This window comes from Tachyglossus aculeatus, chromosome 14 (assembly GCF_015852505.1).
Source record: "Tachyglossus aculeatus isolate mTacAcu1 chromosome 14, mTacAcu1.pri, whole genome shotgun sequence".
Classification (NCBI taxonomy): domain Eukaryota; kingdom Metazoa; phylum Chordata; class Mammalia; order Monotremata; family Tachyglossidae; genus Tachyglossus; species Tachyglossus aculeatus.
In genome coordinates this window covers 8,355,140-8,490,864 of record NC_052079.1, presented here as the reverse complement: position 1 = coordinate 8,490,864, position 135,725 = coordinate 8,355,140, and the positions used below count along the sequence as shown (strand labels likewise).

General features: G+C 40.7%; 2 long non-coding RNA genes and 1 other non-coding gene across 3 annotated transcripts; all 3 read left to right on the top strand.

Annotated features, from left to right (window-relative positions):
- Positions 1 to 65,159: 65,159 nt before the first annotated feature.
- On the top strand, positions 65,160 to 121,508 carry LOC119937039. Its single transcript, XR_005453910.1, has 5 exons — positions 65,160 to 65,267; positions 70,569 to 70,639; positions 71,115 to 71,208; positions 116,914 to 116,992; positions 120,609 to 121,508. It is a non-coding gene; the product is annotated as an uncharacterized LOC119937039 (long non-coding RNA).
- On the top strand, positions 101,849 to 101,986 carry LOC119937389. The gene has a single exon (XR_005454062.1). It is a non-coding gene; the product is annotated as a small nucleolar RNA SNORA7 (small nucleolar RNA).
- A 6-nt stretch (positions 121,509 to 121,514) lies between the features above and the next one.
- Positions 121,515 to 131,416, top strand: LOC119937037. The gene is made up of 3 exons (XR_005453909.1): positions 121,515 to 121,645; positions 127,765 to 127,817; positions 130,182 to 131,416. It is a non-coding gene; the product is annotated as an uncharacterized LOC119937037 (long non-coding RNA).
- The last annotated feature ends 4,309 nt before the right edge of the window (positions 131,417 to 135,725 follow it).

Below are 135,725 nucleotides of genomic sequence, written 5' to 3'. Positions count from 1 at the left end.
TTAAGCACTATTAAGTGTGCAGAACATAAATGCTTGGGAAAGTAAAATAGAGTCACAGAGGTCAGAGATAGGTTTCCTGCCAACAAGGAACTTACAGTCTACAGGGGATGAGGCTACAGCCCATTTTCCAAAACTAGAGGACTTGGATTTTGATGGCTTTCCTAAACTTGCTTTGCTCAGTATTGGAGAAAACTCACAGTCTGGATTCCCACTGCAGTGCTTGAGATGAGGGAAAGGTTTTGGGTACCCAAAGGTTTGACTCAATTTGACATTTTTTTTTAATGGCATTTATTAAGCACTTATGATGTGCAAAGCACTGTTCTAAGCGCTGGGGAGGTTACAAGGTGATCAGGTTGTCCCACGGGGGGGCTAACAGTCTTCATCCCCATTTTACAGATGAGGTAACTGAGGCACAGAGAAGTTAAGTGACTTGCCCAAAGCCACACAGCTGACAACTGGTGGAGCCGGGATTTGAACCCCTGACCTCTGACTCCAAAGCCCGTGCTCTTTCCACTGAGCCACGCTGCTTCTCCATATTGTGAAACAGCATGGTCTAGTGGAAAAAGTCTGGAAGTCAGAGGACCTGGGTTCTAATCCCGGAGCTGCCACTTATCTGCTCTGTGACCTTGGGCAAATCACTTAACTTCTCTGGGCCTCAGTTCCCTCATCTGCAAAGTTCATTCATTTATTCATTAAATTATATCTTTTGAGTGCTTAAAGTGTGCAGAGCACTGTACTAAGCACTTATGAAGGTTAAGACTGTGAGCCCCATGTGGGACACGGACTGTGTCCAACTTGATTAGCTTACAGCTATCCCAAGTGCTTAGTACAGTGCCTGGCACATAGTAAGCGCTTAACAAATACCATGAAAAAGTCAAACTCCTACCCTCTACCCCAGAAGAGAAAATAATCTATTCCAATATTATAAAACCACATTGAAGAGTGTTTAAAACACTATCAAAGAAATGAAATAAAAATAATCCATTCCAAAATTATAAAACCACATTGAATAGTGTTTAAAACACTATCAAAGAAATGAAATAAAAATCCATGTTCCATGAGCCAATCAGCAGCACGACTTGGTGGATGGAGCATAGGCCCAGGAGTCAGAAGGACCTGGGTTCTAATCCCGGCTCTGCCACTTGTCTACCGTGTGACCTCGGGCAAGTCGCTTTACTTCTCTGGGCCTCAGTTACCTCATCTGTAAAATGTGAGCCCCATGTGGGTCAGGGACTGTGTCCAACCTGATTAACATGTTTCTACCCCAGTGCTTAGGACACTGCTTGGCACATAGTAAGTACCTAACAAGTACCATTATTATTACTATTATGAAACAGATCAACTGTTACAAATAACTGGCAATTTGTTTTTTGCAGACACTTATATTTAAAACACTGGCACCCTTATAAGAACAGTGTCAGGGAAACAAAAATGGTATTGGCTCTCTTGCATGTGTTGCAGCTCAGGACTTCACATTGGGAAAAGAGCTTCTGGGATTTTTATTTTAGTTGCTCTAACTGAACTGGTGACTCGACTTTAAACGAAGGGTCTATGAGGTTTAATATATCCCAGTTTGCCACTTATCTACCGGGAGGTTTGGTGTTTTCATTTAACCTCTGTTAACTGCATCCATGTGGTCACTTGTAAATAGTTATTCTCAAAGACACCTAGCCTGACCACCAGAGGAATTCCACCTCAAATATGTCCTTTTCCATGATTTTTGACCAACCATTGTTCAAGACCAAGAAGGATTAAAACATCTCTTCAGACCACTCAGGCGCAGTCCAAATTGCACTGAACCTGCCTGATTATCTTCTGAGCCAGGGCTTAGTGATTATTCTCACACTAGTGCTTAAGGATCCTTTCAGAAGAGACCTAAGGCCAATATAAATGGTTGCTTTGTTCTGTAAATGTTTTCAGAACAATAGGGGTATCACCCTTGCCGGATCTGTGAAAATTCAGAGGGGATAATTGCATCCTGTCGGCTAGTCCATTCTAACTTCTATTTCAATTGGAGGAGAATTCAGAAATCCTTCCCTTTCGTCCTTAATTGTTAGCCTTTGGTACTGAGTATTTAATAGCATATGTTGCTGAATATCCTCATCACGACCAATAGCCTTCACTGAGTGGGCAGCAGAGTGCTAGACCCTACAAGGGAAGCAGTCCCAGGGCTGGTGGAAAAGAGGGGCCGCTTCTGATCTCTGGAACTCAGTTGCAAGAGCTGAGGTAGAGAGAGGCCGGGCACTTCAAATGAAAATACTAGGCCTGAAAGCATCCAGTGATGTTTCCCTACTGGATAGAGGACAGGCTAGACTGTAAGTTCATTGTGGGCAGGGAACGTTTTCTACCACCTCTGTTGTACTGTACTCTCCCAAGGGCTTAGTACGGTGCTCTGCATGCAGTATGTGCTCAATACATAAGTTTGATTGAGACTAACTCAAAACCTGGAGGTCTGGTAGACTGTGAGCCCACTGTTGGGTAGGGACTGTCTCTATGTGTTGCCAATTTGTACTTCCCAAGCGCTTAGTACAGTGCTCTGCACATAGTAAGCGCTCAATAAATACGATTGATTGATTGATTGATTGATTGATAACCACGACCCCAATGATAACCCTTAATATAATTGTTGGGAATACAACCCAACACGCTCCTTCACTCTGTTACCGCCAATCTACTCACTGTACCTCAATCTCCTCTACCTCACCGCCAACCCCTCCCTCGCGTCTTGCTTCTGGCCTGAAACTCCCTCCCCATTCACATCTGACAGACCATCACTCTCAACACCTCCAAAGCCTTATTAAAATCACATCTCCTCTGAGAGACCTTCTCCGACTAAGCTATTCTTTCCCCTACTCCCTCTCCCCTGGGCATCACTCTTGCACTTGGATTTCTACCCTTTATTTACCCCATCCTCAGCCCCACAGCACTTCAGTACATACCCATTAGGTATTTATTTATGTTAACGTCTGTTTCGCCCTCTAGACTGGCAAGTTCCTTGTGGGGAGGGAATGTCTACCAACTCTGTACTCTCCCAAGCCCGTGGTACACTGCTCTGCACAAAGTGCTCAATAAATGTGATTAATTGATGGATTATTTTCCTACATTGGCATTTTCTTTGTATGCCTCAGGATGCCTTGACTAGTCTAGCAGGAGCAGGTTGGGGAAATCTTCAAGAATAAGGGTCATCTGTAACTAAATTCACATTTCTTGTACTTCCCAAGTGCTTAGTACAGTGCTGTGCACACAGTAAGTGCTCAATAAATACCACTGAATGAATGAATGAATGAATTTCTGCTGAAACGCCTTCCCTGACTAAGCCCTCATTCCCTCTCCCTTCTGCATTGCTTATGTACTTGAACCTACCCTCTTTAACCACTTGATAGACACCCCACCCTCACCCATACAACACTTATGTACATATCCAAAATTATTTTAATGTCTCTCTCCCCCTCTAGACTGGAAGCTAGGAAGCACTGTTAGAGACTGTTAGGGAAGCAGCGTGGCTCAGTGGAAAAAGCCCCGGCTTTGGAGTCAGATGCCATGGGTTCAAATCCCAGCTCTGCCAATTGTCAGCTGTATGACTTGGGTAAGTCACTTAACTTCTCTGTGCCTCAGTTACCTCATCTGTAAAATGGGGATTAAGACTGTGAGCCCCATGTGGGACAACCTAATCACCTTGTAACCTCCCCAGCGCTTAGAGCAGTGCTTTGCACATGGTAAGCGCTTAATAAATGCCATCATTATTATTATTATTATTATTATTAAGCTCCTTGTGGGTGGGGATCATGTCTACCACCTTTGGTGTACTGTATTCATTCATTCATTCAATCGTATTTATTGAGCACTTACTGTGTGCAGAGCACTGTACTAAGCGCTTAGTACGGTGCTTTGAACAGAGCAAGCACTCAATAAATGCTACTGTAGCACTTAGGGTCATGTCCAGGAAGACTGTCCTGCAGCTCCTCAGCTCTGGATGAGTTGTGTTTCTGAGGCTGAGCTGTTCATGCCCTTGTTGTCACTTTTACAGGGAAATGCTAAGTTGTTCTTAATAAATCACATTACATTCTACACATCTATTTCGAATGCTGCGGGGAAAAAAGCCTAACATCAAAAATAAGATTTGAAACAATTCAGTTCTGTATCTGGTGGGGAATGGCTCACTCATCTGTTCTGCTTAGAGGAGATTTTGTTCCTTGTGGGAAATGAGAATATAGCGATGAGTTGCGATGGTGTTTCTGTCCTGGTGCAGGGTGATTAAACAGGCCAATCTAGATCTAAATTAAGGTTTTAGACATGGTTCTGTTGTTGTGACCCCTCCTGAAGCTCAGATACACCCATACTAAATTAAACATGGCCATAACCTACCCTCCAGGACTGCTGGATAGTCTAACAGCAGAATACTCAAAAGTAATAATAATTGTGGTTTTTGTTACATGTTTACAATATGTACTAAGTGCTGGGATAGGCATAAAATAATCAGGTCGGGCACAGTCCCTGTCCCACATGGGGCCCTCAGTCTAAGTAGAAGGGAATAGGATTTAATTCCTATTTTACAGGTGAGGCAAACTGAGGCACAGAGAAGTTAAGTGACTTTCCCAAGGTCACACAGCAGGTTAGTGGTAGTGCTGAGATTAGAACCCAGGTCCTCTGACTCCCAAGCCTGTACTGTTTCCACTGGGCCATGCTAGTGAGATTCAAAACATCAGGACCTCAGATCAGGATAAGAGACAGAGCATTCAAGCTTAGTTTTTATCGAACTCTTTTACAATCCCTATTTTTTTTTACACTAGTTGATCAGTCAAGGAATAATACTGTCCATCTGCATGATTCAGACTATTCACGCTGCTGATCACCTGATTAGTGGGGTCAGTTAAAGTGTAAGAAAATTAAGTTATGTAAATAGTCACCTCCAGCAGCAGAATTCAAGCTTATGGAGAGGGGACGAATCTACCCACTCTGTTCATTCATTCATTCAATCGTATTTATTGAGCGTTTACTGTGTGCAAAGCACTGTACTAAGCGCTTGGGAAATTCAAGTTGGCAACATATAGAGACGGTCCCTACCCAACCACGGGCTCACAGTCTAGAAGGTCTTGTAGTAATGCCTGGCAAAGCATCTGCCTAAACGTTAGGCCTTTGTTTCTAGTTTTGAGCAGAAAGGTAATGTCTTTCCTATTATACTGTACACTCCCAAGCGCTAAGTACAGTTCTCGAAGCACAGTAGGTACTCAATAAATAAAACTGATTAATTCCATTTGGGTAAAAAATAAACTTGGATGCACTGACTCATCCTATTTCGAGGTCCTCAAACTGTAGAGATGTTATGCATCACAACAGCCAATCCTAAACTTGATTCTATCAATCAATAAATGATATTTACTAAGCATTTACTGTGTGGAGAGCTCTGTACTAAGATCTTGGGAGAGCACTATACAACAGGAGTTGGTAGACACATCCCCTGCCCACAGAAAGTTTACAGTCTGAAAGGGAAGACAGACATTTAAATAAATTATGGATTTTACATAAGTGTTGTGGGGCTGAGGGTGGGGTGAATATGAAGTTCTTAATAGATTACTAATACAAATTAGTGGTAGTAGTGATGATGTTCACTGAGCATTGACTACATCCCTCACTGATAAGTGTTTTGGAAAGTCGAACAGAAGAAAAAGACAGTTTTTCTCTATATAAGGAGCTTGCCCTCTAATTAGAAGCCAATTTCATCTATTTTTTTCAAATAATTTTAACTTTTTATCTACTCCCAAACTGATAATCTGCAGATAACTTTTTCCAAGTTAAATTTAGAACCACTTATTTCTCTACTGTGTACTTTTTCTGATTCAACTGAATTTTTGCTAAAAAAAAGCCACAATGGAGAACCAACATTTTCCAACTCTTACCAGTACCCTGAAAAACCATGGAAGAAACTGAGTGAACCATAAAGTAAATAGCTTAAACCTACCATTTTTATTTTCGGACACTATGGAAGGAAAATACTAGTCCTTTGAAGTGAAAACAAATGGGCAGCTCTTAAACCAGCAATCCTAGCTTAAGTAAAATAAACTCAAAGAATTGACCACATGCTCTGACGTGAACTTTCTTGCTGGAAATCAAGAGCTTCAAAATAAGTTGCTTAAACCCTCGGAGTTTTTACAAACAACAACCAAAAATGAAATTAATCTCCCATTTAACTCAAGATGGGCAGAGACCCCGCAGTGGTTATTGTCAGTTCATTTGTTTTTGGTGTGTAGTGGGTCATTGCTCATTTTAATGAAATGACTTTTCATCTCAGTTGTTTTCAATGGTCTGCGCTCAGCTCACACTTCTGCTGGGTTTGTTAAACAGCAATTTATCACCAGTTTTGTTGGTCTTCCAAGACCCTGTTGGAGCAGGTTTTGATCGACTACATTTTTGCTGCACCTTTCCTTGATCTCCTTTTTTTCTGTCTTAGTAATAATAATAATAATAATAACAATAATTATGGTATTCTTAAGTGCTAAAAATGTGTCAGTAAGCACTGGGGTAAATAGAAGAAAATCAGGTTGGACACAGTCTCTGTCTCATATGGGGCTCACATTCTTAATCCTCAATTTAGAGATGAGGGAACAGAAGCACAGATAAGTTAAATGACTTGCCCAGGGTCACACATCAGACAAGTGGCGGAGCCTGAATTATAAACCTGGTTGCTTTGACTCCAAGGCCTGTGTTCTATCCACTAGGCCATGCTGCTTCTATTTAGAAGAGTTTCACTAGAAATTAAAAAAAATCATACTTTAAAATCCACTGGAGGTCGAGTGCTTTTAATGTCTGGTAAGCATCGGGCATGCTAGAAATTGGGTGAAGTTCAATGTGGGATAAGTGTAGACTAACTTCAAGGTACTTATCTAAGAAAAGTGTTTTGAGGTGGAGAGAGGGTAATATTTTGGGGTTGAAGATGAAATATAACTACAATTTTCCCTGCTATAACACAACTATTTTCTATTTCAATAATAATGATAATGGTAATTGTGGTATTTCTGTGTTTACCATGTGCAAGCAAGTTGGGGTAGATAGAATGTGAGCAGTTTGGACATAGTACTTGTCCCAAGTGGGTCTCACAGTCTAAAGGGGAGAACAATAGTAATTTTAATCCCCGTTTTACAGTGAGGAAACAGAGTCACAGAGAAGTTTAGTGAGCTTTCCAAGGCCACATAGCAGAGCAAGCAGGTAAGTCAGCTGAGATTAGAAACCACATCTCCTGATTCCCAGGGCCAAACTCCTTCCACTAGGCCACTATTGTATTACTCCAGGAGACAATTTCTTACAAGATTAAGTATCAATGTCTAGGTTTTTCATTTGCATATCGGTCTGGGAAGAACACAATGTGTTGGAAGAAAAACAAATACCACAGTTATTAAGAAATAGTTGTTTTCATGCCCATGGTAGTCAGGGAACACATACTACTATACAAGTTTTCCTTATTATTATAATAATGATAGTAGATGTTGACCACTTACTATGTGCCATGCACTGTGAAATACACTCAAGTCAGACACAGTCCCCATCCTATAAGGGGATTACCATCTGAAGAGGAGGGAGAACAGGTATTATATCTCCATTGGCAAATGAGGAAATTTAGGGGTAGAAATGGTAGGTGATTTGTCCAAGGTCACACAGCAGGCAAGTGGCAAAGAACTGAGTAATTTCTTTCCAACTCTGGCAAGAATTTATGATTTGAGCCTCCTTGTGATGTCTTTTTTCAGGTCTCAAGTAAAATTAAGCTCTTCTTTTCTAATGAATATTGATTTGGGTATTTTTTCCTTTGAGTTGTTGCGAGTTGGATTCCTCTGAGTATTTTATGGGACATTTATATTTTTGACAAGAATATTGGTTAGAGTTCACACACCTGAACTTTGAAGGATCTGCTTCAGTCCGATTCGTCTTTCTAATTATTCCAATGGCATATGACCACAGAAGGCAAGTAGTTTGTGCTTCTGTCCAAGTTCCCTTGAAAATCTTATTGTAAATCATATCACATTTCACGATAAAAATAGCCATCAGAGAACCACTTCGTGCCATAAACACAACAGCATTTTTTTCTGACTGCTTTGAAACTGAATGAATTCAGAAATGAGAGTTCATATTCATTATGTGGCACTGCTCCTTTACAGTGTGTCAAGATTTAACTGCAGCTTTCACCAGGGTTCAAGATGATGGGCTATTAAAGGTTGTGTTTTGGATTTAATACCATTCCAACTCCGTCAATTTGACAAGCAAGCAATTACCCATACATTTATGGAATGTGTGGGGCGTCCAAATTATGAGCCTTCTGACCCCACCAGAGAATGCATATCTTGTACGTGAATTCCAGTTAGCTTCCAGGTCCAGAATACATTAACTAAATCAACTCACAAAACCTGATTAGAATTTGAATATCTATTGTGGAAGAGATTTGAGCTTTCTCCTTAGTATTAAGTACAGGAGGATTGCTGTTCTGGACCCTTCACTTTCTCATACAGTTGAAAGGAGACACTAAAATACCCAGTAGTTTGAGAACATGCGTTGCTTTTGGTAGGTGTGTGATATTTAGCCGGAGCTTTCCTGGGTGGAAGAAAACTAAATAATAATAATAATAATAATAATAATAATAATAATAATAATAATGACATTTGTTAAGCGCTTACTATGTGCAGAGCACTGTTCTAAGCGCTGGGGGGGATACAAGGTGATCAAGTTGTCCCACGTGGGGCTCACAGTCTTAATCCCCATTTTACAGATGAGGGAACTGAGGCTCAGAGAAGTTAAGTGACTTGCCCAAGGTCACACAGCAGACATGTGGAGGAGCCGGGATTCGAACCCATGACCTCTGACTCCAAAGCCCGTGCTCTTTCCAATGAGCCACGCTGCTTCTCCTCATTAAAGCCTTTAATGATCATATACTAGTCCTGGGAATTACTTTAATGACCAAAATGTCAGCACCACTGTTTGCAAACCCAGAAGGCACGTACTAAACTGGAGATACTTATCAGCAAAGACCAATACATAATTAATAATTAATATTCACTTCCCCATCATGTATATGTAAAGATTGCCTCTTGCTGAACTGTTGCATTTCATTCCGCTGTAGTGTTCCAGTTGGGTTCCTTTCTTTGCTTTTTCCCTTCTTGAAGAGGTAGTTCTTGAAGTTTCTGTTTCGAGGTAGCCCATTTCTGAGGGAATTCAAAACACGTTAAAACTGGATTTATTCTAATTGATTTTTATCAGTTTCCAGAGGGCAAGGGTGGAAAGGGCATGGGCTTGGGAGACAAAGGATCTCAACTCTGCCAACTGTCTGCTGTGGGACCTTGGGCAAGCCACTTAATATCTCTGAGCCTCAGTTACCTCATCTGTAAAATGGGGATTAAGCCTGTGAGTCCCACATGGGACAACCTGATTACCTTGTATTTACTCCTGCACAGTGCTTGGCACGTATTAAGCGCTTAACAAATACCATAATAATAATTATGATTGTTATTATTAACTCTATTGTACCCTCCCAAGTGCTTAGTAAAGTGGTCTGCACACAATAAGTCCCCAAACAATACTATGGATTTACTGATTGACTGATTCATGCTTATTATCTTTTTGGGTGAGAGGAAGGAAGGAGGTTTCATAGGAAAGGTGGTTTAACCAAGGACAGAGTTAGCTGCCTTGGAGTTGGACATAGAACCAAGATTTTCCGATCCTTAGTGAAAATCTCTTTCCTTTCTATGCCCTAACTGCATGGTGCTTCTTGGGGTACTTTGGCTTTTTATAAAATATTTCTTTTAAAATGTTGAAATGAGGCAATTAAGCAATTGATTAAAGGGCCTGATTCCTCCCAACCCGATGGTTTTTCACGATTTCTATAGGAAAGCTTTTTCAAAGCTAAAATGGTTCCCTCTATGACCCTATCAGAACACAGAACTTGCAGGTGTTTGCTTGAAAAATGGCTCTTCCGACATTGACCTGACAAGGACAGCTGAAAAGTCACTTCTACAAATTCTGCTGTCATTTTTCGGCTGCTTCTGTTTCCATGGCAACAGACTGAGTTGCAAAAGCACAGTAAATGTGCTTTACAATAACTGATCCTAGGCCATCTTACTAAATGCATATACATACATGCACACTATCAATCACATACTGTTAGGAAGGAAAGAGGATCACATTCTTGTTTTCCCGTTCTCCTTACTGACGATATGATGTTGAGCTGACTAAATTTTTAAGGAGCTTCACTTCCTCATTCTGATCCACTGCTTCATTATGAAATGGAATTTGCCTTTCATTTTAATGGTTGAGGTAAAGTCAAGTGGATAAGAATGAATTGGCCATGGCTGTAATCCATTTCTTTTCTCTGTTAGACTCACACTTAACAGTTAATAGGAGAAAAGGGGGGGAATAATAGGCCAATTATATGGCACATAACATATTACTGGTCCCTCATTCTAATATTTGATTTTCTCCATGCAGAGAGCTCACAGAGCTTATGGCAATTGTAAGGCAATACCTCTATGTATGTGGTTCAAATTCTGGAGCTATAATTCATTTAGTGGTTCTGAAAAAATTGCACATAAAACCTTCTGACAGATCAGGAGCTAAGGAAAAAGGGCCTTTACTCATTTTTTTAAATCGAATCTACTGTTTTCCTAAAGTTATAATTCTGAATTTGAAATTCTGTTCATTTTACGCCTACTTTTTACCATGAAATTTTCTCCACTGTCATCCTGCCTTTTAACGTGTTTAACTGAGGTTACAAAAATGTACTAGGAGTAGCAGGGTGTCTGGAGAGAGTCAGGCTATGGGGAGCCTGGTGGAGCTGAGACTCCCCAGTTGCACCTTCCCTGGACCAACTCGCCCTGACCCTGAACTTCAGATTCATTCATTCACTCATTCAATCGTATTTATTGAGCGTTTACTGTGTGCAGAGCACTGTACTAAGCGCTTGGAAAGTACAATTCGACAACATAAAGAGACAGATAGAGACATACAGAGATCCTCCCCTGGGCCAACTCACCCTGACCCTGAACTTCGAATCCTCCCTTTCCTCCCCTATTCTCAATCAACCTTTGAGGTCGGGGGCAGGGGTGGACATAGACAGGCCTTCTCTTTATCTAACTTCAATCAAAGCCACTCTTTTCACTTAGTTTACATTCAATCATATTTATTGTGCCCTTACCATGTGCAGAGCACCGTACTAAGCCCTTGGCAGAGCATACTATAACAATAAACTGACACATTCCCTGTTCACAACAAGTTTAGGTACAGGTATTGGGTCAGTGACACAATTCCAAAGAATCTGGAGTCTTGTCTCCTATAGGGGCCTTTATTTTCCATTTTTCGATTTTTGTTTTCTACTTTCCTATTCAAGGGCAGCTCAGGGAGACTCAATCAATCGTTAAGATTTAATGAGCACCTATTATGTGCACAGCTTGGGAGAATACAACCAAGAACAATAAATGATCCCTGCTTCCTACCGGCTCACAAACTAGTGGAAAGTGATGTGTCCAGGTGTCTGGTTTCTGACGGCTTAAAAACAAGCAGCAATGGTAGTATTATTCATTGAGCACCTACTGGGTACACTGCACAGTAATAAGAGCTTAGGAAGTTCAAAAGAAGCAAGCGACCCATTCTTGGCTTGCCAGAAATTTAACACTCTTGGCTCCGCTACTTGCCTGCTGGGTGACCTCGGACAAGCCATTTGATTTGTTTTTGCCTCTGTTTCCTCATTTGTAAAATGGGGATTCAATACCTATTCTCCCTCCCCGTTAGAGTGTGAGCCCTATGTGGGGCAGCGGTGTGTCAAATTTGTATTGCATCTACCCCAATAATTATAATGGCATTTATTAAGCGCTTACTATGTGCAAAGCACTATTCTAAGCTCTGGGGAGGTTACAAGGTGATCAGCTTGTCCCACGTGGGGCTCACAGTCTTAATCTCCATTTTACAGATGAGGTAACTGAGGCACAGAGAAGTTAAATGACTTGCCCAAAGTCACACAGCTGACAAGTGGCGGAGCCGGGATTTGAACCCATGACCTCTGACTCCAAAGCCTGGGCTCTTTCCACTGAGCCAGGGCTTGGCACATAGTAAGCACTTAACGTGTGCCACAATCATTAGTATTTTATTACTATTATTAATGTGGGGGTCAGACATAAAATATTTACAAAGTATTAAAAATAATTTAACGTTCAATTGAAGAAACAGATTCACAAGTGCTGATGATTACTACAGAGTTCCTATAGACCAGGGATCATTTCATCCACAAGATGGAATGGCAACACACATTCCTTATGCTTTCTGAGAAACGGGTGAAGCAAGAGTCACTTAAGCTGTAGTCAAGTGTGGTGCTTTAATAATTATGCTGTTTAAAAACTCTTAGTTCCATCCCTATATACTGAATCTGATGGCATGTAGGCCTATCATCCTTGCTCTGAATTTCTACACTACCTGCTTTTCAAAAATACTTCTGGTGCTGATCATTATCAATTTTAAATTCACTCCTCTGAAACTGCCCCGAAATCATGGACATCGTTTGTTGCTCATTTCTAGGGTGGTGAGATAATTCATAAATATTTAGCGTCACTTCATACTTATTACAGATCTATCAAAGGAAGCTTAGCACATACTGTATAAATGCCACAATTAAGAAGAGAAAACCTTCCACACCATATATTTTGATTAATTTGCATAAAATATTCTACATGGTGAACCCCACAACTCTAATTGTATCTCCCAAGTGCTTAGTACAGTGCTCTGCACAGAGCTGGTGCTCAATAAATACGATTGGTTGGTTGATGAGGGACAGGGAGGGCATCCAATTTGCTTATCCTATGTCTTAGCCCTGGCACCTAAATGCTTAAGAAATATTATTATTATTAGATGTTATAGATGGTATAATGCATATCTTCCCTTGATTACAGTGAGGGGGAATCCTAAGAGATCAGGTAAGAGTTTCAGGTGGAGGGAAATAAGGGTGCATTTTGGGTTGTCTTTTTTGTATTTATTTGGATCAGAAGCAATCATCAGTATTTGAGACTCGGAATGAAGCTAACTGAAGCAAATTGAACAGATTCAATAAACTGAATAAACTAGTAGTCCTAGTTTATTGAATCTGCTCAATTAGCACAATGCACCTACTCAAGTAGAAATGAATGGGACCTATTAATCCCCATTTTGTAATGTAAATTTGCCTTAGACCTCAGAGCTCTTGGTCTGTTGGAGTCTAGTCCTGATTAAAGTTTACTATTCGCCCACTGGTATGATTTTGTCCAATCTGTCTACTACACTTTTGAGTTACTTCATTTCTATTTACAGTAGTTTTTATATAGATTGTTTTAGAACTAGACATTGTAAAAAGCTTGTCAAGTATTCATATTTTCCCAACATAAGGTTTCTTATCTATAAAGTGAAACAATAATACGATAAACAATAAACACCTGCAGTAAGGGTTCACATTTCTTTTATGGGTCAATCCATCAATCAGTAGTATTTAGTGAGCACTGGTGTACTAAACACTTGGGAGAGTATGAGGAAGTAAAAGATAATGGTCTCTGTCCTAACAGAGGTTACAATTTTAAAGGTCCAATGTTGAATAAGAAGTCCATGAGCAATTAGAACATTTCTGAAAATATGTACCCTGATAATAGAGATTTTCGCAAATCCTTGTAATACAAGCAAAATAAGTTAATTTCTCTGGTTTAAATTGATTGATTTTTACATTTGTTTCTAGCCAGACGTTCCCCCTTCACTTCCTATTTTCCTCACCTTTTCTTCCATTCTATCTCCTACTTGAGAGCTCCTATCTCCTAGTTGTGTTTTTATGGTTTATGTGAGCCAGAAATCTGCTGAAAGATGGAGTCGTATTCCAACAATATGCTACTATATTATAACTTGATCTCCACAATGCCTGAAATGTTTCTACATGCATTTAATGCTTATGCTGCAGAGTGCTTTGATGTTTCCTTAAAATACACACCTGAGAATCTATTAGTAGGATTCCCTCTGACAAAGTTGAATTATTTTAAACTTTTTCCTTTAGGCTTTGTTAAGATGTTTATTGCCCAATTAGTGTCCCACACTCTTTAAACATTGCCATATCATTTACCTTATTCATTGGCACCCTCACCTTTTCTCCTTTAATGAGTGCCATTTGTTGTTAGAACTGATGCACACTGATCCTTTCACTGCCACAATGCCAAACAAGATTCAGTCAACGGTTCGATTATTTAGAGAGTAATTGTTACATTTTTCCCAAGGATTATGGATCTCCACCTTCATTCGTGAACCCATTTGGCTTTTATTGGCCATACTTCCAGGTCTGCATATTGATCACCGAAAACCTGCTAAAGAATATTATAGCATCATTGAACTACCAAAATTACAGACTCTGGGCATTTTTTACTCTTTTCTTTGAACAAATAGATGCTTTCCAAACAGCGGCTAATCATCAGCACCCCAAATAATAATTATTGTGGTGTATGTTAAATGCTTACTGTGTGCCAGGCTCTGCACTGAGTGATGGGATACAAACAAATCAGGTTGGACACAATCCCTGTCCCATATGGGGCTCACAGTCTCAATTCCCATTTTACACATGAGGGAACTGAGGCACAGAGGAGTGAAGTGACTTGCCCAAAGTCACACAGCAGAGAAGTGGCAGAGTCAGGATTAGAACCCATGGCTTTCTGATTCCCAGAACCGTGCTCTATCCACTACACCATGCTCCTATCAAGCAATCAATCAGTGGTATTTATTGAGTGCTTACTGTGTGCAGTGCACTGTACTATGTGCTTGGTAGGGGACAAAACAATTGAGTTACAATACAAGACATCAACCCTACAGTGGTTTTTGGATACTCAGGTGTTTATGATTAGCCTATCCTCAGCACTTGTGTATATCAATCAATCATATATGAGCGCTTACTGTTTGTAGAACACAGTATTAAGCACTTGGGAGAGTACAAAATAACCAAGTTGGTAGACAAGCTTCCTGCCCTCAGTGAGCTTTCAGTCTAAGTATATTTGACTGACTGAAAAGCTAATTTTAATTATTATTTCTACTGCTTATGAATTTTTATATGTCTATCTCCTAAGGAGTTAAGCTTCTTATAGACAGAGAAGATGTCTTGGGTTTTTGGTATAATTCCCAAGCACTTAGTACTGTGCATTGCTTTCTGTAATACTCAGTAAACATCTTTACTACAAGTGCTACTACTACAACCTTCAATTGCAGTCCCGTATGGTGGATTTTAACGTCGTGCATTAAGAACAGTGTCACAGCACAACTTGGTTGTGTTACGGCTCTCAAAAAAAACTCCAAAGCACCACACTCACTCCACTGGTTAAATAAAAAGATAACATCACAATAGCAAATACATGAGGAATCCAGATGCGATTATGAGCCTTTGCGGAAGTTGCAGAAGTAGTTATTCTGATGATTGGGGATTGGTTTTATAAGAAAGCATATGAGCTTATAAATTTGATCCAATAAGACAACCCTAACAGGGAGAGTTGAAAGATCAGCAGAGGTATTCAGCAGGAGTTAGCCTGCGACGATCCTCTTTAAGAAGAAAAGAAGGCATCTGCTCTGAGCTCACTCTGGGCAGAGAATGTGTCTGTCATTATATTGTACTCTCCCAAGCGCTTAGTACAGTGTTTTGCACATAGCATTCAATAAATATGATTGAATGAATGAATGTTCCACCTAAATTGAACAAATGCTGCTCAGGTGGGTTTTTTTAGTCCCTTGAAAATCCGCTATGAACCGTGGGCTGAGTTTCATCTGAGATTTATTCTCTTTGAGGGCTGAAAACATATGCCCGGAAGAAAGGAGATGGGGAAGGATTTACAAAGCGGAGGATTCTGCATGGTCAGGCATCGGCGTTGGGGAGGCACCAAGCAATATAGGTTCTATCTCTGGAGTGGCTGAATCATGGAGGGATTCTAAACCGGGACAAGATGTCAGACAGCAGAGGTTGTCTCCCTGAGGTATTTAGATAATCTGGGATAGGATGTCAAACAATGTAGGCTGACTCCCTGAGGTGTTTGTTGCCGGGGGTAATATGTCAAACGATATGGGGTGCATCTCTGGGGCGGTTGTATGATGGGGTACTCCTGGACTGGTTTTCCTTCTTGGGTTTTCTTAGTCCTTGCCTATCATCAGAGAGTATGTGGATCTGCTAGCAGAGTTCTTTAACCAAATCCAATTCTGTTTTTGTTGACAAAAACGACTTCTTTCAGCTAGATCTTTCACTAAAGCTGAGTTGAAAAATTCAAAAAAGGACCTTTTTGCATATATAAATATATGAATTTAAGAATAATCAATCAACCCCAAGGAAGCATTTTGAATGGCACAGATATTGTGAAACCTAGTTAAACTCTGATATACACCATATTCAGTACATCTATTGGAGGATTCTAGTATAGGTAAAATTACTTTTAGACTTATCTTTTAGGTGGAGTCCTTTGGTTCTGGAATGCATTTTTACTCCCTTTTTACATACTATATTGTTCTCTTGCAAGCACTTTGTGGAGTGCAAGGCACACAGTAAGCACACAATAAATATCGATCAATCACATTTATTGAGGGCTTATTGTGTGCCTTGCACTGTACTAAGCATAGAGTTATTTCAATGGACTATCCAAAAATCAAGAATGGAGACTTTGAATTCTTTGAGGCCACACATATCTATGTATCTATCTATGTATCTATCCTATCTATCTATCTATCATCTATCTATCTATCTATCTATCTATCTATCTATCCCATGATTCTTCAGGGATTAAGGGACACTGGGAACGAGATATAAACATAAGAAGCAGTTTCTGGAATTTGAGCCCCACGTGGGACAGGGACGATATCAGACTTGATTATCTTGTACCTATCCCAGTGTTTAGAAAAGTGCCTGGTATATATGAAGTGCTTAACAATGACCACCATTACCATTATTATTATATTCAACATTATAATTGGAGACTGGGTTACTTGACCTCTGGTGGCTATTTTCTGGGAATGGCAGCAGATAATGGTGCGTAAAGCACTTTCTTAGCTTGTTTTATTTTTATGCTCATTCACTGACCCTCAGTCCTGATCATCAACATTAGCGAAAGACCCTCAAAGGAACATCATTCTTAAAATGAAAATCCATTACCACTTGAGAGTTTATAATTATCTGTTCTATTACAAATTAAATGCAGACTGTCTGCAGCATAACACTGACTTCATCCCAAACAGGATAAACCCATAAAGGCCTTTTTAAATTCTCTAAAAGGCTCCTACGGAAACCTATGCCTTATCCACTTGGGTGAAGTTTAGAAGTTTCCTCTTAAGTTCTAAATTAACTTCTTACAACCAAGAGACAGATAAGCCACTATGTTACTGAAAATTTGTTCAGCTTTTCTCAGTCTATTTGGTGAAAATCTTCCTTTTCTTGAAGGGCTTTTTAAGGACAAAATGATATTCTGTGGGAGACAGAGGCTGATTGGCTTAGTTAGATAAACAGTGGATGGTGACTGAAAGCCTTCCACTAACCTCACAGGGTTGTTGAGGGTTAACTGGCAATTCCTAAAGAATATTTTATAAGGATCCCAACGTCCTCAGACTAAAAGTGTTTAAGCTTCGGAGGAAAACTATTTATTTACATTAATGTCTGTCTCCCCATCTAGACTGTACCCTCATTGTGGGAAGGAAATGCATCCACTAACTCTGTTGTATTATACTATCCCAAGCACTTAGTGAGCTACTCTGCACACAATAAGTGCTCTATAAATATCATTGATGATGAGGAGGAGGAAAAGTTGCTCTTGGAGTTTCGAGAAGTTGTATCTTAATTAGGACTATTATGTACTTGTATTATGCTTCAGTTCTGCGGGCCCAACCTGGTTGCATCACTGAGAAGTTTGTCAGTAGAAGTGGCAGGTTTTCTGTTTGCGAGGCTACGGCCTTTGGCCCAATAAGGCAGTGGTTGAAGGCTGATTTTACAGTTCAGGAAAACATGCTGCTGATGTAGGAAACGTTTCTCAGAATCAGAACAGCACTTTAGATGAACAGAATCCAATCCACCACTATCATCAATTAGATTGTAAGCCTTTCCAAGAGACTGCAAGCTCCTCCATGAGATTGCAAGTTTTTTGATAGCAAGGACTGTGTCTACTAACTCTTCTGTATGCTCCCAAGTCTTTATTAAAGTGTTCTGCATGCAATAAATGCCCAATAAATACCACTGATTGATAGAGGCTTACAATGTGCAGAGCAATAGGAAGAAGACAGAGACATTGGTTTGGATACTGTCTCTGTCTGGACCACAAGGGGCTAGCAATCTGAAGTGGGAGAAAACAGATCAAAAGGGCAAAATACAGGATAAAGTCAACAAATTGAAACAGCAAAGATTAAAGTAACAATTCATCACTGCTTAGATACACAGGCAAATACCAGAGTGTGTGTAGATACAACGATATATGGATAGGATTTCAAGCAAGGCTACCACACATGTTCTAGTGGGCAGGAAGAGGGACAAATCCAGCCAAGGTTCACGCCCCTGAATTTAAATGGCTTTTCCTGGCTCGATTATCTCTCCTCCTCATATGAAATATTGGCATTGGCCTTCTGGAGAATGAAGAGTTCAGCCAGAATCTTTGGGAAGAGTTAAAGTGCCTTCCTCCAAAGCCTCTGAATTACAACTCCATTTCCAATAGGAACCTGAATGTTGATATAACTGGACTCTTTCCACACATCCCTGCTACCCTTATGGACTTGTTTGGAGGCAAATGTGTTGAATATCTGGGGTAAGAATTGTCTACCTTTATTTCCTATAGAAATAGCCAGCAAAGTTGGAAAATGGCTACTTCCTGCTTATGTTTCATTCTGTATGCTGTTCCCCCACGGCTGTTGTTGCTTTTAGTGAGAACAATGGAATAATTATTTTTATACTTTCAAATGACTAGCACTGGGGTTAATTAACTTTATTTCTGATTTATTTCAACAATCTTATCACTTTATGACCAAAGCTCAGAAAAAATTACCCCAAAATATCAGCCACCATTTCCCTCGATGTGCTTCATTTACCACATTCCCAAATGGTACTCTATGATGGAAACATAGAAGCCATATCAATAGGAAGGAGTGTCTCATTATCAATTAACCACTATTTGAGTTAAAGATACAAACTGGGGTCAGACAGATTAAACTCTTATCATTCCCCTGAGTAGTGATTTGGTTTCCTGAAACGTTCTGCCAGTTCTTTTCTCCCAGTAAATCTATATAATAATCCAGGCTCAAAATCTGTGTCACATGCCATTTCTGGGCTTTGAATTCCAAGTATCAATAACCTCTGTGACTAGTTTTCGTTCTTAGTTCCATTTTAATCGTTGGGAATAGAATGAGTTAGAGGCCCTAAGTTATCAAAGTGACCCTCTCTTTGAAATGTTTTTACTTACCTAATTTAGCTCAAGAAGGAAGAGAAGCATTTAATTATCAGAATCCATGGCAATTAGAACAGTGCCTTTAGTTGTTTTGACTTTGGTTCTCTTAATTAAGGATTGCACCGTTGAACTCTTTAAGGCAAGAGTGAATTATCTTGATAATGGGTTTTTATACAGTAATGATGTGAAAGACAACCTGTCGTTTCACTCTGCAGTTATATTCAATCAGTGGTTTTTACTGAGCATTTACTCTGGGCAGTGAGGTGTACTAAGCTCTTGGGAGAGTATGATGGAGTTAATAGACATGATCCTTCAGCCCTCAAAGAGCTTACAGTGCTGGAGACAGAGCAAATGGTGAAGGTGAGGAATAGCATGGCCTAGTGACAACAGCTTGGGCCTGAGAGTTGGACCATCTGGGTTCTAATCCTGGCTCCGCCACTTACCTGCTGTGTGGCACCAGGCAAGTCGCTTAACTTTTCTGTTTCTCAGTTTCCTCATCTGTAAAATGGGAATTTAATATGTGTTTTCCGTGCTTCTTACACTGTGAGACCCATGTGGGACAGGGACTGTGTCCAACCTTATCTTAACTTTTATCTACCCTGGTGCATAGAACAGTGCTTGGCACACAGTAAGCACTTAACAAATGCCATAATTAAGTGAATTAAGTTATGATCATGAAAATGAGTATTTAGTCTGCCTCATTGGAATGTTATTCATTTTCAGTTAGGAAGGAAGCCACTGTATTTAAAAATAATATTTTGCTAAGATTATGAACTGAACCGCTGTCTGGATTTTTATCTTTTCAAATCTCCACACTGTATATTTACAGGAAGATTCAATAGGCCTGCCAAGTTTGGTTATTTTGGAGAAGAAAAATAAACTTCTTTCGAGGCCTAAGATAACTTGCATAAATCCAACTTCCTCAGAACACAAAGCAATTTGAATAGAATTGAACTAGCTTAGCAGCCCTGGGCTGGCTGGTGGAAGGTAACTGAGGAAGTGGTAGCTAGGATGAAAGTAGACACTGAGCTTCACGTCTAAGCTTCGGCTCTGAGGGTACAGTCTAGATGGGGAGACAGACATTAATGTAAATAAATAATTCATTTGTGCTTGTAACCTGGAGATAAATCCCTGTAATTGAGGAATTGGGATAGGTAAATATAGATAAATCCCTCAAACCCAGAAATTGGGATAGGTGAGTGAATTAGGAAAAATGTTCATCTTAGCAAGCTGCAGGTCTTCCAAACTTCTTAATAAAATTTACAAGTTTTTGCTATTCCTCTGAAAAATTGACAGTCTTGCTACAAGGGGAAAAATAAATTCTAAATGAAATCTTGCAAAGCAACTGAGGCACTAAGTGCTCTTGTTCTTTCTAGATACACATACATGCATTCATATATGTATATATACATATGCATGTATGTGTGTATATATATATATATATATATATATATACAACACATATACACTGAAAAAAAAGAAAATGTATCAAGAAAATTTTAGTGTTACCTGAATTCCGTTCTCATTGGTTTCCCTTGTGCTACTAAATCTGAATGGTTGGTTAAGTTTTTCCCTGCAGTGAGAAGTGGCATAGATTTTCTTCCATAAGTACTAGATTTTATGCTCGGTTTTGCAAAGGCTGTTATGTCTAGCAGACTGCAGTACCAGAGTAGAATATTAATGCATCATAAAAGAAGTTTTATAGATAAAAAAAATGCTGCTTCCAACAAGGCATAGCTTGTAAATTGCTGCAAACTAAAGGCAAAAATCAGATTGAGTTAAACAAACAACAGAGAAACTACCATGCAGGTTTCACTTTCCTAACCTTCAAGTCTGAAAGAATGTGGAGAAGTTGATTGGCAGGAATGTTTGATTCATCACTGAAAAATGGAAAGAACTGGGTTCCTCCACCTCTAGGCATATGAGGTCCAAAGTATTCTAGTACACATTTCTTTTTTAAGGGCTACAGTGAACCTGTGTGGGAGTGGGTTAGCTCCTTAGGGGAGATGGCAGGCTGCCTCTCCACCCTTCTATGGAGGTTAAGAAGCAGTGAAGGGACGAATGGGGTAAACTGGGGTGGGATCGAAGGATGGAGTTTAAAGGCAGAGAACTCATGGCTAGTGCCAGCCAGAAGACTTGCAAGCCTCTGCTTCTAAAAGCATTATCAACTTATTTATTCTCCTGAAGGGTGGGCATATAAACTGTGTTGATGTGCAGGCTTAAGTCTGAGGAAAATTAAAGGAACCCAGATAAATTCCACTTTCTTGATGAATGAGAAGGGAGTGGACTAATAATTAATCAATTGGCAATATTTATTGAGCATTTAACTGTGCAGAGCACTGTATTAAGTTCCTGGGTGAATGAAATAGTAGGCATGATGCCTCAAGGAGCTGACAATCTAGTTGAAAGTGTAAGAATTTAAGAACAGGATCTAGGTCATTATTGGGTCAGATCAGTGGTATCCAGATCCACATAATCCAAGGGCAGTGTTCTGTCCTTATAGTGGTTTTGGAATGGCTAAAAGAACCATGTGATGATTCTCCTTGAAATTCAATTTACTTAGCACTTACTCCGTGGAGAGCACTATAGAGGGATTTATCCCAGTGCTTCAGGATGAACTGCCTAACATTTCCCTTATACAATCCCAACTTTCCCTCTGGTAATTCACTGGATTGTCAGATCCCTGAGAGCAGGGATTGTGTCTGCCAACTAGTTATTGTATTTTCCCAAGCACTTAGTACAGCAGTGTGGCTCAGTGGAAAAGAGCCCGGGCTTTGGAGTGAGAGGTCATGGGTTCAAATCCCACTCCTCCCGTTGTCAGCTGTGTGACTTTGGGCAAGTCACTTCACTTCTCTGTGCCTCAGTTACCTCATCTGTAAAACAGGGATTAAGACTGTGAGCCCCCTGTGGGACAACCTGATCAGCTTGTATCCCCCCAGTGCTTTGAACAGTGCTTTGCACATAGTAAGCGCTTAACAAATGACATTATTATTATTATTATTAATATTACAGTGCCCTACATAGCACTGATCAGTTGAATGATTAATCCACTTATAGACCCATAAATTTATCCAACCACCTCTGGACACTAATAAATACTACTGAATGACATGCATCACTTCGTGCGGCAAATTTGATATGCTTGTGCTCTCTTTTTTGGGGAGCTGTGGAGGAGGAGTTGGCGGGATGGGGGATGAAGTCATTCACTGTAAACTTTCTGACTCTGAATCGACTGCCTGTGGCAGGGGGAGGGGCAGCTAGCCACTTAATGTAATCTCTCTGGTTTTGGAAGATTGCACATCAAGAAACGATCTCATGGTTTTGCCTATCACTGTAATGAGACATAACTTCCCTTTCCATCAAATTCAATGTTACAAGTGCGACTCTGTGTTGAGTCATTTTCTGCTCCTATGAGAAAATCTGTCACCGGATTGTGTAAACACCATCTCATTTTCAATGTTGATTGCAAACTCTGTCACTGGAATGAGGAAACACAATTGTCATGCCTCATATACTCCTTGAGTTATTTCTCTCTCATACGACACTGACCTTTTTGATATTCTCACGATTTGATTTGGGGCTGTTTTGCTCCTTCCTTTTATATAATCTTATTACCCGAGAGCAGGAGGGGTAAGAGCCAGTTGAAATACGAAATAATGAAATGCTGGAATTTGCACAATTTGATTTGGGGCTGTTATGCTCCTTCCTTTTTTTATAATCTTATTATCCGAGAGCAGGAGGGGTAAAAACCAGTTGAAATACAAAATAATGAAATGTTTGAAATGAATGAATCTGGGCAGAGCCTCAGGGGCTTGGGCTTGGAGGGCCACTGCAACGAGGAACGTTTCTTTCTGGGCATCAAGGGAATCAAAATTACCGAGCACAACAAGCTGAAGGGAAACTTGGAGGGTTAAGCCCTCACACCTTGGACCAAGTAAGGCAACTGACAGTGAGCTGGAGAAAGGGGAGAGAAGGTGGAGGGTCAGGTTGAGGAAACTTGGAGTAAGACACATGTGATTGAAGCTAACAGTTGGTCCAGTGGGTAAAGCACTGCTCTGGGAATCAGGGGACCTGCATTCTAATCTCAGTTACACCTGCAGCTGGTTAATGTGAGCAAAGACCACATTAAACACCTCACAATGTGTGGCACCCTTGCCCGCCGTCTTGCTCATTACACTCCGTGCCCCTGAAGGAACACAACTGGCAGGGATGAGATGGCCCTGTGCAAGCCATTAGCACGGTCTTCAGTTCCTCTGCAAAGGTTCTCTTTCCTGAAATGTCAGGATCAAGGCTCAATCAATGGTACTGAGACCTACGGTTGTGGCCTTACTGAGTGCAGCGCATTGTACTAAGCACTTGGTAGACCACAACACAATTGAGTTGGTAGACACAATCCCTGCCCACAAGACGCTTACAGTGTAGAGGCAGAGAAGACATTAAAACAAATTACAGATAGGGGAGATGGTGGAGTACAGAATATGTTCATGGGTGGGGTGAATACCAAGTGCTTCAGGGTTACAGATCCAAGTGTATAAGTGATGCAGAAGGAAGAGACAACAGGGGGAAATGAGGGATTAGTCAGGAGAGCCTCTTTCGGAAGAAGTGATTTTAGGGAGTACCCTGAAGATGGGGAGATTCGTGGTCTATCGGAAATGAAGTGGGAGGGAGTTCCAGGGCAAAGGATGTGAGCAAGGGGTTGGTGGTGAGAGAGAAAAGATTGAGGCACCATGAGTGGTTGGTGTTAGACTGGATTATATACAAAACAATCTGATTGGACCCAGACCCTGTTTCATTATAGGGCTTGTATATGGAGGGAGCTGCCATTCACTGCTCAGTTCCTCGGGTCTTAGTCACCCTGGGGATTAGTGTCTTTCTTCTCCACTCTTGGTGGAAAGTGTTGTCACACTCACTGATTAATTAAAACAGATAGGTCTTTCCCTTCCACGGCTTTGTCATGAGTGGGACCATTCAGACACAGTCCAATTTTTTAAAAGAAACTCGCAAGATGCTGATGAATTTCCCTGATTTTTACCTCAGTTTCCAAATGGAGAGAAAGAAAAATCTTCTCATTTTATCTATGGATACAAGCTATGGATTAACTTAAAGAATATACACTTGTACACACATTTCATGATACTATCCCCCAAATTCCCACAAAATGACCCCAAGACATTTTTATTAATTTTACCAGAAGATGGATCATGCATAGAGAAGAGCATGTTCTAATATTCCTAGAAGTGTTTTCAGTATTTTTCACTGGTGCTTAACTTGAAAGTGAATCTTTTTGAGCTTCAAAAGTTACATTTGAGATGTGGTAGTATATAATTGCCATAACTTTGTACTCTTTTGGTGGTTGGTGTGGCTTCAGTCTTTCATATCGAGTTGCTGTATTCTCAAGGAGTCTTTGTCTGGGGAAAATAAAACCCATCAAACTTCAAAATGATCTAAAGGCAACTTCCTGCCTTTTAGGATTGAACCCCTGATAACTCCTCAAAGGACTGTGGGTGATGGATATCACCCACCATTTAAAAGGGACAGCTTTGTAGAGATCAATTATCAAGGGAAAAAGTTTTCTTATAGATTTTCACTTATTTAAAAAGCTTTACTCTGTGAGACCGGTGTCATAAATGAGTGCAAATCTTTTCTCTGGTAAAATAAGTCTCTTTCTAAAAATATCCTTTGAGGCATTAAGGCTGATGTTCCAGTTAACTGGCAATTGTGAGTCTGGGGGTCACAAAATGCTGGATTCATTAGACAGAATCCTAACACTTTCCTTCAGACTAAATTTAGCCACATAAAAGATCTATGCTTTTGCTTCAGAATACCTGTGTGCTTCCCATCAAAAATAAAGGAAGGAGAAAAAGGAAAGTTTGAGTCCATTTTAATTATCACCCGTGGAATGGAGTTCAGAAATGTTCAGCTAATATGAAGATTCCACATGTTACCAGATTTGGACCCTCTCATTCAAAGTGTAGAGTCAAAAAGGCATATACTGTTCTACACATTTGAGACTGCAATTATTTTGTTACTGCCAGATGTTTATGACAGTACAGTTTCTTTATTCTGGTCTGAGCTAATTTGAATAAATTATAATAGATTGGCACTGAAAATGGGATTCCTAAGTATGAACACTTTATATCATTTTTGTTTTCGGTTAAATTTCATATTTATTACCAGTGAATAATTTCTAAAGAAATAAAATTCCTTCCAATACCCTTAGGAATTAGAATAATATCAAGGAAGCTATTTACTTAATGGAATTTTATCTTCACCTGTGCATGGAAAGAAGTCAGAGAACTGCAAGTCAGCAGAAAATATCATAAGTAGAAAACAGTTTTTCATGCCAAACATGTATGTGCAGTATTGGTGTGCTAGTGTTAAATGTATCAAGAAGAAATAGTTTGGGCTTAAAGAATGTTAAATTTAAGGAAACTAATAATAATAATAACAATAGTGATATTTGTTAAACATTTACTGTGTGCCAGGCACTGAACTAAGCACGGGGGTAGATGCAAGCTAATCAGGTTGGACAGTCCCTGTCCCACAGGGGGCTCACAGCCTTAGTCCCCATTTTACAAATTAGGTAACTGAGGCACAGAGAAGTAAAGTGACTTGCCCACAGTCACACAGCAGACGTGGCAAATCCAGGATTAGAACGCAGATGTTTCTGACTCTCAGGCCCATCCTCTATCTACTAGACCACACTGCTTCTCTACTCTGTCACAAAGCAATAAGCTAGTATGCCCTTAAATTCCTTAGAGTCTCTGCCGACAACAACTCTAAGTTATTTAAAGAGCCAGGGACACATATGAAGCTTCTTTCTCACTTTGTGGAAAAAAGTATTTTTAAGTATAACAAACAAGAATGGGACCATTTGAGTATTCTTCCCATTATTCCCTTTGGAGAACTGGGTCCAACCTTTGGTTCCAGAAATGAAGGGAACCGGGAGAGTTCCGAAAAATTCCCTAGAGTTTAAGCTCCTTGAGGGGAGGGTAATGTCTACTAATCTATTAAACTCTTCCAAGCACTTAGTACAGTGTCAGCTCAAAGAAATGATCAAGGTAAGACCATGAGCCTAGAATGTAAGCTCTTTGTGGGCAAGGATGGTGTCTGTCAACTCTACTGTACTCTCTCAAGTGCTTAGTACAATAATCTGAACAAAGTAAGTGCTCAATAGATACCATTGGGTGACTAAGGATAAGGGAACCAGAATTTGTCAGTTGGGAAATGATAAAATTGAAGGATGACCTTATTAATGATCTTGTAGTTTACAAAGTGTTTGTACTATATTTGATGACCAATGGTTCTTTTCATCTTGAGAGAACACAAGGAAGCGAGTTTGACAAGGAGTTTTCAAGTTTCCCATCTAGCTGGGGAGATGGATATCAAACGAATTACAGGTAGGGATGGTGTGACATTGATCAGTCAATTAATGATATTTTTGAGCACTTACTATGTGCAGAACACCGTAATAAATATACTACCAGTATAGTAGATAGGTACAATTCCTGCCCATAAGGAACTTACAGGGTAGAGGGGAGACAGATATTATAATAAAATACAGATGTACAGATGTACACAAGTGCTTTGGGGGTGGGATGAAAATCTTATGCTGAAGCAGTACAGACTGAGGTCTGTAAATTCAGAGGTGACACAGAAGAGAGGGCATGTAGAGGGTGTGAGGGCTTAATCAGGGTAGACCTCTTGAAGATTTGATTTTAGGTGAGTTTTGAAGTTGGGGAGAGGAGTGGTCTATCACATATGAATGCAAGGGGGAGTTTTAGCCAGAGGGAGGATGTGGGCAAGGGGTCAGTTGTGAACTAGACAAGATTGACATACAGTGAGTTGGTTGGCATTGGAGGAGCAAAGTGTGCCGGTTGGATTGTAGTGGGAGATCAATGAGGGAAGGTCGGCCAGGGAAAGCTGATTAAGTGCTTTAAGGCTGAGGGGAAGAAGTTTGATGCATGGGTGTTTCTGAGTGAGAGTTGTGGACTGAACTTTTTTTCAATGATCTAAGCATCTGAGTTTAGGATAGACTGGAAAGGGGAGAGGCAGGAGGCAGGGAGACTAGCAAGGAGGCTGAAACAGTAGTCATGATGAGACAGGATAACCGCTTAGATCAGTGCAATATAGCCGTTTGGATGGAGAGGAAGGAGTGGACTCTAGATATGCTGTGAAGGTAGGACCAACAGGGGCTGGATATGTGGGTTAGTCCTTCACTGCTCCCTTCTCCATTACTAGAATATTCAAACCTCTTTATGTCCAAATAGAATGCAGCTATGATGTGTGTAACCATTGGAAGCCCTAAAGATTATTGCCTTCTCCATTCCATATCTTTTTAGCACTCGTTTACATCACAGTGTATGTCACATATGTATTCTCAAGTACTATGCACCTCTCCCCACGACCCACCCACTGGCATCCATTGGGACCATGATGGGCGGGAATTAATGAGAGGGCACAAGTGACACTGCACAAACCATTAGCACTTAAACCAGTTTCCTGAAACTGGTTCTGTGATCCACTGACATCACGTCTGGACCTAGATTCAATTGGCACTTTCAAAGGGAGATTCCATCCTCATGTCTTCAATGCCGTCTGGTTGCATCCTCAATTTAATAATATTAAAAGAGTATTTTATGTCCACAGTTTAATTATGTTAACGACTGTCTCCCCCTATAGATTGTAAACTCATTGCGGGTAGACATGTGTGTCTACCACCACTGTTGTAGTGTACCCTGCCAAGAGCTTAGTACAGTGATCTGCAAATAGTAGGCACTCAATAAATACAACTGATTTATTGATTTCATTAAGCAACTCTCTGAATTTGGTGAGGTTGAACGTGAGTTGCCTTATCATCAAACTACTGTTTCTCGTTAACGTTTCCATTTGGTTTCCTAATTTAGGCAAGTCAGGGAAAGGCCCAAATTAAAGATATTTCATCAAAATATGTATGCGATCTACATGCATTTTCATTTCAGAAGTGAAGATAGGACATCACAAGTTGATACTGCCAGAAATTAGCTTCGAACCTTGGCCTTCTTTGGGGCATGTGAGCGTTTTAATCAGGCTTTGTTAAACAGCTTCCAAACTCAGGGTTATTAGAGAGACATCATATTTGTAGCTTTTCTGAGAACTGCAACACCTGGCGTTATTAGACTGATAATTAACTACTATATCTTTCTTTTCTTATTTTTCTTTTCTGGCACTCACTGTGCAAATTCAATCTCCTGATGCTTCTGATACTTTCAATTTAAAGGTGTAAAAGATATCTACTTTATCTGAACACTTGGATTAGTGATTCATTTACTAATTCTGCTTGGTTTTATTCTTATCTGCCTATCTAAATAGGACAAGTCATTTCAGAGAGAATAAGTTTCAGCATGTTCAATTCAGGTTTCATTTGGGGCAGACAGAGGCAAAGAAATAACTTTTTACAGCCTGTGGTCTATGGGGTGCTACTGGAGATTCCAAATATTGATTAATGATAATTATTATCCTTGCTACATCCCTGTGGGAGAAGACACAGTTACTTGGATATAGAATTGGCTGTTTTAAAAGAAAAAGACACCTTTTTTTTTTTTTTTTGGAGGTTTTACTAAGTGCTTTCTATATGTTAAACCACTGTGTTAAGTAAGGGCTGGGGTATAAACTAGACTAATCAATTCCTGCCCTAGCTGGAATTGTACGAACCACACATCCAGGAAATCGATGGGTTGCCTGGCTGTTTTAAGAAAAATATGACAACACCCTTCCTTTCTCTTCTCCCACTCACTTTTGTATTATCCTTGATAAAATAATTTGCTCCCTTTTATCACCCTGCCTCAGCCCCACAACATTTATGTACGTATCTGTCATTTATTTATTTTGATTAATATCCGTCTCCCCCTTTAGACTGGAAACTCATTAGGGGCAGGAAACATGACTACCAACTCTGTTATATTGTACTTTCCCCAGTACTGGGCATTATGAGAAACTGCAAATGAAAATGCCAGACAGAGGCCTTCTTCTCAAAGGAGTTCCAGTCTCATAGTCAGAATTGTGAAAAATAGCAAATAACTAGAAATTCAGGGTGATGGCAGAGCAGGACGTAATACAGTACAGAAATGCAAACTGCAGAGGCAGGTAGGGAGACAAAATGGTATTATCCAACTGAAACACATCAGGATTAATCGTCCCCGGGATGATACATGGATGGTAGGAAAAATTAGCTCTTTGTCATATATTGAGAGCTTCAACCCTGTATAGGCAGAAATAGTCTGCCTTCATCTCTTTGACTCTGTGGTCTCTTCCTTCTCACCACGTTTGATCCACCCCAGTGCTTAGTTCAGTGCCTGGAACATAACAAATACCATCGTTATTTTGTTCAGCCTTTGCATTTCAGCACTGAGCTTCCTTCAAACCATCCCTTCTAATTTTTCTTCCAGATAAACTTGCTGCTACTGATTAGTCTCCTTGAGGACGGGGTCTTGTCTCTTACTTTTGGTGTACTCCCCCGAGCGCTAAGTTCAAAGCTTTGCACACAGTAGGTATTCCATAAATACAACTGCTTGATTGCTCGGAAAAAAAATGTTGGATGATTCAGTAAACTAAGGCAATTTGAGTTTGGAGCCAACCCTCTTTCATCTAGAAATAGAACCTAAAAAACGAAGGGATCAATTTGTATTCAGACACCATAGGTTCTTATTTGAAGCTCCTTATATGCATATGTCATATAATTTTGTAAGAAAAAGGGAGACCCCCAAAGAGGGAAGTTTTTGAATCTCTGTATTCTTATTCTTTCCTAATAATAGTAATTGTGGTATCTGTTAATCATTCATTCATTCACTCGTATTTATTGAGCACTTACTGTGTGCAGAGCCCTATATTCACAACATTTCACACTCAGTAATACCCTTTCAAGTCACAAGAATGAGCAAATATGATGCTATTGAGAATATTACATGAATGTAGGTAAAATTTAGCTAATAAAATCTCTTAACTATTTTGATTTAGAGATGAAAACTCTGCTTACTAGAAATGCAATTTTCTCAAACCCATGCATGAACTGTTTTCTTTAAAACTCCCAGGTACTATTGCTAGAGTGTACGTTCCTTGTGAGCAAGTGTTTTGTTGACTATTCCCAAGTAAGTGCTTTAGTGCGGTGCATTATATCCACTAGATGCTGAATGAATACCATTACTACTACCATTATTAGTACCACTAAAAGGAAAGAGAGCTAACTGTGGAAAATACCACTCAATTATTCCGCCCTTCATTACTGGGCAATACTAGTCAGAGTTCTTTTGGCTAGGCTATTGAAGAATTTCATTAATCCTACTTCCCCGTATCTCAAAATGAAATACAACCTAGCAAACTCGATCTTCATTTTACGTGCTCCACTGAGAACATTAACAATAGGAACAGAAGAACAAACAGGTTCTTGATGCTGAGGATCCCACAGAGTTAGTCTTCTTGACCGCTTGGCAAAAAAAAAGAAAGATTGAAATCTCAGACCATAACAGTCTGCTTTTTGCAACTGGACATCTACATAAGGAGATCCTCTATAATCTTTTAGACTGTGAGCCCACTGCTGAGTAGGGACTGTCTCTATATGTTGCCAACTTGTACTTCCCAAGCGCTGAGTACAGTGCTCTGCACACAGTAAGCGCTCAATAAATACGATTGACTGATTGATAATCTCAACCCTCGATATGCAAGACCCACCTTTATTCCTTAAATACTGCACAGTACTGAACTGCGCAGACTTCATTCATACACAGGCATTTTAAACCTCTTACATACACTCACAATCCATCAGCACCAACTCAATCAGTGGTATTTGAGGGCTTACTGTGTGCACAGAACCATACTAAGCATTTGAAAGAGTACAATACAGTCAGAAAGCACATTCCCACCCTCAAGGCACTTATAATCTGGCACCGGGAGACAGAGAATGAAATAAACTACAAATAGAGGGAAGCAATAGGATGTAACAATATCTGCGTAAGTACTATGTGGGTGGGGCGGTAAAAAAATAACAAAATGCTTAAGGGGTACAGATCCCTTGGTATAGTTGGCACAGAGGTTAGTTAGGGTTGGCTTCTTGGAAGAGGCATGATTTTAGTAGGACTTTGAAGCATGGCCTAGGTAAAGCACAGGCCTAGGATTTAGAGGGCCTGGGTTCTAATCCCAGCTCCACCATTTGTCTGCTGTGTGACCTTGAGCTAGTCAATTCACTTCTCTGTGACTCCATTACTTCATCTGTAAAATGGGGATTAACACTGTGAGCCTCATATGGGACGTGGACCACGCAGGGTGTCCTACCTGATTAACAAATACTATAAAATAAACTTTTATAAAAAGATGGGTAAGGTGGTGGTGTTTTTTGGATATGAAAAGATATTAAAGGATAAGAACTTATAACGATAATGGCAGTATTTGTTAAGCACTTACTGAGTGCCAAGCCCTTCCTTCACTAAGGCTGGGGTAGACACAAAATAATTAGGTGGGAGCTCACAGTCTAAATAGGAAGGAGGCCTTTACAGTTATATGATAAACTTCGGTCTCCATCTTAAGTCGTCCCCTCCAAGCCTTCATCCTTCAAGCCTACAGTAAGGCAATCTCCACTCAGGATTTCCAGTGGTTTAACACTCATGTTTCAATCAATCAATCACATTTACTGAGCACTTAATGTCTGCAGAGCACTGTACTAAGCGCTTGGCAGAGTACAACACAACAGAGTTGGTAGACAGGATCCCTGCTCACAGCGAGCTTAAAATCTAAAGGGGCGCTTAGTCACATGTTCAAAGCGCCTTGCCCATGGGGAGCAGCATCTGTACAAACAATGTCAGGAGTCAGGAATGCCATGGCTGTGGAGTGAAGGAGTGAGGAGGCTTTGCTCTGGATTTAGGGGGTCGATCTGACTTCCATAATACCACACTGAGTAAGCTGCATACTCAGCATAGTGACATTATAAGGAGCACTTTGCATACTCACATGGAATATGGAATATGGAATCATGAATATGGAATCATGTCTTATGGAACGGAAGTGGGTAGAAAAATTTGACCTGCCTCAGGGGGGTAAAATGTCTGAAGCTGGATCTAGGCTTGAGAACTCTTTGCAACACATTTTTCCCCCTTCTCTTTCTTGTTCTCTCTCCCTTTATCTCTCTGGTCCTCATTCCCTTCTCTCTGGACTGTAAGCTCACTGTGGGAAGGAAACATGTCTACCAACTCTGTTGTTTTGTCCTCTGCCAAGCACCTAGTAGAGTGCTCTGCACACTGTAAGCACTCAATAAATAGCATTGATTGATTGGTCCTCTCTGCTCTATCTCTCTTGCTCTTGCTTTCTCTTTTTTAAATAGTATTTACTGAGCACTCACTATGTGCAGAGCACTGTATCAATAAAATCAATGATATTTACTGAGTACTTATGTGCAGAGCACTGCATTAAGCACTTGAGAGAGTACAATGCAACAGAGTTGGCAAACATGTTCCCTGCCCATAACAAACTTACAGACTTCTATCTCTCTCTCTCTCTTTCTCTCTCCCTCTCTCTCAATTCAGATAGAATCCATTCCACTACTTCATCTCGTTTTAAATTTTCAGAAAGAGAAAGCTTCCACTACTGTTTCTGCTGCCAGCTCGTGCTATGCCATTAATCCCATTTATACTAGGCTCCATTGTGAATTACAATTTCAGTAAAGTAGTGCAGATCTTGTATAAAACAATGATATAAATATTCATATGAAATCATCTAATTATTCTAACAGATGAACGATGAGAAATTTTAGTCAAAGATAAACTTGTTTTACTATGACATAAACATCTTGTGATTTGGCCAGAGGAATTATTATCCTTCATGTACTGGAGTTATTGCATTGGCTGTCTCAGCCATAAACACTAATTTTTGTTATCAAAATATAGATGGAAAATTGAATGGGAATCAAGATTAGCTATTTGCAATGGAAATGCAATTGAGATCAAAGATGAGAAAATGAATGTTGAGTCTAATGAGGTTAGAAAACCAAAATTATGAATTGCAATATTTCAGGCATCTAAATTAATACTTAAGATGAACATGTTTTACAGACTTTTTAAAAAAACCCAACAGTTTTACTTTATCCTCTCCCAAAGCCTTCCATAAGGCACCATCCACAGAGGATGGTATCTCCTTTGTAGCAAATGGATAAAAAGTATTTTGAGCCACTTTTGGCTAATTGATCTAAGTGGCTTTCCCCCTGAAGGTCATAAATAAAGATTGCAAAAATTTGAATTCGGAAAATCTGTCCTGCTCAGAGCACAAACAGGACAAACATTTACTCTTTTATTTAAAAGGGTTTATTTGTGTTTGCAGAGCCAAGTAGGGAGATAGGAATGGCAGAAACATGGCCACTTGAATAGCTGAATAGAGAGGGCCAGCAGGTCAATCTTCCTTTCCTCTTAACCTGCTCTGTAATGTATACCTCCCAGAGCATCAAGTGCACAGTGAGGCTTTAGAGTCTGATGACCCAGATGGAGGAAATGGGGTTATTTTTAGGACAAAATAGTGGGGCAGGGGAACAATGGAGCTTCAGTCTAGGTGTATGCACCCTGTGAGGCCTTGATAAAGGCTTGAGGTTGGTGTGAGAGGGGAAATCCTACCCAAATCTATCCCTTTCTTCCCCTGCTTCATGGGTCATTATACTCTATCAGAGATGATCTTCCATTTTCTGATGGAATGGGGAGCCAATTAATCATTTTCATGATTGGTTTCCTTATTCTCCTTTAACCATGTGTATTTATGCGTTGATTGACCAATTTTTTCATATCTCTTACACAAACCTCAAAGTTAGATCACAATCAACACAATCAACCCCATTTTATAAATTCAGGAACGAGACCTTAACTTTCTTGCTCCAATTGCCAGAGCTAGGCGGTAGCAAAACCATAAGACCTTCCCAGTACATACAAAGCTGAATCATTGCTTCCACTGCTACTTCACTGACAACACCTCGTTTCCCTAAGGTATTTAGAAAAAATTAACTTAGGAGGTTCTATTTCAATTAACTATACTGGTAATATTCAAGAGAAAAGTAGGAAGGTCCAGAAAAATTGCACATTCAGCTCACTGTCTTTTTCTTAGCTGAGGGGGTTAATTATTTTTGAACTTTGTCTATATCTTGGCATTTCGGTATCTTGCTACGACTTTCAAGGCTCCACACTCATTCGCCTTTCCTCTGCTCCCAATAACTTTCATGTGGCAGATAATAAAAATCCTAATAACTTGGAAAAGATGGTAACATAAAATGAGAACCCTGTTCACATCCTCCTTCATAAAAAAAAGTTCATTTTTTTCATGGACCACATCACAAGTTTCTGTTTGATAGTAAGAGGAAAAGGAAGCAGTCATTCAAATTTCAAGGGATTCATTCTTTAATTTCGGTCTTTGTAATTTCTACTGAATAGAAAAGAGCTCTTCATCACTGAAAAAGATTTTCTTTTTACCTTGCAAAACCTGCCTTTTATTGTCCCTAATTAAAATAAGAGTTTCTGTTTAAATGGAGCATTTTGATCTATCCAAAATCCTGTCTCCCGCACACATATACTGTGGTTAGATTGCCTTTATTTCAAATGCTACCCTGAACTTTTCTATTTGGACCATTTTGTTAAGGTTATGAGTTCTCAAAAGTAGGAGTGCTATTAGGTGAGGCCGAGTTTATTTAGTAATAAGGGTAACATGAGTAGAATCTTAAAATGATATAATGACATACCTTTTTGAGATAAAGCTCATTCATTCGACAATTACTAATAATTCGATTGCAGAGAGCCTAAAAATATTATGAAGTACAGTAGATCCATGTCGAAGTATGGGGATAACTCATGTTTTGAAGAGAATCTTACCACTGAAACATTCCCTCTGTGACCTGTCCCAGTATGGGACAGAGCTCATGCTTGAGACCAATCTGGAAGTTGGGCTGAATATTACTAAAACCTCATGTCACTAGTCCAATTCCATAGACCACCCCGTGAATCCTGATCTCAGCATGCAGTAGTAGTAGTTATAGTGGTAGTAGCAGTAGTAACAGCAGAATTTATTGAGTCCACACTGATTACCATCCACTGTGCTAAGCACTTGGAAAGTACAAAAAACAAGCAAGTAGCTTACTGCCATTAGAATTTAGTCCCTTTACATGATAGAACCTGTCAGAAATTCCATACTGCAAACGTCAGCGTTCAGTTAAGAGCTAGAAATCATCTCTTTGGATTTCTGAAATATGAAAGCATTTGTATTTTTCAGAAGAAAGAGATATTTTAAGAACTGGAGAGGCCTCGGGTCTAGTGGAAGAGCACAAGATTGGGAGATGGAGATTCTGATTTCTAGGCCCAGTTCTGACACTGGGCTCTATGTAACCTGGTTCTGCCCCTTCGTATCCTCTCTGGGCCTTGGTTTCTTCACCTCTAACATGGAGACAATAGTACCTTTTTCCCATTTCAGGAAACCTAAAGCACCATATAAATGCAAAGTATTGTCATTATTAAAGACAGGTTAAGGGAAGTTGAGCTCATGCCGAGAACTGATGCCAGAGGAGGGATGAAGAGGTTCTAGGTGCCTCTCGTTGGAAATAATAACTCAAAAGTATTCATTGAGGGCTGACTGCGCAGAGCACTGTACTAAGCACTTGGGAGAGTACAGAGCAACAGAGGTGCTGGACACATTTACTGCCCACATAAGGCTTACATTCTAGAAAGGGAGACAGACATTAAACTAAGTTATGGATATGTACAAAAGTACTGTGGGGCTGATTTTTTATTTATTTATATTAATATCTATCTTCCCCTCTAGATTGTAAGCTCATTGTGGGCGAGGAGTGTGTCTGTTTATTGTTATAATGTACTCTCTCAAGCACTTAGTACAATGCTCTGCACACAGTAAGCACTCAATAATATGACTGAATGAATGAGTGAATGAATGAAGGTAGGGTGAATATCAACCCAGCGCTTAGATCAGTGCTTTGCAAATAGTAAGCGCTTAATGAATGCCATTATTATTATCAAGTGCTTAAAGGCTTCATATCCCAAGTGCTTAGTACAGTGCTCGGCACACAGTAAGAGCTCAATAAATACGACTGAATGGATGAATCCAAGTGGAGGAGGAGGTACCTTTAAGAGAAATAACATACAGGAAGTCTGCAAGAGCCAGCACAATCAGCAGAGCAGAGATTGTGACTGGTTCACTTGTAAATAGCTCAATCCTTTAAATAAACAAGTTATTTGTGGTTTTATAAAATGTGCAGTGATGGGCTTGTTCCTCTGTGAAGACATGAAATAGTGGGTGAGGAGGGAATTGAACACAAACTATTGATTGGTGAAGGAAGACAGATCTAGTTAGATAGGGAATGGCTAAGCTGGCAGTGCGGCAGTCAATACTGGAAATGATTTATATAGGGGTTTGACTTTTCCTCAGAGTAAGTGAACTAAATCTTAAAGAGGATCATCAGACAGTTGCTCTATTCCTAAATACAGCAGGGGAAGGAACTGCTTAATGTTTAATGGCTTTAATCTATCAGAGACCGAAAAGAATAACTACACCATGATAATTTAACGATTTCAGGGATGTTGTTTACTAAACACCTATGAGATAATGGAAAGATCAAGTTAAATGTAAATGATCAGACGGAAGTAGAAACTTTTCCCAATGATCCAAAAGAGCAGGGAATTTCAGTCAAAGCTATAATTTTGGAAGCCTAGATGATTTCCTCATTGGAGATTAAATAGGATGTAATAAGAAGCAGAGACAAATAGAAAAAATAAAACTCCTGGAAATGATCACCCTGAATTTAAATAAAATCATTTAAAATATGCCAAGCCTCTTAAGCTAATTCATTGTGCGCACAATTATGTGCTTATAAGGCAGAGAATAACTAGAATTTAGTTGAAATAGATCAACTAAGAAAATATGCCAATCAAGTGACATTTGAAAAGGCATTAAATTGAAAAAAAAGGTTCTTCAGCTGGAAAAATCCTTTACCACTTCAAAGGTTACATTAATGGGTTATAAAGAAAGATGAAGAAGCCAAAAAATGGATGCATGGCCAACTGATTAAAAATGACAGCAACACTCCCAGTTTACAGTGGAGTAGAAGGTGGACAATTCTAAATTTAAGACAGACATGACAATAGAAATGTAAAATCAAATGGAAACAGACATGATTGGAGAGTAAGGCTCTTTTTAAAAGGAACTACATGGCATTTTTGCTATACCCAGAAGCCCAAGTTAATATCCTATAAATGGATTATAAATAATAATAATAATAATAATAATGGTATTTGTTAAGTGCTTACTATGTGCAAAGCACTGTTTTAAGCACTGGGTAGATACAAGGTGATCAGGTTGCCCCACGTGGGGCTCACAGTCTTTATCCCCACTTTACAGATGAGGTAACTGAGGCACAGAGAAGTTAAGTGGCTTGCCCAAGGCTACACAGCTGACAAGTGGCAGAGTCGGGATTCAAACATATGATCTCTGACTCCCAAGCCTGTGGCTTTCCACTGTGCCACACTGCTTCTCTAAACGGGTGCACAGCATAAGGCAAAGCTACAAGGAGTGTTCAAAGTTACTACTTATATCATATTCTGGATATAGTACTCTCAATAAGAGTTCTTATCACATGCCAGTGCTCTGCACACAGTAAACGCTCAATAAATACGATTGCTTGATTGATGCCAGTACAACTCAAAGATAAGGAATTTATGCAATTTAAGCTCACTGTGGGCAGGGAATGTTTATATTACATTGTTTACTGTACTCTCCCAAGCATTAAAAACAGTGCTCTGCACAAGTAAGCACTCAATAAATACGACTGACTGACTGACAAGGAAACACCCTGATGATTCTGTGATTACAATAATATTTAATGTTTTGCTGAAATAGAAGACTGTTTAATCTACCAAAAAAAGGTAGTATGAAGGTTAAAGATATATAGCAAGATGTATCTGGCCTGGAAGCACAGGGAGGTAAATCCCAAGCTATGGAATTGAGTTTAGAAATACTACATTTCAATAATTAACAGTCAAGAATGTGCCATTAGAAGGAGAAAATGAACCCTCTTCAAACATCTTCTCAAACCTTTGGTGAAGCAGCACTGCCTAGGGAATTGGAAGGATCTGGGTTCTAATTTCAGTTCCACTAGCTATCTGCTGTGTGACCTTGTTGCAAGTCACTTCAATTCAATCAGTCATATTTATTGAGCACTTACTGTGTGCAGAGCACTGTACTAAGCACTGGGTGAGTACATATCACAGTAAAACAGAGTTGGTAGACACCTTCCCTGCCCATAATGAGTTTACAGTCTTCACTTCTCTGTGCCTCAGTTCCCTCATCTGTAAAATGTGGATTACGACTATGAGCCTCATGAGGGACATGGACTGTGTCCAACTTGATTAGCTTGCATCTACCCCAGACTTTAATACAGTGCCTGGCACGTGGTAAGCACTTACCAAATATCATAAAGTCTTAAACTCTCTGGTATTTATGGACTCCTTTGGGTCTACAGGTGTTCCAGGAGAAAGCAGAAACTAAACTCCTTATTGATCTTTCCAGTGTGAATCATTTAATCATATTTCTGATTTTGTAACTTTCATGAAAACAGAGGAATTATCTGAGAGTTTAGGGGTGCAGGGTCACCCTCCTTGATGTGTTAGAAATCTTCTCAGTGGTAAAGCAGTAAACTCAGGATTCTCTGCTACCGTATCTTGGTACCAGCGAGTATTGGACCAGCCAAGCATATTTATCATTCTGAAATTTGGATAACATTTTGGTATCATTCTGAACTTTTCCCAGCCTTTCTGCATATTTTCTAAGTTTTTGCTAGTTTTCATTAATTACATAAGATTGGAAGCAATTTTACTAAATTATTCAGTGTCATGGGTAATAAAAGGAGCTTTTATGAGGGAGCATATTTCACTGTCAGTGACACTTTGAATACAAAAGTAAAATTCACTTGAGTACATGTGTGATTTACCTATTAATCCTTCCATATTCCTGCTAGCAGCAGCTACAGCATTATTTTTTCTCTTGTTCCCACCATCTGTCATTCCTATTTAGACTGAAATCTCCTTCAGGGCAGAGATGTTCATATCCACTTTTAGATGTATGAATAGAAGCATAAATTTATATGTATATATAAAACACCACATAAGCCAAACAATACATGAATAGTAAGGTAGATGCATAAATATAAGTGCTAGGTTGACTGCTGGATTATGGAACCTGAGAAAGACTATTTATCGGAAAGGCTTATTCTTCGATGCTCTACAGATGCCACACTATCACAATATCTGGTCTCTGGGTCTGCGCACCTGGAAAATGAATCATTGAGTAGTAAAATATGGCTTTGTCACTGCCATGTGAATAGCGATTAACCAATGTCAAAGAATTAATGATTTTCATAAAAGATCTGAAGTTACTGATTGGGTTATTAGCTTTATTTATGCAGCTAGTAGCATCTTTACTCTCTCTTTTCTTTTGTGATTTAGTGTAAATCCACTACCATTTTCTTTCTAAAGAATGAAATATCAGTTGTATTGACTATGTTCCCTTTTCTTTTTAACAACGTCAGATTAGAGCCACGGGTAAAGGCATTATCTTACCACGCAAGCATCTCTTCTACCATAGCAGTCATAGAAACATAAGTACAGTGCTCTGCACTCAGTAAGTGCTCAATAAATATAACTGATTGATTGAATGGAGGAATCTCATTTCTGGGTCAGACCAATGGCCCATCCAGATGGCTACTCTATAGTTTCTGAAATTGGTTATCAGGGAACACTGTGGACAGAAGCAATGCTTTAGATCACAATAAAGCAAAACCTTAATGATGTGGTATCACAATGGCAACGAGCAAGAGACAGGTCAGTTTTGCATGAGGTTTCGGAAGTCGTATGACTGCCTTAGAACAGATGATCATGCCATTAATCAAGAGAAACTGAAAAAGGACATCAGGTAGTGTGGTTAAGTACCGCACACTCTGTAGAAGGGAGGGCCAATCACATGTTGGTTTCATTAGACACACACACAAACAAAATTCCAGTCACTGTCCAAAGTGTCACCGAACCTTAAAGTCAGGGATTAACTTGCTGATAACACCGAGTTTTAATACGTTTTCTGTAAATGGAGAGAGCGTGAAAAGATATTTATTCTAGCAATCACGTCTCAGTGAAACATTTTCGACTTATTCAAGAGAAAAAGAATAGAAGAGATAGAAATACGGTCTCTGAGAGAGAGAAAGGGAGGGGCTTCAAAGAACCCCATGTTGGAGAAAATTTGTTCAGAGAATTCGGGTGAAAGATGAGTGTCCACCTTTAGTAAAGTCTTGGTTTTCAATTTTTTCAGAATTCAAAGCAGAAAAAGTCACCAAGTAGTGTAAATTTTTCTCAAATAGTTATTAATCTATCAGACAAAATCATGACCCTCCCCAGCAAACTGTATGCATTAGACTAGTCCGAATTTACCTTTTCTGCCAATTAGTGCAGCGGCTGGGGCAAGAAAATGGGTAAACCAGTGTGAAACTGGAGTCCTCCGCATCTACAAAGAAAACACTGCCCTAATAACAGCACTGCAAACTTTTCCTTCTGCCAAGTGAATAAGGTTTGATGCAAGTATTTCTGTGTACCAAGAGTCTTTCTGATGTGATTGGAACACCTACACCAGTGTATTTCATTTTATTGGCACTTCAGATCTTGTAACTTTGGCAGACCCCCAAGGATCACAACAAGGCCTCAATTCAGCAAATAGATTATTTGACTCTTAAAAGAAAGTTGAGAAAATAGTTGCCCTCATCTTCCCTGGGCTGCAAAAATAAACCAGTGTGAAACTGAAGAATCTAGAGGAAATGGCAGAAGAAAAATTAGAATGGGGTGGAATTGGAAGGCATTGTCTGTGAGTGTGTGTTTCCCCATCTCAGGGTTGATCATTAGAAAGAATCGAGATAGGACATCAACAGTGATCAATGAGTGATCTACACGTGATCTCAAGGATCTCAAGTTTATTTCTTAATGTGAATTGTTCCAATTTCATATTATGGTTTTCTTCCTCATCTTATCTATTCCATTTCAGTAAGATTTATGGGAAGAATTGAAATATTCCAATAACAAAAATATTCTGTATCAAACTTCGCAGGAAGTCATTTTGTTACTGGGTTCCTGCCAAATTCCAAGATATTATGGACTATCCTTCACCCAATAATCATATACTCTGACAACTAATAGGGACCTCTCATTACTCAGAACTGTCACCCTTTACAGATTTCTAGGACAGATCTGAAGTTGCCCTGATTTTATGTACTTAGAAAGAAACCACTCTAGATACACTCAAGATATCATATCCAAAACAGACATTACCACTGATGTAGGTTAGAATCATGAGTGAGTATATAATACACCTTCTTTATTAAGTGGAATCTCCTTCAAAGTGATTTGTTGTAAAACAAACCTGCCTGGATCTTATCTCAGCAGTTGAACTCTCTTGCTCATAGAAGTCAAATGGCCTGCTATTCTTATTTATTTAGTGATACAAACCTAATATAGTCAATTAATTTATCATGTCTAGTGATACCATTCTTTGTTTATATACACTGGTTACATGATCCACTATTTAAGCACTAATACCTCACGTGATGAGACAGTCCAACCTAATTCACTTGTACCTAACCCAGCGCTTTGACTCCCTTCTGTGTTGCCCTTACTTCATCATCATCAATCGTATTTATTGAGCGCTCACTGTGTGCAGAGCACTGTACTAAGCGCTTGGGAAGTACAAATTGGCAACATATAGAGACAGTCCCTACCCAACAGTGGGCTCACAGTCTAAAAGGGGGAGATAGAGAACAAAACCAAACATACCAACAAAATAAAATAAATAGAATAGATATGTACAAGCAGAATAAATAAATAGAGTAATAAATATGTACTTGCTCCCTTTATTCATTTCCCATCCCAGCCCCGCAGCACTTATGTGCATATCTGCCATTTATTTATTTGTATTAATGTCTGCCTCCCCCTCTTGATTGTAAGATCACTGAGGGTAGGGAATGAGTCTGTTATATTGTACTCTCCCAAGCGCTTAGTACAATGCTCTGCATTCAGTAAGTGCTCAATATGACTGACTGACGAGTGACTGATTAGAAACAGGAAGAAAGAAGATCTACTACCGCCTCTAGCCGAGGAGGACCTGGCATTAGAAAGGGTGATTGTGTCGAATGAATTACGTCAGTGTCACTAGGTACCAATCCCGTTTCAATTAGGTTGGAAATGAGATCTGAACAGCATTAGTCATTATGCAGGAACTGCAACTGTTCTTTATCAAACTGCAATGTAGTCTGCCTGACGGAGAAATGGTCAATAGGCAACAGGTTAGTATTTCTATCATGCTTTTAAATAAGGGCCCAGAGAGTAATTAACCAAACCTTCTAAAATCATCCTAACCTACATCACAGAACACTAGCTATGCTAAGGCACGTATAATGTATGAAATTCCTAATTCTACTTTATCATTTCTGTAACCCAAATGTATTAGCCTGATCTGCATAGGGGTTTTCAGACTTTCCAGACTGAAAATTCTTGACTTGAACCCGTGCAGATATATCTGATTTTTAGTTCCTAGTTAGAAGTATTAGCCTTTATTGAGATCCAACTTGGTGCAATGCACTATGATAAGTGCTTGGAAAGGACAAAACAGAGCCATGCCACAATTCCTGTCCCCTAGGGCTTATACGCTAAAATAAAAATATTTACAAATGTGTTTGAGGGGAATTAAGAGCATTACTTTTGGAGTCTTGGACTTCTAGTGATTCTTCTAATGGTAACATGGCTACCTGCATTTCAGATTTTTTTTACTCAATCCCTACCACTGTCCCCTTTCCCTAGTTCCTGTGGAGGGGGGGAAGGGGCGGATGTAACCTGGGACAGGGATCTTGTGACTGAACAAGTAGATGCTGCTGATGGAGCAGTTCATTTCTGCTCTTTCCTTCCTACAAACAAAGCAGAGTTACTGGAGCAGCTGTTTTGTTTGAACAATATAAGATTTCCCCTACCCTAAACACTTTCCTGTTCCCATCTGGGTTCTTCCTGCTGAGGTTGAAGACCAAAAATAAAGTATCCCTATTAATCAAATTTCTTCTAATAAAGGAAACTAAGAATACAAATTAATCGCACGTACAGATTTAGTCAGGAAAGCAGTCCGTTGCCAAGTTAGAAAAAAGTACAAGGTGCCATGGAGTGAAACTGGTCAGAATGCCATGCACCAACCCAAAGTTGGGGCATCGGTTTTCCATGTTGAGGCTGGAGCATGTGCCATAGCTAATCAATGCAGGCCCTACAGCACTATCAGGTTAGTAGTGACGATATCCCAGAATCTCCCTCCCATTTCCTGTTTTTATAGTAATAGAAAAAGGGAACATGGCAGTAGTTTTATTTTTTAAATGGTATTTGCTAAGTGCTTACTATTTGCCAGGCACTGTACCTAAATGCTGGGGTAGATATGCGCTAATCAGGTTGGACACAGTCCATGTCCCACATGGGGCTCAATCTTAATCCCCATTTTACAGATGATGTAATTGAGGCACGGCGAAGTGAGTTGTCACACAGTCTCATAGCAGACAAGTGGCACAGTTGGGATTAGAATCCAGGTCCTCTGATTTCCAGGCCTGGGCTCTTTCCACTAGGCCATACGGCTTCTCTTGAAGGTTAGGGTAGTGTCCCATGACTTGGTTTCCAATAAAAATGATACCGTCATCTCGTCTGGGCAAAATAGACTGAAAGAACTAGATACATTCAACCTGAGCATCTGCTCTTTTGCTTGTTGACTGAGATTATTTGTGATTTTGATACTAAAAAGTATTCCCAATAAATTAGATTTAGGTAGGAGGGATAACTAAAACCATTTTGTATTTGCAATAATAATAATTATTTCATAGTTTTTTCAATAGTTTTTTCCAATCCAGAAAATTTTCAGACATCATTCCATTTGACCCTGTCAAACCTTCCTACCTCTAATGTGATCACAACAGCTGCTGAATAACCACAAAGCCACTTGGAATTTTTTAGGGCGACTCATCACTGAAGCGAGTGTGGCTATCTTCTAATTTCTGCTTTCTAATTTCATAGGAAGATGAATGTCTCTGAGGTGGTTTGTCATATGGAACACAGGGTCAAGTTGTATATATTTTTAAAATAGAGCCGGTCAAAGAATACCATGTAAATTACTTTTGTACTTGTCACCCCACATTAGATTGGAACCTTCTTGTGGGCAGGGATCATATCTCCTACAGCTTCCAAGCACCTAGTAGAGTTCTCTGCACACAGAATCAATCAATCAATCAATCGTATTTATTGAGCGCTTACTATGTGCAGAGCACTGTACTAAGCGCTTGGGAAGTACAAATTGGCATCACATAGAGACAGTCCCTACCCAACAGTGGGCTCACAGTCTAAAAGGGGGAGACAGAGAACAGAACCAAACATACCAACAAAGTAAAATAAGTAGGATAGAAATGTACAAGCAAAATAAATAAATAAATAAACAGAGTAATAAATATGTTACTCAATACTCAAGATACTCAATAGATACTGTTGGTTGATCTATATACTATTATTCTTTTATATATTGGTAACATAATATAATAATCTGTTGACTTTCAACTAGGACTGCAGGCAAACAGAGGATAAGTATAAAAAGCAGTCTGTGCTCCTCACATAGTAAGTGCTCAATAAATACCACTGATGATGACAAGATTTCAGGTCCAGATCCTCTCCCTTCCTTTAAAACCTATCAGAAGATAACTTGTTTCTAGTTATCATTTCTGCAACACACTGCATCTGATGTTTTCTCTGGAGAAAGATGATCCAAAAAACCCAGGAGTCGTGAAGCATGTAGATGTGATTGGGTAATTATGAATATTTTCCCATAAACATTTGAGAAATGTACTTAATTGGGTGACAGCTGGTTCTGTTGGCTGTGTGAATGAATGTGGCAAACTGGCCCCTTCCTCTCTTTATGGTTAATAAGGAGAGAATGAGCTTTTGCAAGGTTTTTGTCCTTGTTCTTACCTTGCCCTGTCTTCAAGAGTTCTGTTATCAAAAAGAGTTGTTTTAAGATATTTTCCAAGAAGCAAACTTCGGTGATAAAGGCTTGATTTACAACTCTAAAGATTTTAAGTAAGTGGATTTATTTTGACATTTTCTGCTGTGAACACCTGTGAGCCATAGAATTTAATTGGGATACAGCTGCAGCTAATTGCCTCTGAAGAGAGGGAAGATGAGTTGACTGATTGGGCATTTTTTCCATGACAGAACACTGTGCTTTCCTTTCCTCCCTTTCAAGTTGTATTTTTCTACAGATATGGTCTGAGTGATAAACGGGGCAGTTACAATGCCAACTATCCACAGTGCAAGACATGGTGCTTTCTGAATATATGTTGCCACATCCTTGCACACAGCAGGAGTATTGATCTTGAGAGCCAGTTTTGCACACAATGCAACGAAGAAGTAGGTATTTCGAATAGAAAATACATAGCACAGACCTGATTTCAGATGGTAGGGTTGGTAAACCTACCATTCACTAGGCATGGCCTAGTGAATAGAGTATGGGCCTGGGAATCAGAAGGTCATGGGTTCTTATCCCGATTCCTCCACTTGTCTGCTGTGTCACCTTGGACAAGTCATTTCACTTTTCTGTGCTTCAGTTACCTAATCTGTAAAATGGGGATTAAGACTGTGAGCCCCATGTGGGATGGGGACTGAGTCCAATCCAATTTGCTTGTATCCCCCCCCCCCCCTCCCAACCCCCCTCACCAAGCTGCTTGGCACGTAGTAAGCGTTTAACAAGTACCACCACAGAGAGGACAGCGTTGCAGCCCCCCACCTAGATGGCAACTGCTTACAACTGTCAAAAAATGGAGACTACCAGCTCCTTACCAAAATGGCCACTCTTCCTCAAGTTGGGTCGGAAGTGAGCCATCCTCATGAGAAGCAGTGTGGCCTAATGAAGCACGGGGCTGGGAGCCAGAAGGACCTGGGTTCTAAACTCGGCTCTGGCATTTGTCTGCTGGGTGACTCTGGACAAGTCATTTCTCAGTGCCTCGGTTCCCTCATCTGAAAATGAGGATTAAGACTGTGAGTCTCATGTGGAACATGGACTGTGTCAAAAATGATTAGTTTGTATCTACCTCAGCGCTGAGTGTAGTGCCTGGCACATAGTAAGTCCTTAACAAATGCCATAAAAAGGTGGGGGATTTTTATGCCCCAATTTATGTCCCCTTCCTCTCTTTATGGCTAATAAGGAGAGAATGAGCTTTTGCAAAGCTTTTGTCCTTGCTCTTGCCTTGCCCTGTCTTGAATTAAACAACTTAATTTGGGTCTTAAAGTCCAGCCACTGGGGTGCCCACTCAAGGGGAGGCTGAGGGAGGGGCCCCAATTAGGAGAAACACTTCCACAAAATGTCATTATAGTATGTTTTCTGTAAAGAAGGGCTGAAGTGACAGTGGGAGAATACCAAGTGGGGAGATTTGAAATTAATCCAGATAGGCCGGCTGAAGGAGCTGAGCTTTTATAAGGGCTTTGAAGGTGGGGAGAGTTTTGTGGTCTGTCAGAGCTGAAGGAGGAGGGAGTTCTATCTAGGGAGAAGGGCACGAATAAGAGGTCAGGGGTGGGAAGTATGAGAACAAGGCACATGAATATGTTAGCTTGAGAGGGATGAAGCATACATGCCTGGGGGGAATGGGAGAAGAGAGTGAAGGGAGAGAGCTGTGCTTTAAAGCCACTGGTTATCAGATTCTAGGTGATGCAGAGTGGAATGGGTAGCTGTTAGAGGTGTCGGTGCAGAATGACATTTAAGGAAAATGATTCAGACAGCAGAGTGCCGTATGGACTGACGAGGGGACAGACCGGTGGCAAGGAGATCAATGAGGTGACCTATGTAGTAGTCAAGCCGGGACATGACAAATTCCTGGACCAGCGTAGTGGTGACACATGGCTGGGATGAATGACAGAGTGGATGTTTGCATGGAAAGGAGTTGGGAAAGCTGAGAGGAAGATGCTCACACCAGACGGTTCTGAATTTGTCCACAAAGTACGTTAGGGACGCCACTGTGCACTTCGGACGCATGATTTAAAAAAACAGTCACTATTAACTCACAGAGCTCTTTCCACCATCATGACTCAAAGCTCCAAGCCCAACATCAGATATGCTATAATTTATTTCTCCTTTAGGGAACCAGAATTTTCAATGGTCAGAATATTGTCCAGGAACTCTGTGGTCACGAAGGATCCAAAAGGACATCAAGATCACTAGAGGAATTAGAATATTCTCTCTCATTAAAGGGCATTACTTTTTCACTAAATATATGACTTTCTGATTTCTATCTCCTTTAATAAGAGAAATGTACAGCAATTTGTGTCTCAAAAGACTTATTAAATGCCTTTGGCAATTTTACACAGTTTAAGGAAAGAATCAATTTCTGATTTCTTTATCTGGAAAAATAATTTTTAATAATTATTTTCATTGACTTTTGGAAGGGGGCTTCATATGGAAGCAGACAGCATATTCACTTCAAAGCTTTACTAATGATATTTTCAAAATTCACAATCATAACTTTTAAAGTATGCAGATAGTTTTGTACCTCAAAACTGCTTCTTACTGTGTCTGACTTGTTCATCTTGTATTTACCCTGGTGATTAGTATAGGACCTTTGACAAAGAAAGCACTCAATAGGAATAATAATTAGTTTTAATCGTAACATAACAGTAAAGAGAGGGTGGGTGTTTTTTTTCCACTTCTAAATCAATCAATCACAAGCATGCTTTGAGTGCCAATTTTGTCAAGAGTAAGTGCTAAGTGTTTGGGAGAGAACAAAAGAATTAAAGGACATGATCTTTCCCCTCAAATGACTTATTGTCTAGCGGCAGGGGAAGGAAGAAACTTCAAAAGATTACTGATAGAGAAGTAATACAGGATGCAATTTCTCTGTGGGAAATAAGGTTTTGTACAAAGACATATCCAAGTCTAGTGTAGAAAAGAGTATTGACAAGCAGAATGGCCTAGTGGATAGAGCACAGAAGGCTTCAGAAGAACCTGGGTTCTAATCACAGCTCTGCCACCTGTCTGCTGTGGGGCCTTGGGCAAGTCACTTAATTTCTCCTGGCCTCAGTTACCTCATCTGTAAAATGGGCATGAAAAATGTGAGCCTCATGTGTGACATGGACTGTGTCCAACCTGATTAGTTATATCCACCCAGCACTGCATACAGTACTTGGCACATAGTAAGTGTTTAACAAAAACCATAACCGCCCACCCCACCGCCCCCGCAACCCCCAAATTCTCCAAAAGAAAAGTTTGAAGGGAAGTCAAAATATGAAAGACGATTTGAAGGGGAAATATGAACAAAAATGAAAAACCCAGAGCATCTGAATTCTGAGCAGGATCTAGGAATAGAAAGTTTTCTTAATTGTAATGTAAAATATTAGGAATGACTTCACCTTTTCATCAAAAGAATCAGACCCACTTTTGGAAGGAATTTTGACTCATGATTACTACTGTCTATAGTCAGGAAGGAATTAGTTTTAGAATACAGAATCAGAGGGAATAGATTTTACTGCTCAAATTAGTTTGCCCAGAATACAGAATGATATGATTTCTGCATTGAAGAACTAGTTGTGAGAATAAATCTTAGTGAAGAATTAGGAGTGATATAAGGGCTATGGCTTCCTAAAGTGACTGATTCCTATTGGGGCGGGGCAATGTTTTGCTGAATATTTTTCTTTTCTCCCTCTTCCATCCCATCATCTATGAACACTTTCTGTTCTGTTACCTAATACATTCCTTAGGATTTAGAGCCTTAAATTCCTGCCTAAGACAGTACAACTCTATCTCCCTGCAGCCAAGGGTAGAGAACAGGAGAATGTAGTTGAATCGCTAACAGTTTAGGCAGCTACAAATTGTCACAGTTAGGCACTATAAAAAATCACGTGGGTCGGAACCTTGATGGCCAACTGACTAACCTTGGTTCTACAAGACTGACATTAATTCAGTGCTCTCTACAGTGTTGCTGCTGATAACCTGTTCGTTGCAAGAGTTTCAGGATTATGTAGGTACTCTAGACTAGATCTAGATCCTCCTTGTGTGCAGGGAGCGTGCCTACTAACTCTGTTGCATTGTAGTCTCCCAAGCATTTAGTACCGTGCTCTACACACAGTAAGTGCTCAAGTAACTCCTTTAATTGTCATGAAGGCACTTGTTATGAGTCGGCCCCTTAATAGCAATGTTGTTTGGGGAAGTTCCATCTGGATCCCTGTAAACACAACTATTTCAACATTAAATATTCATAGCAATCATTACTCTGAGTCCCAAACTGTTGATGTAGTGGCAAATTAAATTTTTAAGTGAAATGATAGCATATCAATAGAATGAGATCATTTCACTAAAATACGGTATTGCTTGAAATGTTTATAAAAGCCCTTTTCCTGAGAGAGATAATTTGCAAGCTGAATATTGTGTGAACATACCCAGGAAAATCTTCAAAATCAAGATGAAATCTGCCCAGTATTACTGAATAGTCAATGAAGAGTGCTTAGGAGAAAATATTAATGGAATTGAGATTCAGTCCAAACAAACAAAGGCTAAAAAGGAGAACCAAATTATATTTTTCAAACATTATAAAGGTGATAGGGAGCAGACACTATCAATTTCTTCTCAGGACGGGACAAGATGGAGAAATTTTATGGCAAAAGAAGGGATTTAGATTAAGGTATTAAGAAATAATATAACAGTTATATACCCTTCCTTGGAGTTTCTGATCTTAGCCTCACTCACACCACCAATCAAAATTTTATTTTTAAGTAGCATCACCTCCTACCCTTTAGGACAGTAATGGTAATTGAATTTACTGAAGTCCTTATTAAGCCCTTGGAAAAGTACATCAGAAGAAAGAGACATGTTTCTTAGTGACAAGGGGCTTATACTCCAATGGATCTCCTCATATATTTTCATTTACTTCAGTCAGCTAGGCTGGGAGATCGAAGACATACCTAAGGGGTTCTTTTGGAAGTAAGGAATATGCTGATAATTTGATCCTTCTTTTCAACTCACTGTTTTGCCAATGTTAAGATCTTAAGTATCATACGCCTGGGTAGCCCGAAATGCTAAAAAGTTCATAAAATGAAAGTCGTGAAGGAAAATAGTCCACTCTAAAGATGTGTCTTTATAGGAAAAGTTTGATTACATGGTCAAAATGAGGGTAATGAATAATCATACAGCTATGCACTGTCCAATACTGTTATAAGTTACTGAGTTTATGACATAGATTTTCCTCTGAAAGTATTTCCCCATTATGCAGGCAGTCTAAATTGTATCATGAATTATGGAGACAGGTGAAAACAATGCATCTCTTAGCTAAACTTTCTAAGATGCTCCCTTGATCTAACAGCAAATGAAACAGGATGACTGCACTGACAAGCTTTGGCAGGGTTTCATAATCCTAATGAGTGAGTAAAATGTTAGCTCCTCAGCTCAAGATCCACAGTTCAATTCTGCTTTCACTGTTTGAGGTTTAACAACCTTTGGATTATGAAAAAGAGTTCTGGTCTGAAAGCCCACCTCCTTCAGCCCCACACAGCTAAGCACAGAGCTGGTGACCGGTGAATGATAATGAAACCTGGTTACTTCCAAATTTCCTTTTCTCTGTGGCTGGAAACTGACTCGGACTACCCTGGAAGAAAAGCACATCGGTTCAGATCTCCAGAAGTGAAAGAATCTGGGGATCATTAAGATCAGAAAACACATCGATGTGGAACTAGTCATCAGGTTGAATTTGTCTGCAGTGACAGTGATGCCAGTAGCTGGGACTCAAGATTTAGAGAACTCATCTGTAGAAAACTACACAATTAAAACACAAGTAAAGGACAGGAAAAGGAGGAAGAAACAGACCATGAAAGGCAGGTACAGGAAGAAGAGAGAGAGACTAGATGGAGGAAAAAAACCAGGAATAAGCAGGCCCCAATCCACAAGGATTTTACAATCTAGAGGGAACACACAGGAACAGCTACCCGAATCAAGCCTAATACGTCAACATTCCTCTTTTTCCCATTTCCAATCATGCAAATAGAAAAATCGAAATATCAAAGATACTAATACATTTAAGGCCATGTCTCAGTGACAGATCAGTTGTGTCTAACCCTTCCCCTGCCACCCACAAAGTAAAAGAAGGGCCAGAAATAAGGATTGATGTCATTCCAATTAACATGACCAAATTACATGGAACGTGGGACTGGAATTAGGATAGAGTTCATAAAGGAAACTCTTCTCTGTGAACTTCTATGACGATATTGGGAAGCAGTCATTAAAAAAATTCACTGCTGAAATCCGTCCCATGGAAGCACATTCAAAGAACACCTGCAATAGTTAAAGATAACCTTGCTGAGGTGGCCCAGCAGTACTAATTAACAGTTGGCCAGAATGAGAGAGTAAGGTAACTTATAAGTCTCTAGAATGCAAGGTTACATTCACACAACCTACTGGAAAAATGGATCTGAAAACTCCTACTTAAATTCTCTTGTCCCTAGAGAATAACAACAACAGACTACAACATCAACAGAAATAATTCCTGATTACAGCAGGAGTAAACAGTGCTTTGTTGACGGCATGCAGTTGACGTCTTACGACACATATTCTGACAGTACTGAAATCAGTCAAGTTGTAGGTTTGTAGACAGGACTTATTGTACTTATGACTTTAGGAAAAGACTAAAATATTAGAGTTAATATAAAGCTTATGCTGTATGTCCATATCTTAAGCCACAAGATATTTCTTGACGTGTTTAAGATTAGTCTAGATACTGATTTGATTCTTTCATGGGAATCATTTGTACCAGAATTTGTAAAAGCTGCATAAAAGACTTAAGCAGTGTTAGAAATCTAAATTTCTAACTGCTGCTGATCAAGAAGATAGCTCTTTTTTTATATACTGCTCAACGTTGACAGGATTGAATGAGAGCTCCACTTAAATAAAAAATCACTTAGGAATGTTTCACCATCAGTCATATGTGAGCATTCACCTCACTTCATTTATATTCCGCTTCAAGGACTCCGATGGAAAAATCTTATGAGAGTCTGTTCACTTCAGTGATGTTTGAAATGGAACCCCCAGATACATTCTGACAACCAAGCTATAACCTCATTATTGAATGACTTGAATCTTGTGCGGAAGACGGTTATTAAAATAAGTTACAAGGAGAAGAAACAACTGAGTTCAAAGGTATGTACATAAATGTTCTTAGTTAAGGGGCACAGAAAAAATTATGCAAAGAAAAATAACAATTTAGATCACGTAAAGGCCTACAATCCCATTTTGAACACTGGGCTTTCGATTGTCAATTCTCACTCTTGGATTAATACCACATTCAGAGCATATTTCTGAAGTATCTTGGCTTGGTACTTTAATGACTCTATAGTGATGGAGAACTACGTGCAAATCGGTTTGTTCTTAAAATGTCAAGATGAAATCTCACAGATGACATGTATGCCCTCCTGAAATTCCCCACCCAGGAGGGTTTCTCTGATTAATTTCCTTTTCCAGTGGTCATTTTCTCCCGACTACCACTTCAGCACTTATACACGCACAACCATTTATCACACTCATGTAGTCATCAATTTACAGACCCTAGTATTTAAACACTTATTTATTCAATTATCCATCATTCCATTCTCTTTTGGCCTGTCTCCCACTAGATTGTAAACTCCTTGTGGGCAAGGATTATGCCTTCTACCACTACAGCATTCCAAGTGCTGAATAAAGAGTAAAGTACACATTAGATGCTAAAAGGCTACTGATTAATTGCCTGATTAATAACACATCAGGGCCAAATATCCTTCCCAGCATATTTATCTCAGCACCTATCTCATCCTATCCCTGATCACACTTTAACACTATCTTTCATTGGTCATTTTCCTACTCACTTAACCTTTCTCTCTTTCAATTTCCCAACTATACAATTGGTGATAATGGTGCCTATTGGTAAAGTATTTTGAGACACTTGGGTAAAAGACAACACATAAGGGTAAGGAATTATTGTTCTCAGACCACTCCACTTTCCCGCGGCCACTGTCTTTTTATGAGCCGATTTACTATTATCCTTAACTCAGAGTTGTAAACCGGCTCTGTGCCTGCTCAAGTTCCACTTGTGATTTTAACCACAATCCCAAGAAGCCAAACAAAATATATCCAAAATCCAGCCCTGATTTATTCTCCACAGTCACTCGCACTGGTGAATTCTGACTCAAATGTGAACCAACATGAACAGCCCAAATGGTGGAAAAATGAAGACTGTGAGCCCCATGAGGGACAGGGACTTTTTATGTGCACAGCACTGTACTAAGCACTTGGGAGAGTACAACATGTTCCCTGCCCACAAGCACCTTACTGTCTAGAGGGGATATATACACACATGGAATAGAATAAAAAGACCTTGATGTCATTCCCACAGACTGTAGGAATTAGCTTTTTGTCTTTTCACTCTTCTCAGATCAGCAATGAGTTTCAGACTTTGCCTTGAAACTCTTCCCAATATAATCTGACAAATGATTCACAAGAGGGGAAGAAAAAATTGGCTTGAGTCAGAATGATCCAGATCATCTGTCATGGTGTTTCCCAATTCCCTGGCTGATTAAACAGAGCTCCACTCAGGTTTGGTTTTATACATCTGGATTTAGAAAATTGGGAGCTGGGGGATTCCATACGATGCTCTAGCTCCCAGCAATCTTTGCTCCCTCCTGTCTTGCGCCTGAAAAAATCCTGATTTATTAACTTAGGAACAGACTTCCTTTAATCTTGATTCTTCAGAGAGAATTCAGTTTTGCATGAGGACTGGTGTGCAATGTTTTAAGGTAGCACAGATTTCTCCTTTTTGTTGAGTTACAGATTTTTATGCAGGGACTAGGACCTAAAAGCCCATGACTGGGCTCAAAAGATTGTTTAGTCAATAAACTTCCCCTGGACTGTAAGCTCCTTGTAGGCAGGGATCATTTCTAGCAACGCTGCTGTTCCAAGTACTTAGTACAGTGTGCAGCACACTGTAAGCGCTCAATAAATACCACTGATTACAGACTAGGATAGATGGAATCTGAACCATCCCTAACAGACAAAAATGTTTTCATATAAATGCCCAGAGAATAAGAGATTCTACTACTACCTTCCTGCTATATAAACATTATATAAAAATGCTTTTATATAAATGCCCAGAGAATGAGAGACTCTACTACTACCTTCCTTGGTGAACTTTAAGGGACACATTATTAATCAATCAGTGGTATCTGAGTGCTTATTGTGTGCAGAGCACTGTACTTAAACACTTGGGAAAAGACAATGCAGTAGTGTTGGTAGACAAGATCCCTGCCAACAAGGGGCTTATGGTCTACAGGAGGAGACAGAAATTAAAATGATTTACAGATGGGGAAATAGGAGAGTATAAGGATATATATACACAAGTGTTGTGGGGTGAGTGATTATCAAAGTGTTTAAAATGACTTGTACCCATTATTCAGGAATTTGACAATTTATTGCCCCAAGGCCATCTGTTTAAGCCACTAAAAAAGTATTTAAAAACTGATATTACCCAGCTCATAAGGGGGTGTTAGTCAATACTGGGACTACATATTGAGAAATCTCTACTGAAAGGCACAAATACATACATATGACTACCATTATTATTATTGGTTTAAAGGGGTCAACCCATTTCTTGGTAGAGGGCGTCATGATAACTTGTCTTTGAAAAGAGCCACGGAAATCTTCCCCAATTCAATTCTTTCCTTGTGTCTGCATTCTCCTTACATCAATCTTCCCTTTCTCTCCACTATCCTTTGAGAGTAACAACAATTATGGCTCTATTAAATAAAGATGAGAGCCTGAAGGAGTGCACTTCATGCAGTCCTATTTCATTGTTGAACTTTGACAACCAAATGGTAGCCAAGACTCTTGTGGTTATCTAAAATGATTGTCCTGTCAATCATACATGAAGATCAATCTGCTTTTATTAAAAGCAAGGAAACCTTGTTGTAATATCGGAAAGCTTCTTAGAATCAGTCATTATTCAGATACTGGTAAAGCTAGAATTATTTTTGATTCAAAATTGTCTGGGGAGAGAGTGGGAGTTTTGTTTTATGTATTTTAAAGCTATTAGTTTGAAGGAAAATCCACCAAAGTTAAAATAGTATATCAGCACCAATAAGCTTCTGAAATAACCAATAATTTGCAAGTTAATTTTGTGTATTAGAACACTGCTGTAATTCAAATGTGGAAGACTCTTTTCTGTTTTCATAATCGAATCTCTTACCCATGCAATCACTTTACGTTTTCCCATTATTCATATGATCAGAACGAGTTCTTCATCAAAATGAGTGGGATCATTCTGAACACCGACACAGTTTCGTTTCTTTGAATTGCACTTCAGTATACAGAATGCAGCTTCAGAGAATTGTAGGACCACTTAGGTTTGGTGCTTTCATGGTTTGCTTTACGATAGTCGGCACCTTACATTACAGTCTGTGGGAAGGCACAAAAAAATAGACATTTTTCTCATGATTACCCATTCTAAAAAAATTCTGACACTCCATGTGTTTTTCTTCCCTTCCAAACAAGCATTTCATTTTATAGTTTTTGGAATTCTAATGTAAGACTATATAGAAGATGTTATAATGGTGTTACAGTCCTAGTGCTGGACTGGAGTGATTCAATTTGTTCAGTTAGTCAGTGGTATTTATTGAGCACCTACTGTGTGTGCACCACTATACTGAGCGCCTGGGAGAGCACAGCAGAAGCAAATGATATGTGTTTTGACCCTTAGGGTTACAGGCAGACAGTATTTCTTTATAAACCAAAGAAGCAGGGGGAAGAAAAAGGATACCACAGACAACCAGTAGTATGCCTTGGAAAAGTGAGGCTCTGGTAATGAAGGGCCTCATATCATGCTTTCATTTCTCTTTCAGAGGAAGGAGAACACACTCTGCCTTCATCTTCATCACTCAGCTATTCTGCAGGTTGTAGGGGTATAGGACTGTAGACTTTAAGCTTGTTGTGGGCAGGGGATGTGCCTGTTGTAATCTCCCAAGTGCTTAGTACAGAGCTCTGCATATAGTAAGTGCTCAGTAAATACAATTGACTAAGGCGGGATGCCACTGCTGAGTCAAATGGTCAGTCTAATGATAGCTCGAGGTCTTATCCTCCACGTGGAAGTGATGTTCATTAGCTCTTTCGGATATGCTCACCCTCTCCACCAGATTCCCTGTGATTGAGAAACAGCATGGCCTAGTGAAAAGAGTGCAACCTGGAAGTCAGAGGACCAGCTGTTGACCTTGAGCAAGTCAGGTAACTCAGTTTCCTCATGTGTAAAATGAGAATTCCAAACCTATTCTTCTTTGCATTGAGACTGTGAGTTCCATGTTGAATAGGAACTGTCTGACCTGATTATTTTGTATCTACGTTTTGTGTTTTTCCCAGAGAAGTGAAGTGACTTGCCTAGGGTCACACAGCAGACAAGTGGCAGAGCTGGGATTAGAACCCAGGTCTTGCTGATTCCAAGGCCCGTCACGATCCGCTAGACCACACTCCCTTCCCCAAGGAGGAAGAGGGAGTTCCAGGCTAGGGGGAGGATGTGGTAAAACGGGTGAGCTACATGAGATTGGGGGACAGTGAGTCAAGTCGAGCCAGAACAGAGTGTGCGGGCTGGGCCTCTGAGGTAGGAGATCAGTGAGGTGAGGTGGGATAGGTTGAGCTGATTGAGTGCTTTAAGGCTAATAGTAAGGAATTTCTGTTTGGTGAGGAGATGGATGCAGTCATTGGAAGTTCCTGAGGAGAGGGGAGACATGGACTGAACGTTTTTGTTGAAAAATGATCCGTACATCAGAGTAAAATATGGGCTGGAATGGAGAGAGACCGGAAGCTGGGAGGTCGGCGAGGAGGCAGATGCAGTAATCAAGGCGGGATAGACTAAATGCTTGGATCAGCAGAGTATTAGTTTGGGAGGAGAGGAAAGGGAGGATTTTAGCAGTGTTGTGAAGATGGGACCGAAAGGATTTGGTGACAGCACTTTGGATGCAGCTTGGTTGGGGAAGAAATCAATCAATGGTATTTACTGAGCATTTGCTGTACACAGAGTACTGTACTAAGCATTTGAAGGGGTACGATACAACAGCTGGTCAGCACATTCCCGACCACAAGGAGTTTACAGTCTAGAGAAATCCCCCTTCTTTTCTTCCTCTAAAATTCTCTCCTAAAACTGGGTATTAGTGTATTAAGCACTTGGAAGGTTACAATGGAGTTAACAGACAGGGTTCCTACCCTCAAGTGGGAGGGAGAACAGGTATTGAATCTCCATTTACAGATGAGAAAACAGGCATAGAAAAATTAAGTGACATGCCCAATTTCACACAGCAGACAAGTAGCAGAGCCGGGATTAAAACCCAGGTTCTCTGACTCCCAAGCCTGTACTTTTTCCACTAGGCCCACTGCTCCTCTGATTACAAGCAATGAGGTGTCTGCAACCTAACTGTTCCCCCGTAATCTAGCATTTCACACAAAGTCTTCTCCCTAGACCGTACAATGGGTGTGGAATGGTTCTACCAGTTCTATTTTGTGTACTCTCCCAAGCGCTTCATCCGGTGCTCTGCACACAGTAAATACCATTGAGTGATTTCCCCTATCTCTCCCTTCCCCCCACTTACATCGGGTCCTTCTCAGCCCTGTTCTTTCGGCTCATACCCTCCTTCTCACACCCACAGAGGAAAACTCATTGCAGCCAGAGCAGGTAAGAGGGGAAACGAGGCCGCTGTAAGCACTCAAACACCACTGCTAGCTCCCCGGAGTCTGTGCTTCTAAGCTTATGAGGCCACTTCCTGCTGAGCGGCAATTTCTTCACTTACCTGCTCTTGCTGGGTTTCTAAGCATTCTCTCCTTGTCATGGAGCCCAGCAAGAAGCAGCTTAGTACCAGTAGGAACTGTCAGTCTGGCCACTTGTGACTCAAGAGATGATCTTGTGACCTACTGATAATGGCAGCAAAGACATCTGACTTCTTTCTTTCTTTCTTTTTTTTGGTACCCAACTCATTCATTGCCAGCTGGGTCTTTACTACTTTTGACCCTCCCCATTTGAACTTCATGGCATCATTTATTACCCATCTTGAAGTTATTAACAGTTTTAGCTCCCAGAAATTTCTTCCTTTGCTTGTCCTGAGGTTGCAAAGGCTGAATGAAGACACAGGTGGATACCTGTTGTTCACCTAAACCCAGAGATGCTTTTTGGTATGATTTTAGAATAGAAGCATACTCTCATGCCAACTTTGTTCACTTTAATAGGCTTCTATGCTGACATTTTATCTTGCTTCAAATGACTGTACCACTCAAATCTGTTGTCAGAAGTCAGTTCTTATCATGTTCTACTAAATTCCTAAATTAAACATAGGTGATACTTTTTTTCTTGATTCAACTGGCAAAAAAAGATTTAAAACCTTAAGTCTCAAAAATTAGACATAATCTGATACTGGCATATCACAAACATTTTTATTCCATCTCGGAACCAATTTTGAATTATATATGTGTGTGGGTGTGACGTAAAAATGTGAAACCATTTAGGTAAAAATAATATATTCTCTAGCCTTTCCCCAGTGCTAACATCCATCTTCATACAAAGATGTCTGTAGCCACAGAAAGTTAAATTATGGATAGCATGAATCAGGAAAAAAGCAGATCGGAGAGAAAGGGAGACATCAATTTTACAGCCGGATTGTCGCCGACTGACCTACACAGCAGATCCATTTTCAATTTCTCAGCGAGATTGTTGACAAGGAAAAGGGCCAAAATTCAAGGTGGGGACTTCTTACTCTCATTCAATGATGGCAGAGCTGTAGTAGGGCAATGGAGTGGGGAGATCTAATGAAAGTCATGCCCAGCTCCAGTCTGATGACTGGAACAGCAGGCAGCGCTTAACCACTAAATAAATGCCCTCACATCAGTCATCCTGAGAAGGAAAATATTGTGTTTTGTACGTTCTAAGACTGATTAAAGGGATTTGCCAAGTTTTCAAAGGAAGTAAATCTATAAGTCAAGATAAGAGATGTGGGGCAGTTATTTCTATTCCCAGTCACTGGACAATGTTTTGGAAAAAAAAAAAAGGGAAAGTTGAATTATTTACTGCCTTTTACCTCACTGCTCTACGCTAGATTGGTATATGTGCTCCTATCGTCTCCCGGCTATCTGCTATTATGATCCATTGCTTGTATCTATGCTTTACTCTGTCCCATAAGTTGTATGTTAGGTCAAATCTGCTTGGGAGTGTCCCATTTCAGTCCATCATGCAGCAGGTGCTTGGATATCAGTTTCTTCTTTGTTCCACCAAGTAAAAGCTGTCTCATTCGACACCAGAGCTAATCAAAACAAGCAATAGGTGGGCCAGGGACTGTGTCTGATCTGCTAACACTGTATCTTCCCCAGCACCTAATCCAGAACTTGATACGTATTTTAAGTGCTTAACAAATACCACAATTAATATTTTTTTGCCTCCTAAAAAATAGATGGCAATTTCAATATTCCATAATCTTCACTGAATTCACTATTTTACACCCTCCTGGCTCTCCATCTCTGAAGGTAAATATGGCCCCTTGAGGCCAGTGAACCTTAACTCCACTGACCTTAACTCCAGAAGTAAAGTCTTTATTTTTTGTTGGGGACCATCTTGCAGTTAGACTACATTGATGAACAGCTGAAATTTCCTGCAAGACTTGAACTATTTACTTGTTTTGATGTGTATGTATCTATAATTCTGTTTATTTACATTGATGCCGGTTATTTGTTTTGATGTCTGTCTCCCCTCTTCCAATAATAATAATGGTATTTGTTAAGCACGTACTATGTGCCAAGCACTGTACTAAGTGTTCGGGGAGATACAAGGTAGTCAGGTTGTCCCACGTGGGCTCACGGTCTTAACCCCCATTTTTACAGATGAGGTAACTGAGGCACAGAGAAGTTAAGTGGCTTGCCCAAGGTCACACAGCAGACAAGTGGTGGAGTCAGGATTAGAACCCACGACCTCTGACTCCCAAGCCCATGCTCTTTCCACTAAGCCATGCTGCTTCTTTATAATGGTGGCATTTGTCAAGCGCTTACTATGTGCCAAGCACTGTTCTTAGCGCTGGGGTAGATACAAGGTAATCAGGTTGTCCCACGTGGGGCTCACAGTCTTAATTCCCATTTTACAGATGAGGTAACTGAGGCACAGAGAAGTCAAGTGACTTGCCCAAAGTCACACAGCTGGTCTGTGGCGGAGCCGAGATTAGAACCCACGACCTTTGACTCCTAAGCCCAGGCTCTTTCCACTATGCCACGCTGCACGTAGACTGCAAGCCTGGTGTGGGTAAGGACTGTCTCCCTTTATTGCTGAATTGTGCTTTCCAAGCACTTAGTACACTGCTCTATGCATGGTAGGCATTCAATAAATACGACTGAATGAATGAACTATTTATGCCATCATCATCATCATCAATCGTATTTATTGAGCACTTACTGTGTGCAGAGCACTGTACTAAGCGCTTGGGAAGTACAAGTTGGCAAAATATATGCCAGGCCTTGTTCAGTTCTCTGGCATCCATTTTTGTCTGAGCTACCTATGCACTGGGAAGAAACACTTCCCATGCTTCATAGAGATTTAAAGAGGTAATAATAAAAGGCCCAAAAGGAGAAATTTAAAGCAATGGTTAACAATTTCATACCTTTTCCAATTTAGTTCAGAACCCTGTCCCACTGCTCTGGTTTCTGAAGATGATACAATGCTCTGGTTCCTAATTTTCATCTCCCTAGGTCGTCAGTCCATCAGTGGTATTCACTGAACACTTACTGTGCAAAGGACTTTCGGAAGAGCCTAGGTGAGTACAACAGAGTACATGAGAAGCAGCACTGCTCACTGGAAAGAGCCTGGGGTTGGGAGTCAGAGGTCATGGGTTCGAATCCAGACTCCGCCACTTGTCAGCTGTGTGACCTTGGGCAAGGCACTTAACTTCTCTGGGCCTCAGTTACCTCATCTGTAAAATGGGGATTAAGACTGTGAGCCCCATGTGGGACAAGCTGATCTCCTTATATCCCCCCCAGTGCTTAGAACAGTGCTTTGTACATAGTAAGCGCTTAATACCATCATTATTATTATCATTATTAATAGAGTAAGTAGACCCAATCCCTGCTGCCTAAGATCTTACAGCCTAGAGTGTGCTGAGCACTTGGAAGAGTATAATAGAGTACGCAGACACAATCCCTGCTCTTAAGGAGCTTACAGTCCAGCAGGAAAGACAGACACTAAACTACAGGTAGGGGAATTAATATCCTTCCAACTACCCACCTAGTATTTATGCACTCATTACCACTCATAGCACTTGTGTACTTATCTGTTTACATACTCCACTGTTTAAACGCTTACTCATGTTTTATTATTTTTCCTCCTAAGTAAAAATTTTGGTGTCTGTTTCCCCTATTGGATTGTAAGCTCCTTGAATAGAGGTGGTAGTGGTAGTAATAGCAATGATATTTATTGAGCACCTCCTGAGTGCCCCCCACTTTGTGCTTGGGAAACTGCCACAGACCTAGCACGAAAGAAGAGGCTCTTTTTGAGGAAAAGCTTCATAAGGATTAAGAGACAAGGAGGGGGGAAAAAAGCGGTTCCAGGTAGGCTTTGAACAGAGCTGTAGTGTCACTGATTTGAAAGGGAGGGGCCCAGGAAGTAGGAAGGATTCAAACAAAGGACCTGAGGAGGAGAGGAGACAGCAAGAGACAGGGAGAAGATTCTCTTTGGAGAATCCATTGTATTTTTTGAGCACTTTCTGGGTGCAGAGCACTGTTCTAAGTGCTAGGGAAAGTACAATACAACAGAGTTGGCAGACACATTCCCTGCTAACAACAAACATAGTCTAGACGGGGAGAAAGGCATGAATATAAATTTAAAAAACTATGGATACGAGAAGCATGAAGCATAGACTGGGGCATGGCAAGAGAAGAAGGAAGATACATAGGGAAATGGGTAGCCATTGGGGGCTAAGGGAGAGAGATTTTTCCACCTAGGTGAATCAATCAATCAATTGTATTTATTGAGCACTTACTGTGTGCAGAGCACTGTACTAAGCGCTTGGGAAGTACAAGTTTGGCAACATATAGAGACAGTCCCTACCCAACAGTGGGCTCACAGTCTAAAAGTAAGGAAGTGAACTTCCTTCAGGGATAGTATAACTAATCCTATGCTGTTTCGACTTTAAATTATTTCCTCTGAGCTTAGGTCTAATGCTGAAGCAATGCTATAATAATAATAATAATGATGGTATTTGTTTAGGGCTTACTGTGTGCCAACCACTGTTCCAAGTGCTGGGGTAGATACAAGGTAATCAAATTGTCCCATGTGGGGCTCACAGTCTTAATCCCCATTTTACGGATGAAGTAACTGAGGCCCAGGAAAGTTAAGTGACTTGCCCAAAATCACACGGCTGATAAGTGGCGGAGCCGGGATTAGAACACATGACCTCTAACTCCCAAGGCCGTGCTCTTTCCACCAAGCCACGCTGCTTCTCCAAGCAGTGTTATGTTATGAGGAGCAGCATGGTGTAGTGGATACAGCATGGGCTTGGAAGTCGGATGGTCATGGGTTCTAATTCCAGCTCTGTCACTAGTCTGCTGTGTGACCTTGGGTAAGTCACTGTGCCTCAGTTACTTCATCTGTAAAATGGGGATGAAGACTATGAGCCCTATGCGAGACAGGGACTGTGCCCAACCCGATTTGATTGTATTCACTCCAACGCTTAGTAACAAATATGATAATTATTATTAAAATCATTATTATTATTACAGCCGTACTACTGAAGAGAAGAGGGGAAATAGTAATATTGGAAAAAATGAAAGTATCTTATTCTAGGGGTACGGACTTTCAATTCTTCTTCAAATATGTACTCCCATCTCTAAAGAGAAGAATCCTGCTGGACCCAGTTCTAAAATCATTACTTCAATTGTCATTCAAAATGTTGTTTAGTTTAGGCTATAATTACAGAGATTTAAGGAAATCTTAAGGCTTTCTACTGAACACAGATATAGACAAAATTCTTTGTAGAACCCTAACCCTCATTTAACTTAAACACTTCCCTAAGTAATATTCATTAACCTGTGAGAATTGATACCATTTATGCCGATATCTTGTGTCCACAGAAATTCTTCTCCACTGGTAGATTTTAACTCTCTTCTGAAAAGATGTTGTGCGGTAATATTGTTGGCATTCGTGGGCAGGGACTATTAAAGAAGTAATGGGATTTGAAAGCCTGTCGCTTCTGATACTGCAAATATTAAACAGCCTATGAAATGATGTCTTAAAGAATTTGAAATTAATACAAATTGTCACAATTGTCCTGTCATTAAAATGTTTAAGTCCAACACATGTTTTCCAGGCATGCACTGAAGAAGCTGCTTAGGAATGCAGAAAGGTTATTTTTAATTAATTCTTACAAAGTAAACACCAAAGATACAAATGTTCTAACTCCATTCTACAATTATATTTTCACTGATTGTACAGATATTTCTAAAGAAGCATAATAATCTTTATATTTCCTAATTGGATCCTTGCCATCTCTAATGAAAAGACTTCTACAAAGTTGATTCATTCAGTGGTACTTGAACGTTTACTGTGTAGCACAGCACTAGACTAAATTACTGTAAAATGGAAAAAAAAATAAAACTTAATGGTTCTTGCCAATCTACCATTTAAATATGAGCCCATGATATTACTCTATTTATTCATTTATTTTAGTTGTACATATCTATTCTATTTATTTTATTTTGTTAGTATGTTTGGTTTTGTTCTCTGTCTCCCCCTTCTAGACTGTGAGCCCACTGTTGGGTAGGGACTGTCTCTATATGTTGCCAACCTGTACTTCCCAAGCGCTTAGTACAGTGCTCTGCACACAGTAAGCGCTCAATAAATATGATTGATGATGATGATGATGATGATCTCAGGCCAAGAGCTAGCAAAATCACTGCTACAGGGGAAAAAAAGTTCTCCTCAATTCTTGGGAAGCATATATCGACAGCACTGAAAGGGATGGATTCTTTTAAGGTAAAAGCTCTACAGGCATTGTCTCAGGAGTAGAAAGTGTTGAGCTAAGTGCTCAGAAATGACCACAGAAAATTATTTCATGCTTTGTCCAATGTTTATGTATAGTTGGCTGGCCAGTCACTCTTTAAGGCACAAGGATTAAAAAGTATTGAATGAGATGACTCCTGAGGGTGCCATTTTATAAGAGTTATGACGTTTATAAGTTTTTGATTAGAACTTGCACAAACGTAGGCCAGGTTAGCTATCAAAAGCCCTCAACACAGTGTAAGAACACCTGGAGCTTGGTAAATTGCTCCAAAAATGTTCCTTAGAAAATGGTCCAGGAAAGAGAACTGTAACATGATTCCTTTTTCAGCTTTTCAGATGACTATATGCTGCCAATTTGTACTTCCCAAGCGCTTAGTACAGTGCTCTGCACATAGTAAGCGCTCAATAAATACGACTGATGATGATGATGATGATGACTCCCATACTGGGAACTAGGGGGTTGACTTGTGAAAAACTGCACAGCTCACGGAACATTCATGTAATCATAATCTAATAATCTCCTCATTTGGAATATCATCATCATCGCTGTCAACAAATCTTTTTTCCCCGAGAGCCTAGGAGTTCTCTGCTGTACCAGGCATCTGGAAATATTCAATGCGAATTGAAGACAGTACCCGCCTGAAAGAAGCACCATCCAGCAGGGAACATACACACAAAATCCAGCAACATGAAGCCAGGTAGGTAATGCGGTAACCTGGGAATAAGTACCAGTCCCCTTCTTTCTTCACCCACTTCCCGACCCTTTTCTGACTTAGAACAGGAAGAGCCAATGGAATTCCCTCAATGGATGAGAGTCTATGGAAGTGCCACTGGCCCTCCGTTTCAGCTGGGGGCACGACTCGAGCACCACAACTAGGGGAAGCGCTCCTGGCTGGGTGGCTGGGGAGTGGATGGGGTGAACATTATTAATGACAATAGCGATTATAATATCATCATTATCATCATCATCATCAATCGTATTTATTGAGCACTTACTGTGTGCAGAGCACTGTACTAAGCGCTTGGGAAGTACAATTTGGCAACATATAGAGACAGTCCCTACCCAACAGTGGGCTCACAGTCTAAAAGGGGGAGACAGAGAACAAAACCAAACATACTAACAAAGTAAAATAAATAGAATAGATATGTACAGGTAAAATAAATAGATAAATAAATAGAGTAATAAATATGTACAAACATATATACAGGTGCTGTGGGGAAGGGAAGGGAAGGAAGATGGGGGGATGGAAAGGGGGACGAGGGGGAGAGGAAGGAAGGGGCTCAGTCTGGGAAGGCCTCCTGGAGGAGGTGAGCTCTCAGTAGGGCCTTGAAGGGAGGAAGAGAGCTAGCTTGGCGGATGGGCAGAGGGAGGGCAACAATGATTGTGGTAATTGTTAAGCACTTGGCATGCGCCCAACACTGCACTAAGTGCTGGGATAGATAAAAGATAATCAGGTCAGACACTCGACACATGACAGGAGTCCTTAGATGTCCCAGACATCCCGGCCATGGTGACAGGGGCCTTGGGTCACAGTCCCTTTTTCCTGTATTTTCCTAAGGAGTTTCCACAAAGAAGTGTGTGGGCCCGGGAGCCAGAGGGCTTGGGTTCTAATATCTGCTCTGTCACTTACCTGCTCGGTGACCTTGGGCAAGTCACTTAATTTCTCTGGGCCTCAGCTTCCTTATCTGCAGGATGGGTATTAACTTGTGAATAACTTGTAACTACCCCAACACTTGGCAAGTAGTAAGCCCTTAACAAATACCACAGTTATTATTAAAGCATCCCTAGAAATCTGATGCTGTGGTAGAAGTGTTAAAACCACTCAATAGAACTTGCTAATAATAATAATAATGTTGATGATGGTATTTGTTAAGCACTATGTGCCAAGCACTGTTCTACGCACTGGGGTAGATGCAAGGTAATCAGGTTGTCCCACATGGGGCTCACAGTCTTAATCCCCATTTTACAAATGAGGGAACTGAGGCAAAGAGAAGTTAAGTGACTTGCCCAGAGTCACACAGTGCTTAGAACAGTGCTTCACACATAGTAAGTGCTTAACAAATGCCGTCATTATTATTATTATTATTATAAGTGGTGGAGCCAGGCTTAGAACCCATGACCTCTGACTCCCAAGCCTGTGTTCTTTCCACTAAGCCATGCTGCTTCTCTGTTCTCTACCACAATAACACAGTGCTCTGCACACAGTAAGTGCTCAATAAATGATTGAATGAATTTATCAAAGAAAACCATGTCCCTTAAATAGGCTTTACAGCAAGCTACACAACGAAGCACAAAAGAAATTTTAATATGCTTGAGAGAGTACAATAAACATGATTCTTGCCCCTTTAAGAGTCTACGGCATCTTTCATAATATGGTCCTGAAGCCTGTGAAGTCTGTCATCCTTCAGAAAAACGAAACCCTCTTTTATGGAACAAATTCCAATTTCTGCCCAGAACTGACTTAAAATCTATTGTGATTTACATTGAGTTTTCTATTTGCACATAATACGGATTTAGACCACCCTGGGATTTCTTAGAAGTTTGGATGATCAATCTTTCACCCATCACTCTTGGGCCGCCAGACACATTTCCAAGCAATCAATAGGCTATTTAATTGCTAAAACAAACCGCCACACTTAACTCAGTGGAACTAAATTAAAGCAACATGTTGTAGAGTGCAGCCTGAAGGTCAACAAAGTAAAATGTCCAATGTGATGGTGGGGAATCAGGGGCTTGTAAGACTGCTGCTGCTATAATTCCAAAGTACATTGGTACAGTGTTTATTATGAGTTTCACAACTTTGTGATAAGCCAGTGAAGTGTATTATTCACATTTTACACTGTGGTACAGGGGCTAAAAAGCTTTTCAAGGAACATCAAGAGAACATTTATCATATGCCCCAAATCTATTGGCAGCTGGAAGAGCTGGGAGCTGGCAGAGAGACTGGGAATGGTTTTCGTTCTCTATAGTTCTCTGGCGTGTTCGATAGACTGAGACAAAAGTTGTAAAAAAAAAAAATGTACATCGCCATTCTTTATTAGATGGGAGGATCAATTAAATTTTTTTCCAGCATGTTTCCCGAGGGTGGGCAAGACTCTCCCAAGCACTTAGTACAGTGCTTTTCCCACAGTAAGCGCTCAGTACAACTGAATGAATGAATAAGTGTGCCCCTGGCAGAGGGATTGATCCTGGCTAATTTGAGAGTTATCAGGAAGAATCAGATGAGGTACAACTCTGACTCAACCATTCCTGATACCATCCCACAGAATTTAGGGTCTTGTTGAGCTTTTTAAAGCAACCAAATTTACATGGTAACTGATGAGTTCTAGCCCACTGTTGGGTAGGGACCGTCTCTATATGTTGCCAACTTGTACTTCCCAAGCGCTTAGTACAGTGCTCTGCACACAGTAAGTGCTCAATAAATACGATTGATTGATTGATTGGTGACACGGAGGTCCTGACCACCAGAGTTCTCCTGCATCCATCTTGATGCATGCAACATTCACGTCTTTAGCATGTCTGCATAAAATAACATCCTTACAGTTCAGGAGAGGGCGTTTATAAACTCCTTAGACTGGCAGCTTTGGGTGGAATGGGGACCGTGTCTGACCTGATTATCCTCTGTAATAATAATAATAATAATAATAATGGCATTTATTAAGCATTTACTATGTGCAAAGCACTGTTCTAAGGTTGGAGAGGTTACAAGGTGATCGGGTTATCCCATGGAGGGCTCACAGCCTTAATACCCATTTTACAGATGAGGTAACTGAGGCACAGAGAAGTGAAGTGTCTTGCCCAAAGACACACAGCTGACAAGTGGCAGAGCCGGAATTTGAACCCATGACCTCTGACTCCAAAGCCCATGCTCTTTCCACCGAGCCACACTGCTTCTCAATCTTCTATCTAGCTATTCATTAATTCATTCATTCAATTGTATTTATTGAGCACTTACTGTGTGCAGAGCACTGTACTAAGCGCTTGCGAAGTACAAGTTGGCAACATATAGAGACGGTCCCTACCCAACAACGGGCTCACAGTCTAGATCTACTTCTCTATCTACTCCAGCACTTAGAACAGTGCTTGGCACACAATATGTGCTTAACAAATACCATTATTATAATTATTACTACTATTATGACCAAGGAAGTGATTTTGGAATCAGGAAGAACGTGACTAAATTCTTTGTGCATATTCGTGTTACCTATGACTTAGGCCAATTGAGCTAACCTATCTTGGCAGAAATATGGGAACAAAATTTTATGGCACAAAACAATTTGATTTCTTGTAAGGAATGCTTAATAAAAGCTGCTTGAATCTGTCAATGCATCTAGATCGTGGCCTTGAGTAATTCTCACACTGTCCTGCTATAATCATCTATTAGCCATGATGAACTGGGTACACAGCAATAAATGATCCTTTTTGATATCCAAATATTAATAGACTCTGTATTTCTGCCTTGGGTATATGTACTTTGCATAATTAAAGGATGATCTCTTGGAAACAGATCAAAATGAGTTCCAATTACCAAGTCATATCTAGAGATTAGTTGTCTTGAAAAGAAACAAATCAAAGAACCTTGGCAAAAACAAATTAAAAATCTTCCTGTTTACACTATTGCATGGTCTTCTCAATCGTATTGAAAGACAGTGAGTCCAATAAATATTACTTATAAAGTAGAAATCTGCATGATATGATCATTTCACAGACTTCCCAGTTTCTTGTCATTAATCTTTCCATAAATTGTTTAATATTTTCTCTGGGATTAGCACCTTTGGCATAAGTGTACACTGTAAATCTAGCAAAGGTGCAAGCCCCCTTTTTATTTTGAGGGGAGAGGTAATAAGTATGTGACTGGTGTTTCATCACAGTGAACAATGAGGGCATTTTAGAAAAATTAAAGTCTTTACCGATCATTCTAATATTTAAAAAGTGATTAGCACACCTATCCAAGATTTCCCTGCAAATTTTGAAATGGCCCATTAGTGTATGCAAATGAGGACATTGGCAAGAGATCTGTAAGCACGAAAGCTTACAGAATAATATTCTCTTCTAAATAAACATTTTTTCTCTTCCCAGGAACGTAACATTTCTTTAGAATGTCCATGGTTGACTGCTTCTGTATATGTACTTCATTAAAGCTCAGTCCAACTCTGATTGAACAAATGTTATTAAAAGGATGATTCTGTTCTCAAAAGAACAGATTCCAAAGAATCAACCTATTCACCTTGAGGAATATGAAAAGTTGGAAGTTTATAATTATAATAATAATAATAATAATAATAATAATGATGGCATTTGTTAAGCACTTACTATGTACAAAGCACTGTTCTAAGCACTGGGGAGGATACAAGGTGATCAGGTTGTCCCAGTTGGGGCTCACAGTCTTCATCCTCATTTTACAGATGAGGTAACTGAGGCACAGAGAAGTTAAATGACTTGCCCAAAGTCACACAGCTAACAAGTGGCGGAGCCAGGATTTGAACCCATGACCTCTGACTCCCAAGCCTGTGCTCGTTCCACTGAGCCACGCTGCTTCTCAAATGAAATTTCCAGATTAAAGGAAACACAACACATACACTACCATATTACTAGAAGAGAAAATGTAACAACAGTGCAAAAAAGTTTGCCACATAAAACAGAACTGCTGACTTTTGGCTTTTTCTTAAGCTGAATATGCTACGAAATCATTCACTTCTATTCATTCAGTCAACTCGGATAAACGTTGATGCTGGGGCTGGTCACACGTATTGATCAAGCTAAAAGGCTTGTTCGGCAGTTGGGCCTGAACTTCTTACCACCCTCTGCTTATTTCTGGACTGGAAGCCCCTGGCCCTGCGTGGCAGTCAAAGGACTGGCAGTCACATACTCTTACATCTCATTCAATAAATCAATCATTATTGAGCACTTACTCTGTGCAGAGCTCTGTACCGAGAACTTGGGCGAACACACTAGAATTAGGAGGCCCGATCTCTGCTAACATTTGTCTTGGTGTCAGATTTCTCTTCCAGCTCACTCCAAAGCAGATGTTTCTGGGTTAAACAAGAAAGGACAGATATCACCTAAACTGTAAGTTACTTCATTCATTCAATCATATTTATTGAGCGCTTACTGTGTGCAGAGCACTGTACTACGCGCTTGGGAAGTACAATTTGGCAACATATAGAGACGGTCCCTACCCAACAATGGGCTCACAGTCTACTTAAGGGCAGGGATCGTGTCTTTCAACTTTATTATATTGTACTCTCCCATGCGCTTAGTACAGTGCTCTGCACACAGTAAGCAGTCAGTAAATACTACTTTCTTATGGTATTTGTTAAGCACTTACTAAGTGCCAGGCACTGTATTAAGCACTGGGGTAGATAAAAGTTAATCAGGCCGGACACAGTCCATGTCCCACAAGGGACTCCTAGTCTTAATCCCCATGTTACAGGTCAGGTAACTGAGGCACAGCTATTAATCAACTGCATTGACTGATTGATTGATTTCCTGGAAAGAAATGTGGTGATGATGATCCATTCTGCTTCCTTTCTTTTGGCCTTAGAGCAGACCACATGGTCCCAGGGATCGGAAAAAGGAAACATTTTTCCTTCACAATCTCTGTCAACCTTCCTTCAACTTTCCACAAGAACTCAAAGGTAAAATGCAGAGAAGCAAACAGTTCATCAGACTGTTGACTTTTTCCTTGGCCTGTAAAATAACCAGAGTGGTTAGGTCTAGGATTTTTTTCCACCTGAAAGAAAAAAAAATCATTACAAAAACAGGATGGTAGTGGAATCATTTGAAAAATGGGCATGCAATTTTGCCAGAGGTTTTGATGGTAAAAATATTGATGTCCCTTTTCAGTTGTTCAAAAACGCTGCAGGTACCAGATCAATCGCCTGTAATTATACGTCACTCTGCGCTATCACAAAGATCCATTGCTATAGGAGAGGTACAATAGGTAAAAGTGATCAATACCCTGCGTTTGGACATTTGAGAATTTTATCTCATTAGGATATGTTGGTGGATTGTTTTCTAGGGCTTCTGGAGACTATATTGATTTGAATGTTTCAGACACTTCCATTGATAAACTGTCAAGAAAGAAAACGCTGGTTCTTATCATACTGCCGCGCTTATAGATGTGAGCCATACTGAGTCCACCTGCTACTTAATGGAACTCATTAGACTTGGAAAAGTATCCTTGAACTGCTAGCTGGCTTTCCTTATAGAGAGACAAACACGTTCCCTCTTTGAAAAGGAACTTTCTAGACTTCACAACTCTCATTTTTTACCCTCTGCAGATGAGTTCACGATAGCTTTGATTTCCTACGTTAGCTGTAAGGGCTCTAGGAATCGGGAGACCTGGGTTCTAGACCCAGCTCTTCCACTAGACAGACGGACCCGCTGGGCCATGACACATGTCATGACATCAGTGGGAATGGGTTCTGACTGAAAATCCAGAATTGCACTTGCATTATACCGTTTATTCACCTACCCTCAGCCAACAGCGCTTATTTACAGATCCGTAACTTATTTTAATGTCTGTCTCCTCGCTCTAGATTGTGAGCCCATTAAGGGCAGAGAACATATCTGCCAACCCTGTTATATTTTATTTGCCTATAGTCAATTAAAAATTAGAGGACATGAATCATTATAGACATAAGAACTAAGTATTCATTGGGTGAGTGCCTACTATATCGGATTGAGACTGTGAGCCTCATGTGGGACAGGGACTGTGTATAACCCAATTTGCTTGTATCCACCCCAGCACTTAGTACAGTCCTGGCACACAGTAAGCACTTATCGAATACCATCCTTATTATTATACAAACGACTGTGCTAAGTGCTAGGGAAGATGTAATATAAATAAAATCAGACATGATCCTTGACTCAAAAATCTAGGTGGGGGAGTAAGATCAGACATCATTCCTGCCCCACTGGTGTTCACAGTCTAAGAACATGGGAGACCAAGTATTGGTTCCCATTAGAGATACAAAAACTAAGACACAGAGAAGTTAGATGACTTACCCAAGTCTCCTGATTTTTAGTCCCTTGATCTTTCTACTAGGCCACAGTGCTCCTCAATTACTAATTTGGACTAAATTATTCTAGTACACTAAATCTAGCTCATTCTGTACTATTTTACTCTCCCAAACACTTAAAGAATAGACACACACACACACGCACGCTCGTAGATATGCATTTACACACACATACTTGTTAAAGGGGGGGAAAAAACCCTTCAGCACACTGAGGTTAAATCCACCTGGATTCAATAATAATAACAATCATGACATTTGTTAAGCATTTACTATGTACGGGGCATCATCATCAATCGTATTTATTGAGCGCTTACTGTGTGCAGAGCACTGTACTAAGCGCTTGGGAAGTACAAGTTGGTAACATATAGAGACAGTCCCTACCCAGCAGTGGGCTCACAGCCTAAAAGGGGGAGACAGAGAACAAAACCAAACATACTAAAAAAATAAAATAAATAGAATAGATATGTACAAGTAAAATAAATAAATAAATCAGGATCCCAGGTGTCAAGATGGGAGGAGATGCTAGCACAGTCCTGCCCTTTTCCCATTGAGAATTTTCCTAAAATGACAGATGATTGGAAGCTGAAACTTTATTAGAAAAGGAGTTTCTTTGCTGACAGTCTTGGGACAAGTTTTAGCCAGAGAGGTCCACAGATCCTAGACAAACCTGTGAATTGGTCATTGTATACAGAGGATGTTGTAACCGAGGATTAACTTGTCGAGTTTTGCATTTTAACCATCGCAAATAATCTACTTGCCTATGATCGATATAGATAATCAGAGACATGGCATGGGGAGAGCAATCATTTATCCAATTTGGACAGGGAAATTCAGATTTGGGGGACTTTCTGGCTTCCAGTCTGAAAGTACGAGGTTGCTCAAGGGCATGTTTAAACTAATCTATTTAATAGAAGTTGTATTGTATGTGATACTTTCTTTACACTGGTAGACGAAGCCTGGCTTTTAATATAAATACTTTACAACAGAAAATAACAATACAAAAAGACAGGACTTTCATCTCCTCTAGCACTGTGAAATTCATGTGGATTCTGTGAACAGAATTTTTAACAACATACAATCCTCTTTTGTTAGAGATTTCAAAATAGTACTTAGACTTTGGAAACAGTTCCAAATTCCACTAGACAACTAAACATGGTTGTCATCAAACCACCCCAAATAGGCTCATCTTAAAAGGCTACTGGGCAAATGCTGAAAATTGACATTAAATACTGAAGAGAGGCCGCATAGTGTGATACAGAAGTTCTAGAGATGGTAAGAAGCTTAACACCCTGTCTCCAAAACTTCTTCCGTACCACCCTGTCTACAAACTCCTCTCTTTAATGTCCTGTCAACAGTAGCTATGGAGGTAAAGGGATATGACCAGTGTTGCCACTACAGGCAGGGCCTGCTTTGTAAAGTGTTTCACCCCAAATAGGCACTTTCATTCATTCAATCGTATTTATTGAGCACTTACTGTGTGCACAGCACTGTACTAAGCACCTGGGAATTACAAGTCGGCAACTTACAGAGACGGTTTCTACCCAACAACGGGCTCACAGTCTAGAAGGGGGAGACAGACAACAAAACAAAACATGTGGACAGGTGTCAAAACCGTCAGAATAGAGTTACAGCTATATGCAAATCATTATCAAAATAAGTAGAGTAGTAAATATGTACAAGTAAGATAAATAGGGTGATAAATCTGTACAAATATATGCAAGTGCTGTGGGAAGGGGAAGAGGGTAGGGCAATGGGGGGATGGGGAGGAGGAGGGGAAAAAGGGGGCTCAGGAAGGCACTTAGCACTTTAACGACTTTCACATTCTCCTACATAACTGACAGCCCAAGAGAGAAGCAGCCTGGCTCAATGCAAAGAGCCCGAGCTTTGGAGTCAAAGGTCATGGGTTCGAATCCCAGCTCCACCACATGTCAGCTGTGTGACCTAGGGCAAGTCACTTAACTTCTCTGAGCCCCAGTTCCCTCACTTGTCAAATGGGGATTAAGACTGTGAGCCCCACGTGGGACAACCTAATCACCTTGTATCCCCCCAGCACTTAGTGCTTTGCACATAGTAAGCGCTTAACAAATGCTGTCATTATTATTATTATTATTATGACACATGCATGGGACAGGACTCTCTTGATTAGCTAGTTATCAAGTAATTCTGATTCAATTCATTCAATCGTATTTATTGAGCGCTTACTGTGTGTAGAGCACGGCCCACTCTCCATATCAGTATCAGACACCAGAGTCTCGCTTCCTAACAGGCACTCCGTTCATGATTTTGCTTCACAATAGAAACATTTATTCAATTGATATATAATCTTCTCTAAACTCATTCTTTTACACTCCTCTGTTCTCTGCATCCTTTCTCTGCCTCCTCCTCCACTGTTTCTGCACCTGTCTCCCAGGGCTTTTGTTCACTGATGTTACTACAGACTCTTCTCTACTGAGAGGAATTTCCTTGCCTCTTCATTCATTCAATCGTATTTATTGTGCGCTTACTGTGTGCAGAGCACTGTACTAAGCGCTTCACTCCCTACAAGTGGGCCACACAATTCTGTAAGCATCCAGCCTCTAGGCGCTACTTGCCTGCTGGTAGGCTAAAGATAGGAATCCAAAATTTTTGCTCCACCTGGTTTGAATTTTCAGTAGCATTTGGAAATAGCTACATGATCAAGTGGCCCCAGATTTAGTTTGGTGAATTGAATAAAACAGTAGAATCAGCCACAGTTGTTCAGACCACCTGCATGAACTGTCATAAATCCATCAGATAACTGCCCAATTTGCCTCTGTATGAGTCCCACTGAAATGAGATGTTGAAAATGTAACAATGTCTTTGAATGTGATTCACATCTCACTCTGGAAGATCTCAAAATGCCAAAGCAGCTTCTCTGAGAGAAAAAAAACAACAACCGATATTAATTTGAGGGAGTAAGAAGTCCACTGTCTATGTAAATCATTGGTTCCAAAGCACTAGTCTGTCAGAGTCCTGAGAGAGTACCAGCATTTGGTAAATTCTGTCGTAAAGTCTCCTCCGACCTCTTGGTAGAAGTTCCAAATGAGGGCAGATGGTCCCAAAATGTACTTATGGAGGAGGAAGGAGGTTCTGGAAGCAAGGAACCAGCATAATTTCAGAGCTGAAATATTCTGGGAGACCTTACAGCTTGGAAGTGCTTGGAGATCTAGCTAAAATGCAAGCCAACGTGGATTCTGAGGTTAATCCAGGTTTCAATGGCCAGATACCATCACAAAATAAATACAAAAAAATATGGGGAGATTCTTTCCTAATTCACTAAAAAACAGGGAATCGATATGGGTTATGAAAAAAAGACAAAAATCAGTAAGGAATAAAACGTATTTCCTATTGGCACTCCAGCTAGCTTGTCAAACAGTGTTTCTACATGTTTACGTGTGACTAAACATGTCTAAATTACCTGGGTTAAAGTGATGTGGGAGCAGGAGAGTCTGAAGCTCCTACAGGTTCTTCTGGGTCCAGATCCCGGCTCTAGGCAGAGGATTGTGTGCAGGGGAATTCACTGAGCTACTGGGTTTCCAAGAAGTGTATAGCAGTCCTTGATTTCTAGAGATGTCACTATGAGACTGGGCAACCTGATCAGGAGTTCGAGTGAGGCTGAACGGACCGATTTCCAAACTGACACTACATTTTCCTTTGTACGCACCCTGTAAAGGGAGTCTCTTCAAGGGACCTGAGCCCACATTGATACACTTGCCTTTATGGATTTGTCTGTTTTGTTTCTCCACACAGGAACAGCAGCCTCAGTCCCGATTCTGGCCTACAGTCTGGACTGTCCACTACTGTTCTTTCCCAAATGCCCCCTGCTGTGTCACATTTTTAAAGACTGTGTGCATTTCACTAGGTCAGTAAATCACTTATTCTGCCCTCTGGTCTTGGGGATTCTGCCAGTCAGTTCACAAATGGCAGCTGTTTGAGCATCTTGCCATCATCCATCCTTCTCACAAGGAGTCTGTTGTGAGCTCCCAGAAGTCAGGCTTACTGGGGAAGGAACTGGAAAATGTCCCTTGCTGGAAACCTGCATCCCGGTTCTGCTGTACCAACGGTAACACTGGGTCATTGGTTGGCAGGGCCAAAAGGTGAGAGAGAGGCAGACCGACTCATCCTGCTCGGTAGAACCATCTTCCCCAGAGTATCTACGTACTACATGCTTATCAACTTTCAACAAGGTATGAAGTTTATCCTAGCCCCCACACAATGTACCTATAATGCCAACCTATTACTGTGCCTTGCTCTTGTCTCTCTCTTGTTTCCATCCTCCCTCATGCCTGGAACTCATTTTCCTTTCAAATCTAGCAGACCAGACACTCTCCCCCACATTCAAGGCCCTTCAGTAGTCACATTTCCTCCAGGAAATCATCCCTGACTAATCTCTGCCTCTTCCTACCCATTTCCTCTGCTGAATTACCTATGCACATGAGTCCTGACCCCTGAAGCACTTAAGCACTGGCCCCACCCTGTGCCTACACAGTATTATAAGTAGATTGTAAAGTTCTTTGTCAGCAGGGACGTCTAGTACACCTCTGTTATAGCATACTCTCCCAGGCATGTAGTACTGTGCACTGCATGAAGTACTTCAATCAACCAATTGTATTTATTAAGCACTTAGTGCATAAAGAGCATGGTACTAAAGACTTGGGAGAGTACAACGTAACAGAGTTGGTAGACGTAAGGAGACACTATTGATTGATTAAATCTTCATGCCCTGTGGTTGCCAAACGCTCCATCCCTGGCCTGCCTCAAATGAAAGTCTCTAAGGACCCACCAAGCATGGGGAAAGATGGGTTTCAGACTGTTGATGACCAAGTTGGGAACTGGGCTGTCTCAATATATTGTAATCTTCTTGCGGGCAGGGATTGTGTCCACCAACTCTGTTAAACTGTACTCTCCCCAGTGATTAGTACAGTGCTCTGTCCACAGTTAAGTGCTCAATACATACCACTGGTTGGTTGATTGACTGGTTCAATCATCCTCCCTTAGCATAAAAGTGTGTAAACCCACAGAGGGCAGCCTCTGGGAATTTAGTTTAAGCAACTGTAGGTACTGCTGATCTTTGCTAGAAAAGTAGGCTTCAGCAAGTGCTGAGTACAGTACCCTACACCCAGTAAGTACTCAATAAATACCACTGATTAATTCTAATCTTAACAGTGAAACGTACAGAATAATCTTAGAAAATAATGAACAATATTGGTTTCTATAACATGGAAATCCAAGAAGCTGAGAGAGAGAAGCTTCTTACTCAACCTATTGAGATGTATATTTATTGTCTCTAATGTATTAGAGGTTCAAATAAATCCGTCTGCCTTTAAATCTGCAAATATGAGTGATGCTTTGTCACTTTAGTAACTTTTACCAATATAGAAAATCCTTTTGTTATTCTGAAGAATCGATTCCATCAACATGGAAATTAATAGCTCTGCTTCACTTTTCTCAGGCTTAAATTTCAATTTTGATCCCTCTAGATGGGTTACCTTAAATCAGTTTTTTTTATTACCACAAAACCCATTTTGAAAAATCACATTATCATGCCGAGTGTCTTGGGAAGATTCAAGATATACGCTTACATTTACAAAGAAGCATTCCTTCTGTTAAAAACCTTTCATATTTAAATCCTCTTAGTTCAGACAGGGGCAAGAGACAATGATTGACTGATTGATTGAGGAAGCCCCACTAAACCACAGTTAAAAGAGAGGCTTCAGTGCCTTTTCAGGAGGCCACCAGTGGCACTCAAAAATTCTGGGCATCACTTTGTCGATTACCACTTCCCCTCAACATATCTGACAGGCAGAAAATCAGCTGAAACTGGTCTCTCTGGCATAAAACCAGACAAATATCCACCTACTGCCCTACCATACAGCTGATCAGTATGAAGTTATTTTTAGGATCCTCTAACAATTAACTCAAGAAACTACCAAGACTGTCAGAGTTCATTCTTCCTGGTCTTCCAGAGTTTTTTAATCAAAAGCAGTTTTGGTCCTCTTTCATAATTCAATTTTTTTTGTTGTTGTTGGGAAAAATCACAACATTGCCAAATTTTCAACTCGCTGCTGGGAACTATCTTAGAAAACTGGACAAAAGCCTAATTTTCCATATATTTCCATGATAAAACCCTTTCTACACTCAGAAGTTATTGAGAAGGTAAGCCTAGTTTAATTTCAAACACCCTAAAATGTACCTTCGTAGTAAAGTGGGCATGCATTCACACACACAGATTCAACAAGAGAATTTATATCCTGTTAGGTATTGGGGGAAGAACAAACAACATGCAAATTCAGCTTAAATTATATTCAGAAGAACAGGATGAAAAAGAAAGTTGCTTAGTAGCACTTTCTCCAACAGTTACTGCATACTAATAACTGGAAGAGGCTGTTGGAATGTCAGGATAATCATTATTCATATTTCAGTAATTTTCCATGGTAGCAAAATCCTGTAGCTGATAATTATGGAACATGAAGAGGAGGAAGCGTCAGTGGTAAGAAAAAAAAGAGCTGGCTTAGCATTACCCATTTATTTTTACTTAATTTACGAACTATTTTATATGCTTGGAGAGACAATGAAACTCCGGGCCTGAAATCCAAGGGCAAAAGGTTTGTTACAAAAACACCAGCTAAGCATGTTTTAAGGAGAAAAAAGACTGATGACAGCATGACCTAATGGAAATGGACTGGGTCTGTTAATCAGGAGACCTGGGTCCTAGTCCCATTCATCATCATCATCAATCGTATTTATTGAGCGCTTACTGTGTGCAGAGCACTGTACTAAGCGCTTGGGAAGTACAAGTTGGCAACATATAGAGACAGTCCCTACCCAATAGTGGGCTCACAGTCTAAAACGGGGAGACGGGGGAGTCAGTCTAAAAAGGGGAGACAGTCTAAAAGGGGGAGTCCCATTGGACTGCTATACGGTCCCAGTCCTTTCTGGGGCTAGCGACACTTGCCTCTCCCCACCTCACAGGGATGTTATGAGGCCAAGATGAGATAAGTGCTGTGAAAGAACAAAAATGAGCTCTAAAAATGCAAGGGGCTGTGGTCTCATTTCTCTTGCATCTACCCCAGTGCTGAGGAAATATTATTATCACTACTACTGCTATGCCATTGGGTCAGGTCAGAGGCTTTGGAACAATCCAAAGTCTGAATTTGATCCTGAGCCATATAAATACAACAAATATTTTAAAGTCACACCTTTAGTGTTATATTCACTAACATTGTTATAGTCACCTGATTGCCAGATATTTCCTTCTCCCCCTCTTCCTATTGAGTTTTCCCATCCATCTATCTGGAGAGCAGAAGGCCAGAATCCAGGCAAAATGGCCATATAGTTGTACCCAAGAGGCAGCAATCCACCTCCAGACTCCTGGACCAACAAGGAGGTCTGTACAAAGAAGTTATCTCATATCAGGGATGCCCTTCATTCCATGACTTCAGTTTAATATTTTCAATATCTCTCAAGCTGAACTGTATCAAGTAGTTGCTAAAGTTCCTTATATACTAGGATGGAATTCGAGCACACAATGTCCCCTAAAATACTCAGGGTCTGCGATCAATTCACTCTCTTTTACTAAAGGCTACTCCATTTCTCAGGAATTCTAATCTGCAGAGAAGATTATAAGAACTTAAATCTCCCTTGGATGACTATATCCAAGGAGAGTGCACATTTAAGCAGTTAGTACAGTGCTGCACACAATAAATACAACTGAGGGTTTTTGAATGAGACAATCCACTTCCTTAATACTATTCCTTAACAGCATTTCCTATTTCCCTATAATCCAATCTTATTCAAGAAGAATCTCTGGGTAGGGACTGTCTCTATATGTTGCCAACTTGTACTTCCCAAGCACTTAGTACAGTGCTCTGCATACAGTAAGCGCTCAATAAATACAATTGATTGATTGATTAAATGAAACCCCTAAACTACCACTTTCAATATTACTGATTTTTTGGCCAAATGAAATTCCTCATGTTTTTCAGTAGACCAAGTGATGAACGGGAGAAATTCTTGAATAGGGTATGTCACTGAGACCTGAGTGAAAATTAAGACTTTCCTCGATCACAGTTCAGGTTTGGTACAAGGTCTACTGAGATAGATTCATGGTAGACCCCGCTCTGGGGAACACAGCCGAGATTGCTATTGACTCTCGTCAGGCTGTTCCAACTCTGTGGATATCAAGAGAAGAAGTGTGGCCTAGTGGAGAGAGAGCACAGGCCTGGGAATCAGATGGACCTGGGTTCTAATCCCAGCTCTACCACTTGTCTGCTGCGTGACATTGAACAAGTCACTTAACTTCTCTGGGCCTCAGTTAATTGATCTGTAAAATGGAGATTAAGATGGTGAGCCACATGTGGGACAGGGACTGAGTCCCACCTGATTAAGCTTTCATCTACTCTAGCACTTAATACATTGCCCGGCACATAATAAGCGCTTAACGAATACCATTTAAAAAAAATATCAAGAGGATGCTCTGTCCTAATTCTCTCAATCATGAGAGAGGGGATGGCTCTATGCAACCCATCACAATTAACAAAAAAAACAACTTTGGTTTGTATCCTGGTGATGGTGGGAAAATCTGAACAAAATTCCTATGTAAACGGACAGTCAAAACATTAGTTGTTCAGTTCCTGTATAGGCAACATCTCTCTGCAGTAGTTCTAGGGGTCGGAGCAGCTGTCAGGAGGAATTAACAGAGGGAGGAGGATCAAAATAGGTACTCTTAAATGGCCTATCGTAGACAAACTAGGTTGCCTGGAAGCCCATATGCCTGAGGAACCTTAGCCTGGCAAAGCTATGAATTTTTTTAATGGTATTTGTTAAGCGCTTACTATGTGCCAGGTACTGTTCTACGTGCTGAGGAAGATACAAAGTAATTAGGTTGGGCATAGTTCATGTCCCTCATGGGGCTCACGGTCCTCATCCCCATTTCACAGATGGGGTAACTGAGGCCCAGAGGAAATGAAGTGACTTTCCCGAGGTCACACAGCAGATGGCGGAGTCGGGATTAGAACCCAGGTCTTTCTGACTTCCGGGCTTGTGTCCTATCTACCAGGCCATACTGCTTCTCTATGATAAAACTGAATGGAAATTTACCCAACAAAAAGAAAAAATTTGCCAACAAGGCAATAGGAGGATGAAGCTTTCACACTATTCATCCCACGAAGAAAGTGGAAGCTGTTTCAAAGTGGGCTAACTTGACATGTAGCCAACACCACACTGAAACAAGACCTTCTGATGAAAGGCAATAAAGACTCAGGTCAAACACATCTCCTTCTGCAATTACTCACCTCCTCTGAACATAGACTTGTAGGCATTGTTTTCTAGACAGACCTCTCCATACTGCCCACAAACATTATTGAGTGTCCAATGACGAGATTCCTTACCTGAAGAAATCAGCAGTGTATATACCCAAGGAAGAAATATGGTTGAATGTGTGAGGGTTTGCTTCATCTGTGTGTTGGGGGAGTTGGCGGGGGGCGGGGGAGGAGAAGGAGAAAGAAAGAGGGAGAGAAAGAGACAGAGAGAAATATGAAAGTTTTTGTTTATAGACCTCTAAAGCCCAATGTTGAAACTAAAATGGGACTTAATTTGAGTTGGATTATAGATTCCCAAATGTCTGATTATTCAATTTCATATTTATTGGACTAGTTTGGTGAGCACCACTTATAATGACTCCAGGTCTTTCCCCATTGTACCTGTGTTGTGTTTGTTAACAGCATAAAGTAATCAGATATTCAGTGGATATTGGAAACATAGGTCTCAGGGGAAATCTGTCTTGAAATTAACTTGGGTATATTTGTGTCTGTTTACCGGGAGATTAAGGAATACTTATTTTCTGGAAATGCCCCAGATAAATGTGTTCTCATTCCTTGCTTCTTCGTTTTAAAAGTAGTAGCAAAGCAAGTAGTCACAATTTTTTAATACTAGTTTTCTCTAAGGAACATAAATAATTTGAATGTGTTCACTTCAATAACGGTCTCTTCTGAGCTGAAAATTAGTATCTGAAGGTCTTTGAAACTTGACTTGATAGCCTGGTGCTAATGTCATATTGGCTACATTTTAGTATTTATTTTAGAGAATGCTGCAATTTGAAACATCTCTTCTATTTCCTGTTTCTCCTCTCTGAAGTCTTGTGTTCCCACAGGAACATTCGCAATGGGCTATCATTTCTGCTTCCTCTGCCTGTGACTGCAGGAGTGTTTAAGTACAGAAAACAGGGTTCACTGATTCTGAACATACCATGCATGTACTCTGCATTTTCTTCAACTGACATTTAGTAAAGAATAATTTAGAATAATAGAGACACACTAAAATTGTAACTAGTGTTTGCTGGTTTATATCATGCACTCTTCAGATACATACAGATAGATATAGATGTGTGAAATGAAGAGAGACAACGGGAGAAACTGAAAGAAACGTTCAATCTATGTGGACGGAATTATGACACTAAGATGTTCTATTTCAAAATTTCAGCCTTTGAACAAATTAGCAAATGCATCTTTACATGACTAGAAAAAAAAACCCAACAAATTTACCTTAATTCTGAGGAAAGCTTTGTGGCTTGTCTTATATCCGATGCTAGTGGTGTTTTTTTCTCAAGTCTTGTTCCATGGTTGAAAACACACTTGCTTGCAGATTTAAATGAAACAATTTTCACAACCCTAATTGTCAAGTCTTTGCAAAAATGTATACATGAGTATCGCCACTTCTTTCTCTGATGGAGGTGACCGAGACTTGCAAAACCTTTGAAGATGCCTGCTGAAAAAGCACAAAGATAAAAACATGTTAGATACGATATATTCAGTTTCCCACATTCAGTGCAAATATGGTGAATAACTTTGACCTTGCTTCCCAGTTGTAATTATTCCTTTTAACAATACAGAATTAACTTATTAAAAGCATATATTATTTTTGCTCCTACATATTGATAAATAAGAATATGGATATTTTAATAATCTTGAAAAGTGAGTGACTGACAGAACAATTTAAAAAGTCCTTCTGCTAAATCTCTTTATCTTTAGGTTATTTGCTATGTGAATAACTATTGATATTTTATAATGAATGAAGACTTGAATCCTTTCTGAATATCTCAATGTCTGAATGGGAGAAAAATTACTGGAGGTTAAGGTCCTTTACATTTAACTCTAATTTTAACGAACAACTGTAAAAAGTGTATATGGTTGGATGGCTCCCTAAACTAGTTTGAATAATTCCATCAATCAATCAATCATATTTATTGAGCGCTCACTGGGTGCAGAGCACTGTACTAGCTGCTTGATAATTTCAGTAGAACGAACTGTCAGATTAGCCAATTGAGAAGAATAAGACGACATTTTTAATCACAATGGTCCCTAGGCATCCTTCTTGGATAGGATGCTAGTATTTAGGGACATCCTAGCCCCTCACCATTGGCTTTAAAGCACTCAATCACCTGGCCCCCTCCTACCTCACTTTGCTACTCTCCTACTACAGTCCAGCCCGCGTACTTTGCTCCCCTAGTGCTAACCTCCTCACTGTACCTCAATCTCGACTACCTCACCATCGACATCTTGTCTTCATCCTGCCTCTGTCTGGAATGCCCTTCCGCCTCATATCTGACAGACAATTACTCTCTCCCTGCTTCAAAGCCTGAAAAACTGTTTTAGAAGTTTGTCAGCAGCCCCAGTTAAGTCACCAAAACTTTACCCAAGGTGGCTGGTTTTGGGGTGGGGGAGGGGGTTTAAGAGGGCAGGGAGAAGGGTGATCTCCCAAGACGCAAAGAAAGAAAGAAGCACAGGCCTGGGAGCCAAAAGGGCCTGGATTCTAATCCCAGCTCTGCCACTTGACTGCTTTGTGACCTTGGGCAAGTCATTTAACTTCTCTGTACCTCAGCGACCTCATCTGTAAAATGGGGGCTCCAAAAGATTGAGTACTCTGCACGCAGTAAATGCTCAATAAATAGCATTGATTGATTGAGTCCAAATGGTGGAAAGGCTATGCCTTGGGCCCTCCCGCGCAGCCCTGATTCAGACCAGGCCATCTGAGGCCATCTCAGGGGTTCAGTCCTTTGGCCCAGCGAAAGCCTTACTCCCAAAGCATAACTAATTTGGCCTGCTCCACTCATTAATATGTGCCAGGCATCCCCTTTTAGACTGTGAGCCCACTGTTGGGTAGGGACTGTCTCTATATGTTGCCAACTTGTACTTCCCAAGTGCTTAGTACAGTGCTCTGCACACAGTAAGCGCTCAATAAATACGATTGATTGATTAAGCTCTGGAGTTGATACAAGATCAACAGGTCGGATACAGTCCCTGTCCCACATGGGGCTCATGATTAGCCAGCTCCCCACAACCTGCTTTTCAGGGTGGCTCAGAGTCTAGGTAGGAGGTAGACCAGGTACTGCATGCCCATTTTACAGATGAAGAAACAGAGCCACAGAAAAATGAAGTGATTTGCCCAGGTCCCTTGACTCCCAGAACCATGCCCCTTCCACTAGACCACACAGCCTTCTGAAGAGCCCAACACGGCTGCATCCTCTTCCCCTCTGAAAGGAAATTCTCTCTGGGGAGCTTTGAATCCCCAGGAAATGAGATTCCAGCTCAAAGGCATTACTGTATGCCGAGAAAGTGAGGGTAAAAAAGAGTTTCAGAAAGTAGGAGATATAACACTATAAACTATCAATGGTCAAAATTTCAATTTTTTTTCCCTTAGTCACTGACGATTGGCTAATAATACTCATTCTAACCCTGCTGAAGGTTTGGGGGCATATTTAAAAGGCAATGTGACAATGAAAAATTTCAGTGGACACAACCAAGCATTTTTAGGAGAATCATATTTCAGTCAAGAACTTCCATATTTTTGTGCTCCTGAGCGTAACAACTTGTGAAAACAGTATTAACAGCAGTTTTCTTAAACTGCATCCAAAATAATTGTGCTGAACAGACAAGTCACAGAACCACTAACATAAAATTATAATGGAGGTGCTCTTTCACAGCATTTTAACTACTTTACTGAATTACAGGAAAGTCTACATATTAGAAAACTTAGGACCATGAACACAAATAAAATAGGCAATTATTTATTGGAATATCACGTACTGGGTCTCTGTAGATGGCACAGAGATATGAAATTAGTCTGAAATTAATTCATTTTGCAATTATTTAAATTTATGGAATCACACCTTTTGGGCCTTTGTACAGTCTTCCCTTCCCCCTTCCAATGGAGAAAAATTAAGAAAGCCTCCAGTAAATATTTCCAGTATTTTTAAAACAGTACATCTCAGGTTTTAATGTTGAGAAAATATCCACAAAGAAAAGTAGTCTAATTTGATATCTCTTTCTGGCAGAAAAGGAGTATTTTAAGCAGCAGATAAAGTTGGAAGCTTGTATTTAATGAAGCACAAATATCCATATTGGACTTAAGCAAATGAAAGTGTTTACTGGATAAAGCTAGGCACTTCGTCGTTATTTTCCACAAAAAAAGCAACATACTTCGGTGCTGAAATATTCTTTTGACCATAGGGGGCTAGTTTGTTGTGATTTATACTGCCCTCATTGGGTTGTTTTTAAAATTCAGGTTCTCTATGCTGCTTTGATTGCTTTTATGAGGAAGACAGAGCACCATCTGACAAGATGCATGCTATAATCAATAGAATAGGAAATCTGAAGTAAAAACATTAATATTTAAATAGCACCTCAAATATATCAGACGGAAAAATAAAGCCTGAATAGTGTCATGTAGAGTTCACTGGACAGTATCTATTTAAGGTGTCTTTTTAACACCACATTCTACATTCCTCTATCCCTACTCATAACCGGGTCCAGACAAAGAAGCGCATAGGCAGGGATCCGGGGCAGATTAGAGAAGGTAGGATAATCTGGACTCTTCATGTTTCCATTTCTCTGCCACTGGACCTCAATCTCCTTCCAAATGGAACACAAGTATAAGCCCCCAGGGGTTAATAAGGATATCAAAGAAGGTAATAATGATAATAGTAATGATGATAATAATTGTGGTATTTGTTAAGTGCTTACTATGTGCCCGGCACTGTACTAAGCACTGGGTGGAAACAAGAAAATCAGGTTGGATACAGTCCCTGTCCCATATGAGGCTCACAGTCTCATTTTCCATTTTACAGATTAGATAACTGAGGCACGGAGAGGTTAAGGACATGGCCATAGTCACAGCACAGACAATGTAGTCTTAATATTATATTACTACAACTAGTTATAACTATACTATACTATATACTATACTATACTATATATAGTATATACTATACTATAACTAGAGTTATATAACTAGTTATATAACTAACTATAACGCTTAGTATTATCATCATCATCAATCGTATTTATTGAGCGCTTACTATGTGCAGAGCACTGTACTAAGTGCTTGGGAAGTACAAATTGGCAACACATAGAGACAGTCCCTACCCAACAGTGGGCTCACAGTCTAAAAGGGGGAGACAGAGAACAAAACCAAACATACCAACAAAATAAAATAAATAGGATAGATATGTACAAGTAAAATAAATAAATAAATACAGTAATAAATATGTACAACCATATATACAATATATATAGTATTAGTCATAGTATACATGTAGTATTAGTCATAGTAGTCACAGTAGACGTTGTTAAGTGCTTACCATGTGCCAAGGTAGATACAAGATGATCAGATCAGACATCCTCCCTGCCCTCTGCGGGGCTCCCAATCTAAAGGGAAGAGAGACCAAGTATTGGAAGCAGCATGGCCTGGTGGAAAGAACACAGGCCTGGGAGCCAAAGGACCTCGGTTCTAATCCCAGCTCCGCCATTAGTCGGCTGTGTGACCTTGGGTACGTCATTTCACTTCTCTGTGCTTCAATTAGCTCGTCTCTAAAATGGGGATTAACCTATGAACCCCATGTGGGACCTGGACTGTGGTCAACCTGATTAGCTTGTATCTTGCCCCAACACACTGTACAGTACCTGGCACAAGGTAAGACCTTAACAAACGCCAAAAAAAAGTGTTGAATCCCTATTTTACAGATGAGGCAACTGAGGCACAGAGAAGTTAAGTGATTTAGCCAAGTTCACACAACAGGCAACTGGCAGATGGGTCTCTCGATTCCCAGCCCTGTGTTCTTTCCACTAGGCCACGCTACTTCTCATTCCCATAATAATAGTAATAATAATGGCATTTATTGAAGCAGCGTGGCTCAGTGGAAAGAGCACGGGCTTTGGAGTCAGAGGTCATGGGTTCAAATCCCAACTCTACCAATTGTCCGCTGTGTGACTTTGGGCAAGTCACTTAACTTCTCTGTGCCTCGGTTCCCTCATCTGTAAAATGGGAATTAAGACTGTGGGCCCCACGTGGGACAATCTGATCACCTTGTATCCCCCCAGCGCCTAGAACAGTGCTTTGCACATAGTAAGCGCTTAATAAATACCATCATTATTATTATTGGAACTTGGTTTCTTGGAAACAATGGCAATCTGGCACCTGAAGGTTTTTGTGATCTCCTGCTCTTGCTTTTTGCCTCCTTCCAGCATAACCTAGAGATTTTTACACTGCTGATTTCAGTCTCCCCAATCACCCAGTAACGTTTTATCTCTTTTTTTCCACAATCCACACTTTCCCTTTTGAAACGGAACTGAGCTTCATTTTTGAGGATGGCACACCTGTTTGGGAGAACCTGCTTAAACCACAGCCACTGGTGCTGACTGTTTTTTAAGCAATTTGTGAGACAGGCATATGCAAAGCATGCTCAGGATTTTGACCACACACCTTTCAGCTGTTCACTTGAAATGTAAATAGTTGTTGGATACTCAGCCCATCCTGGTGCATAGGCCTGATCCTCAAATACTCTCCACCCTCCTCACAGACAAGGGAAGGGAAACGATGCGGCCTAGTGGAAACATCATATGTTTGGGAGTCAGTGGATCTGAGTTCTAATGATGGCCCTGCCACTTGTCTGCTGTGTGACCTTTGGCAAGTCACTTGACTTCTCTGTGCCACAGTTTCCCCTCCTGTATAACTGGCTCAATAACTCATCCCCCTCTCCTTATTAGACTGCGAGCAAGGGGCTATGTCCTACCCGATTATCTTTTCTCTATCTGTGCTTAGTACAGTGTTTTGAGCATGGTATGTTCTCAATGAATGCCATTGATTATATTATTGTTAATATTATTATTGTTAATAATCCTAAGCATCAGGGAAATAGAGCACTGAGGAAAATATACAATGCAATTAATCTGCCTGGAATAATTAGGAGTTTACAGTATAACCACTCTCCATCATCTGTAATCATAAAAGCCTATGAAACTGCCTCATGAAATAATTATCCAGTAACATCATTATTTTCTTTTCAGTTTCTTTTTTGTCATGACATTTTACCAGTGCTAATCAAGTACAACTTTTCCAAGACAACTACTACTTCAAAGATCTTGGGCTTTGTTTTTGAAAGCGTTAACGGTGGTTTCCTAAGAGGCACCTTTTGATCCGCCAGTAAATACAACATTATCCCAAGATTGCTCTTGTCTGAAGCTACGGCCATGTGTCACATACCTTATTACAATTGATATTTCTTATTTTCTTGCAGCTCATTAGACACATTTTAAAAAGGAGCTTTGAAAAATACCATTTCAAATAGTATAAGCAAAGTACTAAGTACTAAATTAAAACTTTTTAGCAGTGAATTCTTGGAGGAGACATATTTCCTAAAACTATTGCTCTAACAGTCACTTGTGACAAGGGCCATCAGGCAAGACAGAGATTCAGTAGGACATCTTTCCAAAGAATCTTGTTCTCAAGAAAAATAGTTGGAGATGAACCACTTCAAAATATAGGTTGTACTTTGAGTGCCTAAGTGCAACATGGATATTGACATGGTCTAATACGAAAGCATAACACTTTTTATAAATACAAAAAAAAGTTGGTAGTTTGTAATTTATTGCAGGCCCAATTCCTATTTGATATCATGGATGAAATGTATACATAAGTAGCTGCTAATTAGAGTGTAGGCTCCTTATGGGCAAGGACCATGTTTTCTGTTTCTGTTGCTACTCTCCCTAGCACTTAGAACAGTGTACCGGCCCCCATTGGGGGCTCCATATTTATTAGTACCATGACTACTTTACTGTTTATTCCATGTATTATTTATTATTAATTTCATCATACAGTTGAGCAAAAGAATGGCCTAGTGGAAAGAGCACAGGCCTGGGAGTAAGGAGACCTGGGTTCTCAGCCAGGCTCTACTACTTGTCTGCTGTGTATGCACTTGGGCAAGTCACCACTGATTCTCTGGGCCTTGGATTGTAAAATGGGGATCAAATGCCTATTCACCCTCCTCCTTAGACTGTGAGTCCCATGTGGGACGGGGACTGAGTCAGATCTGATTTCACTGTCCCTGGGATAGTGCTTGGCACAAAGAGCACTTAACAAATACCATTATTACTATATTCATTTATTGGCTTTTTAAATCCCTCGTGTCTATTCTCTTACTCATCACAATTTGGATCTGCTCTCTCCGTCTGTATGCTGCAAACTGGAGACAGAAAATGTGTCTTCTACTTCTATATTTGTGGTTGTGTCAACTACAGAGCTGGAACCCAGTAAGTGCTCAGGATATCCTACTACTGCAGCCAGACATGGTAGGAAGTGTGACTACAGGTAGCAATCATGTGATTCTCCAGTTACAGTTCAGTGTGACCTCAGCGTTAGGTCAGAACATGGGCAGCGAAAAGACGTTTTCTTCCCTCCAAAGAGGGACAAAACAACCTTTTGTGTTCCAAGAGCAGACACATCCTAAAATGCCCACAGCGGAGCCAAAGTGCAGGGTGTAAAACACTGGCATTTTCAATGGGTCCACATATTTGTGTTTCAACATCTGGTGGACAGAAAACAAAATTGAGAGTAAGGAGGTCTAAACCTTTGTTCCAGCTTCACTCCTGATTCACTGTGTACCTCAGGATTCTAGGAAGATAAATATGATATGTTTGTATGGCACTTTTGAGTGTTTGTAAGGAAGGCACTATGTAAACCTTAGGGTGCTATATCCCTACCTTTCCATTCCTTCTAAAACAAAAGTTTTGTTTTATTTTGACATAACCCCAAAGAATCAGCACAAGTCATCTTTATCCTTCTACTATGTCCTTTTGGAATCGATCAGCAGTATTTGAGCACTTACTGTGTTCAGAGCACTGTACTAAGTGCTTGGGAGAGTATAATAGAACAGAGTTGGTAGAAACATTCCCTGCCCACAAGAGGATTACAGTCTTGAAAGATTGGGTGCCTAATGCATGGAGAGTCCTGTATTAGGAAGTCCTTGGGGCTTTTGCTTCCCAAGCAAAAGAAGAAAAGGAGGAATTTTTGTCCTCAAGGAACTTCCAATCTAATGGGAGAGGCGGTAAACAAAAACTGATGAACTTGTCATAACAGAGAATCGTTATAAACAGTAGCTACAGGTGGATAGCTCAGTAAAAAGGGTAGGGGGTGGCTTCTACTTTCAAAGCCGATGTTACTGATGGTGGAATCACATAATAATAATAATAGCAATAATGGTATTTGTTAAGTGCTTACTAGGTGCAAAGCACTGTTCTAAGCGCTGGGGGGATACAAGGTGATCGGGTTGTCCCACGTGAGGCTCACTGTCTTAATCCCCATTTTACAGATGAGGTAACTGAGGCCCAGAGAAGTTAAGTAACTTGTCCAAAGTCACACAGCTGACAAATGGCGGAGCCGGGATTAGAACCCATGACCTCTGACTCCCAAGCTCGGGCTCTTTCCACTGAGCCACGCTGCTTCTTGCTGCACACACATGTGTGTGCAGGTGCAGTTTGAAATAATCAGTACACGGACAGCACTCTAGCCCTCACTGTGAATTACAAGCCCCAACACCCTTCACACTTCTAATACCAACCTGCTTAATGAGCCTCCATTTTGTCTCTCTGACCGTTGACCCTTTGCTCAGGTCCTTCCTCCTGTCTGAAACTCTCTCCCACCCTCATAGCTGACACACCACCACTCTCCTTACCTTCAAAACTTCAAAACCTTCTGAAAATCATACATCCTCCTTAAACCCTTTGTGGGCAGGGATCATTTTGACCAACTCTGTTGAATTAGACTCTCCCAAATCCTTAGCACAGTGCTCTGAAACAGTAACTGCTGAACAAATACCATTGATTGACTGACTTGTGTGAATCCAGCACTTTCTGGATGACAATCTTAAAGCCTATTAATAGTCCTGGAAACTGCTGACGTGGAAGAGTTTTCCAAGGAACAGGCCTGTCTGTCTGCCTGTCTATCTATCTAGATAGATATATATATGTAATATACATATATATATATCTATCTAGATATATATATATATAATGTATATACACATATATAAACATATAAACATATATATATATGTTTATAGATGTATATATGTAGATAAATATGGTTATATATATTCCTACTCCAGATTCCATCATTGCATCCTCAGTCATGGCATCCTACACTGCACTGGGTGGAACCCAAACACAGATACATTTAAACGACAAGTTCATGTTAAGCAATGTACTGTAATACAATGAAAGTCATGCAAAGTTTGGGAAAGGATGTCACTTGGACAACGTAGATGCGCCAAATTAGCCCTATTCATCCTTCAGTGCTGTCATCCAGCACCCAAAATTGCCTTTGGTTCCTACCATAAAGTGAACTCCGTTTCCATCTCTTTCTATCGTTTCAGTGGACTAATAGACACTCATTTGCTTGCAGCAAATTTGCTCAGTCACCCAACTGTCACAGATTCCCATAAAAACGACACCAAAAGGGAATAGAAAGGAGATGCAGAGGCTATTGAATTGAATTTAGTCCCAGTACCTGATTAGACTCTTATCTGATTTTCATTAAGCTATTGTGTAGCATTCCTGCAGAAATTGGACTACGTTCAAACCCCAAGCGAACATTAATCACCCATATTATTTTCTCAATTGAATAGCATAGGTAGTCATTCCTCAGAAAGCCTCGGCGAACTTTAAAAATAAATCCTATTTTCACTCTTCACTACCTGGGCCTGCACAGCCCAAGTGAAGGGGAGTGAGAAGCAATTATCTGAGAAATTTGTGCCCCAAAGGGAGAGCCCAACCAGATAATTCCAGATAAAAATTCCATGCTGGGGACTAAATCAATGGTTGGGCTTTCTACTTGGAGCAAATATACCAATCAACCAGATGATTAGAGTTTTAAACTCTTTTAGGGAAGGGACCTATAATTTTATTCTTTTCTTCTCAAGTGCTTAGTACAGTGCTCTGTACATTTTTAATGGGATTTTTTAGGAGCTTACTATGAGCCAGGCACTATTCTAAGCACTGAAGTCGATATAGGTTTGTCAGGTTGGACACAGTCTGTTTCACATGGGGCTTACAGTCTTAATCCCCATTTTACAGATGAGGGAACTGAGGCCCAGAGAAGTAAAGGGATTTGCCCAACATCACACAGCAGACAAGTGGTGGTGCTGGGATTAGAACTCAGGTCCTTCTGACTCCCACGCCCATGCTCTATCCACTGGGCCACACTGCTTCTTTTAGTATATACTCAATAAATAGTGTACTTCCTCACTTGGGATGGGCAAAGTTCGTATCGGGCAAGTGAACACTATTTTTCTTCTTGGAAGAGGGCATTTTTGTCCAGAATGTGCCCAAGGGCCCACTTAGGTTTGAATCTGTTCCTCTCTGCATCTTCTCTATTCCCTCCTCCCATATTCCCCTCCATCTCCCCTCATCTTCTGTATCCATATAAACCACTGCTCTCCAGCTTGCTTGCTTTGTTCCTACTGAGTCCCCTTGCTCACACTGTTCAATCAAAGGGTTTCAATTAGCCTGGAACTCCCTTCCCCAACCAACCTAATCTGACAGACCACAGTTCTCACCCCTTCAAAGTCTTTCTACAACCCCCATCTCTTCCAACAAGGCTTCCCAAGTTATATCAACTGATCAGCCTTCTTTAGTACTTGCATTTTTATTTATTTTTACCTCCCCTCAGAACTTGGAATATGTATGATCGATTGAATAATCAATTCATTTACTCTAATACAGTTTGTGGCTATTTTTTATTTTATGTTAGCGTGCACGCTCCTTGTGGGTGGGAAATGGGTCTCAGGCTTCTGCTCTACTTTCCCAAGCACTTAGTACCATTTACTACAACTTGTGGATGCTCAATAAGTATCTTTATTAATTCCACTGCTGCTTCTCAACAAGGCAAAAAGGGCCTGTCAGTCAATCATATTTACTGAGCGCTTGCTGTATGCAGAGCATGGTTCTAAGTGCTGGAGAGAGTACAATACAACAATAGACAGCCAAATTGCCTGCCCACAGTGAGCTTAAGGAAAAATAAAAGATGGGTACCAGCTTATTCTAAATAAATCAATCCGACTATCAATAGTATTTATTGAGCACTCACTGGGTGCAGAGCCCCGAACGAAACACTTGGGAAAGTGCAATGCAATACGCTTAGTAAAGTGCTTCATCTGTAGTAATTGCTTAGCAAACACCATAATTAATACAGTTGGTGGACACCATCACTGTACACAAGAAGTTTACAGTCTAGAGAGGGAGAAAGATATTTAAATAAATTACAGATTGGGGAAATAGCAGAGAGTAAGGACATTAATATGTACAAATGTGCTGTGGGGCTGAGAAGGGGGTTACTATCAAGTGCTTAAGGGACACAGACCCGAGAGCATAGGAGACACAGAGAAGGTTTTTACACCACTGTGTTGAGATTGAGGCTGAGGATGATTAAGAAATAGAACTTGAGGATTTTGCTTAGAATGTTCATTTGTCATGGCTGAGGGAAGGCAGAATTAGCGTGGCCACGGCTCCCACCTCCTCCATGAAAGTTTTCCCAATGCCCCAATCATTTCCCCATTGTGAGATGTCCTTAGCTGCAGCTCCCTGTGGGGAGGGATCAGTGTCTTCCAATTCTATTGTATTGTACCCCTCCAAGCACTAATTACAGTGCTCTGCAGGTGGTAAGTGCTCAATAAATACCACTGATTCATTAATTTGATTGCAGTAACAGTATTTAACGAGTGTCCAATGGGTGCAATATCCTGAACAAAGTCCCTGGGAGTTGCAGGGGTGTTTTCTCTAAGTAGATTGATTACGCTTTACAGAGTGAGATAGGCTTTGAAGCCCTGTTGTCTCTTAGTGGCGTGGTGTTCTTTTTGCCCTGTCAGTACCGGGGTGAGCTGTATGTCCAGAATGGATGACAGATGGCAGGATGCCCATACGGTGGGCTGAAATGAAGAAACTAAACAAGAAAGGCAGAGAAAGCTTTGAAAGTCATAATGAAGCCATGGACAGCAGCATAAGCAGGCTGATGTACAGAAATTAGACACGGGGTGATTCAGAACAACAGCTTAGGGAAGATCCTGACACAAAAACGAAGCAGCAAAATATCTCGGGGCACCGTGAAAGTAGCAGATACAACAGTGCAAACTTTATGGGCAGAGAATGTAGAATTGCCTGTTGATCCCACATCAACCCTACCAGGAACACTCATCCCTATGCTGAAATCCCTCCATCTTGTCCAAACCCAAATGACAAAGTACTTTTATCTTTCTCCCTATTTGAGCATTTTGAGAGAAATAAATAACACTAGGCTTAGTTTGCACCAATGAGATCATTACAATGCCTATCCTTCATTTTCCTTGAATAACCATCATTAGACAATAACGCTTGCCAACAGGATCCCTCTGTCTTCTGCTGGACTGGCTTCAACTCATTTTATTTTTTTTATTGCTCTTATCTCTTATTTTCTGCCTTAATTAAAATTTTCCATTGATTCCAATTAAGCTGGGGAGGCGCAAAATCGGTGAAACTCATAGAATTAATTTTGGAAGATGAGGTTTCTCAATAGCTGGAGTAACACCAGAACCAGCCAAGCATCATCAGGGGAAACCATTAAGATTCTAAACCACAGTTTTCTTCCACAGTTGTTCCAGTGGCACGAACAGCAACTTGTTTGAAAGTTAAAATGGTAGAATATTTTATGCCCAGAAACATACCAAACTCCTCAGAGATCTCTGACTAGCTTATTTATTTATTAAGCGCTAAAAGCTATTTGGGCTTCAAGTCATTTTCTCATAACTTACAATTCTTAATTCGTTGATTAGTGCTTGCGGCTATATTACTTGGCTCGCAACTTTAATGCCTCAGGAACAACTTTGGTAATTTAAACATTCATGTTTACACATCTTTAAAAATACAGCAGTGAGTAGGTTCCCTTGAAGATTTAAGGCGTCATAATTTGAATCCAGAACTGTAGGTAGGTAACAAATAATTTAGGGGAAATAATTATTCCCTTCCCAAGATGTAGTTGGAGCAAGAAGAATAGCTTGACTCAACTGATAATTGCAAAGAATGAGTGGACTGAATAAATACATTATTAAATAGTTAAAGCTTGAATAAATAAACACAAATTCCCCCTCTCCTCCCTATCTTTCCACTCCTTTTACTTCTCTTTGTTTCTGATGAACACCTAGTATTGATATTACTGCTTCTTTGGGGCTAGTTGGGGCCACACCCACCTTAATTGGCATATGGGGTAATCAAATTATGCAGATGAGGAAAGGCCATGATAATCTGGTTATGCAGATAAGAAGGGCCATGAAAATCTTGTTGAGTTGCTTTATGAACAAGGTGAGAGGAATAGTGCTAAACATCTGGCAAAACTGACAGTAAATTACAGTTGTTTTTGCCAGCCATTTTTCAGCTGGTAGCTCATTTCTCTTCTGTAGGCTTACCTTTTAGTTTAATATTGGTATTTCAGCAACTAGAGTTCAATTTATGGCAAGAGAGAGGTCATAAACACCCAACAGTAAACGCAGAGCAAAAGTGGGAGCCTGATCAAAATTATTCAGGAATTTCTCAGGCTTATCCCCATACTGCTATTTTCCACCTCAGGATCCTCTGCATGAAAACTGGTTTTGGAACTGTCAAATTACTGAGGAATAAGACAAGGCTGGGCAGCTTTCCCTTACTTGTTGGGCACATAACAAACTAGTTGTGTGCATGCGCATCATTTCACAAATGTTTTCTTCTCTTGTGGGTAAATGAGACCAATCCATGATGTCCTTATACGTACCCCATGAGAATGGATTGAGTCTTGGTTGAGTAGAGCACTCTCCTGGGATCATTTTTCCATGTCTACCAACTCTATTAATAATGAGGGTATTGTTAAGCAGTCACTACATGTCAAGCATTGTACTAAGTGATGGGGAAGATAAAAGAGAATCAAGGTTGGACATAGTCCCCATCCCACATGGACTTATATTCTAAATAGGAGGCGGAACAGGCATTGAATCCCCATTTTATGGATGAGATGATTGAGCTCAGAGAAGTTAAGTGACTTGCCCAAGGTCACACAGCAGACAAGTGGCGGACCCAGGATTAGAACCCTGGTCCTCCGACTCACAGGCCAATAGTGCACTCGCAGGAACTTAGTAGAGTGCTCTGCGCAGAGTAAGCACTCAGGAAATACCATTGATTATTGATTCCAAAGTCAAAGGGATGAATTATAATGATAATGAGCACAACATAATCATTATGTGCCAAATCCTTGGATAGATACAAGAAAACAGGACCAGACCCAGTCTTAAAGGGAAGGAGAGCAGGTGTTTTATCTCCGTTTTACAAATGAGGAAATTTCAGCACAGAGAGGTTAAGTGATTTGCCCTAGGTCAGACAGCAGGCAAGTTGGGGTGCTGGGATCACAACCCGGGCTTCCTGAATTCCAATCCTTAACCTTCACTACAGGGCTGCCGGTTCAGCCAGGGGTCAGAGAAACAAGGGACTGATCTCTGAAGGAGGCCCATTCCAGGTACTCTCTTTCCTGCACCACATCAAATCCTTTTCTCTCTGACTCCTCTTAAGTTTCCCCCCAAAAGCCACCTCCCCAACCTAAAATCTGCTCTCTTCAACTCAGTGTCATGATTATTTGAGGCACAGAACTGTTCATCTCAAAAACTTTTTAAAGCTGTTATTCTTCAATTGCAATTTCTTTTCCACTGCTTTTTTCAATAAGCTTTGTTTTTTACTGGAACATAATAGAAATTATTCTGCAACAGTATTTTCTTCAGTTTTTTTTTTACCTGGTTGGCAACTTAACTTTCAAAGATACAGACTCTCCATGACCTGGCTATTAGAGTCTGTTCAGACTCATAATGTATAGCACTTACTGAACACACTCATAGAATTATACAATGTGTACTTTGTTCATTACTTTCAAAAAAAGAATAGATTTCCCCAACATCTCTTTTCAGAGAGATCTCTAAAGACATCTGAAGTATACTGTCCAAAATGATTAGAAATTTTAAAGTAACATCTATTAGCAAAATGACTAGTCCTAGTGGAAAGACTGTGGATGTGGAAATCAGAGGATCTGAGTTCTAATCTCAGCTCTGCTACGTGCCTGCTGTGTGACCTCAAGCGAGTCACCTAACTTCTCTGGGTCTCAGTTTCTGCCTCTGTGAAATGGGGATTTGATATCTGTCTCCTTCCTACTTAAACTATGCACCTCATATGGGACAGGGACTATGTCTGACCTGATGATCTTGTATCTACCCCAGTGCTTAGTATAGTGTTTGGCACATAGTAAGCACTTAACAAATACCATTAGCATTAATTGAATGAACAACTTGAAAATGTGTATGATCAGCAGAATTGACCAGAATTTTAAAGGACATTAAAATGCTATTTTCACTAAAGCAGAGTTAAAGATTTTAATTCTGAATATATTTTTGCCATGAGAGAACCTTCTTGATTTTAACTATTCTCATATATTCATTTGCTTCCAAAGTCAATTTGAAATGTTGGGTCTAACTTACACTCCACTGACCAGCTATAATTAGGATGGATTGATAAAAAGAAGGAAAGAGAATGGAAATAGGAATCCATTTACTGGCAGGGAGAAATAGGAGTTATTGAGCATCTTGGTACTGGATCCTATCTGTAGAGAGCATTTAAAGGTGAGCTATATTCAAAATAGAGTTCATAGGATGTTATCAGGTATTAATCCATTGGTAGGTTAACATTATATTACCTTTGCAAATAATACACTCCAGGTGGCTCCTGTCCCTTTAATATCTCTCTCCCCTCTTTTTTTTCATTTATGTTAAGACTTTACTATGTGCCAGGTTTTGTACTAAGCACTGGTGGAGATACAGGGTAATCAGGTTGGACACAGTCCCTATGCTATGGCTCTGCCACTTGTCTGCTGTGTGACCTTAGGCAAGACACTTCACTGCTCTGTTCCTCAGTTACCTGTGAGCACAACTTGGGGCAGGGGCTGTGCCCAACCCGATTTGCTTGTACCCACCCCAGTGCTTAGCACAGTGCCAGGCAAACGGTAAGCACTTAACAAATAGCACAATTATCATTATTACTATTACTAGCATCATCATTATTATTTTACAGATGAGGAAACTAAGGCACAGAGAAGTGAAGTGACTTGTCCTAGGTCACACAGTGGAAAAGTAATCTGGGGTGCGCACAAGGCAACTCTGCGATTCTGCTTGCTGTAGCTAGGAAATACTGGTGGATTCCAGGGTGAACGAAATATTCAAATGGCCCATACAACTCTCATGTTTCCACCTCATCCATTAGGCAGGAAACTGGTGTCATTCTAATGTCACTGTCTTCATTGCACAGTCTGGCTTTTGGAGACCTCCTTGTCATCCACTAAGACATTCCTGAATGTCAGCTGTTCTGGTTATTCCACTCTTGGAAACCAGAGTTTGACCAAAAAGAGCAGAAAACCACTCTTGGCTTCACATCTTGTAGTTCATTTGTAAAATGCTAATAAAAGTCTAGAGGGTTTTGCCACAGTCACTAAGCTTATTCAAGAAAGAGCTCAAATCATAATTAAATGAAGGGGATGCGCTTGTCCCGTGTAAATATTGTAATTGGTTCATAAATGTGTAATGTTGTTAATTAATGTGTGATCCCTGGTAATTTTGAAACATGCACTGGTGCCTCCTGAGACCCCCTTGTAAATGGATTGTTGCAACCCCAAAGACGTGCCGTTAACACTTTTTGGGAGAGCAAATTAAACACGTTTCTTGAACGGAAGGTCTTCTGCTGCTTAAATACAGTACTAGAAGTTGGGGGGAAAGAGATTTTAAGTGGCAAGGTAGGCCCAGGTACTACAATTGGTGATCACTTTGGGGCCAAAGGGATCAATCAATCAATCAATCAATCGGTAGTGTTTATCGAACACTTACTGTGTGTAGGACATCATACTAAGCATTGGGAAAGTAGAGACAATAGAGCTGGTAGATAGGATCCCTACCCACAAGGACCTTACAGTCTAGAGTAGAGGTATAGCTATTCTATGCTATATTTCTCCCTGAATTCCAGGCTCTCCCCATTTTCTGCCTCTGCCATATACATAGAGACTTCTGCCGGCCACAAAGGAAAGGAGCAGCAGGTGATGAGCTGCCTCGTTAGGCTTTGTTCCCCGGGCCACCTTTCATCCAGCTCTGATTTTTTTTATTGTACTAGTAATAACAATAACTATAAGGCTCTTATTACTGCTTATTTGGTGCTAAACATTGGGGTACATACCAGCTAATGAGGTCAGACAGAGTCCCTGCTCCACCCAGGGCTGATTTTACAGATGAGCCCCAGAGAGATTAAGTGATTTGGCCAAAGTCACTAAGTAGGATGGTGGTGAAGTTGAGACTTGAACTCAGGACTCCTAACTCCCAGTTCCAGGCCCTTCCAGGGCATGGGGAATTTTTCTGGCCACTTGGAATGATCTCCGACTTAACCAGAAATTAGTCTCTGAAGGCGTTTCTTTGACCGTATAATGTATTTTACAGAAATTCTGGAATCCTGAGATCTATGCGACATCAGTAGTAATGGCCAAGACTGTTTAAGTTGTGGGTGGCCAAGGCCCCGGGTTGGGAGCCTTAAGGAGAGATTCCCAGGCCAAAGATCATCTCCAAAAGGCTCATGCATATACCTCTAAGCACACTGGTCCCTACCTGGCTCTGCTGGGGCTGCTGTGAAAGGAGTAAGGCACAGGAGGGAAGTTGTCCTTTAGGCCGTGGTGAGGCCTGTGATGGTGGCGGGGTACACTAGGAATACACTGGGTACTGAGATCCCAGTTTGTCCGACCCCTAAAATAGGCCTGTTAGTGGGTGAGGGCAGTCGGGGTGACTGCCTCTTCCTTCCGACAGAGATCTTATCTGAAGGAGTTAGTCAGTTAATGGTACATCTTGAATGCTTACTGTGTGCAGAGTACCATGCTCAGTGCAAAGCTGGAAGAGGCTTACAGTCTACAGAAGGAGACAAACACTAAAATAAATAGGGGGAAGAAAGACGCTTTCTGCAAAACACACACACACACACACACACCCCTCCCTCCGTCCCTCCCTCTCCCATTCCCCCATGCCCAGGTGATTAACTGACATTCAAGTTCGAGGGTAAAGATTAATTTTTCATTAGGAAATATATCTCAGCACTTTCCAGAATAAGCAAATCCTTCTAGGATTCTTCTGACATTCAATACTGTGTCTATAAATTATTCATTCATTTGTTCATTTCGTTTCTGTTCGGGGCTTGTTAGAACAGTTTTTTTTCCACTTGAAAGATATCCTCAGAGGCAACTAGGGACAATGGAAGGTGATTAGCATTTTTGAGTGAGTCAGCATTTTTTCCTCTAACAAGAAGCCTGTCACATACGTAGTGTGGTATCTGCATAATTTAATCATGCTGTGGTTTTAAACTAACATAGGCTCTCTGAAATTCTCCGTCTTGTAGAGCGCTTAAAATTATGCTGCTTGGTGAGATGTGGCACTAGAATAAGGCAAATCATGGCTGGAAAATATTCTTAGGAACTCTTTTTTCACCCCCTGAAGTAACCAGAGAGGACAGCTTTTCCCAACATCTGTCAACAGGGAAAGGTAAAAAACACAATAGGTGCCCGGTAAATGTTACCAGTCACAGTGGCCACAGTCCTCTTCAGAGCCCTCCTAAATTCACATCCTTCACAGAAGGAGCTTCCTGATTAATCTCTAATCTTCCTACTTTATATCTGTTCTAATCCCGCTGGTATAGGTGGAAATGCCTTTTACTGTTTCAAAGCAAAACGGCCATCCATATGACTTTAGAAATGCTGCAAGCTCTTAGGCTTGGACTCTTTCTGAAAACTTCAAGTGATATGTTCCATCTCAGATTATTTTTTAATGGCATTTCTTAAGCACTACTTTGTGCCACCCCTCTCAGGGTCGCACCTGGAGAATTTCCAATACCCTAGCAGTCTCGGCTATGGGAGGGAGAGTCAAGCAGAGGCCTATCCTTTCCATTCCTAGCTTGGGAAGTGGCTAGCGAGTGGAAGGCAATCCGCTACAAGTCAAAATTCACCCATGCTGGGCAGCAGAGGCACGGGAGAGAGGAGAGGGCGGAGACTAGAGTTTACAGCGGAAGGCGGCCCTTCCCATCCCCCCCGCCCTACCTCCTTCCCCTCCCCACAGCACCTGTATAAATGTTTGTGCAGATTTATTACTCTATTTTACTTGTACATATTTACTATTCTATTTATTTTATTTTGTTAATATATTTTGTTTTGTTGTCTGTCTCCCCCTTCTAGACTGTGAGCATGCTGTTGGGTAGGGACCGTGTCTATATGTTGCCAACTTGTACTTTCCAAGTGCTTAGTACAGTGCTCTGCACACAGTAAGCACTCAATAAATACGCTTGAATGAATGAATGAATAAACCATTTATGGATTTTTACCAAGAAAACTCTATGGATCCGCTACCAGAATGATTGCAGATGGAGAGGGGGGCGTTCTGGGAAAGCCATGTCCATCAATCAATCAATCAATCAATCAGTCGTATTTATTGAGCACTTATTGTGTCCATGGTGTCACTATGGGTCGGAAATGACTCAACAGCATAAGACAAAACCCTGCCAGGCACTGTACTAAATGCTGGGGTAAGTACAAGCTAACCAGGTTGGATACAGTCATGACAGACATGGGGAGGGAGAACAGGTCAATAATCCTCATTTTACAATGAGAAAATTGAGGCCCAGAGAAGGTAAGTGAGTTGCCCAAGGTCGCACAACAGACAGGTCTCAGATTTGGGATAAGATCCCAAGTTCCCTGACTCCTAGGCCTGTGCTCTTTCCAATAAGCTACACTGCTTCTCCTTTCTACCTCGTTTATACTTCTGCTCTTTTTCACTCCATACACTCATCTCTCAATCCCACCACTGAGTATCTCTGGAAGGAGCTGGGGTGCTGGCTGGAAGCCATCAGGAGAAAATGATGAGGGCTTCTCATCAAATTGGTTGATTGCACAAACCCCTTCTGTCATTCCCAGCTCTATGGGAGAAACAGCACGGTGTATTGGACAGATCACAGGCCTGGGAATCGGAGAGTCATGGGTTCTAATCCCAGCTCCACCACTTGCCTGCTGTGTGAACTTGGGAAAGTCACTTCACTTCTTGGTGCCTCAGTTACCTCATCTGTAAAATGGGGATTGAGACTGTAAGCCCCACTTGGGTCAGGGACTGTGTCCAACCTGATTTGCCTGTATCCACCGCAGCGTTCAGTACAGTGCTTGGCACACAGTAAGTGCTTAACAAATACCATAATGATAATACTATTATTATTATGGAATATTTTATTGCTCAGTAAGTAAATCATTCATTTTAAAACTGTAATTTCTGGAAAATGCTTGCAAGATTTGGTGTTGGCTCTGCGGACAGGAACAAAGATTACAGATCATAAGGGAAGTCTGTTTTCCCAAGTGTTTTACACTATAATTTAATTTAATCAAACTCCTGGAAACCCTTGCTCATTTATCTTGATGAGTGGTGAATTTGACACCTCCATCCTGGAATATCACCTATAGTTTACTATGTCTACCTGCTTATCTGCTAAATTGGTGAGAAGTTTGAATTGCCAAGGTAGTGGAGGTAACAAAATACTTCCAAAATACTGTCCCCTAATGCAAGGTAAGAAGGTACAGTCGTGAATATGCTAGATGTTGCTGCCACTCAGTGAAAAACTCCCTCTTATAGCCAACTGTCAAGAAATTTATTTTTACTCGCTCCAGTGTTATTACAATTAAATGGCTATTGGAGATGTCAATTAATCAGTAGTATTTGTTCATCACCCATGTGCAGAGAACTGTACTGAGTTTCAGAGAGTTCAACAGAATGGAAGGAAGACAGAGAAGCAACATGCCTAGTGGAAAGAGCCCAGGACTGGAAGTCAGAGGACCTAGGTTCTAATCAGGACTTTGTCACTTACCTACTGTATGACTTTGAACTAGTCACTTGACTTCTCTGGACTTCAGTTTCCTCATCTCTAAAACGGGGATTAAATATCTATTCTCCCTCCCCTTTCAACTGGGAGCCCTATGTGGGGACGAGCACTGTAATCTACCTGATTATTTTGCACTACCCCAGTGCTTAGTACAATGAATAAGTGCTTAATCCCGCTATTATTAAAATTATTATATGGGGAGCTCAGTGGGGACACACCCAAGGGGCCGGAGCTATGAAATATGGCGAGAAAAGTACAGCAGCCTCTCTTGCTACTGTTACACTTGCTGCTGCTAGTTATGTGTGAGCAAGAGCGGCAGTAATCAGGGCAGTGGTCACTCCGCTCGAGGCTCTGGAGACCACTGTCTGCCCTCAATTGCCACCCCTCTATACTATTATCGTTGCTCTCATCTGTGAGCGGCCGGCTCTCTGGCCCAGCTGTGACCCATCAGTTTCCCTGAGCACACTCTGGTGAGAAAACAATCTTGTGGGAGGTCTCTCCATGTCTCTCTCCTTCCTTCCTTCCCTCCCTCCCTCCATCTTTCTCTCCCTTAGTCGATTCATCATATTTACTAAGACCCTACTATGTACTAAGCACATGGTAAAGAACAAGAATAGAACACTTGATTCTTGCCGTCAAGGAGCTTACAATCTTCCTCTCTTCCTTCTTTCCTCTTTTATTTTCCTTTCTGTAATTAAGACCCAAAAACTCATACATAGAATGCTGTATAATGTTGGTATTTAAGCACTTACTATGTGCAAAGCACTGTTCTAAGCGCTGGGGTAGATACAAGGTAATCAGGTTGTCCCACGTGGGGCTCACAGTCTTCATCCCCATTTTACAGATGAGGGAACTGAGGCCCAGAGAAGTTAAGTGACTTGCCCAAAGTCACACAGCCGACAGTTGGCAGAGCCGGGATTTGAACCCATGACCTCTTGACTCCAAAGCCCATGCTCTTTCCACTGAGCCATGCTGCTTCTCTGTATCTCTCTCTCTCTCTGAATCTCCTTCTTTATCACTCTCTACACACACACACACACACAATATATATATCTATACACACATAAGCATACCCCCCCATATATACATATATAAAATCCTGTGAATGAGCATTTCACCAACTTTAAGGTGAAGCTATACTGACAGTTTTTGTGAATACTGTTGAAAAAAAAATGCCCTATCCCTTGGACGGAGCACCTGGAAATTTTGGCTGAAGAAAAACCTTCACTACACTGCAAGTGTAGTGCATGGAGCTCTGGGAACACAAGTGGATTTAATTACGTTAAAATATAAGACTTAAATGAAACATACATAAGACTCTTCATTGACTATTTAGTAAAACAACAAATTAAAGTAAAATTTAAGGAATAAACTGCCTTGCTCTCTGGTTTCAGTTCCGCTAGTCCTGAACATAAAACTCTCTTGAATATGTTGTTCAAGTAAACTCAGTTGGAAATGAAGGAATTTGGGAACAAGCATGCATGAATTATTCAAGTTTAATGAACACAGTGCATAAATTCCATCTTGTTTAGAAATAGATGAACTGATGATCCATTGTCTGATGGCAAACCTGGAAATAGTGTCTCTAATAATGCTGCTCTAGTTTTAAGAATCATAATGCAAAATAAGTACTCTGGGAATCAAAGTCACATTCCCACACATTTTCTCAAGCATAACCAATGGTTAGCTCGGTATCAATGATTCAAATGATCCCAGTACCTAAAGTTACATCCAGGAGTAAGACAGACATCTAGAAGGAGTATTACCTCAGACCATTAAAGGACCAGTCAATATATGGGTCCCTACACCGGGGACACAGTGCACTGATACACAGAAAAGGCCCTTAAAACACTTGCAATTCACCCCATCTTCACCCCCCACAGCACTGATGTGTGTATGTTTAATTATTTTAACTTCTGTCTCCCCCTCTAGACTGTACGTTTCTTGAGGGCAGGGAACATGTCAACCAACTCAGTTGTATCGTACTTTCCTGAGCACTTAGTACAGCGCTCTGCACAAGGTAAGCACTCAAAAACTACCCCTGATGATGCTGATAGGGTCCTGGTGCTCTGAAAGAGTTACTGTCTCCCCCTAAAGTGCTAAACTCCCTACTAAGAGCTAGGAGAATCCAACTCGATAAAAGGCTGGTGATTTTTAGATCCTTTTACTGTAGCAGAATGGTATGGTGATTAAGTGCTACTTTTTCATTTGCTTAAACAGAAATCTCTCACAACCAGTTGCAAGGAGAATAAATGAAAATGAAGTAATCCAATACAAACAACACTCCACTCACACATCCACTACCTAAATGCCTGATTATAAATAATGTGAAATGCCAACCTAATGAAATGCCATCAGGAATCCAATATTATCTAATTGGATTGCCAAAAGGGGATTTGGGGCATAATTTTAAAATTGCTGTTGCTAAATATTTATTGGGTTTCACAATTGCAGGGTTCTGTTCAGTATACACAAATGCTTAGTAGCCTTATCCTTATCCTAAACAAAGGCCTGATGCTTCAGTGAAATATTTCTAGGTGAGCAGCCGATAAATAGTCTTTTCTTAAAACACAGCAAGAAAAGAAAGCAAAGGAACACACAGATCTATGGAGGCCAGCTCTTTCCACTGAGGCCTTAATACAAGGAGTACCGCAGCCCAGTGGAAAGAGCCTAGGCCTGGGAGTTGGAGGATCTGGGTTCTTGTCCTGGCTCTGACAACTACCTACTCTGTGACCTGGGGCAAGCCACTTAACTTCTCTGGGCCTCAGTTTCCTCAGCTGTAAAATTGGGATTCAATATCTATTCTTCCTCCTACTTAGACTGTGAACCCCATGTGGAAAATGGACTATGTCCACCATGATTAACTTATACATTAGCCCAGCTTAAAACAGTGTTTGACACATAGTAAGTGTTTAGCCAATACCACCACTGTTTCCCTGAGCCCCATGTGGGATGGTGATTGTGCCTGCTCTGATTAACTTGTACCTATTCCAGTGCTTATTACAGTGCTTGACACATGGTAAGTGCTTAACTAATACCACAATTTATTTAATTGTTATTATGACGCCTGGCTAATCAAACTCAGAAATTCAATCATGAAACTGGATCTACTGATCATCTGTTATTCACAGTAAAATTCTACCAGTTAAGGGGGAAAAAGGAGAGCTATTAAGAAATATAACAAGATAAACACCTGCATAGCCACAATTCAAACTTAAGGCTATGAATTGTACATGGTATCCTAAGCCTGTAAGAGAGAGACTAAGGAGAATTAAGGAGAAACAACCAGGAAAGCACATTCTAAGAGACGTCATGTTAGAGTCAGAATCTTTTTGGGTATACTTTGGGGTATCATTTAAGTATGAGACTGGATGGACCAGTCATCTGATATAGTAATGGCAATGTTTTATGTTCCTACATGGACAGTTGTTTTTTGCATTGTTGTTCTTTTGAATAGACATCATTTGACATTGGAAGTGTTATTTTCTATTAGCATCGAAGACTAAATATGGGTGGCAGGAAAGCTACTCCAATTAATCCCCCTGCAGATTCAACCATATTTCAGGAAAGAAGGAGCACATTCTAGAAGAAAACATAATTGGCCTGAGAATCAGAATTCATGAGTTCTCAGGTTCCTCCTCTGAGACTTAAAAGATATTGGGGAGGTTGTTTAGCTTATATGTACCTTCATTTTTTCATGTGCAAAAAGTGGATAATGTTCATTTTGACCTCACAGCTCCCAGTAATGCTGAGTGAAAGAGACAACTTTTTCAAAAATGGTATCTGTTAAGCACATACTGTGTGTCAGTGACTTTACTAAGTGCTAGCTAACCAGGTTGGACATAGTCCATGTCCCACATGCGGCTCCCAGTATTAACCCCCATTTTACAGATGAGGTAACTAAGGCACAGAGAAGTTAAGTGATTTCCCCAGCAGTCAAGTGGGAGATCTGGGATTAGAACCCAGGTTCTCTGACTCACAGGCCTGTGCTCTATCCAGAAGGCCATCCTGCTTCTCACTAGGCCTTGTTGCTTCTCAAATTCAAGCAGAGATTCCCAAAAATAATCATTAAGTTATTTATCAATTCCTAACTACATGCCAGAGCACTGCACTAGAAGGAGGAGTAGAGATAACAAAATTTGGTAGGACAACATCCCTGCGCCTCACACACCAAGCTCAAGAGAGATATGGAGGGCCACCATCTATTCCTTATTTTACACATGAGGAAATTGAGGGAAAGAAAGGTTAAGTGACTTGGCCAAGGTCACACCATGAGCCAGAGCTGGGACTAGAATCCGGGTTCCCAAATGTGCCATCCCACGCTCTTTCCTCTAGGCTACATTGCCTCCCAGTGCCTAAGCTACTGGCCAAGACCAGGGCTTCAGTGTATTGTGGAAACAATTCATGCTTTGAAAATGTTAATGCCCTGTCCATTGGCTAACAAGGTCCAGTTTGGGAACTGGAGGAATCCGGTTAGGGAATGTGTGAAGCACCGACAGGAGATCTATCTTAAGGGAAATCATTATGTAAGGACACTGCCCAAGCCTCATAATATCATGAACTTCATGCTCACCTCACTGATCCCCTACTACAAGCCAACTCATACACTTCACTCCTCTAACGCCAACCTTCTCTATCTCACCACCGATCCCTAGGCCATATCCTCCTTCTCACCTGTAACTCCTACCCCTTCATTTAAGACAGACCACCAATCTCCCCATCTTCAAAACCCTCCCAAAAGAGCATCTCCTCCAAAAGATTTTCCCTAAATAAGCATTCATTTCCCTTACTTGTCCTCCCATTTACATCACTTGGGTCTGTACGCCTTAAGCCTTCATAGTCACCCCACCCCACAGCACTTATCTTCCTATCCAGATTCTCTACCATTTTCCATATCTGTAATTTATTTTAATGTCCCGCCTCTCCATCTAGACTGTAATCTCTTTGTGGGCAGGGAACGTTTCTTCCCAGTCCCCCTGATCCCTACACCCCAAGACTGTAGGCTTGTTGTGGGCAGGGAATGTCACTGTTTATTGTTGTATTGTACTTTCCCAAGCGCTTAGTACAGTGCTCCACACACAGTAAGCACTCAATAAATAAGTGCAAGAATGAATGAATGCCACCTCTATTGAATTGCACTCTCTTAAGAGCTTAGTACAGTGGCCTGCACACAATAAGTGGTCAATACTGATTTTGTCTACACCTATCCCTGTCTTATTAGGAAACCCAAATAAGTCACCAACTACATCGCCTTTGTTTTTCCCAGTTTAAACATCTCCTGGCTTCCTAATTTTCTTGTTCTCACAAGTCTTTCCATGAGAGAATTGCCAAGGAGCCTTCTGAAAATGTTTGAGTGCCCACAGCTGAGTGTTTTCCTTCTTAAACAGCTTAGTTCTGTTTACAAACTTGAGAAGAGGCTGTCTCCAGGATGTTCTGTAGGTACACAAAGAAATTCAAGCCACAGTAATCTCTCCACATGGTCTTAAAACTGTACAGAAGCCACAGTTACCCCTTTAGCAATTTTGATGGAGCATTTGCATTGCAGTATAATAGCTGATGAGCCAACTGTGAAAACCAGATTTCTTTCAACTTCCTGAATGAATGAAACTTCCCAAATTTCCAAATGGGGATATGTTAAATATGCCATTTCCACTAGACTGAAAATTCCTTAAGGACAGGAATCATGTCTAGCCAACTGTGCTGCATTTTCCCAAGCCCTCAATACAGTGCTCTGTGCAAAATAAGTGTTCAAAAATACCACTGATTTATTGGAGTACGGGCAGATAAATTCCAATGCGGAGAACTTAAGCTTTTCATCATCTTAGGAAAAGAAAATAATCTCTTCCAACTCTAGTATGATTTTAATGTGCTAAAATACCCTCTCCTAATAAAACTGTGCAAAACATCAGGTAACAGAATGAAACAATGAAACAAGGCAGCTTGCTCTGTGTGGAAGGTTAGCCATTCAATTGAGAAAAATCCTAATGAGAAGAGAATGAGTGTTTTGCAGGAGCAAGATTTTCAGGTTAAAAAATACTGTGCTTGGTAGTTCGTTAGGTCACATGTCATAGCCCAGCTGAGGTAAATAACTGAGGAAAAAGTTGCCATTGGAAAGACTGGATAGATGGAAGCCAGGGGACCGTCTATTGTATTGTACTCTCCCAAGCACTTAGTACAGTGCTCGTGGCGTAGTGGTTACAGCATGAGCCTGGGAGCCCAAAGGTCATGGGTTCTAATCCCTGCTCCATCACTTGTTTGTTGTGTGCTACTGGGCAAGTCATTTCATTTCTCTGTGCCTCAGCTCCCTCATCTGTAAAATGGGGATTGAGACTGTGAGCCCCATGTGGGACAGGGACTCTTGGCTTGTATCCATCTCAGGGCTTAGAACAGTGCTTGGCACATAGTAAGCACTTAAATACTGTAATTATTATTATTATTAATAAAACCCACTGCTTCACTGATTGGCACCATCGAGTCGATGTTTTGTTTGGCAGAAATGCGAGGGTGAATGTAGCGAAAGAAACATGGTTCAAGTTTCCATTCTACAGGAGGGGAGAGGAGGCTGGAAGAAGACATGTGAAGTGTTATCCACATACAAGTGGGCCTGTCTGGGACTTTTTGTATACATAAGGCAGGTCCAGATGCTTGGAACCAAAAGTCAATGTCTAGAGCAACCCGTGGGATTCCCTAGTTCCTAGTCAAAATAACAGCAAGGGTAGTGAAATCCAATCAGGTCCAGCACATGCTGCCTATATCGCCCCCAGGTATATCTTTAGAAGATATAAAGCAGTAGCGGGGTGGGATAAAATAATATAATAATAATGATGGCATTTATTAAGCGCTTACTATGTGCAAAGCACTGTTCTAACCGCTGGGAGAGATACAAGGTGATCAGGTTGTCCCACGGGGGGCTCACAGTCTTCATCCCCATTTTACAGATGAGGTAACTGAGGCCCAGAGAAGTAAAGTGACCTGCCCAAAGTCACGCAGCTGACAATTGGTGGAGCCGAGATTTGAACCCATGACTTCTGACTCCAAAGCCTGGGCTCTTTCCACTGAGCCACGTTGCTTCTCAGTGTGGCCTAGTGGAAAGAGAACAGGCCTGGGGGCCAGAGAACTCTGGTTTGAATCCCAGCTCTGCCCTTTGCCGGCCGTGTGACTTGGGTAAATCGCTTCATTTCTCTGGGTTTCAGTTACCTCATCTGCAAAATGGGGATTAAGATGGTGAGCTCCATGGGGGACATGGACTATGTCCAAACTGATTAGCTTGTGTCCACCCCAGTGCTTAGTTCAGTGCCTGAAACATTATAAGGGTTTAACAAATACCATATATATATATGTATATATACACATACATACACATGAGCACATACACAGAATGATATATATATATATATATATATATATATATATATACAGATAAAATGATATACATTTATAGATGTTTTTCTGGAGCATTCCATCTCAGAGAGGCTAAGTTACGGCAGAAAATAATGTACAAGTCTGCATACCACAACTGAAGTTCTATCATCAATATGGTCCCTTTAATGGAGTAATCTGTCCATCAAAACTGATTCTTCTGAACCAGCTAGGACTAGTCTCCTTGAATTAGGTACAAGTTGTACTGGGGCTCTAACAGGAGTCTTTCCCCCTTTCTTAAAGTCTCTATTACCTGCAGTGATTTTAGATAACATCAGACTGATAGAAGTCTGTCATGAATTTATTACAGACCTCCTCATGCTGATACATTATGCATTCGCACTGATGAAGGCAGCCATTCAAACAATACCCAAAGTCACCCTGGTAGCTTCCTCCCCATCCGCTTATCTCTGTTCCTTAACATCCATTCCTTTCAATGTCCCGGCACTGATAATGCCAAGAATCCCAATAGCAGAGAAACAAAAGCCAAAGACTTCTGGGAGCAAAGGGGGATCCATTTAAATGCTTACCTAGAGAGGAAGTTCAACTGCATGCATTTTAAATTCCAACCTTGGTGTCACCTCTTATTCTGTTTTTCAAAGATAGAATCCAAATTGATACACTGAGCACAACTGCGAAAATAGATTCATTTCTCTTTGAAACCAAACACATTTACGGAAAATAGCGTGCGTTCACTTGGGTCTTCCACACAAAGTACTCTGGAATGTTTGGGACTCTGGACGCAGTCTCCTAGATACTCTGCGGGTGATTACTCTCAGTCCTTCGGCTGGACAAGTGCTAACCATTTGAAGGCACGATGAAAATATCATGGTGCAGTGTCTTTTCACTGGATAAGATATAGCATTTTTATACTACAAAAGCATACATTTTATAATATATGCTTTTCATAATATAGGAGAAGGTCAAGACGAAAAATACCATTGATTGATTACTTGCAGAACTGAAGATGGCCAAAAACTGCTATCACTCTGAAGGGACAAAACTAAATTGAATAAGAGGAAAGTACTGTCAGTGAATAGATAGGGAAGGAGGGAAAGGGAGCCGTGGAGATTGCTGGAGGAAGCATGGAATATAGGGGAGATGGACACAATGTCTGCCTCTCCCTCTAGGAGAGACTATCCTTATGGGCAGGGATTGGGTCTACTCACTCTATTGTAATGTACTCTCCCAAGCACTTAGCACAGTGCTCTGCACACTGTGTTCAATAAATGCCACAGATTGATGGGATGGATGGATTGATGGAATGTACAGCTAGAGCGATTCAGAAGAAAGGGAGGAGAGTAGTGAAGGTAAAGGGAAGGAGAAGCATGTGCAAAAAAGAGGTATTAACAAAGAGCTGGGGAAAGTGACAGAGGGGTTGGGACAGGAAGGTGGAAGTGACAGGTGGCATGGTTTACAGTGAGTGAGATAGGCCAAGGGGCAGCAGGCAATATGGAGGAGAATGAAGATTTTAAGAAAGAAAGAGTGGACAGGACATTTGCAAAGAAGGGAGTAGCATGAACGGTGGTTTGGAGTCTAGGGTGGGGACTAAGTCTAAGGGGGAGGAAGAATATATATCTTATTGCCATTTTAACAGATGAAGGATCTGAGACAGAGAAGTTAAGTGCTTTATGCAAGATAGATGACAGAGCTGGGAATAGAAACCAGGTTTCCTGACTCCCTGGGCCCGTGTTCTTTCTAGTAGGCCACACTGCGACACTAGGAAACTTCTGTTGGCCTTTCGGGGTGGAATAACAGAAACAGATCAGAGTTTGAAAAAGATGATTTGTGTTCTGAGAGGGACAGACTAGAGGCTGTTACAAGGATTTAAGAGTAAGGTGATAAGCGTGTGTAGCATCCGTAAGAAACAGAAAGAAGGAGTAGCACCATGAAATACAGGAAGGTTGTGGGCAGGAGAGGACTTAAGAAGGAAAAGGAGTTTTGATATAGAAAATCACACAGTCATGCCTTTAGTATTGTTGGAAAACATCAAACCATATGATAAGAGCAATTGTTGCTCTTTTTAAAAATTCAGAAATGTACTTGGTAATACTGCTTACTTAAAATGGATACCCTATGTAGCTGAAACTGTCTTGTGTTGGCCTGCTTTTATCCACCTGATTTTCTCATTTTTGTAAATGTGTGGAGGTGGTGCGGAGGGTTAAGGGATAATCCCTGAGTATGTGTGTGAATTGTATGCATGCCCTCATATATGAGGGTGGGTGGGTAACATAGGTTGCTGTTTCCCTAATTAGTGCATGGTCAGGGAATTGTGTTACCTCCTTGCAAGTCAACCTATATACGTCCATACTCATGGGTTTTCCAGACATGACCATGCGTTAGTCTCTTTATGCAGATTTCCCATGTGCGTGTCCATTTGGCTGTACCTGCATGTGTGTGCATCTGGGTGCCTTCAACTTTCTTAATCTAAGAACATTAGCCTAGCTTCCTCTGTCCTCTTCTGCCACTGTGTTCACTGTTCCACTGTTTGTAGAAATAATTAGAGTTAGTGTTAACCACTGTATAGGGAAAACTGCCTACTTTATTAAAACCTGTCTTTCTTTGGTGTTGACATTGTGTTGAGGGCATATAGACTGTAAGCTCATTGTGGGCAGGAAACATATCTACCAACTCAGACTGTGTGCTCCCAAGCACTGAGTCCAGTGCTCTGCACACAGTAAGTGCTCAGTAAATATGATCAATCGATTGATATGGACAGTACAGGGTACCTCAGTGGAGCAGAAGTGGCCATGGGGGGAGCGGGGAGGTGTCATCATATCTTGCTGAAACTGTTCTGGGTAAATTTGCTTTCACAAAGTTCTGCTGTATTGAGTTTGACAACATAATTAGTCACTTAGGTGGAGGCATTCCAGAAAAGGGAAAATTTTAAACTGGAAACGGGTAGGGCCAGTTGCAGTATTGGGAAAGTGCTTACTATGTGCACTGCACTGTGCATCAGGTCAGATACAGGGTAATGTGATCAGTCCCCAACCCTGCCCTGCATGGGGCTCACAGTAAGGGGGAGGGTGAACCGGTATTTAATCCCCATTTTACAGATGAGAAAGCTGAGACCCAGACAAGCTAAGTGATGGCCAAGATCACACAGCAGGCAAGCGGCACAGCTGGGATTAGAATCCCAGTTCGGCCCTCTATCCATCTGGCCTGCTGCTTCCACGTCAGGAGAGACACCACTAGTATGAAAGGTCATTCCTCTGTACGGAAGCTTTTCACCTCGTATAGAAAGATTTGGAAACAGGTTCCATTTGACATCCTCTGACAAACTGCTTTTAGTTTCACAGGGATTTGACCTGTGTGAAACTAACAAGGGCTTATATTTGAGGTTACCATGTTTAACCACGAGAGGAAGGCTTAGTATGTAGTCACAATTCTAGTAGTGGCTGAGGATCCCTCATACAGGAAGGAAAAACCACTTGGGTAACTCAACAGAACATGCCTCCAGCCTCTTTATGGTAGGGACTGTCTCTATATGTTGCCAACTTGTACTTCCCAAGCGCTTAGTACAGTGCTCTGCACACAGTAAGCGCTCAATAAATACGATTGACTGATTGATTGATTGATTGATTCATAGAACAGCTATTCTGTTATTCTCAGCATCCTCTAGCGTGTTAACACACTCCATTTATTCTGGCTTGATAAATTCGTTGCCTCAGGCTGTTGGAGGTAAAACCCCTCCCCACCCCCAGTTTGAATGCTACTTTTCCTTCAGTTTAGCTTTCAAACAGCATTTCTTCCATCAGAATATCTCCGTGGGCACTCTCTTACCTCAAGGAAGAGCAGCACAGACCTGGGAGTGAGAGAACCTGGGTATTAATCCCAGCTCAGGCACTTGCCTGCTGAGTGGCCTTGGACAAGTCACTTATAATCTCTGTGCCACAGTTTTCTCAACTCAAAAATGGGAATGAAATACTTGTTCTCCCTCCTATTTATACTATGAGCCTTGTTTGGGCCAGGGACTATGTCCAACTTGATTAAGTTGTATTTACCCTAGTGCTTAGAACAGTGATTGCTGCATAGTAAGCACTTAATAAATAGCATAAAAAAGGATCATCCCAATTTATTCTGCTCTGGATTGCAATCCAAGTGTTTTCCCTATTGCTAGTGCCATGCATTTTATGCTTACCTACATACAAGTAGTGTTCAAGTACAAAAACCGCTATCAAAATGACATAAAGATGGAAGTTTTTCTCTTGCTCTTTGTTTTAAAAAAATAATTATGGTATTTGTTAAGCACTTACTATGTGCTTAAGCACTGGAGTAGCGACAAGGTAATCAAGTTGTCCCACGTGGGGCTCACATTCTTAATCCCCATTTTACAGATGAGGTAGCTGAGGCACAGAGAAGTTAAGTGGATTGCCTGAGGTCACACAGCGACAAGTGTTGCCAGAATTAGAACCCACGTCCTCTGACTCCCAAGCTTGTGTGCTTTCCACTTAAGGCATCCATCAATGAAGCAGACTTGTTTCAAATGAGCTCACTTAAATGATTCCTTATGAGGCTACAGGTACATACTTTCAAGTTGATTTATTGCCTCTTACTATGAAGGATGACACACAGAGCCACTCAAAGATACTTGCTTTTTCTTCTGCCCCAGGATCTTCCTATTCAATGTGTGTTTAAAGCTTCTCTTCATAATTAGAAAGCAGAAAAACACATTCGGTATTCACCTGCGTCTTCATTTCCTCTTTCCTCAGATAATGAAAGCATTCCCTTTCACTCCAGATTACTCAAAGACTTGATCTCACCTCTGAACATACAGTCAGGCTACGAACAGAGCCTTCCACATGTCTTATGTCCCCATTGTAGCAGCAACTCACATGATGATGATGATAAGTATTTGTTAAGTGCTTACTACGTACCAAGAACTGTACTAAACGCAGGGTAGATACAAAATAGTCAGGACCACCAACTGGGAATCACAGTCTACCAGGGAGGGAGAAACAGTATTTCACCCCCATTTTAAAGAAGAGAAAACTGATTAACTGAGAAGTTAAGGGACCTGCCCGAAGTCACACAACAGGCAAGGAGTAGAGCTGAGATGACAACTTTGACTGTGAGGCCCGTGCTCCTTCCCCTAGGCCACAATGCTTCTCAACATCTGTCATGAACTGTTAGAACTGTGCCCTTGAAAGGGCAGGGACAGGACAGGGCAAGGCAGGGGATAGGAAGTTCTGTCATCTGAAGGAGATGAAATTTCTGGATGGCTGCGGTCAGACAAGGGGAGGAAGTTCTAGATAGCTGGGAGGACTTCAACAAAGGGCTGGAGGCAGAAGAAAGTGAAGCAAGGGCCTTTACTAATATGCAAAAGCAGAAAGCAATGTGCTGTTGTAGTCAAAATCTGGAACAAATCCTCAGATTAACATGTGGCCATCTTCAAGAAGCAGGTGATGCCCACAGCCTCCACAGCCTTTGCTCCTGAAGGCAGGACATCTCCAAGTGCTTAGTGCGGTGTTCTACACACAGAAAGCACTCGATCGATACCACTGATCAATCAACAGAAGAATGGAAGTTCTATATGGCAGGAACTCCTACAAGTTAATTCAGTCCTCATTTTTTTTCCTCCTTCCAGGATCTCACCATTGAGCGAGAAGACTGGAAAAGATTCAGTCATCATGACAGGAGCTCTAATAATGTCAAAACTGAAACAGGTTTGTCTAACTGTAGTTTATACACACAGGGGAAATAGGATGACTAGGTGTTTTGCCCTCACATAAAAAAGGATTTCTAGGTTTTTAATGGCATTCATAGTAATAATAATATTAATAATGGTGGTATTTGTTAAGCACTTATGTGCTTGGCATTGTACTACTAATAACAATGATGGTGTTTATTATTATTAATAATAGTAACTGTGGTATTTGTTAAGCACTTACCATGCGCCAGGCACCATACTAAGTGCTGGGGTGGATACAAGGAAATCGGACTGGACAGTCCCTGTTCCACATGGGGCTCCCAGTCTCAATCCCCATTTTACAGATGAGATAACTGAGGCCCAGAGAAGTGAAAAGACTTGCCCAAGGTCACACAGCAGACAAGTAGTGGATCCGGGATTAGAACCCACAACCCTGTAGGTCCCAAGCCCGTGTTTCATGTACTCCACTATGCTGCTTCTCACAACTTGGTTTGCTATAGTGCTTTTCTCACCAAAGCACCCTGTGAGGTAGGGAGGCAAGGCAGGTGTTATTATCCCCATTTTACATAAGGGGACACTGAGGCACAGAGAAGTTAAGTGACCTGATCACAGTCACACGGCTAACAGCACAGCTCGGTATGCCACAACACTTCCCCTACTAAATGCTAGGGTAGACACAAGACAATTGGGTTGGACACAGTCCCTGTCCCATATCGGGCTCACAGTCTTAAACTCCTTTTTCCAGATGAGGAAACTGAGGCATAAAGAAGATGTCACTTGCCCAAGATCACACAGCAGACAATATACAATTCCTTTAGTCTGTAACAACCACTGCCATGGCTAGCTCTTTCCAAATAAAATGTTCCATCCAGCCAACAATTTTGAAATGGTAAGAGATGGATGTTGCTTTTTTACAAAAATTGCTGCCACTAAATTGTTCTTTCCTTTCTATTGAAGGGAACATAAATGTTTTGCAGCAAATATTCCTCAGTATTTGAAAAGTGAGAGGGGCTGCAAGTAAATTAAGTGAAATGGTAAGAGAAAGGCTACATGTGTTATCAGTTGTCCACCACGATAAATGACCAAAAAGAGATTTTGTTGTTGTCAAGTTTCCAATCATTCAAAGCTAGAAAAATTGTGCCTTAAAAACATACTACGGATATCCATTTTATAAGCGAATGAGAGGTTTCATCTTAAAACTACCTGCCCAGTGATAGAGAATCCGGAAAATGGTCTTTTGGGCAGGAAATAATTACTGGTGCTTAATTTACCTTACTGAAATATGACAGATGGAGGTGAACTGTAAATGACAATAGAATCTAAGCTACATATGAAAGTTGGGCTGACAAATTCGTCCACATCTGTGGCTTTCAGCACAGTACTGAATGTTTCAGTTAGCAAAGTTTACTTTTAATCTAGTCCTTATTTTTTCAAGGGAGGCCAAAAAGTAACACAATTACTCAAAAAGAACTCAAGTGCTTTCCTCACTAGCTGGAGGCCACCCCCTTCCCCTCTTAACCTGCGGTATCACAGCAATCTCACCAGAGTGACAAGAGACCAGAAAAGACACTACCATATTTTTAGTGCACATGAATCTCTCTCAATCAAAAATGCAGCCTCACTGTCATCTTCAAACCAAAGGCATCCCTACTTCTATTCCTAACATCCTCTGCCCTACTGTATGTCCTTCTGTAAGTCACTGAACTTGTAAGTTCAGTTTTCTGTAACATGAGGTTAACAATGCTTGCTTTTCATATGGATCTTGTTAGAATATCATGAGATCGCTGATGTGAAAGCTCTTTGGAACAATAAGTAATAATAACAATAATAAGTAATAACAATAATAACCTATCATTAAAGCATGTAGAATTTTATTATATTCTAGACTATAGACTCTAATCTCCTTGTACTATTATTATGGTATTTGTTAAGTGCTTACTATGTGCTGAGCACTGTTCTAAGTGCTGGGGTAGATACAAGGTCATCAGGTTGTCCCACGTGGGGCTCACAGTTTTAATCCCCATTTTACAGATGAGGTAACTGAGGCCCGGAGAAGTTAAGCGGCTTGCCCAAGGTCACACAGCAGACAAGTGGCGGAGCCAGGATTGGAACCCATGTCCTCTGGCTACCAAGCTCTTTCCACTAAGCCACGCTAGGCACGTGTACACCAATTCATTCATTCAATCGTATTTATTGACCGTTTCTGTTGTACTGTACTCTGTCAAGTGCTCAGTACAGTACTCTGCACACAGTACGAGCTCAATAAATACCATTGGTATTGATGATGATATTCAGTTCACTATTATAAAAACACGGATAACAGCACATTCTACATGATGAACATAAAAAAAAGAATGTTGTCAGCTGCATTTGCCACTACCTGGGCCCATCGCTGTTTTCAAGACTGCCTCTTACTCTTCAAATCTCCCAGAAACTTCTGCCCCAACTGCTGCATTGTAGGCCAGTCTGTCTGCTACAGTTGTCTTCCAGCAGCCCACTGCTCCGTCACATTGTTAGAGCCAGTGCTTCACTGTGTCTTTAAATCCTTTTTACTGCCCTCCCAGCTTATGTCTGCTCCTTTTCAGCTGATCACCCAGGAGCTGCTGGGCAATCCTGCTACCCTCCATTCTCCTCACAAGGTCTGCCAAGCACTTTTTCAATGCTGGTGAGCTGGTACAATAGCAGCATTTTAATATCTATCATTTGAAGACCCGGGCCCTCATTAACTCCAGGATCACAAACATTCCCTTCCCTGAAAAAAAACTGAATATTTCACCAAGATCAATTTCATTAAGTCTTTTGCACTTTCACCGTCTACGCAACTGTGGTTTACCTTCTCACTGAATTGCCTGCATCAGGATTAGACAGCCAGTTGGACACCTTTAGGTTTCTAACTGCATTTTACTAAAAATTTCCATCAATTTTACCTTGTCAAAGTAAACCCATTTCTTAATTTTGTAGATTTGTATTTGACAGAACACCTTTTATTATGAAACGGTGTTTTTTTTTTTGTTAAGCACTTATTATGTGCCAAGCACTGTACGAAGTGCAGATACAAGATCATCAGGTCCCACATGGGACTCACAGTCTCAGCAGGAAGGAGAGCAGGTATTGAATTCCAATTATGCAGATGATGACCTGAGGCACAGAGGAGTTAAGTGACTTACCAAGGTCACACACTTAACAGGTGGCAGAGGCAGGATTAGAACCCAGGTTCTCTGTCTTCCAGGTCACTGCTCTTTCCATTAGGCCATGCTGCTTATCTGAATTATGAAATTGTAAAAGTGCTATTTTAGCTTTATGATTAGGTTTCTAATTTTTCTGATAAACTTTTGAACACAGAAAACATCTGAAAGCTGTTAAAAATACAAAATGTATTTTTCAAATCGTGGCAATATGTAAATCCTAAACAAAAACTATATTTCATAATTTTTGATATTCTGCGTAAAATGGGACTCTTTTTTCCATGTTAAGCAAATTCAGTATCCTCAAAGGGAAGAGAGTGCAATATACTTTACTGAATTCAGAAATTTTATTTGCGTTTCTGTCGCTTTTAAATTGACGACGAATTTACATTTCTCGCCTGGACTACATGGTTAAAAAAATGTGTTCTACTACCATTTCATTTACAGGAACTAAAGGAGGAACTTAACTGAAAACTTCAAGAGAACCTGCCTAATTTAAGCTATGTAGACAATTCAGCATGATAGATAGTGGGGCTGAGGGATGAGGGGATGGATGGGATTTGTGGGATCTCCTCAAGCTTGGAGGCTGCAGCAACAGCTTAGTCCTGGTTCCATGTTCCCCTGCCATCATCATCAGTCACATTTACAAAGTACCTATTGTGTGCGTAACACTGTACTAAGGCACTTGGGAAAGTCCAATAAAGTCGAAGGCAGAATCCCTGCTTTCAAGGCACTTATCCCTCCTTCCCCCCACTCCGCTGAGAAATCTCACTCACTGCCTCCTAAAATTAATTTAATCATATTTATTGAACGCTTACAGTATGCACAGCACTGTACTAAGCTCCTGGGAGACTACACTACAGCAATAAAGGTACATTCCCTGCCTACAATGAGCTGACAGTCTGCCTCAACAAACACATTGCCACAGATGCTCACAGACACATTCAGAACCCCCTTCCCCTTCCCCCCCCCCACACACTCTTACACCCCTGTCTACATACGTGCACTACCTATACCTACAGTTAAACATACACACACTAGGTAAGAGGAAAAAAGAGTTATTGAGAAGACTGTGAAGACCGTGCATAGGTGGATGAGTGGAGTAGTGAGAAGGCGAGAGCGGGTGGTAGAAGTGGGTGGGGCAATATGAGAGAGCATGATGGATCCTTTCACATTAACCTACAATAGCTATTGAGAGATGAACTGTTGTAGGCTATTCATCACACTGTCATTGGAACTCAGTAATTAGATGTTGCCATTAGACGTATTGACGACAGAGATTACTAGAGAGCTCAAGTATTTGTACTTCCTCTGTTCGTGGCCCTACTTTTCATTTGCAAAGACAGGGATCGGATAGTCATGGGGTTAGGATGCAGGAATCTTGTCCCACATCTATGAACTGCTTCCAGGTCTGCTGACTTAGCCCAGACTTGGGGAAAGACTGACCACCTCAAGTTGCCAAATGCCTTCACAATGGCTTTAAGGTTAGCATTAAAACTTGCATTTTTCTCAATCCTTTTATAAATGGTACGAGATGGAGAGTTATAGAGAGTGGTCTTTTCACAGGTCTAGCTCTTTCAGGATATAACAGGGAACAATAATAATAACAACAGTAATAACAGTGTTGCTTGTTAAGTGCTTACTATGTACAAGCACTGAGTTGAGCACTAGGATAAATACAACACATCCAGGTCAGACACACAGTCCTTTTCCCACACGGGATTCACTGTCAGAGATCTGCCTGAATGGCAAACCGTCAGCACTTCGGAAACATCACTGAGAAGGGAGCCGAAGAAAGAGGAAGGCTGGAGGGGAGGAGGAAGACACAGCTATACAGAGATAGAGACCTAAATTGATGTGTGTGAAGTGAGAAGGAAGCGAGAAGTCTGTGTTTGCAATAGGTTTAGTCAAAGTTATATAAATCAGCAGAAATACATTATTTGGAAAATCGTGTGTTTACAAGCTGAGTTCATTGCTCCAATAGACACTCCAGACAGATCTTAACATGATACTTGCATCTATTAGCATCCTGTACAGCCTGGCAAACAGCATGGAGATTAGACCCTCTGTAGCTCATTCTGAAACAAACAGGGTTAAGTTTAAAAGAGTAATATTGATGAGCTTTCCAAAGGAAAAGTTTAGCAGACAAGAAAATAATAAATTACATATGAAATATGGCAGCTAAGAACGATTGTATCATTATCATTAGTAGGTTGGATTCTCTCCCCCGGGAGGAAACAGTTTATCATAAAGAAGGGGATGCCGAGGGCTGAAGCAGATGAATTGAATAAATAATACTTGTGGTGCTCTGAAAATACATACTATGGTGCCGAGAACTGTACTAAGATCTGGGGTAGATTCGAGATACACAGTCCCTGTCCCACAGCGTTAGGGGGAAGGGTAATAGATGGGGCCAATGAGTCAAAGGCCTCTGGTTCTCCCAACCTGTGCTCTGAACAACATGAGAACAGCCTGACTCCAAATCCAGTTGTGGAATCCAGAATAGGTATGGGAGAAAACAGATGGAGAGTTGGCAAATGGGGATTCTTAGCAAATACTCCACGAGTTTCCTTCCTCTTTTCATATGTCTGTTTTATTTTTAACCCCTCAAGTTGTAAAAGTTTTTATGTTCATTTCCCCCATTAGAGTGTATGGATCATGCAGGGATCATATCTGTCAACTCTACTGAATTGTAATTTCCCAGGCACTTAGTACAGTGCTCTGCACACAGTAAACACTCAACGAATACCACTGATTAACTGATAAATGAAGGCATGGATGTCATGTCCTTAATTCTGTACTTCTCAAGCCCCTAAAACAGTGCACCAAACCAAGTGAGCACTCAGTAAATGATACTCCTCCTCCTCTAAAGCCATCAACTATGGAAACACAGTTTCTACACCAAGCAAAACACATTTATGGATTGTTAAGCTCCTAGAGGACTGGTGCCGTCTCCTACTTTTGTAACATGCTCCTAAGAGCCTGCTAGAGTGCTCTTTATACCCAACAGACAAACAAGAAGAAGTGTGACCTATCAGATAGAGCCCAGGTCTGGGAGTTGGAGGCACCTGGGTTCTAAAGCTGGCCCTTCCACTTGATTTCTCTATGATTTGGGCAAGTCACATCTTCCCTGTACCTCACTTAACTCATAAAATGGGGATTAAGTCCATGAGCCCTATGTGGGTCATGGATTGCGATTATATCTACCCAGTGCTTAGTATTATGCCTGGAACATAGTAAGCGCTTAAATACCATTAAAAATAGATAGTTCCTCTTGACAGGTCATGAGACTTCGGGACCAAGAATCAGCACAGAGGAATTGAGTCTAGTGCTAGTGATTTGCTCGGTGCCCCTCACTCTCATCCCGGCCAGTTACGTTTCTGCTGGGAAACAGGGTTTAATGAGATGGTAGGTGGACAGAGGTACATTATACTCTAAGGTGAAATTGTGTTATTCACCCTTGTTAGCCAAGTATGAGCAGAAACAGGACTACAGAGTGGTTCTTTGAGCAGTGCTCTTTCCACTGGAGCTATAGCAAGGCTGCTCAATAAATAATGATGATCTACTCCATGGCTTCTCAAGCATCTTACTTGTCTTGATTTGTGAGTCGATGCCTAATTCATGATGAGAAACTTATTAAGTTGTCCTAATGATCACCGATATTGCAGCTGAAAGTCCAATTCCTATTGAAAAACAATGAAATACTGCAAAAATTAAAGTGATTTGGCTCCTGAAGAACTGGAAAGGACTAAGATCAATAACCTTAAGATGTGGCTATAAACAGTCGAGACATTCAGACTTCATTTTCCAGTCCTAATTTCAAGATCTGACCCAGACCTCAGATACGGTTTCTCAGTTCTCCCCTTTTCCAGCTAGAAACCAACCCTTTTATGTGAGAGAATTAGACAAATGGTGAGGTCAAACTTATATTTACAAAGAGGCAATGTTTAAAAAACCAAACAAATTCATCCTCATTTCTATTCCAAAGCATACAGTGTTGGACAAAAATCATTTTCACCAGTTTTGTAATTTTCAAAAGCATGACATATTTTTTTCCCAACACTGAAATGTTATTTTTAGTCCTTGGATTTTAACAGAAGTCATTTCTGTGGTTCTAGGTAGAGAGAGGTGAACAAACAACACCCCACCCAGAGTCCATCAAGTGTTTAATACAGTACACTGCACCAAGTGAGCGCTCAGTAAATACTAACACAACCTCTCAACAGATTTTGTACCTCTTATACACCTGGTACTAGTTATGAATCTGCAAATCACTCTTATTTATTGAGCACTTACCATGTGCAGAGCACTGTACAAAGCATTTGGGAAAGTACAAAACAACAATCATATTTATGGAGCACTTACTGTGTTCGCAGCACTGTACTACTGTACTAAGTGCTTGGGAGAGTACAATATAACAATATAACAGACTTTCTCTGCCCACAATGAGCTACAGAGTTGGTAGATATATTCCCTGCCCACAGGGAGCTCACAGTATAGAGGGGGAGACAGACATTAATATAAATAAATTATGGATATGTTCATAAGTGCTGTGGGGCTGAGGGAGGGAGCATATCAGGACAACACAGAAGAGAGTAGGAAAAGAGGAAAGGGCTGACAGAGTTTAGGGAAAGCCTCTTGGAGGAGATGTGACTTCAATAAGGCTCTGAAGGTGGGGAGAATATTTGTCTGTTGGATATGAAGAAGAAGGGCATTCCAGACCAAAGGCAGAATGTGGACAAGAGGTAGGTGGCAAGATTGATGAGGTCGAGGTACAGTCAGTAGGTTGGCATTAGAGGAGCGCAGTGTGCAGGTTGGGCTGTAAGACGAGAGCAGTGAGTGAGGTAGGAGGAGGGAAGGTGATTAAGTGCTTTAAAGCCGATGGTAAAGAATTCCTGTTTGATGCTGAGGTGGATGGGCAACCACTGGAGGTTCTTGAGGAGGAGGAAAACATGGAATGTTTCCCTGTGGAATGCCTTTTTTTTAACGTGTGGGAGTAGATCTCTGGGAGGGGCTGACATCAAGATTAACCCTGTGACTTCCATCTGGAAACCTGCACTCTGCTGATTATCATCCCGGTGCTTATTGTTGTGCCAAGCACTGAACAAAGCACTGTGGTAGATACAAGATAATCAGGTCAGATACAGCCGCTGTCTCACAGGGGATTCACAATCTCAGAGGGAGAGAAATCACGTGACGTGCTGAGAGCCGATTTCCTCCAGGGCTAACCTGGGAACATCAATACGACAATGAATGAATGAATATAAGCACAGATAGACATCATTTAATTGTTGGAATGCTCTGACCCCGTTTAAAAGCTCTGAAACAACTTGGAAGGAACAACTCTTAGGTTTGCTAATCCTCTTTTAGTCAGGAAAGATAAATCCAGCTCCATAGGACCTATTTGGTCAAAGGATGAACCTAAACCAAAACCAATGATGATGGTATTTGTTAAGGGCTTACTATGCGTCAAGTACTATTCAAAGTGCTGAGGAAGATACAAGTTCATCAAGTCAGACACAGCCCCCATCCCACACGGGGCTCTCAAGTCTAAGTAGGAGGGTAGATGGGTATTGAATTCCAATTTTACAGATGAGGAACCTGAGGCACAGAGAATTTAAGTGACTTGCCCAAGATCACACAGCAGGCAAGTGGAGAGGCCAGGATTAGAACCCAGGTCCTCTGACTTCCAGGCCTGTGCTCTAACCACTAGGCCATGCTGCTTTTTTATGAACCTCTTTCATTATCTTTTCTGAGACTTATGATAATAATAATAATGATAATGGCATTTATTAAGTGCTTCCTATGTGCAAAGCACTGTTCTAAGCACTGGGGAGGTTACAAGGTGATCAGGTTGTCCCATGGAGGGCTCACAGTCTTAATCCCCATTTTACAGATGAGGTAACTGAGGCACAGAGAAGTGAAGTGACTTGCCTAAAGTCACACAGCTGACAAGTGGCAGAGCTGGGACTTGAACCCATGACCTCTGACTCCAAAGCCCGTGCTCTTTCCACTGAACCACGCTGCTTCTCTGACTTATAGGGTAGTGGTCCTAAATTACATGTTTCAAAGGGAGTAAATATAGCCAGTTTTTGCATCTTGCATGAGTCCTCAACGTGTACATGTAAACAATGTGGAAGAGTGTGTCCCGCATCGGTCTTTTTAGACACACATAAGACACACTTCTACCGGACTGTCTTCTAACACAGTAATTTAATGAAAGAGAGACATGAAAGGTAACACAACGCCCAAAAGGTTGAGAAAAAAACATGAGGACTTCAAAATATAACTGCAATATGCTCTTCTCAACTTAATTAGCATTAAGAACAATTGAACAAATTGCACAAAAACAAAAATCACATTTGGAAGTAAACCTCTCATTGCCATAAAACGTTTCTGTGAAATAACCTTTGATTAGTCAGAAGGAGAATTAATTATAAAAGAAAGGGTCTCTTCAAAACTTGCATACCCAGGACCATTCCAAAATGATGATGGAAAAATAATCTGTTTTTCAGGTGAAGTGGAAATGCTATATTGCAATTTTATTTTCTCCAGCAATTCTACTGCCTTGACTTTCCAGGCTAGTTCAAGAAAGTTTCCTATTATTTGCATGTGACTTGATAATCAAATATAGATTTCCACTGTTTTGACAAACTGCTAATAAATTAAGGATGAGAAACATGTCGAATTATCAAATCCTATCCATACTAAGGAAAGATTTTCACTAACAATACTGTAGGCTTCTAAAGCATCTTTTTTCCCCCTCGAAAGAGCTTAAAGCCCAAATATTATCTCATTTGTTTTCCAGCATACATTCAACAGGAGAGACAGGTATTATTGGAGGCAATATTGCTTTAAAACAAGAGCTCACAATACTTAGGTAACATTCCACAGATTAAGTTCTTCAATTACATCTCTTCCATCAAATTTTATAGAGAAGCCCTTGAAACTCTTAGATCTAAGGAGATTTCTTGGCACTTACTATGTGCCGGGCATAGTGTTGGGGTAGATAGAAGCAATTCGGGTTGGAAACAGTCCCTGTCTCACATGAGACTCACAGTCTTCAATCCCCATTTTACAGATGAGGTAACAGGCACAGAGAAATGAAGTGACTTGTCCAAGGTCACACAGCAGACAAGGGGCGGAGTAGGGATTAGAATCCAGGCCCTTCTGGCTTCCAGGCCGGTGCTGCATCCATTAGGCCACACTGCTTCTCCTCATTCATTCAATCATATTTACTGAGCGCTTACTGTATGCAGAGCACTCTACTAAGCACTTACATCTGGGCATACCCTCTACTTTCTATATTAGGTCAGAGGGAATCACAGAAAGAGGTAGTTGAAGCAGAAAATACAGCAAATAATACCGGTAGGTTACTGTTTCCCACTGCATCACTACTAAAGGAGGGTCTTTAGGTATTGTTATCATAATCTAGTTATCATAAACTAGAACTTTCTGTGAAACTGTCAGTCCTCGGAGATGCTATATTTTGCTGGAGGTGTAGTTTTAGAGTTCTAGCCCCAAATTAGCAAAGGGGCAGAGAGCCACAAAGATAGCTTGCTCCTAAGAGGTTTTTGTTTTTTGGGTTTGTTTTTTTTTGCAGAAGAGGTATGTTGAGTTGTGGAGCTAGCTGCCTTTGATGCTGGAAATACACCGGTAAGGCAACTTAAGCTTCATAGCTTCGAGAATTTCTAATTTTTGGCCTTGCAGCTGACTGCTTAGGAAAGCAACTATCGGTTGATCTATTAGATTTCCCAATAGGAGCTAAAATGGAAATTAACATGAATTAGAGCTTCACAGACTTGGTACCTACAGATGATAGCTGAGGCAACCTATTTTGCAGAAGAGAATAAACCCTTCCAAATAAAACATATCCAGTGCATCCTACTCCTCGATTTGTGCAGAAATAAACTCTTCAGCCCTGAAGACATGCATGCTTCATACTTGCATTTCAAGGGTCAGTATACGAAAGAGAAAAACCAAAAAAAACCAAAAAACAGAAAATAAAATAAAAGGGTTATTGGGGTGGAACTTAATACATGGAAAATGTCTCACCTGTTTACTCAGAGGACAGCTGATGTTTAACATATCTGGCCAGTATGGGCACCATTATCAGCAATGGAAATGAGCTTTTAGTTCAATGATGCCCCCAGCTAGCAAGCAGCCAGGTGACATCATTCACACCAACCCTTGTCCTTCTTTCTAATTACCTCTCCCTCCAGGCTTCCCGCAACCACCATTCCTTAAAATATTGTCACCACTTCCCTGCATCAACCATCCGCTTCCCCAGTCGCTCACAGTTCCCCATTCTGTGTCGGTTTTCTTCTCCTGCTTGCTCGGCCCTGACCTTGGCTTGCGACATCGGTCTCGATCTGCCACAGCCACAGGGTGGGCTGGGGTGGGATGGGATATGGAAGCGTATCAAGGGTCCCTTTCCAAAACTCCCATCTTCCCTGGACCAAACCCAATCCACTCTCCGGGATAGCAGCATTCATTCGTTCATTCATTCAATCGTATTTATTGAGCACTTACTGTGTGCAGAGCACTGTACTACATTCTGGAGGGTGGGACTGCAAGTCGAAGCTGGGGCCTGATCCCAGTTGCAGCAAAGGAAAATTGTTTTAAAAAAGAGAGGCTCCGAGCAGTCGGGGGCAGAAATGGGGGAGGTGGGGGGAAAACCCCACAGGAGTGGTGAAAAAATGAGGAAAACAATTAACAGATACATCATCAATCATATTTATTGAGCGCTTACTATGTGCAGAGCAGGGAGGCAAAGGAGAGAAAAGAATTTTAGAGAGGAATGGTGAGGCTGGGCTTATCTGGGTGCCAGGAGGAGACCCCAACATAGAGTAACACAACAAACTGACTTCCAGTACAAGCCCACATCAGTTGTCTATGAGGGAACTGAATGGCCTTCAACCTTAGAATGTGTGGCAGGTAGAACTGTTTGATTTCTTCAAATGATTATGTTCTATAGGCTTAATAATAATAATAATAATTATGTATTTAGCTTACTATGTGCCTAGCCCTTTTCTAAGTGCTGGGATTGATACAAGGTAATCAGATTGTTCCATGGGGGCTTACAGTTTTAATCCTCATTTTACAGATGGGGTAACTGAGGCCCAGAGAAGTTAAGTGATTTGCCCAAAGACACAGAGCAGACAGGTGGCAGGTCAGTGATTAGAATGCAGTTCCTTCTGACCCATGGGCCGTGCTCTATCCACTAGGCCATGCTGCTTGAAATCGCTAAAGTAAAATCTCTAAATTGGCACCTCTAAATCAGGCTGACCAGTCTCCAGCTTTGCATGATCACATACAGATCTTCACCTAGTTCTGGGATTAATCAATCAATCAATCAATCGTATTTATTGAGCACTTACTGTGTGCAGAGCACTGTACTAAGCGCTTGGGAAGTACAAGTTGGCAACATATAGAGACGGTCCCTACCCAACAGTGGGCTCACAGTCCTGTCTGGGAGGAACCAGGACATAGCTCTGGAGGTCAGAGGAATGTTTGCTAATCAGATTAGGAGATAACCTAATGCTAAAAAAAAAGCTATTGTTTGGGATTAACTGTGTTTGCTAATTGCATCAGTAGAACAGCCAACTTTATGCCTGGGGTTGTTGATTCCAAAAACAGTGGGGAGCAGAAGCTGTTTGAGATTTGCAAATAAAGAATTTGTGCAGACTCCCAGTATAGGTGTTTTCAAAGGTATCCTAGGGGTGGATATGCAGTTATAATTAAGCAATCAGTGGAATTTATTAAGTGCTTAGTACTGTGTCCTGCATACAGTAAGCATTCAATACACACCATTGATGGATTAAAACTGCATATCCAGCCCTAGGACAAGTTTGAAAATTTCTTCTAAAGAATAAGGAAATATTCCCGCTATAAAGTAGAGGCATTTATTGAGTGCTATGTTCAGAGCACTGTTACCAAGCAGTTGGGAGAGTAGAATTAAGACATGATCCCTTCCCTCAGAGAGTTCACAATCTAGCCTAAAATCGAATCTTCCTTCAGAAAAACTGGACAATGAGCTCCAACTTCCTCCTGCTCCCCATGGCGGGACCTCATGAAGAATGAAAAGACTCCTGACTCCAGTGGGTCATCAAATTGAAGGCCAATGAACTCTGGCACTGGCCAACTTTCTACTGAAGCGTGGCATCACCGGCTGAGTGGAGGAAGGCGTACCCTAGAGAAATTCTCCTACAGGCCAAAACTGTCTTCCACCACGCCTGCTGCTCTGACAAAATTGGTGGGGAAGGGCATCCCTGTTACCTTCATCTAGCAATTGGGGGACCACTCTCCCCCTAATCTGCCCACCCTCTGGCCTGTTCCACTCTACTGCACTCCCTCCCATTTTCTTTAAACTCTCCGCTCCGTAGTAGTTTTTAAAATTGTTTCCTCGTTTCCCAGCCCCATGAGCCCCCTCTCTGCCACCCACGATCCTAGTGCTAATGTCATAGAGACAAAAGGCATAAAGTCAAAACCAAGGCAAAAATATCAAACCACTCTTAGTGCTGCTCACCATAACACTACAGGACAGCTCAGAATCATTTTGGCCAGGGCCCTCTCTCACTGATTATTCATTCATTCAATCGTATTTATTGAGGACTTACTGTGTGCAGAGCTTACTGTACCCAGATTATCACCATCTGGGTACCTAGCAAGCTTTTAAGTGGGTCATGGTAACTCACTGAACAGAAGAGGAAGAATATATATTAGGGAAGATGATTTCAACTAAAGTTTCCTTTGTTACATGCTAACATATTTCAGGTTGTTTAGTCAAATGAAATCTAAACAAAACAGGTACTTATAAACTAATCTTTCAACATATTTCGTAGCCTCCGCTGTCCACTTCCTGCATTCTCTTTGTTGACTGGAAACTACAGCTTAGAAGACTCCTTGGCTGGAGTCAGAGCTGAACTGGGAGTTCTCGCTAAGAATTTCAATTCTTCAGGTGAATTGTAATAAGCTAGAAAGTACTGCCCTTCCCACCTGCTAATACGTTCCTTGGTTATTCATGTATCCATTTGTTTCATACAGCTTTAGGCTTATGTTTGATCTAAGATCTGACTGGCTCAGCACTTCAGTGTCTTCCTTCCAGTTTTGCGTGCCCAAAGTGTCGACCCTCTCCTAAAAGCTGACAGAAGACTTTTCCCAGGCCTCTAAACCATTTGAGTTCCATAAATCATCTTCCTCCAAGTATCTTGGGATGCTCCCTGTGAAAGGTCTTCTAAATAAATACGTATTGATTGGTACTTTCGTTTCGTTTTTCTTTGCCCATGTCCTTCTAGAAACTCCTTTATTTCCCCAATACCAAAGTTTTTACTTGCTGATAAGTTACTTTGTACAAAAAAAATTTAATTTTTTTTCCAAATCTGCTGTTCAAGTTAGCAGGTGCTCCCCTGCCCTGACACACAATGGGGCAAGTAAAAGAGAGAGTAAATTGAGGAGAAAGGCTTTAGTGGGTTTTTGAAAGGGAGCAAAAATGCCAGTCATTTGGACAGGGACTGATGAGAAATGAAATGGACACTTCTCTAAGCAACAGTGCGGCTGAGTAAATGGAGCAGCTCTGAGATCAGAGAGGACTGAGATGGTAGTCCATTTGGCAGCCTCTGTAAAAATCTGCCATCCTGGGCTGCAACCTCTTGGTCTTCAGGAAAACCCTACACCAGCAGGATCCTAGAAATCAATATTGAAGGATCCCTTCCTTACTTTCATTTTTGAAAAGGCAGAAATAGTGGTAGCATTTTACATTTGAGATTTAATAAATCCTCTGCTCATTAACCTGAATTTGAAACCTCTTTGTATGAGAAATTACATCCAGTCCTCCTGGACTGCTTTTCCTGGTCCCACCAGGAAAATGCTTTAAGAAAGATGGGAAACCTCCAGAACGACAGCCACAGTCTGGTTCCTGAGCAGGACCCAGATCCCTTTAGGCAATGGTGCCCTGCTCTATTCCTTGCCACCTATTCCTTCTTCCTTCCTCTACTAAGGGCAACAAGACCAGGACTTGCTTTCCCAGCACAGAAGGACTGGAGCCAGGATTTTAGTTCAGCGCTTGGCACAGAGTGAAATGCTCAATAAGGGGGAAGGAGAGTGTCCCAGTGGAAAGATCACAGGCTTGGGAGCCAGGGGAGCTGGGATCAATTCCTGGCTTTTAGGTGGTGAGGCCCACCTGGGACAGGAACTCCATCTGATCTATCTTGGATCTGCTTCAGTGCCTAGCACATAGTAAGTGCTTAATAAATACCACCACTATCATCCAAGCTAGATATTCTGAACATCAATTACTACTCAGGCTTAAATTCATACAAGATTTAAATTGTGCTTGTGAAGCAGATGGATAAAGTTAGATTTTCTTTTTAGTATTTTATCGTGGAACTTCTACTCTGAATTATACTTCTGATAGTGATCTTAGTAAAACATGGACGGGGCAAAATAAGGAGAGCTCTTTATCTGAAATAAAATTTGCACTTCTATTTTAATAACTGTTGTCATTTGTATTGATTTTGCAAACCTCATCTGATCTATATTCTTCGCTACTAATTAAAAATTGCCTTCAGAGAAATGGAGCAGCCTGAGAAATGCCATGTTTCAGCTTCTAGGAGTTTTATTACCATAAAATCAGACACCAAGCACAGACAAAAAAGCTAGCATGTTATTTTTGCCTGAAGCTACAGACTTCCACTGGATTTATTAGTCATGCACAACCACCCTACTGCATTAATCAGACTCTCATCTTGGGTTAGCCTGGCTTCAATTTGACCAGAGGCATTTTGTCTCAATTATTTAACCCTTTTGCCTGTCAAAGACGCGTTTATTTTCCAAACATATAAGCCCAGTTACTCGCATTCCCAAACAGAGTTTAAATGAACATAGATGTGAGCATATGAAAGGTTTTATGATTGCACATGGCTCCTGTATCTGACTGCTGGAGTGCACAATCACTCCCTGGCCAACCTTGGCACTAAAACATGTTGAACGCTAACAAATTTACTTTTTGTCCAAGTCTATTTTTGACATTAGAGAGTGGCTAGGATGTGGCCTGGCCACATCCTGGCCCCGGGATCCCCTACCATGTTTTGAAATTGTCTGTGGGTGAGCCAATACAGAAGATCAGGTCTGCTATGGCCAACTGTGCCCGAAACCACAGTGAGTTTCTTGTAATTGTCATATAATAGTAAGACTGTAGTTGTTCTGCACAGTCGTGCGTCTTTCTGTTTTTGTGGCCTACTTTTGGACCCGGCTAGAGCTCTATAACATGTTAGCATTACCCCTGAAATGTGTCAATAGAACACTGTGGAATAAGGAATGGGAATTGCCTTTCTGGGAAAGACCTGAGCCTGAAAGCCAGATTATTAAACGATCTTATCCTTATTGATTTCCAGATCTATAACCCAGGAATGAAGCTCTTAGAAACTGCAGAGGTTAGCAGACAAAATGGTGCACTGCCAACTGGTACAAAGACAAATAGACAAAGGTTTCTGTCAATAGGGACACAATCATCTCCTCTGGGCTTTATCAGCAGAGTCCACGTACAGCAGCCATTACAAGGATTGGAATGAAATAGAAGCAGTTTAGTTCAGGCCTTTACCTCACACAGATATCAATTCCTTATTTCCACTTGGTCAAAGGTTTTGAAAGAGAACTTGTTTTTCTTTCTCTGTTTTTTGTTTTTGTTTTTAAAGATGACTGTCCTATAGGTAACGGGAAAAAAGTGAAAAGTAAATCCCTGCTTCAATTTCTAGAATTTGGATATTCTTTTGAAAGAATTGAAATGGCCAATAATCCTCTTTCTCCCATTTGTTTGAATGCTATGGACTGGAACGCCACTTCCTAGAGATCCTAGTTAGTAAGCGCTGCCAATCTTGATAAGTTAATAACCACTAACTTCCTAAGTGGATGCCAAACACTAGGATAGATACAGGTTAATCACTTCAGACACACTTCCAATCCACTGGGGAGCTCATAATCCAAGAGAGAGGGAGCACAGGATTTTATCCCCATTTTACATGGGGCAATATGAGGATAAGTGACTTTCCCAAGGTCACACAGCAGGCCACTAGAAGAGGTGAGACTAGAAACCAAGCCTCCTAACTCCTAGGCCCCTGCTCTTTCCACTCTGCCATCTTGCCTCATTTGAAGATTACTATCTTCAAAGCCCTCCTGAACACTCATCCTATCCACCTAATTTCCATCAATCTTATGGTGATGTGATACACCAATTTATTTATTTTCATATTTAAATCTCTCAATCAAGTTACCATGCTCTTGTTTTTAATAATTTACATAAGCTTTTCCTCCTGCTGCCACTGTAAGACCAAAATTCATCTCCCCATCTCCCCAATTAGACAATAAGCTCCTTGAAGGCAGAAGCCATGTCAATCAATAAACAACATTTATTGAGCACTTACTCTGTGTAGAACACTGTACTAAGCATTGGGAGAGTACAATAAAATAGAGTTGGTAGACATGATCCCTGCTCACAAGGAGTTTACAGTTTTAGAGGTCTTTCATGTTTATCAAAGTGCTTAGTATACTGCTTGGTAATCACTGCTGAACAAAGTCTTTGTTCCCCCAGTGTTGCAATGGAAATAGAAAAACATCTTTTCTAAGTGTTCAATAAAAAAAAATAATATGAGGGAAATTAAACCTGCTTTAAGCAACTCACGGGAGCACTTTAAGAGCCTACTGCATGAAGCACGGGAAGTGGGGAATACATTTTCTTTTTTCAGTTGACCCAAATATCTACCTGGCAGTAGCTTTCTCCTCATCCACCCAAATGTCCTTCTCCAGATGCCAGGAGGCACTCCTTCATGTCTTTGAGACAGAAGAACTCTAGACGGTAAGCTCGTTGCAGTCAGGGAACACGTCTACCAACTCTTATATTGTTATACTGTACTTTCTCAAGCTCTCAGTACAGTACTCTGCACACAGTAAGGGCTCAATAAATGTGACTGATTGATTGGAGAAGAAAAGTTCTACCAGTGAATTGGTTTTAGTGAATTTTTTGAGCTCCTCACTTGTTTATTTCTTCAAACTTTCAGAGTTAAATTTGAGAAATGGGATATCAATTTCACCAGAAGCTCCAACCATACTAGAGATCTCTGTGGAAATCATTGCCTTTCCTGTTGTGTTTGTACAGGGTTCTTTTAATTAACCACTTGTAGTGTGTCCCAGACCTCTTCCAGGACAAAATAGTTTTTTCATTAACTGCACATTAAATCGAAATGATTAACATTAGCATGAAATACCCCTGAAATCACTCCATGACATAATTATGCTCAAATTCATTAGTGAGTATATTAGAACTATAATTAAGTTAGAAGACTCCCATGAATTTCAGTCAAAAATGGACTTGTTTTGAAGTTTTGCTGTAGCAACCACTATATAAAGAATTTATAATCAGAGCAATTTTGGGTTAGCTGTGTTTTGAAGGTTATAAAAGTTCTAAACCTTATTCTTTGAAAATACTTCAAATTCAAAGCTCTATTTGTTCCTGAGTTTCTTCCTCTTGAACAAGGATCAGACTGTGCTTTCAATAAATCAATCAATGGT